Here is a 125257-nt window from a genome sequence, read left to right as displayed (position 1 = left end):
AGTGTATCTATACCCCAGGAGAGGGTGGTCCCATTAGAGATGGATGGAGCAGAGTAATGAGGATCTGAAACTATGAAAGGACCCCTCCCCCCCCTTTTTTGGTGCTACTTTATAATGTATAGAGAAGAACCTTTTCTGCATTTTGTTTACATGAGAAATTCAAGTCCCAGCCTGCCCTCACTCGCAGCTGCATAAGGGGGCGTGAAGAGCAGCCCAGGACAGGAAAAGCTGAGAGGCGAGGAGCCTGGCAGTTCACCGTTTGCTGGTCCCTCTCTGCTGTGCCGACACCCCTTCAACCCTGACGCCCTGCCTCGTGCAGAATGCCCCCGCCCCACTGGCGCCCCGCACCCAGCTGTTCCTGGCTGGGTTAGTTACCCCCCAAGCAGCAGCCAGGAGCCAGCTGTAGCGCCCCCACGTGCGAACTGCCCGGCCCCTCCTCACTTCCCCCACGTGCAGCCCCGAGGGAGGGGTGGGGAGGAGCCAGCCAGAGCCAGGGCCTGCAGCGCCACCTGCTGCCTCGTAGGAGGAACGCACGTGTCCCAGCCCGGGAAAGGCATGGGAGACGCACCATAGAGACCGCAGCACCAAGAAGATAGTCTGGGATCTTCCCCCGCCCCCGGCTTTCGAGAAGGGGAGATGAGAACGTTCCTCTATTTCCGGGTGAAAGGGATTGGTCATCTGGGATTGGCTTGTTTGTCCCACAGCAGCCAATAGACATCGGTTTGAGGGGGCGGGACTCCGCCGTGCAAACAAATAGGTCGCCTCGCTTTCGGTTCCGTACGTCAAGGTTGATCGGCGAGACGGCGGCTGGTTAATTATTCATGACCCCTGGGTATGCAAATGAGGGGGTGGGGCTCCGGCACCGACAATTATGGCGACGGGGGATGGCGGCGGTGGCGCGAAGAGGGCTCCCGGGATCCAGCCTGGAGCCAGCGCCGGGACGGTGAGGTGCTGCGGCCCTGGGGAGTCTGAGGGGAGTGTCCGCCCGGGGGGCGCCCCTGCCACCACCCCTGCCGACCCCGCCGCCGACCCCACGGGGCGGCGCCTCCCCGAGCGGCCGGGGCTCGGGCGCCTAGTCGCGCCCGGCTCCGCTTCCCGCCCCGCGCTGACCCGAGGCGCCGCGGCTGCGAGCAGAGCCGGGCCCGCGCCCAGGCAGCCGCGTGGGTCACTCGTGGGCGTCACGGGCTCGCGTCTCCCCTCGGGAGCGGGGTCCGCCCGGCGCAGCTGCGTTCGGCCGGCGCCGCCCGCCCGCCCCCGGTCCTCGGCTCCTCCCGCTCGGACGTGGCTGGGGCGCTAATGGAGCTACTGGCTGTTTGCGGGGCTTTATTTGTGCTGCGGCTGGTGTCATTCGCTGAGCGGGGCTCGGTCTCCCCGTAGGCCTGGAGAGATTAGACTTGTCCGTAAACGTCAAGTTCACTTACAAATGCTTTAATCAATAATAATCGAAACTTACCCCTAGGCAAAGTAGGGAAAATACCGCTCAAGAACAAGAGCTGGGTTTAAGAATAGTTGCTTGGTATATTTAAGTTCTAGAGCTTTAGTTTTTTAATCTCATTCGCTACTGTCACTAAATAATTGTCTGACCTCCCCCAATAATTGCCAACAATGGTGAAAATGTAAATAGATGAAAATTGGGGGCAGGGAATGCTTTAAAATATCTATCAATATTATCCATCAACATTTATTTTAAAAAAACAGTTTCTCCCAAGCCTGTTCACATGCATAAAGATATTCAGGTGTGTGTTTGCAGAGCTAGCATCAAAAACCACAGTTACATCAAGAATTAGTGTTATCTCCTTACCAAAACTCATAGTTACTGTATGTTTTTATTAATTAGTCCAGTGGTTCTCAACTGGGGGTCTGCAGCCTCCTGGGGATCCGTGAGCCCTTTCAAGGGGCTGTGGGGCCCCACAGCTGAAGCCCAAATCCCCAGTGCCCCCTGGGGGGCTGAAGCTGGGAGGCGTGGGGCTGAAACCCCAATCTCCGGCAGCCCCCGGGGGGCTGGAGTTGGGGTGCTGAAGCCCCAATTCCCAGCACCCCCTGTGGGGTAAAGCCGGGAGGTGCAGGGCTGAATGCCGGAGCCCCGAGCCCTGGTGCTTCCTGTGGGGCAGAAGCCCTGAGCCCATGGGAAGACTTGGGGACATGGAGGGCATTTTCCCCAAAAAAGAACTGCAGCACAAGAGCATAGCAGTCCTGGGAGAAGCTCCACACCACTGACTCCAGAGGGAGTCAGTCCAGTAAGAGTTCACTGGGTGGGGAGACTCTGCTCCGTAGCTGGCAGACCCCTCCGGGAACAGGGACCAGCGGGGAGTCCTCCCAGTATATAGCCTCTAATACCCCTGTCAAGGTTCCTCCCCCACTCTGAACTCTAGGGTACAGATGTAGGGACCTGCATGAAAAACCTCCTAAGCTTATCTTTACCAGCTTAGGTCAAAACTTCCCCAAGGTACAAAATATTCCACCCGCTGTCCTTGGACTGGCCGCTACCACCACCAAACTAATACTGGTTACTGGGGAAGAGCTGTTTGGACGCGTCTTTCCCCCCAAAATACTTCCCAAAACCTTGCACCCCACTTCCTGGACAAGGTTTGGTAAAAAGCCTCACCAATTTGCCTAGGTGACTACAGACCCAGACCCTTGGATCTTAAGAACAATGAACAATCCTCCCAACACTTGCACCCCCCCTTTCCTGGGAAATGTTGGATAAAAAGCCTCACCAATTTGCATAGGTGACCACAGACCCAAACCCTTGGATCTGAGAACAATGAAAAAGCATTCAGTTTTCTTACAAGAAGACTTTTAATAAAAATAGAAGTAAATAGAAATAAAGAAATCCCCCCTGTAAAATCAGGATGGTAGATATCTTACAGGGTAATTAGATTCAAAAACATAGAGAACCCCTCTAGGCAAAACCTTAAGTTACAAAAAAGATACACAGACAGAAATAGTTATTCTATTCAGCACAATTCTTTTCTCAGCCATTTAAAGAAATCATAATCTAACACATACCTAGCTAGATTACTTACTAAAAGTTCTAAGACTCCATTCCTGGTTTATCCCCGACAAAGACAGACTATAGACAGACACACAGACCCTTTGTTTCTCTCCCTCCTCCCAGCTTTTGAAAGTATCTTGTCTTCTCATTGGTCATTTTGGTCAGGTGCCAGTGAGGTTACCTTTAGCTTCTTAACCCTTTACAGGTGAGAGGAGCTTTCCCCTGGCCAGGAGGGATTTCAAAGGGGTTTACCCTTCCCTTTATATTTATGACAACCCCTCTCCGTACACCCTGAGCTACACCCTACCTGCACCCTGAACTATCCCCTGCCAGCACGCAGCCCCTAGCCACCCCCCCTCCCTGCACCCACAGCTACCCTCTATGTGCACACAGCCCCTAGTACCCCTGCCTTGCACCCTAAGCTGTTCTCAAACTTTTTGAGCTAAGCCCTCTGCTTTTGAGTTGTAATTTTTGGGTTGTGTGTGCCCCCCTGCAACCCCCCCCAGCTGGTTGGCCTGCTGAGGTGAGTCAGGGGGTGGAGGTGGTGTTACCTCCCTGGACCCTGCGATGCAGAGGTGGCTCGAGCCCAGCTGGCCCCTCCTCACCCAAAATAGAAGTCCAACTAGGCCTACGCCCAAGGCCCCTCTGCCCGCACTGGGCCCTGGAGTTTTATAGCACGTTGAGGGGGGCCTCAAAGAGAAAAAGGTTGAGAACCCCTGCATTAGTCAGTCCATAAGAATGGCCCTACTGGGTCCTTTAATATGCTAGGATATGTATCATCTGGATTGGCTGATTTATAAGTATCACATTTTCCAAGTGTTTCTCTACTTGTTTTTTATTAAGTTATTTTTGCGAAGTTTTCTTTTTGTTGAGAACTCTGTAACGATTTTTGTCACAAATCTCACAATATTTGGTGTTTTTCCTTAAGGTCCTGGTACTGGAGTCATAAGAGTACATGAGAATCTCACTTTTGTTTTTTAAATGATCTACAAGCTTAGCTTTCTTATCAGGGTGGGGATAAGCTTGAAAAGGCTAAAAAAGCCAAAACCTCAAATTGGCTTTAAAAATCATTAGATTTAAAAAAATCTCATGATTTTTGAATGGTTGGGTTGGCAACAGTGCAATTGTGAAATCCCTTTTTCTATATTTTTGGGTGAAGACAGATTTACAGGGAAGCTTATTATCACAGCCATATGAGTTGTCTTTAATTTAACATCTCCAATCCCCTCCCAAAAATCTCATTTCCCACACTTCTCCCATCTTTCCAGTTTCACAGCACGCACAGGGCCTGGAAGAGAGTAAGGTTTCCCCCTTTCAGCTCTCTTGAATTGCTGTGGCGAGAGGTTGCTGTGGTCATTGAGTATGTTGTTACAGCAATGGGTGCCCTAGAAATACTGAAAATAACTGCAGACACCTTGAACAGCATCTGTATCTTAGTGATGCTGGCTGACCTGCTCTGCTCTTGCTTGTTATCTCTCCTGCAGGCTCAGATGGAGAACAAGAGGACAAACAGGGAGAGTGATGTAGTGGAAAAAAGGGGCCCATACATCATGACCAAAGCTTCCTCCATTCATGCCAAACTGCGTAAGTAATGACCTGGTCTGTCACAGAGTCCCCATCTCCCTAGCAAGTTCCCATCTGAGGGTCAGGGGAGGGTAATGGTTCAACTCAGCCCAGGTTAGTAGTGACTGTAAACTGTACCATCTGTGTAAAATTAGTTGAATTGAAATTTAATCCAGGTTTAGTAAACATTTTGTGGTTTTTATCATTGCAGTTGCTATGGTTAATGACAGTTTTAGCAGAGAGGCCAGGGACTGAATGGGTCATGGAGCCTGCCTCTGTTGGAGGTGGTTGTGCTTGGGACAGGTGACAATCCATTGGTGGATAGCATGGCAGAACCTAGCACTGCCTGTCCCATGCCTGTTTTGTGACTGAAGCCTTCTGTCTCCAGGCCTCTGTCTAGCTCTTTCCCAGTGCCAGCTCAAAATATGTCTTAAAAGAAAAGCACATGAGTAGCCCACTGCAGAGACTTGATGGGTCCCTCGCGTTGTAAACCTTGCACTGAGGGAGTTCAAATTATGCATTGCACTGCTTGGTAATAGATGGAAAAAAATTAAGGAATGTTCTCCTTAAATCAGAAGTTAAAGCCTAGATCTTTCCCTTTAATTAGAAAAACTGGTCAGCTAGATCTTCTGTTTAGTGCCAGAAGTTTTGATCAGATTAAACCATTTGTATTAAAACAAAGAGAACTTTTATCTTTTAGCACGATCAACTTGGATTGCTCTAGGCAAGTAGTACTGCATAATTCTGTCATAACTGGCTAGAGAATATTGCCATTGGATTACTAAGGAAGGGATCATAATTTGAATGGGATGGAATAGCTCAAGACTTCCACATAAGATAAAATCAAAGCTGACTGCCCTTAATATAGGCGAAGCATTTTGAAATTCTTGTGGTAGTTTCACCCACCATTTGTCCATAAGGCTTCAAATCTGGGGGCTTTGAACCCAATTGCTGTCTAAAAATTCAGAAACATCTGTGGCCAAAAGTGCCTTTCATGTCCATCTGGCTAAGCGACTGCCACCATTTCTCTGATGTGGGTCTTTCTAGGGTTGTCCTTTGTAACTTCCAGGCTAGGTAACTGCCATATGCACCTAGGAGTTACAGATGGTGGAGAATGTAAATGCCTGATTGCTGGGCAGCTTGAGTTGCAGGGAGCTCATGGTGCTAATTCTCCAGACTGCTCCTTGCTTGCTTTTTGGCTGCAGTTCAAAGTATTGTGTTTGATTGCCAAAACCTTACACAGGTTGGGTCCTGGCTAGCTGAGCCCTATCTACTGCCCATGCAACAGAAGTCAGCTGAGGTACTTTTGCTGACATCCCTAGATTTGACCATGTGGGGACTGGAGATGGGGAATGCTTGGTGAAGGCTCTTGACTCTGGAACTTGCTTCACCACCACTCACTCACCCTGGTCTGACGTTTTCTCAGGCTATATATTAAACCCTGAAGGCAAATCTGTTTCCCCAGGCTTTTGCAGAGGTGGGGGATATTTCTGAGGGTGACATGTATCAACTGCTATTAATCTACTTCTAATGTTGGCATTAGTCAACAAGTCATGTGTTTAATATTGTTCGGCACCAAAGCATATGTGACTGGCAGGGAAAAGGGGACTTTTAAATAAACAAATGGAAAACACCGCAGTGTGCGTCTGACCACATGGATAACAAAATCATATGTCTCTTTCAATCAAAGTGATAAGAATAGACATGTTGGAATTGAGTTTCTGTACCATATATTGCATGTGAAAGGCATTGTAAAGCAGCTGCACTCTTGTTAGCGATGACTTATGACAACTTGCCCCAGGAGTATGGGTCAGTTGGGTTCGGAGTTGTAAGTATCCTTGTTTGGGTTTCAGAGAGGCATCGAGAAATGGCAAAGGCGGTGCTGCGGAGGAAAGGCATCTTGGGGGCAACTGTTCTACAGCAACCAAAGCCAGCAGCAAAGAGGTTTGAGCCCATTTCTTTTCACTGTTGACAAGCTGTATTTTCAAATACGTCTGAGAGACTGGATGGCTCAGAGGATTAGGAGCAGGATATGGGGTCTTTGACCTCTAGGTCACTCGTTTTAATTCAGGTGTATAGTGACTGATAGGTCAGCAGTATATGTGAAATGAGTTAGTGTCTCCTGTCAGTTCCCAGTGTGTGTTCACATCACAAACCACTGATCACTGTTCACACTAATTGGGTGCTGCCCCATCCCTTCCTCTCCCCACCCCCTTGTTGACAGCCCCAGCCAAGAGGCAAATGACTGCCTGAATTGCCTTCTTGCTCCTAGAGGTGCTCCCTCCTGGTCAGGCATGAGGCTCACTGGCAAGGGGCAGCATAAGGAAGCTTGTGATGCTGCTGCCTATGGTGTAACTGTTCTGTGGCTAAACAGAGGACATCACTCTCTAGAACAACTCAACTGGTGGGTTGCAATCCCCATGGGGATCACAAAAATCAATCAGAGGAGTCACAAAGTATTGAAAACTTGATTACAATCTTAAGCAAAGAAAATGTCACTTCCCCCTCTCCCTGCATACCCTTATCCTTCCTGTTAGCCTCTTATAACACAACACGCACATTATATCGGCTTATAATTTGTTAGCATTGATCCATGTATTGTAAATGGAAGAGTAAAAAAGCAGGCCGTGAAAATTGTTGACTTTGAATGAGGAGTTGCCAACAGTTGGGAAATGCTGCCCTAGAGCTGTCAATCCGGTACATTCACAAACACTAAATCCTTTTAACAAGATATGTATTTCTCCTCTCAGTCAGGAGGATAGTGTGGCTTTGAGGAATTAATCAGCTAAATTTATTGCAGCACCTGGAGTTGGAGTTAATTTCCAGCTGCTCTAGCCCATTGTGGCTGTGAGAGTCTTCCTTCTTCAGATTAGCAATACTTAGGCCAGGGTTAGTCAATTATTTTTTGTTACGGTCCAACTTTCTTGCTCAAGGTCCAGACTCCAGAGAAAATAATAAAAAATAATGATAATAAATAAATAGATTTCAGGATCCATTCATAAATATCTGGTGGTCCAGATTTGGCACGTGGTCCAACTATTGACTACCCCTGACCTAGGCAGTAAAGTGAGAGAGGACATCTCTAGTGTCTACTGTTGTACCTCCTATCCTGTGTTCTTAGCCTGGAAGACAGTCAGATCTGTGATCACCCTTCCCCATCTAGATGTCTGTTGCAGGCTCATTTGTGCACCTCTCTCCAGGTCAGTGAAGTTTAACAAGGGCTATGCTGCTCTCAGCCAGACAGCGGATGAGAACCTGGTGTCCCTTGATTCAGACAGGTGAGAGCTTTGTGTGTGTCAGTGGCTTGGTGCTTTGAGGTAGGTGTACTCAGGGGTACTGAGTGATGCCTGCTTGGTGGATCTGAGCCCCTGCATAGCAACACTTTGTTCAAAACACAAGTTACTAACTGACTTAGCTGTGCCAGCCTCTGTTTATATGGAGATTCCTTTTTGAAGGGAGAGAAGTCCACTTACATTAAGGGAGCTGACCTGGGGCTGTAAAGTAAAGGGAATGGCTGATTAGTCACCTTTGTGACTGATCTGCTTGCCTCCAGCAGTACAACCCCAAGGGAGCTGGACCTGTTAACAACCTGAGTTGCAAATTCTATTCCGATCTTTGTGAGGCTGATGCCTTGCTGACCTGTAATTTAGGCTCTCGTGGGCACCTGTTGGAGAGGGTGATGCAGGACCCCTTTACATTTGCGCTGCTAATGAGTGTTTCAGCAGGACTATGCTGACACTGAGGTCCCTGCTGAAACGCTCATTAGCAGTGCAAATGTAAAGAGCCATTCCCCACTCAATCCCCAGGAGCTGACATCAGCTCCTTCACTTCAGATGCCCTTATTTGCTTGCTGGGCGGGGGAGGAAGTCGTATACTCTACCAGACTCCATGCACACCCCACTGATGCAGCAGTTGATGCGCTTCACACATTCTCTTGCTTACCTGACTGTTGCATTCCTCTCTTAGTGATGGGGAGCTGGAGTCAAGATGTTCCTCCGGTTACTCCTCTGCAGAGGCAAGTCCAGAGTTTTGTTTTGTTGTATCTCACATGCCGTATGATTCACATGGATCCATTCTCAGTCTGCCCCACCCCAACTATCCCCTTTGTCCAGTTGCCATATATTTGATAGCGAAGAGTTCAGTATGTGGAGTATAATTTAGTTTACTCCTCTAAAGCTGTTTGTGGACTTTGCTGAGCTTGGACAGTTAACTAGACTGGTCAGTTTCAAATTTCCGATTCTCCTGCCATAGCATAATACCGTTCTGGTGGCCAAAGCTGCAAGGGGATGCTTAATTCTCCTCCCCCAACCCCAAAACAAATCGACTACAGTTTTATTTGATACTGCTAAAAATTCCTATTTATCTCCTATTAGGGTATGTAAACCCTGTCTCTTTCCAGACCCTGAAGCAGTTTGTCCCAACCTTAGCTTTGTAAAGGGCTTTGAGTGGCAACCCTAACACTGATCTGTGGGGTGTTCATCAGTGTCTGCAATCCAAGAGTTAAAGCTCTCTCCTCAAATGTGCACCTTCTCTGCTCAGCTGGTGTTGCTTTCTCTGTGGGAGGCTGCTGGGTGGGAGCTGGGAATCAGGAGCAATGCAGGGAACTTGGGGCTCTTTGAGTTTAAATCAGTATTTTTTTTTTTTTTTTTGCTAAGACTTGATCTTAGTTTTAAAAGTTTCTTTCAGTTTAAATCAACCCTCTCCTCCTTTCATCCCTCTAACCAGGCCCATCTTGATTGCTTGGCTCCTGAGAGAGGGGGGTGTGTGTGTGTGTAATAAGAATGCAAGTGAAATTAACTTGCAAACTACAACCCCAACCACAAGAGGGTATGATAGACATCAGATAGTACAGGGAACATCTTTTCGTTGGGGCTGGAGCAGTGGAGGGCTTCAGTGTTCCCAACTGACTGACTTGCTTCAGGAGTTCTTATCTCTTCTGTTGCTCACTCAGCAGGTGAACCAGGATTTGAGCCGTCAGCTTCTACAGGACGGGTACCACCTAGATGAGATCCCGGACGATGAGGACCTAGATCTCATTCCCCCAAAGCCCGTTGCCTCGTCACCTTGTCCCTGTTGCTTCGGAGAGTCTCTCTCCTGCACAATCCAGTAGGCACTGCTCAACTGGGCCAGCACTTTCTACCTTGTTTCTTAGGACATTAGCATGCCTGATAGAGGCAACTGCATTCAGCACTGAACATTGACAGAAACTGAAGTGGGCTCAGTGACTGGAGAACTGGACGCTGCCACTGCTGCAGTTATTGGCACCTGCTCAAGTTGAGCAGCAACAGTTGATTATCCCAAAGCTACTTTTTGTTACATATAGTGATATAATATATAGATATTATGTGTAGCTGTTCAGGTCGCCTGGATGCAACTGGTCACCTCATGCACTGTTGGAGCATGGAAAGATGCTTCATGCTGGCTAGGGGAGGAGGGAGAAGAGAACATGTGGGTACTTCCACTCTTAAAGGAGAACTCCAAAGCTGTTTGTAAAGGAGAACAGCAAAGGTCTCAAGTCAGTAATCTAACAAGCTGGAGAAATGCAAATGAAGGCACTTGAGTGTCTGCAAACAATCATTCCTGTTCCTCATCTTCCAAGGCTGGGGTTTGGGATCTGGTGCTGCCTTGGGTGGTTGCCATGTCCTTATAGACTCTGAACTCAGGATCTAGCAGGTAAGCAGAGAAGGAACTTGTATTTCCATGTTGAAACAAGCTACTTGAAAGGCTCTTGAATGCTTTGATCCAGTTTTCCCACACGTTCTATTAATCCTGTGGGATCTCAAATGGTTTGCTTTTATTCTTTGGGGTTCATCTCTTTAACTGGTTGTTTTTATTATATAACTAAAGCATTGACTGTCCTTTATTTAAAAAACAAAAACAAAAAACCTTTGTCTAGGGGCTTGGTTAGAGCTGCTGTGAGATCCTGGATGGTAGCATTACTACCAAGGCACTACACTTTGAGTGTATCTCATAAGCAACCTCAGGCTCTGGCCTTTAATCCTCACTTCTGTAGAGGTGACCTAACAAACTCTCTGCATTTATTTATTTATTTTATTTTGTGTATTCACTAGTCCTGGCTTGAAGTCTGGGGGGCCCCCTCTGGGGCAGAGAGGTTGAGGTAGGCCAGCTGAGATGGAATTCCTCTGGGAAACAGCAGAGGTTAATGGAGGAGGAGGAGGGCTGCCTAATAAGTGTCTAGTTAAATTAATGGACGTAATGCATCTATAATTGCTCTGGGTTTGCTTTGAACTAAATCTATACATAGTGATCAAAACCAAAGCTTGCTGCTCCTTTTGAGTACCATGCCAGGCACTGTGAAGTGACTGGGTGTGGTGGAGATGAGGGTTAAGGCAGGTGTAGGCAGGGTCTTGAGCTGCTTTATTTGAGAGGCTCTCTGCTAAAGATTGCCATGTTGCCTGCTGAGAGCGCTCTACATTCCATGCATTTGATCTGATTAATCAGGTGACTGGTTTCTAGTTGTCTGACTGGACCAGTGGCACATGGTATTATATAGAAATACTACTAACATCTCTTGCAGGACATGTCAATTTCTGTTATTAGTGGGGTTTAGGGGCTTCTGACTAGGTCATAGCAGTTTTACTCGGGGTTTACTCTGCCATGGAAGGTCTGAATTTAAGAGTGAGAAGTTTTAGTGTGAATTTGGCTGATAACCTTTTAGTTACAAAAATACAAAATCAGGATGGAGTCTTGTGCTGCTCTTACTCATGCTGCTGACTGTGAATCTGTGCATCATGGCATACAATCAGGATTGCTTCCCTTCATGAGTGTGGTTTTTTTGTTTGGTTGGTTTTTTTTGGTGAGCCAATCCCAAATTTGGTGGGCTGTTGAAACAGTCCTGAAATATGTTGTGCTGATGTGATCTCCTAGAACATTATGATACAAGGAACTGACTTCCTCCAAGAGGACAAAATTCATAAAGATGGATTTGGTCTTTGTCCTAAAAATGAAGGAAATTTAATTCTTTCAAAAAAACAACCTGCATCAATGTAGCTTGAAGATTATGAGCCTCCTCCCACAATGCTCAGCATTAATTTCAATTCCATTGAATTCTTTGCCCTCCAGGACAGGAATAGCAAACAAAACTGTGACTTCCCTGCCATGGGCTTACTATGCACACTAACAGTAATTGTTTGTAGTGGATTGTTTTATGCAGAGATTATGATGCTATGGAAGTGCTTGAAGGGCTGTTTGGTTAATATTTAAATGTTGTTTGTTTTTTTCTGCTAGTCAGATGGCAGTGAGGCTTTGAGCTCTGGAGTGTAGTCTCTGTACCACCGCTGTCCTAGCCCTGTCCCTTACACTGTCTTCATTAGTATTCAGCTGTGTGAAGTGATTGAGTATTCTTGTCCAGAATGTGGTGTCACGGCCAGAGAAGGGAGCAATTTCCACGTTTTGGTCATCATGTAGATCTTGCGGAACTGAGCATAGTCTGACACTAATGCTGCAGCCTAGAGGGCATGCTGGCTTGGATGACAAACCTTCACACCCTACAGCGTCAGAATGACTCCTGGATGTAATAGGGGCCTCAAAGACAGGATGTTTTGATGCTAAAATCTCAGATGGCACATATCACCACCTGTTGTTGAGGCTCCTGTCTCTGCCGGCTGAAGCTGATTAAATTTATATATATGAAGTGTCTTGAGTTCTCTCTCCTTGTGACCTTTTTTCAGCTGGATGGTCCCAGACGAGTGCACTTGAGCCCATTCTGTTTATATCTCCTCCTTGAGGAGAGGGTTGTTCTGTAAGTACCTGTATGGGCTGGGCCTAGAAGTTGGCTGACGCTGGCTGCTTTCAGTGGCACTTTCCTGACCCCAGCAGTTGAACAAATGAGCTTGGATTTCACATCACCTCTAAAAACGTGGGCCACACCAAGTGTGCTGCCTTACTTAGGGCTGTATGTTGCAACTAAGGTCCATGTGTGGTTGACAGCAGTGAAGAGGTTAGGGAGGCTTTACTTCTCCATCAGCACAGGTACACTCACATTAGTAGTGGCCTGAAAGGTTTGGCTGCTTGCCTTTCACTTGTTAAAACAGGGAGTTGGAATATGATGCTGTGCCCTTTCCTCCTAAATCTCAGGGCCTGAATTACAGATCCTTTTGCTGTGGAAAATACTCTCCCAGTCAATTGCAGGGAGCTGTTTTAGCTAAAAGTTAATCTGTTCTAGTCTAACTTGCTTTAATGGTACTTGTTCAACTACCAAGACAATACAAGAGAGTTGTGGCTATGAAGCAGTCTTTAGTTCAGAATCTCTAGGTTAAGTTGTGAGCAGATTATATGTGTGGGTTTGGGGCAAGGACAGAAGACAAGGGGGAATCTATCTGACATGAAGTTAAAAAGCTGCCTTAAACAGTCCTGCTGTGAGATGCAGAGGACAACCAGCTTATAAAGAAATCTAACGTCTTAAGTATTGCTATAGAGAACTATGACAAAGTTTTGTATATTCCTGGTCAAGGGAAGTGTTTTGTTTATAATAAACTTGATCTTGTGTTACACAAGCAGTGTGTCTTGCTATAGTTGGGAACAATCACACACAGTTCTTGGTGCAACTGAAAGAGTTCCTGGTTTGATTTTTAATAGAGAACTGGGCAGAATTCAGCCAGGGTTAGGTCTCCTGGAAGCTATTTATGACTGGCATGAAGTACTATAAGCAAGGACAGGTTTCAGAGTAACAGCCGTGTTAGTCTGTATTCGCAAAAAGAAAAGGAGTACTTGTGGCACCTTAGTGACTAACCAATTTATGTGAGCATAAGCTTTCGTGAGCTACAGCTCACTTCATCGGATGCAACATCAACATCCGATGAAGTGAGCTGTAGCTCACGAAAGCTTATGCTCAAATAAATTGGTTAGTCTCTAAGGTGCCACAAGTACTCCTTTTCTATAAGCAAGGAGTAGGTGGGGGACTGCTCAGAGCTTTGATCCTGGGTAAGGGAATATCCTCCTCTTCCAGGGGTCACAGGCACATTTTGGTTATCTTCCTAATACCCATTTTGAAATAAAGTGCAGACCAGGGCTTGTCTTCTGCAGTGACTCTTTATTTATTCCTCTTTGTTACAACATTCCAGTCCATGAATATACCTTAGCTGTTGACATACCATGCTGCATGGTTCTTTGTCACTGGTGCCCCACCTGTGCCACCCTGCTAAATGGATTTATAGCTCTTGATAGAGCAGCACATGGTGGACAAGTCAAACCAGCACAGCCAGGTGTGTTGGAAGAAAAATCTCACTCACCAGTGGTTCATAAATACAGGTTATATGCCTAAGGCTAGCTCCTCCTAGGGTTCAGTTCTTTCCTCAGCTTTCCTTCTCCCCCCCCCCCCCGAGCCTATTTAACTCTCCACTCCATGCATCCAATGTAGTAAAAGCTCATGCTCTGATATGTCTGTTAATCTATAAGGTGTCCCAGGACTCTTTGCTGCTTTTACAGATCCAGACTAACATGGCTACCCCTCTGAAGCTATTTAACTCTTGGGGCTCCAGAATGAATCAAGTTAAGAGCACAGCTTCATTCTACAACAACACTGTGTTCCCCTCTCAACAGAGGAATTGCCTAAAATATTACATCAAAATAGGAGCTTTTCCTTAAAGCCAAACAAAGGGGGGATTATTCTACTGGAGTGGAGTTTGATGCTATGTAATTCTCACTGGGTCCCAAGGTACTTAACCTAGATTAATCTGATAAGTGATAGATGAACCACACCCCCATGGAACAAGGAACTGAAGAGGGACGGAGCCCTGGCTGAGTCTCCATGGTTAAAAGATTGAAATGAGCAACAGGCAGGTGAAAGAACAAGGATCAACTCCACAAATGGAAGTTTATCACCACACCTGGCTGCTGCAGCCTGTGTGTTCACAGCAGATCATTCTGGGTTTAGAAAACTAAAGTGAATTCTTTAATACTGATGGCCCTATGGTGCTGCCTGACCTAGACACCACAATGGGAGCAAAGGCCGTTTAAGGGCTACACATTGGGACTGCCATTAAGATGTGAACAAACCACACCTAAGCTACCCTTAACGTTAGCACTGTGGGTGCACATCTCTTCTCTTGTGGAATGATGCAACCAGGTCACTTCCCACCAAAAATGCCAGCAACTGCTATCTGGAAGCTTAAGCCAACCACTCCCTGGAGGGATGACCTCTCCTGTTATAGTCTAACATCCAGCCAATATCTATAGCTGTAGGCACACTGAAATAGCACCAGGCTTTGGTAGTGTCACAATCTTGCCAGGACAGAGTACTGGGCTGTAGAAAGCCTGGCCCTATATAACTGATAGCACTAGCATATGAACATGGGAGTCATGGCTAACCAACAGAATGAAATCTAGCAAGAGCAACCTGTTGGGTCCAGCAAACTGAACTAACCCCCCTTTGAGCTTCCCCCTTCAGCACTGGGTCCAGCAAACTGAACTAACCCCCCTTTAAGCTTCCCCCTTCAGCACTAGCTCCAGCAATCTGAACACAGTTCCAACCGTTTCCTCATGCCCCAGCGAAGGGCAAGGATAACATCATAGCACATTTCAGCCAAGGAGTTCCAAGCACTTCAAACATTCATCCATGCAGCCTCAACACTCCTGTGAGGTAGATCAGTTATTCTCATTTTGCAGGTAAAGGAATGGAGGTACAGAAGTTAAGTGACTTGCTGACAATCCTACAGTGAGGCAGAAGCAGGAATAAAACTCAGGAGCTCTGATGCTGACCATTACTCTAATTCCTCACCACCACAGCTTCTGCATCCAACTATTCTCAGAGATGCCTGCTTCAGAGCAGGATAGCCCCTTACCAGTCTTAAAAGTGCACAGTTTGCCCCCCCCATCTTGCTTTAGGGAATGTGCCTTGCTGTGGCAGAATTTACAGGGGGAGGGAGGGAGGGAGGGGAATTCTCACAGCCCCCACTTCATTTGTTGTTATGAAGATAGGAAGTTTAAGCCCAAGGCAATTCTGTTGGCAGTGGTAGAGGAAGGCCTGCATGAAGAGTCTGGCTGATCCAGCACAGCTTAGCGTTGTGCCCCCTCCCCACACACACACCCTTTCCCTTTAATTGCCAAAAGCACATTTGGTCACTTTGGGCTCTCTATAAGCCTTACTCCACCCCTGACTCTCCTCCACACTCTACCCCTAGGAGAAATGGGTAATTTGCACGTGCACACAATGGAATAACTATCATCCCCAGAAACAACTGGATGGGTCAGGTGCTGCAGCCTTTGGAAGAGCAGCTGTGGAGTGTCTAATACCCATCTCCAAACTAAGGCTTTAGGCCAAGGATCAGGGGCCTCAGTAAAGTGGGCACATGGGAGAGAGGGTTTGCTGGCTGATGGGTTTGCGGATGCACTTGCTGTTCATGAAAGTGAGTCAATAATGCTAGCATGTGGCAGGCACAGAGGAGACTTTGACAGGCCACAGATTCAATCCCACTTGTCAGCCTATCTGATGCAGGAACTGCTTAGGACAGATTGGGGCGAGCGCCACATGAGTTCTCCATTATACCCAGCACCTATTTCAAATACAAGACAGCAAGATGATCAAGGCCACTTGAGATGGAACCTTTCAACAGAGTTCATGGGAGCATCTCTCCCCTGCACAGCACAGGAATCTGCTTATGGCTGGGGACTAGTCTCCTCCCAGCTAAAAGGGGAAGGGCTCCACTGCGAACAGGGGATCACGGGGCTTGAAACTGCATCGCTAGGCATGGAAATTGACGAGCTAGGAGAAAAAGCACGGAGAGTTTCCTGCAACAACCGAACAATCTTATTCTATGGCTTCCCCCCGGGCAGGCTGGCACAGCATCCCCTGAGCAGGAACTCACCAGCATTCCCTTGCAGTACTGTGCTTTCCAGTTGTGGTCGGAGTCCCTTCCGGAGCTATCTTACCACCATACAAATCCCAACCACGCTCTCCCTACCCCCTTCCAGCTACAACTCCATGGCCCACTTGAGCCCAAAAGGAGATGTCACCGGGCAGGTAATGCTCTGCTGGCACTACAGGACGCACTGTGTTAGGGAAACTCACCTACTGCTCTCCAGATCCGCTTGGAGCAGACATGAGAGCAGCTGCCGCTCTAGTGTTATATAATGGGAGGGGGGAAGGAAATGGACTCTTCCTCCCAGCACGTCATTTAATGCTGGGAGCTGGAGAGAGGCAAGTCAGGGGACGGGAGTTGGAGTTGCTGCTTCTACAGATTGGGACCCTGCTGCTTTGGATTTGGACACAGTGGTTTGTGGGCGAGTTTCAAGCTAACCCATCATGCGCAAGTCTAGTTTGCGCGGACCAGTTTCTATCTATTCTAAGTGGAGTCACAGCAGGGGAGGTGCCAAGCGTCCCAGGCTAGAGGAGGCAGCAGGCTCGGAAGAGCAGCATTCCATCCAGGGAGGACAGGTGCAGGGAGACGCTCTCGTTGGCGGAGATGAAGATCACTGAGCCCCGGCGCAGGGTCATTTCAGAAATGGCGGCGGTGGAGGTGCCCACGGCCGTGCCTTGGATCACCAGCAGGATACTGGCAGAGTCGATGGCTGAGATGAGGTACAGCTTAATAGCGGAGGGAATCTGCAGTGGAAACACATTTGGCATGGAAACCAAATCTGGGCTCAAATTCCGATCCACGTTTCTGCCTCCTCAAGGACGCAGCAGGTACTTGCACTCGTGCCTCAGACGACCCCTGGCCCCTGCCTCTGCTCACAGCAGCCCGAGCCCCATGAGCCCTGGGAGATCACAGCATAACCGAGAGCGGCCAAGCTCCAGATGTTGGAGTCAGTCTCTAGCACCCTGTTGAGAGGTGAGCAGCCAAAGACGGTGCAGCGATGCCCGTGCAGCTGAGACAGCACCAGGAGAGGGAGGGAGGGAGACAAGTGAATGGTAGAGCACAGCAGGAAGAGGGGAAAACCAACAGTGGTGCAGCCTGTCATTACCTCCCTCAACCGAGAGCACGAGGCCTAGCTAAACACCCCCAGGTCTCAGCTCTGCGCGGCCTTCTAGCTCTGACACCAGGCCAAGCACTGAGCAAAGAGAGCGGCTTGCTCTGTTTAGCACCTCCTAGTGCTGCTCAGACTGGGACTTGGCTGATAACATGTGACCCAGGAAAGGGGTGGGCGTATCTCCCCCAGCCCTGCATTCAAAGCAAAGTGAAACTTGTCAACACCAGCGCAGCAGCAGGATGGGGGAGGGGGAAATGGAGCAGGACCCAGAGGCATAGAAGGCAAAGCTCCCTGGAGGACATGGGACACTCTGGCTTCAGGGGGCAGGATGGGTAGACACACACCATCATCTGTCCCAGAGCCAGCTAGCTGAGTCCAGTGATACTCAAGAGCTGCAAGTGGCTCTTTCATATCTCCTGGGGCTCTCTGCAGGGCCTGATATTAAAACACTGTGATTTAATTATTAGCCAGTCTACGTTATTAACCAATCAGGATGCTTTTACTATGTTATTAACCAATTAAGTTATCAACTTGCACTAAGTTATTAACTTATTTGCTGTGAGAATAATATATATTAAAGAACCTACATATTTCCCATCATACTGTTTAAATAGGACTGTTTAAATACATCATACTGTTTAAATATAGTATTATAACCAGGTACTACTGTGGGTCTTTTGGGTAACGTTGGTCACTAATGTGGGTACTGAACCACTGAGGTCTGAGTATCATTGATCTCCTTATCCCAGCGCCTTATGGTCTCAAAGTAGCACAGTGTGGCTTGTCCCAGTTGAGCTGACCCCATGATCCTACCTCTAGTACAGGAGGTGGGAGGGAAGGGGGAACTCCGACCGGCTGGGGAGGGGATGCAGTGATCTCATCTCAGGTCAAAGCATTGGGGGGGAAGGGGATAAGAGTTGGATGTTAATGGGCAACCCAACTGATGTATGTGTTTTTTTCCACTCCTTGACTGGGAAGGAGTCTCTTCCCTCCCACCCCACGTCACAGTGACATGGCCTTTGGCAAGGGAGGCTTAGGTGTAGCTTTAGCTTTTTGCAAAGCCACTTACTGCTGCTCGTTGAGAGGAATGGAGAAGTTGCTAGAGAGATCCAAAGGCAAGGATGCTGTCTCTGTTTGCTCCCGTTGGAGGAGATGTGGCAGTCTGTCTGATGCTGCTACTAGACCCCCTTTTCCCCCAGTTAATTTGCTGATCCAGGGTCCCCACTCACCTCTATTTTCATGACGGTGAAGTCTGGCACAGGCGGGTCATAGAGGTAGACACAGGGATCCAAGCGGCTCTGCGTGGGGGCAAAGACCTTGGAGCTGCTGGGTGCTGGGTTGTAGTTCAGCATTTCACACAGGGTGAGCACGTCAATGAATTTGGGCGTCAGGCCGGCTCGCACGGTATTGTCGGAGCATGCCATGCACTCGATGCAGTCTGGGGAGCAAGGAGCACAGTGTCAGTGCAAGAAGGTGGGACCCTCCCGATCAGAAGCCAGGTGTCTGAACTCGGCTCCAGCAGGCTCCAGGCAGGAGGAAAAGCCTTCGTCCCTTCACAGCGGGAGAGACTAGGGATGCCTGGCTCAGGGAAACGTGCCATCCCATCATCTCAGAGACACTGAGTAAGAGAACACGTCCTCCCCACACCCCACAAACAGCTGCTGTCAATGCCAGGCTGGGCACCTATGGGGTAGGGGAGCAGGTGGCAACATTGAGCCTGAAACACCTCCCTCCACAACACATCAGAAAGCACGATCCGAGCGGCAGCCTCTCACTCCATTGTCCGTGGAGACACTTAGTGGCGACCTCACTGGAAAAGGCCAACGAGCCACCCAGTTTGGTATCCCGGGTCCCACAATGGCCAAGGCAGGGTGCTTGAGATAAGGTGTAACCTGGAGATCAGCGTAAGTCATGGATCATGATGATTGGCAGCGGCAGCCTTACCGTAGCCAGGGTTACAAAGTGCCCATCCCATTATAGGAGCCACTATCCACCGATGAGTGGCATCACAAATGCTATTATTCATAACGGTCTCAATAGCATTGGCGAGGCACGGGAACACACCCGCCCAGCCAGCACTCAAACTCACCTCCATAGAGGTAGGCATGAGGCTCGTTGGCTCCCAGGAACATGGACTCTCCTGGCTGCAGCATCACCAGGTTCAGGAAGTAAATGGCAAAGCAGCCGATGTCTCCCGGGAACTGCGAGTGCAGCTGCAGCAGCAGCTTCCCGCTGCTCCCCGAGGTGTCCTTCCCCGCAGCAACTGTGGGGGACAAGGGCAAAGCCAGGTTAGCAGCAGCCCCACAACTTAGTCCCTTCTGCGAGAGCCCCTGCTTTGCTTACAGCCCGCTAGCGGAGGCAGTACAGTGCTGCCAGCCCAGGGGTCAGGTGTCAACGGCTTTGGGGTTCCCCCAAACCCTCCTCATCAGGAGGCCAGGGCAGGCCTGGACATTTCCGGCTGCACATCTGAGTCCCTCCAGATCCCCAGAGATGAGACGAGCGAGGACAGGTGGCCAATGAGGGATTCAACCTGCCTGGGTGTGGTTATGAGTCAGACCTGATTAGCCACGTGAGCCTCACCCAGATCCATCCACTTCCAGAGAGACAGGGTCCAATGTCCCCAGGCTCTGCTCTTGGGTGGGCTGGCTGGCTTTTCCCATGCGGGATCATATAGTCAGAGTATAAGGCCAGAAGGAACTGATTACCTAGCCTGACCTCCGGTAGATCACAGGCCACCCACCCCACCCTGTCTCACTAAACCCAACAATTGATCATGGTGGAGAGAGGCTGCTAGTGGCCTGTTCTCTCCCACGGGCATCTCCTGGATAGCAGAAATGCTTACTCCCCACCCCCCCAGACACAAACCCTGCCAGCTACGATACATCACCACACACCTGGACCTACCCCTTCACTCCACTTCCAAAGCCCTCTGCCCACCTGCCCATTCCACACACATGCCACACTCTCCCCAGCATCCAGCGGCTCCATCCTTTCTTTCTCATGTCCCAGTCCTCCCAGGGAAGGAGAGGAAGAAGGTGGGCATCCAGGGACAGATACTCATCTCCATATCTCCTTCCCCACATTTCCCACTCCAGCCCCTCCCTCCTCTTCCAGTGGGGAGCAGCAGGTCAGGAGGGGCATTCTCCCGCATCCAAGAATGGCCTTTTGGAGCTGATCCTCCTCCTCCTCCTCCCCGCCCCTGCTCGAGCAGAGACTGGGGCAACCTCACTTGGCCTGAAACTCCTTCATTAGAAAGGAGGCCTCTTTGGCTTGGCTCGCACTTCCCCTCCATTGGCATAAAAGGGCTCCTTTGTATTTCCGCTCTGGGAGCCTCCCCGACAGAGCCCCAGCAACCTAGAGGAAAGAGAGACTGCCGAAGATCTGGCATAAGCTTGGGGGAGGGCAGTGTGAGCCTGGCAGACCAGGTGCCAACTCATGCCAAGGTGCAGGCCTCACTGCACACTGACAAATGCAGAGCTGGAAACCAGTCTGGCTCCCTGTGGGTTACGATAGTGAAAACAGATACGAGAATTATAAGAATGAGGTTAGTGTTTAGATTGTGTGGAATGCTTGCAGGCTGCTGCCTGCATTAATCCTACTTGTAGTATCTGTACCCCATGGTATAAGGTAATGGGTGTTTGCTAGAAGTGTAAAATAAAAAGAAAAAAAGGAGGGACAGTAAGGAGAGACATCACCAAGTGTGAAGTGCCAGTTTACCACAAGAGGTGTCATCTCTCCCCAGCCTGGCCTCTAGACACCAGACAAGCCATTGTGGAACATCAGTTAACAAAAGACTTTGGCGATTGCTCCCCCCACACCCGTGAAGAGGGGATATGCACAAGCCCGCATCCCATCACAGCTTCAAAGCTGGGGGAAGGGCATAAAAATCCCTGCCAAGGAGGAATTGTTATGACTATGCTGCCTGGAATTCAGAGAGGGCAATAATTCTAAGCATAGGCATAAGCATGCTATGACTTGGGTTAGCCCTAAAGGACATATAGAGCTTGCATATTACAGCACGCGTCTGTTACCTTTTGAAACCTAAACCTGTAACTCGTGTATGTTTACCTGCTTTAACCTTGTAAATAGCTCATTTCTTTTTCCTAGTTAATAAATCTTTAGTTAATCACAGGACTGGCTACAAGCATTGCCTCTGGTAAGAGATCTAAGGTACAATTGACCTAGGGTAGGGACTGGGAGTAACCTGAATATTGTTGGGATTTTGGGCGCAAGGGAGCTTGTATCACAAAGACCGGTTTGCAAGACAAACTGGAGTGCCCCAGTGTCAGAGGCTCCATGTTAAGGCTGTTTTAGGGCTTTACGAGTTCACACTTGTTAGGTGGTTGGTGAAATCCATGCATAGGACTCACAGCTAATTTGGGATTTGCGCCCTGCTTCTTGACAGTCTGCCCTCACTCATGGTTGTGGGCCATGCCACACAGACGGACACTCCTCTCCTACTGCTTGTCGGGCAAACACTTGCTGGGTTGGTTCAAGGAGCAGATCAGCCTTGACGGGAAAGACCACGCTGGGATAGAACAAGCTCCTGCCAAGAACGCTCAGAGCTTTGCCCTGCTGGTGCAGGGAGGGCAGGAGGCAAAATCCTCTCCATGCTTGCTATTCTTTGGTTATAAATACACATGCGCACTCCAGGCCCACATGGCTGCTCCACTCAGTTTATTTTTACTGGATAAACTATGCACAGGGAGGGATCTGAAGCCCCTGGTGTTGTCCCCAAGCCAAAACGTTACTCGTGTTCAGTGCTGAACTCACAAATCAGAGGCCTTTCGTGGTGGTATTGCTCCAGGGCAACTTACACAGCGCCTGTACAAATACAGAGGGAAGGGCTGAACTGCAGCCACTTTGGGAACGCGAACACCCGCAAAGCTTCCCAGGGCAGGCAATGAAGAGGTGTCACACTCAGGTAAAAGTCAGAGGGCGGAGCGTAGGGACCCAAGACCGATCGCTGTCAGGACGCTAGGGCTACACATGCGTCTCACAAGTGACTTAGGATCTTTAACACCCCCAAGCAGTCAGGGACCACATACCCCACCGTGCGCTCAGCTGATCCGTCCTCTCAGGGGTTGTATGGTAGGGAATATGGTCAGGCTCGGGGGCTCTGTCTCATAAAGCTCCTGTTCCAGGATGGCCTGCCCCTTTAAAGGCCAGATGCTAGCCAGCCCTGTTCAATCAGCCCTGCCTAGGCCACAATTAGCTGCCTCCCAGTGGGAGTCAGGTGGCAGCCTGATAAACACCAGGCCTCACAAGGGGCAGGGAATTTAGTTTGGTGAAGGAACTCTAGGGAGCAAGTCCTGACTTCGGCTGGAAGGACACCAGGGAAGTGGCTCGGGAGTCAGCACTTTGGGTCTCTCCACTCGGGGATAAAGGGAGCCCAGAAGGCAGGCTGAAGAGGAGCCCAAGTTAGGCAAAAGAACTTTGTTTGGACATTTGTTACCCCAGAAGGGGAATGAACTCAGAGTGACCCAACCAGAGGATTAATCCACGAATGTCCAGGACAGACAGGAAACCCTGGTGAATGGAAACTGAGGCAGGGAATGGCAGCAGGGCCACGTTTGGCCAGCAGGGGGCTCTACAGGACAGGTGCATCCTGTAGCCACTCCCCATTTCACAGACTGTCACTGGCCAACCAGCAGACAGCTAGGTCTCTCCTACATGAGCAAAGCAGCGTAGAGCTCGGAGGTTGTGTGCACTTCAGGGGACGTTTCCTGCCTCTGATGGCGAACCTGCTTTCCCCAAGGCGCTCTGCCTGGACTGGAATGGCAGGGGGAGATGGTGCTGTTCCTGCAGGGAGGCGGCTGACAATGTAACAGCCTCAGCTAGCACCCACGAGACCAAACACCAGGAAGCAAAGGGCACAGCCCTTGGTTATTCTGCAGCAAGGTTGGTCGGCTGCACTGTGGGAGGGATAGTCCAAAGACTGGAGCTGGGGAGGAGCTGGCAGTGAAACTTGCACTCTGTCCTGTGTGTCATGCCCTCTCCACCTGCAGCATCCCCCTAGCGAACCCAGACATTACACCCAATATGATCACCACCCACCCAGGGCGTTGTTAAAAGCCCTGACAGTGAGAGCCAGTCAGTAACTACAAAGATGCTGCCCCCTCTTATCCACTCCAAGATGCCTGCTTGCCACCAAAGATCCATGGCAGCTCCATCCCCTTCACTAATCCAGGGCATTGCCAGGGTCAGCATGGGGCAAGGATCCATGCAGGTAGCCTCTCAGTCGTCCCAGCTCCAAGGGACTTTCCTCCCCCTGGACGGACAGGAAGAAGAGACAGCCACATCCCTGACACACATATACCCCACCCCCGGGACGCGGGGCTCTCCATGTCACGGGCAGGCGCCGAACAAACCTTCCTGGGAAATCCTCTTCACCAGCATGTTCAGCTGGTCCACAAAGACCTTCTTTTCGCTCTTCATCATCCTGGTGAAGCAGATCCGCAGCGCAGCAGACACGCCCCGGGGGTCATTGCACACGCTGCGCTCCAGCTGCTCCGCTGCCACGTTGCCGATCAGCGCCCGGAACTCGGGGACCTCTGCAAAGGGCAGGTGCCTGTCAGGGGCCCAGGCTGGGGTAGGATAGCAGGGGCAAACCCACCCACTCAGCTACCCCCACAGGGATGGGCTGCTAACACCACGCCCCCTTTTACAAAGCGTCTGGCTTAGGGTCACAGAGCTGGCCATAGAAGCCAGGAGCCCCTGCCCCATCCCTGCCTTCCCAGGGCCCAGCTTTGCACTCTGGTGCACACTTATGCATTTAAATCTCTGTTTTAGGCACCTGTGTTTGAAAAGCCTGTAGAAGGGATACAGTAACTGCCAACATGAAGGTGCTAGCCCCAGGTCCAGGCTGGCTTAGTGTCTCCGAGCTGCTCTGCTGAGCCTTATCCCAGGTGATGTTCTGCATTACGAAGCTAGGGCAGCAAATGTGCTGCTCCTGCCATCCGGCAAGGGCAGCTTCCCTTCGGGGGGAGAGGGGCTCAGCAATGGAGCAGCCCCCATAATCACGGCTGGTCAGTCGGAGTGATCAGCCCCCTGCAGGCAGGCCCAGGACGCTGAGGAAATGCAGGTGCACTCCCCTGAGAGGGGAGTGCAAGACTGGGGCCTTATGCATTGGCATTTCTCCTCCCTGCAGGGCTCTGCTTGGAGGGCCACCGCCAGGGGCTGGAGGATGATATGTCCAGCCCAGCTTCAGAGATACATTGAAGGGGATCTTATTAACCCCTGCAAGTGCTCAGCCCTCCCCTTTTGCCCCACCCCGCCACCATAGCATCTGACCCTCTTTGTCGGCAGTCCCAAGCTTGGGAGCTCTTTAGCCCCCCCTCTCCTGCCCTGCCCAGCACATCCCCAGCCAGCAGCACCACCTGGTGCTTACTCTGCAGAAAAGCCACAATTTCCTCCACGGGCCGGAAGCCACACATGCCCTGGAACGGGGTCAGCGCAATGGCCATCTCTGGCTTGTGATTGGCATCTGGATAGTGCTCAGGAAACTGGGCGTGAAGCTTCCCCGCCAGCTCCTAGAGAGGAGAGACGAGGACAAAAAGAGTCAAAGCCCGGGCGATCCCCCCTCAACAACTAGGTCCCTCCTCGCCAGCTCACGCGCTGGGAGGCTGCATCCTGGGGAAAGAGATCCCACAGGGCTTCGGGTATGCCAGCAAATGGATTCAATGAGGAGAGCCAGTCCTGCCCCAGGGGTCAGAGTGACTCATCCCGGGCAGAATTCTCACTCCCTGGGCTCCCTCACTGCACCATCTTCGTGGCTTCCCAGAGAGGGGCTACGGCTAGCTACATACCAGGCTTTAGCCCAAATGCCCAACCAGTGAAACATTCCCACTGAATCCCCCCACCTACCTCTCTTCTCTGCCCACTGCTGCGGCCCCCACCAGGACACTTCAGCACCGCAACTGCACATTTAAAAACACAGGACGCTGAGGAAATGCAGGTGCAGCCAGCAGACACGGCAACACTGCAGCACCAAGGAGATCTGGGATACAAGCACAGGCTAGCAAGGGCTGGGCTGATGTCCCCTGCGTTTAGTCCGCTGTGCACTTCTCACCAGGCTGAATAGAGGGGGCTCGGTAGTAGGCATTGGCACTTGCTGCTGAGCTGAAGGCTTCCTGTCAAATGACTCTTTCTGCATTTCTAATTTAAAGCTGCTTTTTGATATCAGATGGGAACCAGTTGCTGAGATCATAGCACTTAACACCCCTCAGCGAGAGCTCCAGCCCCATGCTCTGCCCAAGAGGAGCGTAGTCGTTCTCCCGTGCTTCATTCAGTTATTTCCTCCCCAGGAAATGGGTGGAGAACAAACATCTCAGGGGCGAGGGCCTAGCCTTATGACGCAAAAGGAATGTTTTATTGCCCTCATGCCCTCTTCTTGTTATAGAGTAATACAACAGCTCCTCAAACGAGCAGTCAGAGCTGGCCACGACACCCAGTGGCTGATTCAAGCCCAGTATTTAGGTTTTGTACAAAGAGCTTTTAACAAAAGTTTATGACCAACAGAACTGTTGCCTTATGTTTAAAGCCCCTCGTACGCAACATACACTGGCTGATCTGCATTAAGCTATTACAATTCATAGTCGCACAAAGCAGCAGTGTACATAGGAGCACTGCCAGGGCCCGATCAGGCTCACTGCTCAACATGCCAGACCGGCATTAGATGCTCAGGGGGCCTGACTGGGCCAGTTGTAACAGGCGAAAGGTCAAAGACGACTGGTGCTGAAGTAGACACCTAGGCCTCACCCTTACACTACACCTGGATGGGTGCTATTTCAACGGTAGCCTATTGTGCAGAGGACACAACAGACACTTATGTTCCTGTTGTTCTTATTTCTGTGCATCGCACTGGGCGTGTCCCTATACTGAGGGAGGCAACTTGGGAGAAGCAGTGAAGGCGTTTTACTGAATGACCTGTTCTAACATAGAGCTACTCTGCCATGTGCTCCATGCTCTGTCACAGCCATTGAGACCAATGGGGTCAAAATACAATATGACCTGATGGTGACATGGAAGGGCTCCTTCTCAAGACCTAGAGGCCATGCTGTGTTCTTCCCCTCCAGCCACCACAGCACGTTTGGGGCATCCATGCAGGTGAGAAGCAAGATGCGTCTCATCCCAGGGGGGCTGGATGAGTGCAAGTTGAATGGTACAGAACAAGGAGTAATGGTCTCAAGTTGCAGTGGGGGAGGTTTAGGTTGGATATTAGGAAAAACTTTTTCACTAGGAGGGTGGTGAAACACTGGAATGCGTTACCTAGGGAGGTGGTGGAATCTCCTTCCTTAGATATTTTTAAGGTCAGGCTTGACAAAGCCCTGGCTGGGATGATTTAGTTGGGGATTGGTCTTGCTTTGAGGTCTTGACCTCCTGAGGTCCCTTCCAACCCTGATATTCTCTGATTCTAAGGGGGGATTGTTTTTGTATCTGCGCTGGCTTTGGAGCAAGGTCTGTCTTTAGCTATGCTCTGTCAGGTACCAAGCAGCCTCTGGGCATAGAGTGCAACAGCCAGGTGTTGGCAGCATCTGCAACCGTTCCAGAACTCAGTGAGTAGGGGACCATGGCAACCGTTCCAGAGCTCAGTGGGTAGGGGACCATGAACATGGTGCACTCCTGAGCATCATGCCACGAGAGCAGTCCTGGCTCAGCAGCATAGCTTACATCAGGGACATCTGCAGAGAGGCTGCCTGCAAGACCCCAGCAGTGCACTCAGAGGGGGTTCAGAACAGCTTCTTACCTTATTGGGATGGGCCTGTATGGACAGGGCTGTGTTAACCGACAGCACTTTGAATAGGAAAGGCAACTGGCCCTGGAAAGTCTCCTTGACCTTGGATCCCAGGCATCCAGGATTATCTCCTATCCACTGTCCTAAGGTCTTCTGGGGAATTCGATTATCCAGAATAACAGCATCGCCTCTGGGGTGGGTTCCCATCCAGAGCTGGAACAGGCATTTGTGGGATGGAAAAAGAGGGACAAGACAAAGCCATTAGCATCTCCAGCATGGTTCTCGACAGGCTTACAAAATAGGCCAAACAGACAGGGTCAAGGAGAGGGGGAAAGGAGGTAGGGTTGTCTGTACTTGAATTCTCAGCTTTTGCTTCCTGCTACAGTTCAGACTGAATATCAGCATCCCCCTTAGTTTCTAAGCGCATCTCTCACATCCACCCACCTACAATTATTTCCTCATCTCCCAGCTAGGTCAAAGTATACAGAGGTCTGATCTGCCAGGCTTGATCTTGATCTTCTCCTCAGTGCCTTTCGAAACACAAGAATTGCCACAGTGGTGCAGACCACCATTCCATCCAGTCCAGTACCCTGCCTCCCGCAGCAGCAGATATGCAATGTTTTAAACAAAGACCAGGTCCCCCATACCCACCCACCCCTTCCCCTTTGCCCACTCTGTCAGCATTGCACTGCAGCGAAGTGCAAGGAAAAGGGATTCAAATTCCTGCCTGACCTCAGCTGGTGATCTGCTTATGCCTTGAAGCATGAGGATCAAGAGCACACTTGCCACTATAGATTCTATTCATGTGTGTAATAGCTGCAATGTTCCAAAGGAAGAAGCCAACTTTTGGCCTCAGTCATGAGGGTGGAGACAGGGGAGGGAAAGTGGCTGACTCTGGGATCTCAGCAAAACCTGTGTCACAGAAGAAGGGCAGAGAGAGGGAGCTGGAGGCTTACCTCAGCATATGGCTTGTCTGGATCGATCTGTGCCAGTGGATCACTGCTAGCCAGCAGCTTGGCCACTTCACTGTCCAGGCCAATCTTCCCCCAGGCATATTTCTGCACAACGCAGGACAGGGGAAACACTAAGCAAACACAAAAACAAAGGGTTATCCAAGGACACGGCAGGCAAAAATCACCGACTCACAAAATGGCCTGACATTGCCAAATCCCGGCCACCTGGCTCCCCCGGCTAAAATTCCTGTCCGTACTTTGACCCCCCTCTTGCCTCCACTGCTGCAACCTTCTTCCCTCTGGGAAGCTGCACCCTCCAAAATATTGTCGCTCAGATCAATGCAGCATCCCATCCACATTCCTCTTTCGGCTCCTCCATCAAATTCAAGCTCCCCATCTCTAGGTCTCTGCACAACTTATCCTGGCCCCTAACTGCCCTGTGTCCTTCTCCCACGCTCATCCTCATGCTTCCTCCAATGCTGTTCCTCATACTCAGAGCAGTCTTCCTCTCCCATACACCCAAACACTTTCCCCTCCTGAAAACTCACTTCTTCCATTAAGACTTTTAAACAACATCCACCAGAGAAAACGATGGATTATTAGGATTAGTTGTATTACAGTAGCCCCTAGAGGCCCAGGAGAGACCATTTTTATAGATCTGAATGGTCCTGCGTCTCTAATTTAGAACACACGATCCTTGGAGCTGCGATGATGTGTTTTGCAGAGCATTGAGCACATGCTAATGGCATGGTTCTACAGCTCCTCCACGTCAGCTCATAAGAGCATAAGAACGGCCGCACTGATCCCTCTAGTCCAGTATCCTGACTTCCAACAGTGGCCAGTGGCAGATGTTTCAGAGGGAATGAATGAACAGAACAGTTATAGAGCAATCCACCCACTGTCATCCAGTACCAGCTTCTGGCAGTCAGGTTTAGGGTTGCCAGAACATGGGGTTGCATCCCTGCCCATCTTGGCTAATGGCTATTGGAGTACCAATCCTCCACGAACTTATCTAATTCTTTTTTGATCCGTTATACTTTTGGCCTTCATAACATCCCTTGGCAACGAGTTCTACAAAGTGACTGTGTGTTGCGTGAAGAAGTTCTTCCTTCTGTTTGTTTTAAACTTGCTGCCTATTAATGTTACTGGATGACCTTTGGTTCGTGGTAAATGAAGGGGTAAAGAACACTTCCCTATTCATTTTCTCCACACCATTCATGCTTTTAGAGCCTTAGTTTTCTCAATACCCTCCAGTCCAAACCCACATGCTCTGGTCTAGCACCACACAGTCCAGTTCTACGCATGTCCACTACCTCAAGTCCAGTATGTTTCACTGCAAGACAATTTCAGTTTAGAGCAACAAATGTCGGTGAAAGATCTGTGCCCCAGTGTAAGACATTCAACTATTCCAAGAGCCTCCAGCTCCAAAACTGGCCAAACCTCCTCCCCAACATGGTTTAAAGTGTGACTGTGTAAATATTGTATTTTCCACTGAATGCATCCGATAAAGTGAGATGAAGCTCACGAAAGCTTTTGCTCAAATAAATCTGTTAGTCTCTAAGGTGTCACAAGTACTCCTTTTCTTTTTGGGTAAATATGGCATCCTCACACCCCAGATCTGCCTCGTTGTCTTTGAGTCATGCCTGCTGAGCCAGACAAAAATGTGTTTACACTGCCATTCGCACAGCCCACACAGTAGTGGGAAGGTAAGCTGACTTCCACTCCTCCTCATGCGTCAGTCACATTGCTGATAGCAGAATCTTTGATCTTCGGGGTCCTAAGCAGACTTTGCAGGCCTGGCTGAACCTGCGTTCTTGGATTCACCAAGTGCTCACGCAGGGCTTGGCATCCCTGGTAGGCCTCGAAAACTCTACTTGCCAGTGCTAAGCAGGAAACTTTCCCTAACAAGTGGAAAGGGACAAGGAAGAGGAGGGTGGAGTAAGCAAAGCCATTGATTTCTGCAGAATTTAAGCTTTCGTCAAAAAAAAAACAAACAAACAACCAAACCCTTATTTAACTCCATATACTACAATGATGGGGACCACAGGAGAGCCTGGACAGACAGAGAGGGTGGGAGCGACACATGGCACCTAGAAAATCACAGGAACGACACTGTGATCCACAGAGCTGTTGGGCCACTAGGCTCCTATACAATGAGTGGAGATAGGCACCGTAGAATGCGATCCACAAAAGCCAGCATGCTAGGCGAGGGGCCGCCTACAACTATCAATGGGAGATGTTGACAAGAAATGATATGAACAGGCATCTCCCACCTGTTGGGAGAGTGTGCTAAGCACTGAGCTATGGGATAGTCTGATATACCCTATATATATATATATATATATATATATATATAGGGCCTCCCTCAGTCTCTCCTGTTCAAGCTGTTCCATTGTGGATAAATAATTAAAGAGTGATTGGAGCAGAGGGCCAGAACCCGGGACCTCCCACCTTCTTGTACAGTGCCCGAACCAGCGAGCTACAGAGTTTGTCTCTCACATGGCAGTTTTGTGGATGGCAGAGGTGTGGGCAAAGACCATGACACCCATTTTCCACACACAAACGGAAGTACAGAGGAGAGGCTGCACCAACACCACATGTGGAAATCAGCAGCACTCAGGAATAGAACCCAAGAGTCCAGACCCCCAGCCTCTCCCCACAAACCAACGGACCCCAATCCCTTTCCAGAGACAGGAATAGAAGCCTGGAGTCCTGCCCCTGTACCTTCCCTTCCCACCCACCAATAGAACCCAGGAGTCCTGCCTCTCAGCCCCCCATCAATACACCTTTCATGTGAGACCCAGGAATAGAACCCAGGCGTCCTGCCCCGCCCCCACAGAACCCAGGGCGGTGCTACCCCAGCCCCAGGGACGCCTGGCCTAGGAGCCTGGCGGTGACCTGGCGGATTCCCTGCCGGCATAGGAGGTGCCATGTGCCCCGCTCTGCAGGGAGCCGGCCGCTGCCCCCAGACGCTGCCGCGAGGAAGGCGCATCCCCGGACGGGGGTGTCTGAGCAGCTGGGGCAGGTTCGAGCCCAGCCCCTTCCCCAAGGCCATGGGACCCACCCGCCCAACATCCCCGCCAGAGCGACTCGGCCCCGGCCGCCGCTCACCTCTCAGCTCCGCCATGGCTCCGCCTGGTGCCCGCTTCCCCAGCCTGCACCGCCCCGCCGGCCGAGCCAGGGGAGATCCGGGATGGAGCGGCGGCCACGCCCCTCCCGGCCCGGGCACGCTGGGAGAGGTAGTTCCCTGCCTGAAGCCAGCAGCGCCGGGGGCAGGGGGCGGAGCCCGGTGTCGTCGGGCCACGCGAGCCCCCCACCAGGGTTCCACTTGGAGGCGTGGCGCCGGCCCCATTGTTCACCCAGCCTGGGCAGGGTCCGCCTGAGTACATGGGAACACCCTCCTCTGTGCATGCGGGCTCCTGCGGGGGAAACCCTTCCCTCACATACATCCTGCCATAGTGTGGGGCAACGCCCTGCGCGCACAGCCCCTCTCCCCACATATGCAATCCTCTTCCTCCCTATATGCCCCCCCTTGTGCACAGACTTCCTCCCCATTATATACACCTCTACGCGTGCAACCGGTGTGCACAGCGCCCTTCCTCACTACATACACAAGGATGTGTGCCACCTCCGTATGCACAGCCCCTCTCCCCACAGGCAACCCCCTTCCTCACTATACACAGCCCCATGAGTGCAACCCCCTGTGCACAGCCCCCTTCCGCACTATATACACAAGCATGTGTGCAAACCCGTGTGCACAGCCCCCTCCACACATATACAACCCTCTCCTGTGCAGTCCTCTTCCCCACGATACACACCCCCTGTGTGCAAAGCCCCCGTCCCCACTATATACAGCACGTAGCATGTGTGCAGTTCCCTTCCCCACGATCTACACCAGCATGTGTATAACGCCCCTAATACGTGCGCGGCCCCTTCCCCACTCTATGGAGTCTGTGTGCAACCCCCCTTGTGCACAGTCCGCTCCACCAGAGGATATGCAACCCGCCAGTGCGCGCAGCCCCCTTCCGCACCATATCAAGCCGCCCCATGTGTGCAAACCCCGACCTGCCCAACCCTTTCCCTCTCCCCACTATTGGTAGCCTATTGTTTGTACAGCCCACCCACTTCCCTAGGTATGCACAACCTCCCAGGCGCGCCGCCCCCTTCCCATAGCAACCTCCCGTCCTACCACACCCGCCCCTCATGTAACGCCAGGCCCCGCCCCCACGCGCGCAACCCGCTCTCCCTCAGGTACTCGAGCGCACGCGCACACTCCCGCGCGCCGTCAGACAGACGTTACAACGGGCCCCGCCGGCGCGCGCGAACCTCGCCGCGTCTCTTTCTCCTGGCGGCGCATGCGCTAGGGTTCACCCCGCTTGTGAGGTCACAAACTCTGTTTGTCACGTAAAAGAGACAAGTCGATGCCCCGCCCAGACTGAGTGGGGCGCACGCGCAGTCTCGCTCCCGGAAGTGTCCCGTTCCCAGGGAGCAGGAAGCGAGCGAACAAACGGACGAGCCGGGCGGGCGGCGTAGGCAGGGAGTCGGACGTTGACCCTGACCCTGCCATGTCGGCCTACGACACCAATCCGTTCGCCGACCCGGTAGACGTGAATCCCTTCCAGGTGGGAGAGCGCGTCCGAGCCCCGCGGCTCCCCGTCCCCTGCCCCACCGCCAGGACGTGGCGCTGAGCGAGGGGCCGCCTGCCAATGGTGGGGCCGCTGTGATCCGCGCCGCCCAATCAGGGGCGAGAGGGCGGGACTGATGGGGGCATAGGGGAGGCCCGATCCTGTGGGGCTGTGCCAGCCCCGGGGGAGTCCCAGGTCTGCGACGCGTATCGGGGGAGGCGGGACCCAGCAACAAGTCGGGGAGGTTCAACGCTGCCCTGCCCCCCCTCCCCACCCCAGTACCTGCCCCATCAACTCTCCGTTTCTCCCACTCCCCCCTCGGGGTCCCTGGCCCGTGCTCCACCCTCCCCTAGCGCCACAGCCTGCCTGGTGCCTGCCGCTTGTGCGCTCCCCTCTCGGCTCTGTACAGTCTGGGGGGCCTAGTTCACCCACCTCGCAGTGCCATGCACCTCACCCGCCATGCACCTCAGAGCCCCCCTTTCTGCGGCCCTGACCCAGCAGGACACTGCTCCAAGTCGCAGCCCTGCTGGGTTAGGGCATGCTCAGTGCCTTGGGAGAAGTAGGCATTGGCTGGGACAGTGACAGGCTACTGGTTTTGCAAGTGGTTCACAGGTGTAGCTCCCATTGGCTTTTCTGGGTGTTGCAACCACATACGTGAGGGCAGGCTTAGGCCTTAGTCTCATACACAAATATAGATGAGCAAAATGTAAACCACTGATCTAAATTAATCTGAGACCGCATTATTTGTATTACGACCCCTGCTGAGAGGAGAGCCTCCATTGTGCTCGCTGATATTCCATACACATAAGAGATGCTCTCTGTTCCAAAGAGCTTACAATCTAAATAGACCAGACAAAGCGTGGGAGAACAGTAATAGTATCACTCCTGTTTTATAGAGAGTTAAGCAACTTGCCCAGGGTTATGCAGGAAGTCTGTGGGAACTCTGGGAACTGAACTCAGATCCAGTGTATTAACCACAAGATTGTCCTTCCTCTTTTACCTTCTTGAAGCTTATCTTGGGAAATAGTCTTTATTAAGAACAGACACTGTATTTCAAGTGCATCCATGTCCTGTGGCCCCTTTTAGGAAAGATCACTGTTCCTTTTGTATTTTAAGGGCTAGTGGTTCCCAATCTTTTTGAGCAGCTATTTCCACTTATTAGGTTAATATGTTGGCTGTACCAGCCAGTGCTGGCTGTCTCCCATTCAGTTACGCTGGCAGTCACCCACCATATTGTGAAAATATGGTTTGTAACTGGCCCAGCTCTGTCATAGACACCTTGTGGCATGTTCTCCATTTACTGTAACCAGTTCTATGTTGGAGCGTACACAGCAGTGTGAGTGAGAGGAGAATCAGGCCCATTGAATGAGTGTGTGCAAGTGAATGGGAGTCGATCATGGGACAGTATTAGGATGTAGTCATCGAGGCTCATAGTCTACCAGCATTGCCTCGTCTACATGCATATTCTTGTGGTAAATGTGCATACCATGCTCTTGGTTCAAAGAGCGCACACTTTCTTTCTGCAAAACTTATTCTGATGAGTGAATGAGACATTAAAATCTCTCTGGGTGTACATGACATGGTGTCAGTTACTGTGATGCAGTGGTACAGGAGGAAGCTTTAGCAACACTGGATTGCAAGTGTCAGGACAGAGTTGTAGGTGTGTTAAATATTCCTGTCAGATAGTTGCATTGCTGCACTGTGGCATAGCAGCTGTTGGTTGGTTCACATTCTGTGTTGACTTGTGCAATGTTATGTCCATATGCTCTAGGGGTCCTTCTCCTCTGGCAGTACTGCTCAGCATTCAGAGTTAAGTGTGTATTCTAACAGAGGTTTAGCCTTGGCAGCCTAAGAGAAAGGACTTCTTTCTGAGGTGCTCTGGAATCCTGCACATACTCTAGATGTTGCCTGGATTCTTTCTACGCTGAGTTGATGTCTGTGTGTGCTGCCTTGAAACCTGCATTTATTTACCTAGGGAGTTGGTGGAGGGTTCCAAAAACAGTCTGTTGACCCTGAGTAACATGGCTGTAGATGTGAAGATAAATGTTAACACTTCACATTTCAGAAATTTGTTTCTATAAAAAGTTCTTTACCTTTATTACATGACAGAAAAGTATCAGGGTATAACAGGAAGCTGCATCTTGGTGCATATCCTCTTATTTCATAGACAGCTTTTGTGATATTGCAATCTGGTGAGCCAGCAGTAATTAAAATCTTAATAACAAGATTTTGAGTTCATTATAAACACAAGGGGCGTAGAAAGCAGAAATAATCTTGTGCATACTCAAATGAAAACAGAAGTATTTGAGAACTAGAAGTGGCTCATGATTTTTTTAATCACCTTTATTCGGCACATTTAGTGGCTTGGAAATATGGATATTGTCAATTTGCATACGGGGGCGTGTAAATACTCTGTTGGTTTGTGCATCATCATGCTGCCACAGAATCATTGACCAAACCGGGCTGTGCTTGAGTTTAGCTCATTGTTCAAACAATAAGATCAGATTGCCATCCTAGAGTCACCTGCCTCTAGATTCTGTCTTCTAATTTTTTTCAATAATCCACGTAAAGCAGGTGACAGAGGAAGTCGGAGGTGTGTATTTGCGCTGGGTGTATGCCAAAGGAATGCTTTCCATTCCTGCTGAATAACTTCAGTTTCTTATATTCCTTCTCTCCATGCAGTCAAAGATAGCTTCAATTGTCTGTTTTTCCAATGGGGTTCTTATTCATCCACTGTGAGGCTCCTTTTTTGGGGGCGGGAAGGGGCGGTTCTGTCTTATGTGACTAGTATAATATGAACTTTTCTGGACATGCTGTGTCTAATGTAGTGAGCAAGCTGGGGGAAAAGATTCTGATCACTTGTCCAAGGGCAGCTGAAGCTTCAAATTTGGTTGTCTGGCAAGAAAATGGGCTCATCCTAATTTTAAGTCTGTGGTATCATTAAATAAATTAAAACAAAATATTGTAGTGTGACTGTAGCAAAGAATTAAGTCACTTTCTTCTAACACTGAACAAAGAGCTTTATTGGAATCAGAAAAATAGCAGCATCACTTAAGCTTGTCTGTAGCTTCTGACTACAACTTTCCCTGGCCCTCATCCAATCTGATTTCCTGTTGCAGATTAAAAGAAAGGGTACAGATATCTTCACAGTTGTTCCTGTAGTTGTTTAACGACATTTCTTTGCATTCTGCATGTTCTGTTTTGGACTGTGGGGTCAGGGTTTCTCATTCATGTTCTCTGTTTTCTAAAGCGAGTGATTCTCACTTGGGTTTATGTTCAATTTTGTGTTGCTTTAATATAGATGAAAATGCCACTGTCACCAGCAGTCTGATGGACTCAGAAGAGAGCCTATGTAATCTGTTTCAGTTTCAAGTAAAAACTCTAATGGCTAAATAACTCTATACACATTAGAGAGACAAGGTGGGTGAGGTAATAAATTTTATTGCATCAGCTTCTGTTGGTGGAAGAGACAAGCTTTGGAGCTACCAGAGTTCTTACACAGAGCGCAGACCTGAAGAAGAGCTCTTTGTAGCTTGGAAGCTTGTCTCTTTCATCAATAGAAGTTGGTCCAGTGGAAGTTATTACCCTCATCCACCTTATCTATCTAATATCCTGGGGCCAACACTGCAAATAGCTATAGACGTTGTCCATTTGATTGAAATCTAGATCATGGTTATGCAGAATAGCACTAATCCAGTTTGGCATTTTAACAATTCACATATTGTGTTAATGGGCCAATTCTTTATCATACTTTTAATCCTTTAGACAGTATGTGGATTCAAATAATTGAAACCAGATATATGATGGTGGTGGTTGACTGATAGCAGCTTTGGACACGTAGTCCTGAATTTTCTGCAGCTTTGCCCCTGAAGCCCCAGCAGTGTATTTACCCTTTGGGTTTGTCATGCCAAAGGGTACCTTTTGGGCCTCAGTCAGGTTCAGGACTGTCTATTGCTCTGGTTCTCGCACAGCAAACCCTCAAACAACAAGGTTTCTTTTCCTTGATAAGTAGGAGATTTAATTCATAATACTGATAAGGTCAATCATGAAATGCACTGTACACTCATAGATGTGCTTGATTTGATCTCCTGAAAATCTGACTCTCATTCTGTGGTACATTCCACAAAATGACAGCCAAATGACTTTTTGTTAATTTCCCCAGCAACCCAGTATACATGGCAGATCGCTCCAGAGTAGCGCATGTTTGCCTCAAAGGTGTAGATAAGAGCTTGAATCTCCAGCATCCTTTGGGACATAAATAAAATTTTAAATTATAGTCAAAATAAATTCAAATTTCTTAAGAGGGTGGGATAATCTTTTGAAATACAGAATAGCAAGTGCAAAATTGTGACTGATGCCATGGTCAATAACAGCATGGGGAGGATTTTGACTTTACTTAAGCTTACGCACTGTCTACATGAACACCTCTACATTCAAGCCAGCCAGTTGAGATGTGAGCTCTTCTGCCTTCATCTCCGCAACTCCTAAAGCTGTCTTATTACCTTTGTGATTCTATCAGCTGACCCAGATTCCAGGTCTTACCAGAAGAGAGTACAAGTTTCCCATCCTGCACAAACCTGATGTACTCCAATTCTTGCTCAGCCACAGAAGTTTTTGGCTCTATCAGCTAGCACAGTAATAAAACTAGCTTTTTGTATGTATTTGTGATGCTTGCCTTTAAAAGAAACACACGGTCTTTGCAACTGAGTCTCTAAAAGTTTTTTAGTCTGTGTTAGTAAAGTTTGGTCCAAGATCAAGGCCATTTGGGGCTTGCAAACTGCAGCATGAAGTAAAGAACTAAAATCCTGTTTATTGACTGTATATGGGAAGCTAAACAAGGTAGTAAATCTTTGAGTCTCCTCATGGCAGCTCACAGAGCAATCTAGCAATATGCGTCTTGTGAACAAAGTAACACTTTTTGCTTCCATGCGTTTCACGTGAGCAGCATGTGGGGAATGAAAAGATCTTACTCTCGCTTCAAAGGACTGACATTATCAAATTCTTCTTGTACTTTCTAGGAACTACCAAGCATTTCATCTTTCGGATTTGAAACCTAGGGATAGCTTACAATGACTTCTAGAAAGCGTTTCCTAAATCAGCAGCTCCCAAACTTTGATTCACATACCACCTTAAAAAGTTGTCAGGTGAATTGACAGAATATCAGACTCAGAAACCACAGTTTGGGAACCCCTGGTATAAATATCTCATACTTTTAACAGGTTTTAACAACGCTCCACTGTGCCATGTGCTTTAGGAAGTGAGAGAAAGAGATTTAAGTGTAGCCACCTTGGTTCTGTTAGAAACAGAGCAAAAGTTAGGCTAACTATAACCCTAATAACGCAAGACTTGCAAAGGCAGGACTGGGAAAAGCGTATGGAAAATTGCTAAGCTGTCTGACCTTGTTTTTAGACAAAATAGAATGTATTTGTAGCAGAAAATCATTAATAATAATAATAATAAGATATCAGGAAGGAAAACGTATGAACAAAGTGCAATTGCTATTCGTCAATGCCTGTAACGAAAACTACAAATATCTGTGATAAACCGCTTGTTGTTCGGAGACTTGTCTAAGGCCAGGGTAACTCCTGCCTTGCAGTCTCCCCCTGCAATTGCTTGAAATAAAAATTGTCTGATTTATTGCATCCAAACAGAGAGAGAGGATTTGTTTTCTTCCACAGTAGCTACTATGTTCTAACTAACATGTTTTAAAAGTCTAGTGTAGACAAGGCATACTGCCTTCAAGGTGTGCAAAACTGGTCAAGTTAAAGTGTGAGGGGAGCTAATGCATCCTCATGTCACACCTAAATTCTAGCCTAGACAAGAATCCATGTCTCTGATAGGAAAAGGACAGTGCTCTTGCAGGGTTTAAGAGGGTTATTGAGTTTTGTGTGATATGGGAAGGAGGAAGTGTCTGGAAAGGAAAGACATGTCAGAAAGACAAGTCAGAAAACTCTTTTTCCTTTTCCAGGTAGAAGCTGACCAGATTCTTGTTAGCTTCACTTTGCTACTTGGGAAAGCCATGAACAGATGCAGAGAGGGTCTGTCCATGCACTCAGGAAGACAGCACTGTCAGAGTTCACATGTGGAAGGTTTTCTTAGGATTACAAAGGAATAGGAATTGAAACTTTGATTTAAAAAAAGGCTAAATTCTTAAGAAATTGATGGGTTAGGCTCCTTCCTTCCCCCAACCGCTCCATCTCCCAGGCCATTTGTGGTTAAATCCAATGAAGGTGTATTGTCTGCACACTTGGTTAAACTGGTGCTCTTCTTCCACATGTGCTTCACCCTATGGATGAAGTGGTTGAGTAGAACATGCACCCTTTGTTCTGAGAATTCCCTGCCTGCAGAATTGCTCATATATATAGATTCCCTGGAATGTTTCTGGTACCCTATTCTGCCTGGTGAATTCAATTCAGCATCTAAGAACCTGTACCTGTTTCTGAGATTTCATCCTGGAGTGATTCATAAACTTGTGTAACCAGTTAGGCAGGGAGTGTCTAATCTCTAGATGTGTCTAAAGTTACCCATTAAACGGAGCTTTTTTTATATACACTTGATCAGAAAGCTGTACTGGAAGGCAAGAGACCTGCCTACAATATGTTTGAGACAAGTCAATTGGCTTTCCCAGGGTTTACAGCTCTGATGTCATGGAGCTTAATCAACAGGAAACTTGGCTGACCTTTACATATCTGATTTTGCTCTTCCTCCTCCCCTGCCCAGCCTAGCCATTACTTTTTGCCCCATTAACAACAAAAATAAAATGGCTTGTGCTGATAGATACATTGGTTGCTGGAGAGGAGAAAGCACCTTGCTTATGCAGAACTCCAAAGGTAAAATTACATGGCTGTTCAGTTTGTGAGCAAGGCTTCTACAGAGAAGCAACTGTACATAATTTTATCTTTGGGAGAAAGGATGCTTGAGGGTCAGCAGCAGTCAGTGTCTGGGCTGTTAAAGGGAGAACCTTTAGCAAGACACAGCTTTGCTGTGTATACCTGCTTTCATACAAACTGCATCACACGAGACTTGGGTTAAATAATGTTCAACAGAGGGAAGAAGAAAGTTGTCTTCAGAAAAGATAGAGGTTTTGCATAGCAGTATGATTATGGGAAGGGACCAAAAGGAGACTGGCACTGAGTGGAGGAAGGAGAAACTGATACTCCAGCTGAAATCTGGGTTTAAATTTACAAGTATGGTAGTGTGATCAGTTAACCTGAAACCATAGGCTCACTCTTCATAGCTTTTTTGCCTTGTCAGAATGGCTGCTTTGGGAGATAGTTCGGTACTCCAGAAGAGGGCTGCATGAAGCAGTTTGTGGTATCAGATGTCTGTCACCTAGCACACCTTTCTACCTGAAAATTGGTTCAGCTGCTCTCTGCTGCACTTGATTGAGACTCTGTCATCCTGAGGACACTGGAGCCTTATGCAAAGGCAGACTGCAGCATCATCTCGGCATGGACTACCAGTTTCTTCAGCTTTTACAAAAGGCTTCAGGGTAGCTGTTGTCTAGTGAGTAAAGTTCAGGGATGAGAGGAAATCTGGGTCCTAGTTGGCAACTGTGCTGCAGACTGATCTCTGGTAAATTAATCTCTCGGCCTCAATTTCACTAAGTGTTTACGACATGGTATTGCTTTCAGAAGCTCTGATCAGTCACTGGTTTTGTTTAGCTTGACAAATATAAGGAACATGTGGAGCAGGTTGTCTAGAGGCTGTCTCTTTTTTTCCCTTTAACTCCTACCTTTGTCTTAAGTCCCTTTCCCTGTTCTCTTTCAGGATCCCTCAGTGACACAGCTGACACATGCTAACCAAGGCAGCTTGGATGAATTCAATCCCTTCTCTGAGAACTCCCGGCTGGTATGTGGCTCATGTGATTGCACCAAATATCTACATACCTGTTGTTGTATCAGGAAACTGGGTCCTCTGATAGAGGGGACTATAAGATGAATGAGGCATTCACAGATCTGTCCCTACTGGACAGTGACTGTGTTACATACATGCACAATACACTTCTCATGAGACTCCCAAGAGCAGAGCACTGATGAGCTCCCTGCAGGAATTCTCATGGCCAACGCAATCCCAAAGTGGGAAGCAGAACAAGTCTCATGCCAAGGGATATAATTAGGGCCCTACCAAATTCACAGTCCATTTTGGTCAATTTCATGGTCATAGGATTTTTAAAATCGTAAATTTCACAGTTTCAGATATTTAAGTCTGAAACTTCAGGCTGTTGTACCTGTGGGGGTCCTGACCCAAAAGGGGGCCATAGAGGACGTTGCAAGACTATTGTAGGGGTTGCGGTATTTCCACCCTTCCTTCTGCACTGCTGCTGGCGGCAGCTCTGCCTTCAGAGCTGGGCTCCTAGCCAGCAGCCTCAGAGCTACCTATAGCTGGGGGAAGTTCTCAGAGATAGGTCTGACCTGGCCCAGGGAGCGACCCCTATAGGGGAAGAGGAAGTCCCATCCCTCCCCAGCCTGGCTGGGACTAGCATCCGGAGACCGGAGCATGGTAAGAGCCCCCAGCCCTGCCCCTTCCCTACACTAGCCAGATTTCACAGGGGAGATCAGATTTCACAGTCCATGATTCAGAAACATAAAATAAAGATGCTTATGCAGGATGGTGCCTGGTGTTCCTGGGACTCCAGATCTGCCTTCCAATTTGGCACACACCTACTTGAAGGCACTTGGTGTTCAGCGATTCCCAGAGCTAATTGGAGCAGAGTGTGTAATGCTCATTTGCTGTGTCACTCTTCGTCTAGACAAATGGAGCTCAGACAGTTCCAGCGACGCAGCCTGCTGGCCCTTCGCAACCCGCTGTCCTACAGCCATCTGTGGAACCCACTCCACAGGTAGTATATCCAGCCTCCACCTTTCTGCTGAATGTCTGTAGAGCTCATACCTTGGCTTCCGCCAAGCAAAACTATTGGAATACAAACGAGCCTCTATCGTCTTACAGGCCATCAACAAGACTTTTCTATAGGGATTGGATTAATTTGGGTGGGGTATGGGAGGCTGCAGCTGACCAGCTCTGCCCTCATTTGTATTTATTACTTTGATTGGCATTGCAATGGGGAATATTTAATAGCCTTGCAAATAATTCTGAGAAGTAGACCATGTAAAGCCCCCATGTCTTTCCCTCTGCTACTGAAATTAACTCTGTTTTTTGTCCCATTCTGCTTGGCCTTCTCGCACAGTGCCACCCATAACTTGTTAATGGTGTTAGCTTAGTTTCAGGGAGTGAATAGCCACACTCAGCTCTGTGAGTGTGGACACAGTGCAGTTGTGTGTTGCAGCTGCTGCTTAGACAGGCCACCAAGTACCAGCCGCCAAGGTTCATCTCCGCGAGCAAGAATTCAGAGAGACAGAGGCTGCTAGGAGAAGATTTCAGTTCTCAGAATAGCAACAAGGTAAAAGAGATCCAGGGGAAGGTAGGCAAAGTACAGAGAAGAGAGGGGGCTTCACTGCCTTTTTCTTGGACCTCCAAAATCTCCTATCCCAGGTTGGGAGGTTGCCTCTTTTTAGACTCGCCATACTCCGTAAACCCCAGGAGTCCACTGTCTACTCTTCATTGTAAGGACCTCTTAGCTTTGCCTTTACACCTCACCGCCAGAGCAGACTTGGGCTCCTGGCTCTTGAAACAAATTGGTGCTAATTTGGAAAGGATCCAGAATGGGTAATGAGAGAGACTCTTGGGGAGAGGGAGTTCTTATCTTGTTTGTTTTGTTTAAATTATCTTAGTGCTGGTGAAAGGTCCCAGATTAGCAGCTCTGAAGCCCTCTAGTTATCCATGGGAGGGTGGGGGGGTAGCAGCAGTGCAAGTTTTCCCCACCAATGTGTCCTTTTAAGGGGGAGACTGTCTTCATGGTTCATTCAGCCTTTGACCTCTCTGCTGAGTCAACTGGGGAAGGGGGTCATGGTGTAGGTGATTGTCTCCCTTCAGTCCCTCGTTGAGCAACACATTTCAGAGACCACAGAATGGATTTCATGGGAAAGTGATTTGGTCATAGCTGGCTTGGGCTGAGTTTAAATGCAAAACCTAGGGCTGAAAGCCTCTAGGAGACCCAGGAAGAAAGCATAACAGCTAAACTAGAGCAGCAAAAGGATATTGGTCCAGAAGCACAAGCTTCTGGGCATGCTGAGATTCTCAGTAGTTAATGTGAGGACAGCAAAAAGTAATGGCCTTAAACAAACAGGAAAAGTGGATGAAGTAGCTCAAAAGACTCTCTCAAGAATGAGGTTTTCTGGACAGTAGAATAACTTGCCAGAGAAGCTGTGGAGTCATGGATCCACAGGATCTGTTCTGTGCCGAGCCTTTAAACCGGCTGTTGGAGGAGCCCCTTTAGCATGGCAGAACCCCAAAGGATCCCACTCCTTCCTTGAGGCTTGGTCATGCAGCCTCACTATCTCCTAGACTGAGTGTATGGGCTCCAGCCCTCCTGTTTCACACCATGAGCTCTGCCCAGTGAGTCCAACTGAAGTAGACTGTGTAGAGACTTGTCCTGTCTTCAGGGACTAATGAACCCAAGCCAGTATTTGTGGTGACAGCCAAGCAGCATTTTCAGAACAGAGTAGGATATTTTAGTCGGCTGGAACACGGCACTGGAAGTCCCTACGTTAGCATAGGGAAATGAAGGTTAAAGCATAAACCATTCTGGCCAAACCAGCATGATTCACAGCCAAGCTGTAGTGAGCTCCATTGCAGGCTCTCTCTCTCTCTCTCGCCCTGACCTCCATAGTCAGTCCCAGGAGAGCAGCCAGAACCAGAAGCCCACGCTGTATTCCTTGCTGGTCACCCCCCCAGTCTTTGTTCTTCAGGCAGCGCCATGCATGAGTCATGGAGCTTGAATTGTCTCTCTGGACCCCTTGTTAATCTGAATCGGTTTCAAACAGTTCCTTGCCTACTCCATTCATTCCTCCCAGACAGCGAGGTGCCACATATACCAGTGTCTCCTATGCAGTTCCAGCAGCATTGTTAACCCTTTTGCCCCCACTGGGTAGCAATGCAAAGTATAGAGGGAAACTGAGGCACACACCGGCTTCATAAAAATATTCCAGAAGATTCCCACTTTGTCAGAGTCACCCTCACGGAAGAGATGGGCAACGAGAAGGGAGCTGCTGGTGGATTCTGTAGAAATCTATTACTAACATCTTACCACGATGCAGGCAGAAAGTTGAAGGAGGTCTCAGACCCAACCATGAATGTTCTGCTTCTGAGATGTCCTCAGCCTTCTGAATGTTGCTGGAACACTCATTAGTGTGTGTGCATCCCCCACTTCCCTTAGGAAGGGACCCTCTCCCCACTGAATGGCTCTTTGGTTCTGATTGCTTTTTGGTGACTCTCCATGCAGGCTGTAGTCTCAGCAGCCCAGGATGGACTCCTTCACCAACAGGAGGAGCTGGAGAAGAAAGCAGCAGAGTTGGAGAGGAAGGAGCGAGAGTTGCAGAGTAATGCAGCAAACTTTAACTGTGAGTAGTGTTTCTTTCCCTGTCTAAGAACCCATACTGTGCATCACACCTGTCTAAGCCTGAGTGTACAAGAGTTCCCCTGGCCTGTGCATTCTGACGGGTGTCGGACCCCATTATATTGTGCTGGGGCTGAGTTTGCATGAGAAATGTCTAAGTGCCACAGCAATGGAAATTTACACACACCGTTTTAATGCAATTCTGAGGCATCCCACAAGGGGGAGAGTGATAAAAGCTAAAGGCTGGGATTCAGGAGACCAGCTGTATGTAACCTTGATCCAATTGGACTTTGTGCTTCATTTTTCCTACAATGGTGTGTGTGTGTCAGGGTGGGGGGACTGCTACCTAGCTCAGTCCCATACTCAATCCGTTAGACCATGTGACACCTCTTACCCATTTGTCTCATGCACATGCTGATGTTCTCAGGCACTCACCTGTAAGCGGCTGTTTTATTATAGGTGGAGTTTGTGGTACCATCCGCAGTTACGGTTGCCTGCATTATAAGATCCTGTTTTCAGTTGCTTATAACTTTGCCAAACTTTTACTGTTCAGGCTAAAATTGTCCGTGCTGTGTGTGCCTAAGGCTAACTTTTTTTGGAAAGTTTTAGCTAAAATGATTCAGTGATTTCTGAGAATGAGGTTCAGGAAAAATTCCTTGTTTTATCCATGTTAAAATATTCTTTCAACCGTCTTGTTGTTATGGAGCTCTGTTGCTCCACGCTTTGGCAGCATAGTTGCCCTGGTGTCAGTCCCCATAAAATTCACTAAAATTTGGCCAATTTTGAGCCTCTGAAAAGGCTGTTGGCACATGTTCAGTAGACCCTTGTTAGTTTGGCAGCAAAATTCTCAGAAGAGTCTGTCTGTACTGAGCATACTGCAGCCCAGAGAAAGAAGGCGCAGGGAAAGAAGGGTCTATAACCACTAGACTTCACATCTAGGAGCCCTGAGTTTCTGTTCCTCTGCTGTCAGCAAAGAACTTCAGAACTCACTGGCAAAGCGTCTGTCTCATTCCCTTCTAGTAGCTGGTCCACACAGAGGATAACAGCCTGCTACTACTTCCAGTTACACTGTTAGCTCAAGTGTTAGTGGTCCGTTCTGCAGATCTAAAGGTTTGAAGCCTGCTGATGACTCAAGCTGGTGGTCAGTATGGTTCCGCATAATGGGATTTTTGTCAGTGTTTTTAAAAATTAGGAGATTGTAGCCTTAATCTTTTAACAATTTTTTAAATGCCAAGTCAAGCATTCAGGTTAGGAAATGCCAGAATTAGGTTGCCCGTGTCACTGTAATTCAGCCCCCTTGTGAATATGCACTGATAGTCTTTAATTACATGATCACGTACTATTTCTTCCACAGAACCTTTGCCCCTTTCACTGTATAGGATGGATGGTGCCCTGGGAATGCAGCAGGATTGTGTGTAATGAAGAAGATAGTTGTCTGGGACACTCGCCTTATTTGTTGTAGAAGTTGGAACGTGTGTAATCAATGAGAGAGGCAGGGTGGGTGAGGTAATATCTTTTATTGGGCTAACTTCTGTTGAAAGACAAGCTTTTGAGCTACAGAGCTGTCTCTCTTACCAACAGAAGTTGGTCAAGTAAAAGATATTATCTCACCCCCCCCCCTTCTCTCTCATATCCTGTGACCAACTGACTACAACTACACTGTGTACATGTAGTGAATGAAGCAGAGAATTGCAGAAGAAGAGAGAGAGTCTTATTGATAAGGAAATACAATCCATTTCTCCACAGCGGTATTCTAGCCCTGCCTCTGCCACAGATTTCCTGTGTGATGCTTGTCAAGTCACTTAAAACAAGCTTTTCACAGTTGCCCGCTAATTGTGTGTTCCTCAACTTTCTGGATGCACAACATAAGACACTTGGAGCCAGATTTACAGAAGTGCTGAGCACTCACAACTGCAACTGAAATCAGCTAGAATTGTGCTTTGGACACACTGTAGAGCTGGGTGAAATTTTTGTGGTGCAGTAAATTCCTTGAAAAATGCATTTTTGGGGGCACCGAAACTATTTGCAAATTGGGTGAATAGTGTTAGCCAAAAAAAAAAAAATCCTGAAGAAGAAACCTGGAACTATCAACATGGTTCATTTTGAAATGTTGTTTTGAATTGACATTTTAAAATCAAAACAGTTTTTTTTTCCCGCATGTCAAGAAAAAACAAAAAATTGAGTTTTGGTTAGAAACTAAATGGTGTTTTGTTTTGTTTTTTTTTAATTTGGTTCGGCCACAGAACCAAAATATCAATTATTTCCTTGGCTCTAATATAAAGTGATATCTAATGCTAAGTAGGGCTGTCGATTAATTGCAGTTAACTCACGCGATTAACTCAAAGTAATTGCGATTAAAAAAATTTATCGCAATTAATCACAGTGTTAAACAATAGAATACTAACTGAAATTTATTAAATATTTTTGGATGTTTTTCTACATTTTCAAATATATTTTCTTACAATACAGAATACAAAGTGTACAGTGCTCACTTTATATTATTTTTGATTACAAATTTGCACTGTAAAAATAAGATATTTTTCAATTCCCCTCATACAAGTACTGTAGTGTAATCTCTTTATTGTGAAAGTATAACTTTCAAATGTAGATTTTTTTTTTTGTTACATAACTGTACTCAAAAATAAAACAATGTAAAACTTTAGAGCCTACAAGGCCACTCAGCCCTACTTCTTCTTCAGCCAGTTACAAGACAAACAAGTTTGTTTACATTTATGGGAGATAAGGCTGCCTGCTTCTTATTTACAATGCACCTGAAAGTGAGAACAGGCATTTGCATGGCACTTTTTTAGCCAGCGTTGCAAGGTATTTACGTGCCAAATATGCTAAATATTCGTATGCCCCTTCATGCTTTGGCCACCGTTCCAGAGGACATGCTTCCATGCTGATCATTAAAAAAAAAATAATGCATTAATTAAATTTGTGACTGAACTCCTTGGGGGAGAATTGTATGTCTCCTGCTCTGTTTTACCTGCATTCTGCCATATATTTCATGTTACATCAGTCTCAGATGATGCACAGCACTTGTTCATTTTAAGAACACTGTCACTGCAGATTTGACAAAATGCAAAGAAGGTACCAATGTGAGATTTCTAAGGATAGCTACAGCACTCGACTCGAGGTTTAAGAATCTGAATTGCTTTCCAAAATCTGAGCATGGTGAGGTGTGGAGCATGCTTTCAGATGTCTTAAGACCAACGCTCCAATGTGGAAACTACAGAAGCTGAACCACCAAAAAAGATGATCAGCCTTCTGCTGGTGGCATCTGACTCAGATGATGAAAATGAACATGTGTTGGTCCACACTGCTTTGGATCGTTACCAAGGAGACCCTGTCATCAGCATGGTCGCGCATATTCTGGAAAGATAGTTGAAGCATGAAGGGACACGTGAATGTTTAGCGCATCTGGCACATAAATATCTTGCGATGCCGGCTACAACAGTGCCATGCGAACACCTCTTCTCACTTTCAGGTGACCTTGTAAACAAGATGTGGGCAGCATTATCTCTTGCAGATTGTAACCAAACTTCTTTGTCTGAGTAATTGGCTGAAGTAGGGCTGAGTGGACTTGTAGGTTCTAAAGTTTTACATTGTTTTATTTTTGAATGCAGTTATTTTTTGTACATAATTCTACATTTGTAAGTTCAACTTTCATGATAGAGATTGCACTACAGTACTTGTATTAGATGAATTGAAACATACTATTTCTTTTGTTTTTTACAGTGCAAATATTTGTAATTAAAAATAAAGTGAGCACTGTATCCTTTGTATTCTGTGTTGTAATTGATATCAATGTATTTGAAAATGTAGAAAACATCCAAAATACTTAAATTATATTCTGTTATTGTTTAACAGCATGATTAATCTTTTTAATCGCGTGACAGCCCTAATGCTAAGTACTTTGGGAAATCAGGCCCTAGGTGTCTCACATTAGGCACCTTAAATTATTGGACATTTTTGACAACTTTGGCCTTAATCTCTCTGCCGCATTTTCCTAACTGTAAAATGGAAATGATGCCACCACCTTTTCTCACAGGGATGTTGTGCAGATAAATTAATGTGACAGCCACACATTGAATGAGGACAATACAAAGTAATATTGAATACCCATTCACTGAATGAGGCAGGGGAACAAATAGTATGATCATGTAATTAAAGACTATTGTAACACACACAAGAAGACCAAATTAAGGTTGCACAAGTAACCTTAATTCTGACGTTTCCTAACTCGGATGTTTGACTTTGCAGCCTTAATGTTCTTTTATTGGAATTTTTGTAATGTAATTTGATATAGTCTCATCTGAGTACCTTTCAGTAGCACACTAAGCAAAGTGAGTGACACCTGTCATGCGTGGCTAAGGACGAGAATTGTGTGTGTAGTGTATCGTAGTGTTTAGATTCTGGGAGGGTTTTTTGTGTTTGTACTCACTGCTATGTGTGTTAAAGAAGGCAGTTCCAAGAAGTGCGCTTCGCACTTGGAGCGGAAGATGATGTTTGTGATGGTCCTTTGTCCCTGCGGGAGTTTGTTCCACAGTCCTGGCCTAACCCCCATGATATCAGAGGCCTCTAAAACAACACCTGACCTATTTCACTGGTGTCAGGTTCCTAGCAGTGTTTATCCATCCATGAATGAAGCTCCTGATGCAGGTTCACTTCTAAGGCTCAGACTATTCAAATCAAATTTCTTGCCATGGTCTGGTTGCTACATCATCTTCCAAGAGTACAGTCTTAATATATACTGACTACTAGTCTGCTTGCTTGTGAATTATCGTGCTTTAGGGAGTCTGTCGAACCAGGGTACTCTCTTGAGGGATCTCTCCTTGTTTCCTTTTATAGCGAGACAGAACAATTGGCCACCCTTTCCCAAGAGGTGTCCAATCAAGCCATGTTTCTATCAGGACTTCTCTGCAGACATCCCAGCCGATCACCAGCGTACATGCAAGATGCTGTATTACTTGTGGATGCGTGAGTAACCACCTATAACTGGCACAATTGGGGAAACAGTGTTGAGCTAGAAGGACAATTTTGAATGGTTCTTTCTCAGGAGGCTTTCTATCAAATGCTGACTTTTCCATAGCAACTATTGATGCTGAAGTCATCTGTAGGTGACCTTAGTAGCTGTAAAATCCTGGTCCTCTGCTTTTTAAAGACAGATCTAAAAAAGACTCTAGTTAAATGCCTAGTTATTGGGCTCGATGCAGGTATTTCTAGATGAAATGCTGTGGCCTGTGTTATGTAGGACTACGTAATCATAACGGTCCCTTCTGGACTACGAAATCTATGAATCTGAAAGGATGGTGGATGTGTTTAGCTATAATGCATCAGGGAACCCAAACTCTGCTCCCCTTTTGATATCTGTCTACAACATCCCACACGATTACTACTTTAGGTGGAAAATAATCACAGCCCCAGCAGGCAGTTAAGAAGAATTAAGCCTTTAGGCTGGAGAGATAAGGAGCAGTATCAGATGGGACCCTTACAGTAAGATCCACCTTTCCATGCAGACAGCCCTTGATAGGGAAGGGAAATGCTGAAACTATGGCTCACGTGCTATCTAGTTTCTATAGACAATGTTGTGCATTGTGGTCCATGAGAGGGCAGTGATGCTTTGGTACTTTGTGGGTTTTCCGAGAGATTACTCATCTGTTTCCTTTCTTCTCTCATCCTGAACAGTTCATTCAGTTACCCTGCTTCTAAACCTGCTTGCCTGCCTGGCATGGTTCACCATCCACTCCTACAGAGGAGTAGACTTTGGTCTCTCAATCCTGTGGTTTGTTTTGTTCACCCCTTGTGCTTTCCTCTGTTGGTATCGACCCATCTACAAGGCTTTCAGGCAAGTACAGTTTTTCAGTTTAACAGGGATATGGCCATTACTGGGAGGAAGTGCTGTTTAATCTGATCATAATGTGTATTCCTGGGGGATTTTCCAAGTCTTCAGTACATTAGATAGACCTAAACCTCCCTTACAGACTGAATGTTGGGGGTGTGTGCTGCAGGTGTGGAAGAGAGATTGATCTTCTTGTGCTCACTGTGATGAGCTTAAACTGGATAATGTTAACGGTCCATTCTCACGTTAAAATCTACAACCTATTGAGATGGATGTAGTGAAAGATCATCTGACTGCAGCTAAATGTGCCACATTAGACAGTAGAAACCTAAACTAACTCGGAAATGCCTGTCAATGAGACATTAACACATATCCAGTGTCCAAACCCCAACTAATTATTTGGTCCTAGTTACTATTCATGGTCAGAAAATTCTTGACAGTAGTAGCCCAGTAAAGCAGACGGGTTGTATGTGGGTTTTACCATCATACATACCATATGGAATGAGTGAGTGCATATTGCAGCCCCTGTGTTTAATTCTCTTGCTGCATGGCTTCCTCTTGGTGCCACAATCCCTACCCTTCATGCAATCGTCAGCTGGAGGGAGGGTTCATTGTGATTGTTGCCCATTTATTTACGAAATGCTTTTTTGTGATTTGTATCGTGCGTCTGTCCTGGGGATTCCTGGATTTCACTCGCCCCGTCTCTCACCTTGCAGGTCTGACAGCTCCTTCAGCTTCTTTGTGTTCTTCTTGATCTTTTTCTGCCAAATTGCAATCTACATCATCCAGGCAGTTGGCATTCCTGGCTGGGGAGACAGGTAAGCATGACTTACAGTGTGTGCAATGCAGCCCTGAACTGGCACCTTCTCAACAGGACTGCAATTGTCTGAAGAGTTTCTGTTCTTTGCTTTTTGTTCTTAAAGCTGTCTGTTCTCTTCCATTTCTGTCTTGGTGCATGGCTTCTGCAGAGTTCAGCTGGGTGCCTTTCTCTGCCACGCTTCCTATTTTAGTCAAGTCAAAGGCATGTATTTCCTCTGCTGATATTGCCTGACAGTTCCCAATCACTCCTTACTGTGCTGTCTCCTGCTCTTTATTTCTAAATGTCTTTCTACGCCTATGTGGTGCCACGGCTTCAATGGAAATCTTGTCTGGCTACTCTAAAAACCCACGTAGCCTGCTTTGGTGGAGGTGATATTCTATAGATCAGTATGTGCTAATAATCTAAAGACTGGGTACCAGAATCCATCTGTCAGCAGTTCTGATCCCCTGTAAAACAAGAGCAGAGCTTTCTTAGTGTGTCGCTGCAAATTAAACTGAGACAGAAGTGGGGTGGTTTTTTCCAGCTCCACCCCCCACCCTCCCCCACTGTTAACATTATGCATGTGAAGAATAGTGAAAAGGTCAGAGCTGGGAGCTTAGTTGTGGGGGCACCTTCAGGTAACAACTGCAGTGAAATCGCAACCTATTTTTGCCCACAGCCTGGAGAATGGCTCCTGGGCAAAGTCTTCCCTCCCTCTCCTGGTTCTTTGACCCTATCACTGCCTTTTGAGTCACAGTCGGAACTCCATTTTTAGTCTGACTTGGGCAAGCACTCTGGTTCCCAAGAACCCACTGATCTGTAGAGAGAGCCTCTCCCAGACAGACAGTATTTTCATCAGTGGCTAAATAATGTGATTTGTGGTTAATGCTACTTGAACACAGTGTAAAATACACAGCTAATGAAACACGTCAAATATTTCCTTCTCGCCAATTGCTTCTCAGTCTCCTTTGGCAAAAGATGATCCAGTTTATTTAGCAGTTGAAATTAAATGCCCTTTTCTAACGGTGAGAGGAGGACCTTTGTCCAAATAGATAATTCTGGATTCTAGCTAGGTGTTTTAGTAGTCCTAATCCTTTGCACTTTATCAGGGATATGGCCATAAGGAACTCCAGGGATTAATCTCAGGAACTGGCATCTACTAAGGAGCTTTTTATCCAGCTCTTACACTGTGCTCCTTCATTCTATTTTCTTTGTTTCTTCCACTCCTCACAAATATTTCCCCAGCCTTGCAAGACTCTCATGAAAATACTGGCCAGGCTAGAAATCTACTTGCTTGTCCTTTCTCATGATGATAAACTAGCGAGTAGAATTTTACAAGAATACTTTATCCATAAAGGTGTTTATGAAGGTCCCAAGTGCTTTGATTCATGCATGGCAGCAGAGCCTGACTAGTGTGGGGTCTCTAACCATATGCGGAGGATATCTGAGGCAGGCAGGGTTAGCATAATACTCTGTGCAGGCGTCAGAGAGACTGCTTCTGAAAATGAGTGGGTCAGAATTGCTACAAACAAGTGCCCCAGCTGCATTCTGGGCCTCAAGTCCCACAATGTTAACTCTTTGGAGTTGGATTTTGTACCTTTCTGTGACCGTGGCCCAGTGATTCTCCTCCTTTCCCAAGTCCGTTGTGCTTTTGGCCATTCTTCTCCAGCTAGCAACCATTTGTGTGTGTGCGTTCCACATTGGGTTTACTTTTAGGGTATGTCTACACAGCAGTGTAAACCCAGGCTCAAGCCGAACCCCCCCCTCAGCCCCCTCCCCGGCATCCGCACACCAATTGTGCAAATTTAGGGTTTGGACCTAGGGTCCCAGGACCCTGCAGGGCTGGAGGGTCCGAGCCCATGTTAAGCTGGGACCTAGGGTCCAAGCCCTATTGCTTTCCTGTGCACGCACAGCCCCATCTTGACTTGGGTCCCAGAAGTCCTCCAGACATATCCCAGAGTTCCTGGCGGCAGAGGAGTAGCAGTGCAGGCAGCCAGCACAGCGGCCGGAAGCACCATTACTGCCTGGCTCATTGTACTCCATGATCCTGCTATGGCTCCTCGCTGGTGCACGGAGATTGCCAGGAGCAGGGAGCAAAGCTGACCAGTGGGTGGCAGCTCCCAGTTGCCAGGATGTTGGGGGTCATCCCCCCCAGCCATGCTGAGTCAGAAGCTCTGCCGCTTCCCTCCATGCCAGTAGCTGCTTGGTCCCACTGCACCCCCTGTCCGTGGCTCCCAGGTCCTCCCTGCTGCTGTGTGCGCAGGGGCGCCTGCACTTTGAGGGCAGTGAGTGGGAGCCAGCCCCCAAACTTCCCCCCAGGGAGCCCTTATCCCTGCCAGCGGGGGCAGGGATAAGGGATCCCCAGGGCTACTGGAGTACATTGCACCCCAAGCCCTAGGGATGCACTTCACTGCTCTGCAGCCAGCAGTAGCCAGGCGGGGGGGAGGGGCATGTTTTTCCTCTGACATAAACTGTAGCTTTCAAACTTCAAAACAAATAAAAAACCAACCAACCAAAGACACCTTCATTGAACCGCCCATTTTAAAATTTAAGAATTGCAAAGTTTCAGTTTAATAGTTTGTCAGCCCTGGAGCCTGATGTCCTAATTCTCCTCAGAACAGGGACACCTGGGGATTTTCCCACTACTGTGACCACCTAGAGCTGGAGAGCCCACTTCTCAGATTCGATGGCTGTTCAGTATGAAGCCTTCTCACACTACAGCCATTCTGTTGAGAGGCGCTAATTATGTAGCTGATGACCTTGTGCTCCTTATGGGCAGCTGAGTCCCATCAATAGCAACACCACAATTAGGAAACGGGGTGGGCAGTAGAGTTTTCCCACAGTGCACCACCTTCCTAGGGCTAGAATGTCGACATGGGGGTGGGGGCGGGGGCTAGGCACTGTGGGATAGGGTTACTTTGACTCTTGTCCATGCACTGCAGTGTGAATGCCAGAGCCCTAGGTTTGAGCACAGGTCTGAAAATCCTTAACCTAGGGTGAAAATGCAGTGTAGACACTGAAGCCCAGGGTTCCCTGACACGGGTCAGCTGACTTGAGTCCCACTAGGCTTACATTGCTGTGTAGACATACCCAGACTGCACTGTGAGAAGGGAACTGTACAAGGGAATGGGAAGGCACCTCAGTGGTCCTTTTCAAAGCTAGTCTAGCATCTAGAATGGGTAACTTCCTGCAAGAGACTGAATTCAGTAAGGAATTTTTCCTGTGGTCTGATATTCCTGCAGCAGCTCCACTTGGCTGCATGTCCTCTCTGGTCCCTCAGTCCTCTTGTCATCAAATAACCCCAGTAACCTAGTGCTCTCCGAGAGTCTTGTCTGTTCTCTTGTCCCTGTGTATACCTGGTACTCTTCATGTGATGAGCCCTCTTTCTTACAGTGGTTGGATTGCAGCTCTGGGCGAGACAAGCACAAACTTGGCTGTGTCCATAATCATGATGGTGGTGGCTACATTCTTCACTCTGTGTGCTGTCCTCTCACTCTTCCTCCTAAAGAAGGTAAGTTACTGAAAGAGAAGAGCTGCTCCAACTTAGATCCTGCATCCTAGGGGCAGCTCACCACCAGTAGCAAAGGATTTCCAGGTATTGAATCATAGTCTCTTCTAGAGTTTTTTGTGGTTAGTAACCAGCTTAGTTTCGAAGGAAGGATGAAAGTAGCAAGTTTGTCAAGAGCTTTTGGAAGGCATGTTTTCCTGTTCCTCCTCCTGGATTTGTAAAAGTCCCTCACAAGAAGCTGTGATGGAAACGTAAGTAATCATGTGGGTGAGAAACTAGCTAAGAGACTGACAACAAAGTAGGAGGAATATGTTGTCTGTTTTCTATATGGCAAAAGGTTACCACAAGGCCAGCATTTAATATCTAGAAAAACAGGGGAGAGCAGTGAAGTGGCAAGATTGGCAGATGCCATTTAGGTTAATTGAGACTAGAACAGATTGTCAGGAAGTTCAAAGGGACCCAGACACAGTAGGAGACTGGGCAGTATGAGGACAGATGAAATTCAACATTGACAAATGCAGGGAAATGAAACTGGCAGGCATCGCATGAACTGGTCTTAGACATTACAATTAATCTAGAACCCAGCAACCACTTGAGAAATCTTGGGCTTCATTGGGGATGGGTCACTGAAGGCCTGTGCTCAGTGTGTAATGGCAGTCAAAAAAGCAAACTATGCCCTGATGCATAAAGCATAGGAAAGAAAAGAACATTGGCAGGATCCTGCCACCCTGTGAATGAGGTAGATGGTACAATCTAGCCTGCACTGCTGTGCTTGGCTCTGTACAGCAGGGGTGGGTGGTGGAAAAGATTACAGCTATGCGCAAGAGACTTCCATACCAAGAGTCAGTGAAAAGATAGCGACTGGTTAGTCTAAAGAGAGGATGTGGTAGAGGTAGACAAAATAACAAATGGGCTAGAGAACAGAAATCTCATCTCTCTCTGATCACACTTTTATCCAGTGCATAATTGACCTGTTCACTGTCCCAAGATCTCAGGCCAAGAGCTAAGCAGAATTTCAGAAAAGATCAAACACTTACATGGATCATGAGAACAACCACAGTTACACTAGATAGGATAAAATATATAAGGGCTGTGAGTCTTCCTGGTTCAGGGAATGCGCCACTTGTTAGCTTCTTCCTAGCCCATCAGTTATGGGCACATTATTCCATAATTATCCATCAAGAAGCTTCTTGGACCTTCCCCTGAAGCATCTGGTCCTGACCAGTTTTGGAGATGGGACACTGGGCTGACCTGGGAAAGTAATTCTTACATTCCTCTGCCAAATACTTCAAAACCATCACCACCACATGGTGCCCATTTAAACTATGCCATGGTCTGCCCCCTGCAGCCATGAGCCAGTTCCCTCCCTCTACAGCCTGCTGTCCGGGAAACACATCTACCTCCTGTTGTCCCAGTTTTGCTCCAAACACGCCCCACCTGCCTTCCTCCTGCAGTATCTGGATGAATGTTTGCCAGATATCAAAGACAACTGATTTGATACCTGGGGAATCTTGGAGGTGGAGGGCAGGGGCGTGAGTGAATTCCATAGTCGCTGCCTCCTTGAGTCCTAAATGACTCCTGGGATGATGTCCGCCTCTGTGCCATCAAGTACCATCATACCCAGGTCTCTTGTGTGACCCACAATGTTTAGGGGTCAGGAGGTCCCTGGTTATTCATCCTCCGCTGAGTTGAGTGCTCTAATTTGTAATGAGTGATGATCTCCTCCTCCTGAATCTTCCACAGCTGGTACTGGACGTGATTTGGCTGCCAGCCTCTCTTTTTGCTCGTGGCATCCCTTCATGCCTGCAAGGCTAGCTAGTGATGGAACTAGGGGGAGAGGGATTTGCTAGCTTCCTGTGTGCTGTCCTGAGGTTCTGTCAGCGGCCGGAAGTCCCGTAGAGAGGTGGTGCTGGGGCAAAAGGGAGAGTCCTTTGGCTGACAGATTCTCTCTCCTTTCTCAGGTGCACTCTCTGTATCGCCGGACAGGAGCCAGTTTCCAAAGGGCCCAGGAAGAGTTCTCCCAAGGCATCCTCACCAACAGGAACTTCCAGAATGCAGCTGCCGGGGCTGCCTCTTCAGCTGCGCAGGGCGCTTTCCGGAGAAACTAGCCCTTCCCATGGGCACCTCCACCGTGCCCCCTTCCCCTTCCTTTTCCATCACAACCTGATCTTAAGATGCACTTTCCACGGGCACCATGCTAACTCCATGACGCCGGCTGCTGAGATGAGAAGAGGTCTCTGTAGCATCAGCTCGTCTGCATTTCTGGCGACTAGTTCTTCTTTCCTTGCTTTGGGGTGGGGGGATAGGGAAATATTCTCTTAAATCAAATATAGCTCTCCTTATCCAGGACAGGTTCGACATTTCTTTTACTACCTCTCCTGCTTGCCCGTGCTCCAGTGATAGAGAGCGGAATCTCATCACTTTTTAGCAACTCTTCCATTGGGCTTTGCTCTGAAGGATTTATTTTGTAACTTACATGAGGTGGGTGTTAATAATAAGGGAGAAAGCTGCCCTTTGTTTGAAACCTCTTACTGCCTGGCTCCCATGGGGTCCGGTTAACGTGTGGCATAAAGAGTGCTGTTGGGGAACTGCTCTTTGCCATCCCATCATGGTGCAAATCTCCCTCCCGCTTCTGTTTTTTCTCACCTTGGGGGAGGGTCCTACCCAAGGTTGTATTATGGAATCTTATTCCTGTAGCCCCCAGGAGATGTGTGGAGGGTTAATTAATGGAGTGCAGCCTTCACCATAGCCTTAAATCTTGTGGGGGTGGGGATAATCTCTGTACCTCACCAGCCACTGTAGCAGCATTTGAGAGACCAGCGGCTTCATGGGGGACTCTGCGGGGTTGGGTATGTGTCCCATGGGATTTAAGACGTGGTGCAGTGAATTGAGCCAGCAAACCTTTTTTGAGAGGAAGTGATCTAGACTTTATACAGCTTGCTCAGCCCCTTGTGAGTGTGGTGCCGGGTTCAGAACACTACATATGCCTGCAGCTGGCCCTTCCTCTTCCCTGCCCAGCTTGTTCTCCACATTTGAGAGGATCGTCCCATGGCGCTTTGTGATTCCAGGGGAAATTCGTACGTTTCTCAAGAGAGAGAAGTCTTGGTTGCAGCATATTCCTTTTTGAAAGCAGTGTCTGTGCAAAACCCTCTCGGGGCTGTTGCTGGAAGCACTTGCCATCTTTTCTGGACTGCATGCCTCTGTGTTTGACCTTGAGCAACTGGTTAGTTCTTGAGGTGCACTCCTGAGAGCTCTTGAGATGGAGGAGTGGAATCTGCTCTTTCTTTAGATTTGTGATTTCTGCAGTGAAAAAAATACCTGCCCTTCACCAGCTGCTTTGTCTCCCCACCCCTTGATGGGTGTTGAATTTTTAGTATCCTGGTCTTACAAGCCCCTTTTCTAACAGGGAAAAGTGTGGGGGAGATTCACTTCTCCACCAGCAGGCTGAAAAGGGATTAGGAGAGGGGAAAGCAGGAGTGCTCCTATGCACTGAAGAAATCCAGGAATGCTGGGAAAGAGTGGGTAAAAGCCCTGAAAATAATGGTGTGATCATTTGCAAATTGCTTATAATTGATGATGACAGCATCGGTGTGGCTGTGCGATGCGGAAACTCCTCCCCAGACTCAGCCTTGATGCCTCTCTCTTCAGAGGCTGTGGAAACTCTTCAGGGCTTGCTGAGTGCATCTGGAAGCTCCTGCTCTGAAGTGTGTTCAAAGTAATTATTCAGCCTGTCTAGAAAGAAGAAAAAGGCCAGCCTCCAGGACCCTGAGCTGTTTGCTCCTTGCTGTTGCTATCATTGGCGTCCGTGCCACCCAGTCTGTTGAGAATTTTGCTCTTTCTGCAGAGGGATTGAGTGGAGTTGGGGCGGGGGGAGTCTACTGTGGAATTGGGACCCTTGGGGGTTTGCTTACATCCATATTTGATCTGGTTAACTAATCAAAACATAGTTAATTAATCCCTATCAGATTAGGGCCCAGGCCATTTGGTTTGTGGGCTCTGAGGAAGATGAAGGGCAGGGGAAAAATTGGGAGGAGCAAAGTGCTTGATACCTTCATGTGAACAAAGGAGCAGTTAGTTTCCATGGTGTGTGTTATATGGAAATAGTGACTGGGTCATCATTAACCACCCCCCTTCCAGGGTAACGGTAAACCAGGTCTGTTTGAGCTGATCCAGTGTACCTGGTGAGGTTTCCTCTAGCCTCTCACTTGTTTGAATGTACATGATGATGAAAAAAATAGACTTTAAAATCCCCCCCTTTCTGATGTATTTCCCTCTCTAAACTTTTCATGTAAAAATGTATATGTCAAGTCACACTTTTGTGCTTAAATAAAAAACAAAATAAACCTAACCCCCCAACCTTTCTGAACATCTCTGCTGGTTTTGAATGGCTCCCGTATGAGGAGAGATTAATAAGACTGGGAAGTTTCAACTTGGAAAAGAGACAACTAAGGAGGGATATGTCTGAGGTCTATAAAATCATGACTGGTGTGGAGAAAGTAAATAAGGAAGTGTTATTTACTCCTTCTCATAACATAAGAACTAGGGGCCACCAAATGAAGTTAATAGGCAGCAGGTTTAAAACAAACAAAAGGAAATATTTTTTTCACACAAACACACAGTCTTACCCAGTATAGCCGTTCTTATGTTTCAGCTAGTAGTGATCACACACATCCATTCCATATGTTAGCCACAGAAGTCCTAGGCTAGCTCAGAGGAGAGCCATATGAAGATTCATCTGAAGCATGTTGCTGTCAGTGCTGTGCATTTTGGGGTGGGCCTCTCTATGGCGCATTGGTCATGGGGTGAGAATTGTTGTTTTCCCTGAGCTGGCTTGCAGAGAGCAAAGTGGTGTCAGAGATCCATTGCGAATGAAGCCCTCTTCCCACTCTGTCCACATGTGCACTCTTGAGACTGCCTCTGCTTCAGGGTTTACCACGTTTATGGAAGCCAAGCTCACCGTCGGAACAATGAAACCAAGGGCTTGTCTACACTTGGAAAATTATCAAGATAACTACTCCAGAATGACAGGTTTCAAAGTAGCAGCCGTGTTAGTCTGTATTCGCAAAAAGAAAAGGAGTACTTGTGGCACCTTTAGAGACTAACAAATTTATTTAAGCATAAGCTTTCGTGAGCTACAGCTCACTTCCATACAGCACCTAGCACAATGGGTTTCTGGTCCATGAGTAGGGTTGCTAGGTGCTACGGTAATACAAATGAGTATCTGGAGTAGTTATTTGTAGCATAAACCCTCTAGTTTTGGTATTCATAGATTACAACCAGAAAGGGATCATTGTCATCTAGTCTGGCCTGTGTTACATAGGTCCCAGGACTTCCCTGAGTTAATTCCTGTCTGAACAAGTCTCAGGAAAAACTCCAGTCAGTGTTCACACAGGGGCTTATACCAAAATAATTCCAGAATAGCTATTTCAGTAAACTTCCACGTGTAGGCAAGCCCTGATTGTGCCCCATTCACTTCAGCTTCACCATGTGGCATCTCCTGAGCGCCTCTGATCTGCCACCCCACGCTTCAAGCAATTCTGGCTTAATTAATGATGGCCAAAACATGGCTCCAATGGTGACTTGGGTTCGCTGTGTAACATTTCTGCCACATGAACTGCCTCAGATGCACAAGGCTGCCTTCTCAATGTAAGAGCAAAAGGTATAAGTGGGTAGGATGGTGTCTGGAGTGATGCTTTCCACCCCACAAAAAATGTTGAGGGTTGCAATTTTTCTCCTCCCAATATGGAATGAAAAGCCAACATTTCTGAAATGTGTCATGAAGTGAAAGTGCAAAATATTCATTTTGGGTCAATCCAATTTTTTTTTGTTTTTGATTTTTGATCTTCAAGTCAAATGTTCGTTTTTTGGGGTTTTTTTAATCAAAACCTTTTTGTTCTGAACCCCCACCATGGGACATTTTAACAATTTTGGAACTCTTTTTGGTTTTGTTTTTTGTACACAACATCGATCGATACAAGTTTGTGAACAATTTCACATGAATCAAAATGGCCCGCACAAAACCTGTGCCGATGAAAACCGATCTCGCGGCTCTGCTCCTGAAGACATCTGCTGCTGCACTCGGTAGGTGTATGCCGTTTCTGCCATAGTGGCCCAAGATCTCTAGAGCAGAGCTTCTCCAGCTGTGGTATGTGAGCTCCCTGTTCCAGCCGTTCACTTTGCCAGGACACTGTCTGGTATGTCAAACGATAAAGTTTGGGAGTTGCTGCTCTACAGCCCTATGCTCCCTGGCCTTGCTCCCTGGGCGTTCCTTGACGCCTGCCCAAAGTAACTGCAAAGTGCTCCCAAATCAATATGATGGCATGTAACATCCATTTTGCATGGGTGGAAATGGCTGTACAAGAGGCACAGAGATGAAGAGTCAGGGGCTGGTCTGAGAGAGCGAGAGCTCCTCTTCCATGTAACCATGGCATTGTGAGTGATGATCTGGTGCTGCCCTATGGATAATGTGGCCTTGACCTCCCAAACTTCTACCCACCATCTTCCTCCTAGCTGAGGAGTCAGTAAAAGGAGATTAAATCTATGCTAGTTAGCCTGACCCTAAATTGAAAAGGAGAGGATGGAACTGGATCCTCCTCCTACTGACCCCACATAGAGGATACAAGTACTTAAGCTAAAAGAGGTTGCCACAGAGCATTTGATGGGAGCGTAATCTGCTCATCTTTAAATACATTATATCTGTGCTGTGAACACCATGTGCTTTAAATGCTAAGGTTCCCAGGAAGGTTTGTAGCCAGCCCCTAACTTTGATCTGAATCTGGCTGCTTATTTCTAAAAACTGTGCTAGCAACATGGCAGGTGAAAGTAGTGTTCTTGGTATTATTAGTCTCTGTCTAACCAGCCCATGAAAAGTTAACTGCTGGGAGATGCAAGGAAAACTTAAATTAGTCTCTCCCCCTTCAGTGCTGAGGGGGAGGGGGCCAACCCTCTCACACTGCAGTCCTCATGACTTCAAGAGGGAGTAAGTGTGGGGAGAGATTAGACAGCTTGGGGTATTGTTTCTTACAGGGGCCATGGGTGCCTTGTCCTGGGATCCCTCTGTTTGCCAACAGGCCACTCCCAAAGAGTGGGTCTCAAGCTTGTATCTGTCTCCGCTCAGTTGTGAGCAGTGGATATCCTTGGAGCACAAACGTGCTCCACGACCTTTAGGACCGTCTCTGCAGTAGGTCTATGGTGTGCTACTGGGCGTGTGTGAGACTGGAAGGTACTTCCCACTCAACAGGACTGAGCAGAGAAGACTGCCCCTTTTTGAAGGAAAGGCAGATAGCACAGTTGTTCAGGTGGGGTGCTGAGAGACAGGAGCAAATACCATGGCTCAATGCATCATGTGCCATCCTTGCCAAGGGTACTAATGTAACCAGCTCTCATTGCTTTCATACCCCACCTGTTTCACTGCAGCACTATGGCTTGGGTCCGGCACTAATCCCCCTCTAATAAGGTGACACTTCCTGGCTTTTAAATGAGTTGGTTATGACTAATCTTACCACTTTCTAGTCAGGTTGCTAGCACTGGTGCTTTGCACTTAGTGGTGGAGATGAGAGGTGGGCAAGCTCTAAAGCAACAGTGGGGGAAACAGTGGTTACTTAATATTGCAAAAATATTTCAGCAGAATCCCTCCTTGTCTCCTGACAACCCTTCTCTGCCTGCTCCCAATGCACTGTCACAGACACAATTTCCTCTTACTCTAGTCTAAGGACACTTGTTCGTTTTAGATCCAGGGTTTGGGGGGGTGGGCGTTGGTGTTTACAGGACACTATATACATCGAAATGGGGCATGGTTTAAAAAACTGGATTTTTCAAAGATTAACAATGTAGATAGGTTGCCAGGCTGGCATCTAACATATTTAAATATATAAAGCTTGGGTCTTTGAATATGTCAGTCCATTTAAAATCTTAAAGGGACACAACCAAGGCACAATGAGAATATTTTACTTGCTGCTGTTACAAACAACACCTTCATTCACTGCAGTTGCAAGAGATTATATGGAGATTCCCCTCCTTTCCAGTTTACAGTGTGCATCTGCCAGCCCTCTGTCTAGTCAGTTTCACTCACGCCCCCTTGTCAGTTATTCCCCAACCCTGCAAACATTGGTGCAGATTACATAAACTGTCTTGTTGACTTCAACGCCTGAGTAAAGGGGCCCACGTGCAAAACTGGGCCCTTAGGTCCTGATCCTGCAAGCTGTCCCGTCCCATGCCGGATTCAGGGGTTGTGACTGCTGCGGGGGAGGGGGCTAGTCATCTCTGCCAGCCAGCTGTGAGATTTCAGGCCCCCTCCAGAGGCTGCTGCTAAGGGCTCTCCTGTCCCCTTGCAGTCACCGCCGCCGCCGCTGGGAGCAGGGCAGAGGGCTCCCAGGCAGCCCGTCTCTGTTCTGTGCTGTCAGGGCCCTTTAAGAGAAGCAGGAAGCGAGCTGCCCGCTTCTGCCTGCCCCTCCCTGGGAGGGGAGCCGTGTGCGGAGGGGGGCTCTGTGCTCCAGGAGGGGCCGGGGCCGGGGCCGGGGCCCTGCCTCCGGGGGCTGTGCATGGGGCAGGCGGGATGGCGGGGGCTGGCTGGGCACCGCCACGCCTGGAGGAGTTCATCCTGACCGAGAGGCTGGGCAGTGGCACCTATGCTACTGTTTACAAAGCCTACAGGAAGGTAATGGGGCTGCTGGGCACAGCCAGAGGGGGATGGGCTGGGAGATGGGCAAAGGGGGGGGGGGTCTTGGGGGTGGAGAGCGGAAGAGCACGAGTGGGAGCTTGCTTTAAACAGCCCCCGCTCAGAGGCCCTGTCTCCCAAGGGAGCCTCTCTGGCTCTGCCCTGGGGGCCCGACCAAGGACCTCTCTCCCCAGGCCCTGCCAGCTGGTCTGCCGGTACAAACCCATTCCCTGGCACGGAGCTGGAGCACTTTCAGCCTGGCAGGGACAGCAGGGCTGCTCCTTCAGTCTCTGACTCTTCTGGTTTCAGAGGAACAGCCGTGTTAGTCTGTATTCGCAAAAAGAAAAGGAGTACTTGTGGCACCTTAGAGACTAACCAATTTATTTGAGCATGAGCTTTCGTGAGCTACAGCTCACTTCATCTGATGAAGTGAGCTGTAGCTCACGAAAGCTCATGCTCAAATAAATTGGTTAGTCTCTAAGGTGCCACAAGTACTCCTTTTCTTTTTGACTTTTCTGGGTGACTGGGGGCAAGCCCTCGCCCCGTGCCTCAGCTTCCCCATTTGTGAAAAGCGATATGCTCCCGGGGAGGCTGTGTGTCGTATCCTTCTTGCCTGTGAGAGCTTCTGGGGAAGGGGCTATAGAGGGACAGAGCGTTGTGGATAATGGTTCCCCTTAAAGGAATGCCTGCCTGGTGTGATTCGCGCTTGTATTACCCTATGGGGAGGTGTTTCCATTGTGCTGCCCCCTACTGTCGTTTCCTTGGGGTCAGGGGCTCTCCTTCCCCATGAGGGTTCCTGGTCAAGAACCCCATCATGCCCCATTCTTGGAGGCTGTATTTCTAAACCAGGCAGTGTCTTGAATCCTGCCTCTTCTCCATCCCCCCTGTACCCCCCCTCCCCCAGCACTGCATCTTCTGTGATTGCAGAGGGGCGGCTGAGCCGGGGCTCCTCTGGGTTATGCCGGTGCCATATGGTATGATTGACTTGGGAGGTATGGACGATTGATGTGGGATTGAATCGCTTAGGTACTACCTGGCCCCATTACCCACAGTACCTGCGCACCTCACGCTCGCTAATGTATTTATTCTCTCACACCCCTGTGGGGTCGGGCGGTGCTATTATCCCTATTGCTCAGATGGGGACATTGAGGCTCAGAGACGCTAAGGTTATGTCCACTGCATGCTAAGCCCGGGCTCTGCCTCTGAGCCCAAGCCCTGCTTCCTTCCACACACAAATCCGTCTGACCCGAGTCAGCAAGCACTCCAGATCCGGGTCCAACACCCTGCTGGAGGGGGCGGGGGGTGTCAGAGCCCTAGTCCCATTGGGACCTGGGTCCATGCCCTGTCGTTTTGCAGTGTGGGCACAGCTCAAGCCGCAGACCTGAGTCAGAAGGGCTGCGTAGTGCAGCATGGCGGATGTGGTAGCACTTCTGTGAGACCCGGGTCCAGCAATTGTAAACGCAGGTTTACAGTGCAGTGTGGACACTCAAGCGTGGGCTTGAAACCAATGCGTCCACAAGCCCGTGTCCCATAGGCGCTGACTCCGTAAGTGCTCCAGGGCTGGAGCACCCACGGGGAAAAACTAGTGGGTGCTCACCGGCAGCCAAGCTCTGCTCCCTGTCCTCCCCACCTCACCTAACCTCCCCTCCTCCCCTGAGCACGCTGTGTCCCCGCTTCTCCCCCTAACTCCCAGCGCTTGCTGCTGTGAAACAAGCTTCTGGAGGGAGGGAGGAGGAGTGGGAACATGGCGTGCTCAGGGGAGGAGGTGGGGCCGGGGTGAGGATTTGGGGGAGGAGTCCAATAGGGGCAGAGTTGGGGTGGGGACTTTGGGGAATGGGGGTGGGGCAAGGGCAGGAGGCAGTGGGGCAGGGGTGGAGTCAGGGCGGGGCTGGGGGCAGAGGTGGGTCGAGCACCCACCGGCGCCAGAAGAAGTTGGCGCTTATGCCGTGTCCTACAGATCCGGGTTTACAATGTGGTGTAGACAGACCCTCAATGACCTGCCCAAGATCATGCAGGAAGCCTGCATGGTTTCCATTCCCTTTCCAGAAGAACGCCCGGGAAGTGGTGGCCATCAAGTGTGTGAACAAGAAGAGCCTGAACCGGGCATCGGTGGAGAACTTGCTGACGGAGATTGAGATCCTGAAGACCATCCGCCACCCGCACATCGTGGAGCTGAAGGACTTCCAGGTGAAGAGCGCTGACTGGGGCTTCGTAGAAGATGCGGGGATTGCTGCGGGTTGGCTAGTGGGTCTCTCCAGCTTCTTGAGGACTCGGAGGGCTAGCTTGGGGGCTTAATGGGGGGATGTGTGACTGGAAGCATGGGTGCCGACTCTGCAGGTGCTCTGGGGCTGAGAAAAAAAACAGTGGGTGCTCAGCACCCACCGGCAGCCCTGCGGATCAGCTCTTTCCCCTCCCTTCCAGGGAGAGGAGCGAGGGCAGGGGGAGGGGACGGAATGGGGTAGGGCAGGAAGGGCCGGAGTGGGGGCAGGAAGAAGCAGGGTGGGAGCTTGGGGGAAGGGGTGGAGTGGGGATGGGGCCTGGGGTGGAGTGGGGGTCTAGCACCCCCCAGGAACTGGGGAAGTCAGTGCCTCGGGACTGAAGAGTTGGAGCAAGGGGCCTCCTGAGCCAACAGCCCTGCCAATTCCATGGACTGGTTGGCAGGAGGCACCTGGGCAATGCTTGTGGTTGGGCCACATACACAAGCCCAGTGCAACCCCACTGGCTTTCCTGGGGTGTAAGTGTGGATGAAGCCAGGCCCCCTGCCTGCAGCCCTGGAGAAGCAGGAGTTAGCCAGGCTAATGCCTGGTACTCCCACCTTGGAGTTACGGGTTAGTTTTCCCCGCTCCCCATCCCTGTTGTGTCACATTTGGATACAAGATAACCCAGCACCCGTCAGCGTGATGGACTCTGTGTGTGTCTTGCAGTGGGACAATGACAACATTTACCTCATCATGGAGTTCTGCGCTGGGGGGGATCTGTCCCATTTCATCCGGACGCGGAAGATACTCCCAGAGAAGGTGGCGCGGCTCTTTCTGCAGCAGCTGGGTGAGGGGACCCCACCCCTCCCCTCTCACCAGCCCTTGGCTGCAGATCATAGAATCATAGAATATCAGGGTTGGAAGGGACCTCAGGAGGTCATCTAGTCCAACCCCCTGCTCAAAGCAGGACCAACCCCCAATTTTTGCCCCAGGTCCCAAACGGCCCCCTCAAGGATTGAACTCACAATCCTGGGTTTAGCAGGCCAATGCTCCCTCGTCCTTGGGGGGTAATTGCATGATACTTTCACCGCTTCCCAGGTGCAGCAGCTCTGCTCTTGTGACAAATGCCCTGGGGTCCCTAATGCAATGGGCAAGCAGGGGGCATTTGGATCAGGGTGGGGAGGGAAAGCAGGGTAAGAAGGAACGGGAGTGACTGGTCAGGTGGAGTCGTTGAAGGAAGTGGAATCTTGGAGGTGGGGGGAGGGCCGCAGAGTGGGGTGGAGATGATGTTCTGCTGTCCCTCCTATCTCACGCTGGATCTGTTGGTCCTACCAGCGTGTGCCCTGAAGTTCCTTCACGACAGGAATATCTCCCACCTGGACCTGAAGCCTCAGAACGTTCTCCTCAGCTCCGTGGAAAATCCTCATCTCAAGCTGGCAGGTCAGCGTGTGGGCAGGGGCTGGGTGGGACAGGAGTCTGCGGAGGGGCGGCTGGGTTTGTGTCACAGTCTCCGGCCTCGCCCCCTGGAATTGCAGGCAGGAGCGGGGAAAAGGGAGATGCTTCGGTCACTCCTCCAGCTGATGAGTGGCCTTGACAAGCTTTGTAGCCTGGCGCCCTTTTAGCTGATGGCTATAACGGGGAGCTTGGAGGGTGGGTGTGGGTGGATTTAAGGGGAAGGGAGGTCTCTGGATCCCCATGGGGAATGGGCCTGAGCCCTCAGCTTCCCGCTCTAGTAAAGCGAAAACCCCTTTGTGAGTTCTGCATCCACTCTCCACCGAGCACGGGTGGCAGCATGCTGGCTTCCTCACATGCCGTCCCCCGCCCACATGCTGAGGGGAGTTCAGTCTCTGGCTTCCATTTGGCCCTTGGATTCTTTGCCAGCAAGGCGCCCGGTGGTTACTGTCCTGCGTAGCTGGACTCAGACCTGCCAGCTCGTTCCACCCAGGCCATTGGGTGGTAATAACTTTGAGCCACTCTGGACCTGGGCTGGATTTGAACTGGGCGAAAGGCTCCATATCCCATTACCAGTCCCCTGAGCCATCCATCCTGCCCCGAGTGAGCTTGTTCTAATGTGGCCTTTTGCGTCTCCTTGGCCGTTCCCCTCTCTATTCTTTCTGCTCTCCGCAGATTTTGGCTTTGCGCAGTACATGTCTCCGTGGGACGAGAAGCATATGCTCAGGGGATCCCCACTCTACATGGCCCCCGAGATGGTGTGCCACCGGCAGTATGACGCCCGCGTGGACCTGTGGTCCGTGGGGGTCATTCTTTATGGTACGTCTCCCTGCCTCTGGGCTGGTGGGTGAAGGGGTCAGTCTCTGTTTGCATAAGTGAGATTCTTCAGTCTTTGCCTTCTAGCTGCCTGTATGTTACAGCCGGACCGCTGGAGCCATGGATCTACTAGTGTTGCCATTACGTACCTGGTACCAAGTGCTGGGCAAACCCCAGGAGAACTGAAATTTCAGTCTGGATAATCTCCCCAAAGTCTGGATCTCTTGGATCAGAGTTGAAAATCTCACTGAAACAGACGTCTAGGACTTGATCTGGGGTCTTCCCACTCTCTGTGTAGTTGTTTCTGTGCTGTGCATTTGTCGCATGAACACGATGAATTTTGCCCCTAGGAGATAGGGAAGTGCTATTACTTTCGTACTACAGATGGAGAACTGAGATGCAGAGAGACAAAGGCCCAGATCCTCAAAGGTTTTCACTGATTTCAATGGGAGTTAGTAGAGCCCTGCAAATCTGCAGATCTCTGCTTTATATCCACGTACCATGCTTGTGGAGCGTGGATTGGATGTGGATACAAAATTTGGGCTCTAGAAGTTAAGAACCTAAATACCTTTGAAGATCTAGGCCTAAATAACTTGCTCCACATCACACAGGAGGGAGTCTGAGGTAGAACCAGGAACTAAACTGGGTATCTTGAGAACCAGTCCAGTGCCTGAGCCATAAAACTGCCCTTAATCCCAAGGTCGTTGTGAGATCTCCTGCAATTTTTACCATCAGAAACAGCCTTTGGGATTTTCAGAACTTACAGTGATTTCCCCCTCTCCCTACCTCCCTTCATCAGATGACCCCAACTCTGAGCTGTGTTTGCTCTATCTCTCTGAATAAGGCAGCAGCCGCTCCCCTCATTCTGTACCGAAAGGACTAACCCCCAGTTTCCACCTTCCCAGAGGCGCTGTTCGGGAGGCCGCCTTTTTTCTCCAAATCATTTGCTGAGCTGGAGGAGAAAATCCGCAGCAACCGGGTGATCGAGGTAACATTGGGCCAGCCAGGGTGTCTCGGGGGCGGGTGATGTCTGAACTTGTATGGGTAGAACTGGCAAACAGGAAGCACTCTGATCCAGCACACTGCAGCAGTGACTATTCTAATGTGTCTGACTCAATCAGGGCAGGCGAAGGCAACTCTGCTTTCACCGAGGAGCCTGCGCGGGCAGCAGGAGTGTGTGTCCACCCAGGGGCGTAGACAATCTGTGCTGATCTGGATTTGCTCCGTAGCTTGCTGCTCCATGGAGCACTGTGTGGCTCGAGAGACCTGGGCCTGCATTCCAGTCCTGAGACTAGAACTTCCTGAGAGAGAGGACTTCAGGGTGGAAGGAGGGGGCAGGTGAAGGAGAAGAGCAAACAAGTCACATAAGTCCAGTGACTATTGTTCCCCCTGGAAGGGGGAAATAATAGACACTGGATGGAGAGTAAGATGAGGAAAGTCCCAGACACATGGGAAAACCACAGAAATAATTGATCCACGGAGGGCAGTGGCTGGAAAGGGACATTGTTGAGTCAAATTTGGTCCAAAGTGTAGATTTTGTGTTACCCCCCCCCACATCCGAAAACTTTCTACCAAACCTAAGAGCCGTAGAAATATTTCTATTAAGTTTAAAAAAAAAAAATCATTCAAGGGGAAAGAGGATTTTAAAAACCAGCAGTCATTCCCCTGGGGAGTCTGCAAGGCCAGCTGCATGGTGCCCAAAAGTGAAACTGACTTGGAACAAAAATGAAACGGACTCCAAACAAAAGTGGAAGGGACTTGTCTCCTTGCACTGGCTGAGCAGAGGGAAAGGTCAAAGGCAGCACTAGGGCAAGTGAGAAGTGTCAAAATCCTCTGAATAGTCTTGGGTGTAACCCAAATAAGGCAATTGGAACAAACTGCAATTTTTTGGCTTGACAACGTCCAGTTTCACCAGCCCCCGAGGTTCAGAAATCACCAGTCAAGACCCTGAGAAATTGTGAGATTGACTTGAAGATTGAGATTTTTAACAATAATAAATGCTGTGTTCTTTTTGTTTCTCCCCTGGCTTTGGTGACTTGAAGGGATTGGGTTTCCAAGCTTTTTTTCCCCCCACTATCAAAGAGCTGGATTTTTTTTTTTTAATCAAATGAAAACTGAGATTCTTACATAATCATCCAGCTTCAGGTGCCGGGGCTTTACGAAAACACCAAATATTGTGAAAGTTGGCAAAGCTGAGTGTCCCTTTCAGAGAGACAAGGCCTGTTGTCTCAGTCAGACCGTGCTGTGTTCACCTCTGTTTTGGAGTTGGAGCAAGCTGCATGCCCCGGCCCCGCCTTCCCTGTCATTGCTGCTCAAAGTGATCACCTGTTTAAAAACCAGACTAACTCCCAGCCTCAGCCGGTGACGCTGATGAGTAAAAAGACATGACTGGCTCTGCTGGAGGGCAACCAAAGGGCTTTCTCAGAGACAACAGATCTGTTACAGGCAGAGCAGAGTCCCACGGGGGAGGTAAATGGATCCCACCAACATTGGATGTGGTTGTGGTCATGGTAAGCAGCCACGTCCGCATGGAGACGATATCGTCTCACCTTCCTACAGCGCCCGTCCTCCGAAGGGATCACGAAGCGCTTGGCTGGCCTTCTAGGCAGGAATCGCATCACTGCAGTGCAGGCTCCAGCTGTGTTCCACTCCAGAGCTGTCTTCATGGCCCGTGGCAGCACTACCTGAGAGCCCCTCTTTAATGAGGGGATGATGATGATTTCGCTGCTAGACCGCCTGCCCCACCTGTTGTGCCTCTGCCATCCGCTGGCAGGCCTGTAATCAGTGGAAGGCGAGAACATGCCTCAGACAGGAGGTGGTGGGTGAGCGAGGCCTGGCAGGGGGGCAGGCTGGCCCCACAGCAGGTGAATTCTGCGTGGACTCCCCTGGAACCAGGCAAACTTGAGGTTAAGCAGCATCACACCTGTGTGACTAAAAGCCCAGAGATGGGGTGTAGCCCAAAAGGGTCTCCTGTGCTTGGCCCCAGGCTGGCAGGGGCTGACAGCCTGCTGAGCCCCGGGGTTGCGGGGAAGGAGCGCACTTTATCACTGCTTCACTTGTTGATGGCTGCAGAGGCCCTGCCCGGAGCAAGGGGAGGACCATCCATAGGCCTGGGCTTTGGGGATCCAGTGTCTGCATCGGGCACTACTGCAAGGTTGTCATGCCCAGTTCTGTGCCCTGCCTCTGATGATAGAGACACTGGTAACCTTGGAGAGCCATGTCCAGGTGTGAGAAGTGATCAGTGGAGGGGGCAGGGGAGGAGTGGCTGGGAGATCTCCTAGGGGGCCTCCTGTCCCCATTGGGCCCCCGTACAAGGGCAGTCATATCTGCAGGGGTGACCCTGGCTCCTTCAAGCTGGCCAGGCCTCAGCCATTCAAAGTCGCCGTGTGCAGCTGCCTGTTGTATCTCTCTGTCCCCCAGCTGCCCTGCCGGCCCCGGCTTTCCCAGGGGTGCCGGGATCTCTTGCAGCGCCTCCTGGAGAGGGACCCGCTGCAGCGCATCTCTTTCGAGGAGTTCTTCACCCATCCCTTCGTGGACATGGAGCACATGCCCAGCGCAGAGAGCCTGTGCAAAGCGGTGAGTCTGACTGACGCCGAGAGATCACTCGGGGGCACGGCTCTGAGGGAGCTCCCATTGGATTTGCCAGGCACTGACCCGGGGCACCGCTGTGAGAGAAGGTTACAGTGCAGTAGGCCTGGTGTATACCAGATCTGAGCCTGATCGCTCTGCTGGTGCAGTACAGATCTAGCCTTGCCCGCCTCTCTAACCCCCTCCCCTGCCCTCTTCTCTGTGCCAGACCGCGCTGATAATGGAAGCTGTAAAGAAGGATCAGCAGGGAGACCCCTCAGCCGCCCTCTCTTTCTACTGCAAGGCCCTGGAGTTTTTTGTCCCTGCCCTGCACTGTGAGTGACTAACCCTGTTTCTCCCGCATCTGCCTCTTGTTCTTCGTGGGTGGTGGGAATGGTACCAGGCCCCGCGGGGATGCTGCCCACAGCAGTCGCTGGCGACAAGGGCTCGCCTGTTGCATGATGTCACCAGTTCAAGTAGCTTCGCTATAAAATGATCCCCCACCTGAATCCCTTCTCCTCAAGGGCCTTTATCATCGCCCCGCTCTGCTCTGGCTGGGACCGGCCCACCAGTCTGGGAATGGTCTCTCAGGGGAAGAGTGGGGATTTGAGGATTGCTGAAACTCTTATTTGGGGGTTGGGAGGAAGCTGGAAGCAGATGGGGCTAATTAGTGTGTGGGTCTCACACACACAGCCATTCACCCCGGGCCTGGAAACCACCTTAAGTAAAGGAGCTTCGTGCGGGCCAGAAAAGGCCAAGGTGTTGGCTGGACTCCCTGACCCTCCAAGTGTTCTGCGTGGGGTGGGTGGGGGTTAATGTTCTGAGGGTCATTAGACCTAGAGGAGACTCTAACACCCTGGGCTAGGGGTTGGAGTTGTCAGTGTGAACTCATCCCCCATCTTATCTTCCGCAGATGAAACTGATGCTCGCAGGAAAGAAGCGATCAGGTCAAAGGTCAGTGACCGACCATGCTAGAGCAAGGTTGGTCAGCGGTTAGGGTGCTAACCGGAGACTTGAGAGACCAGGGTTCAAGTCCCTGTTCAGCCAGACTCTGTGTGACCTTGGGCAAGTCACTTAGCCTCTCTTTGCCTCAGTTTCCCCTGCTGCACAGTGGGGATAACAGCGCTGCCCTACCTCCCAGGTGGGTGTGAGGATAAATACACCAAAGACTGTGAGATGCTCAGATACTGCAGTGATGAGGGCTGTATTATTTCCTTAGCTACATAGATCTTTCCAGGTTGGATGGGTGAGGCTGGCAGGGGAGGTAGGTAGATGGGAGCTCAGGCTGGAGAAGGTTGGGAACTGGCATGAAGGTGAGAGGGAGCATCCAGGGAGGGTGGGCTGGGTTGGGAGTTGTGTGAGGGTGAGAAGGGAGGGTTGGCCAACAGAACAGTGGGTCCTGCACTATCTGTGGGTACGTCTGGCGCCTCCTGTGGGATCCTGGGTATGGTGTCTCGCTGCCCCCATGCTCCTCCACACACCCCTCCTGTGAGAGCCAGCTATGGGTGCTGTGCCCTTGGAGCCAGCCTGGGGGGGATAACATGCTAGGGCACCTCTAAGGCTTGCCGCTGCTTCTGCTTTCCTCAGGTGGGTCAGTACATCTCGCGAGCAGAGGAACTAAAGACGCTGGTGACGTCCAACAACAAGACCCTCCTGCAGCAGGGCAACCCCGCCAGGAACATCCTCAAAGGTAACGCCCTGGACAGGCCAAACCTCCCTTCCACCCCCAGGGATGGGCCTAGGACAGCTTGTACCATGTGACCAGAGTGCAGGGGGTGGGGCTTAAAAGGGGGAGAGAATGCTGACTCCTCTTGGGAGGGCGGGGCTTGCAGGGGTGCTGGTAGCAGGTAGAGAGGGCTGCTCCGTTCCCCCTCGCAGTAGTGAATCCTAGTTTCCCTCCCTGAGCGGGGGTATTCCCTCTGCCTGGGCTGCTCTGAGGCCTCACCCTTTCTTGGACCATCTCGTTACAGAGATGTCCAGGGACAAACCCCGCCTGTATGCTGCGTTGGAGGTGGCGTCTGCAGCCATGGCTAAGGTGAGTCCCGGGGTTAAGGGACAGGGTTTGTTGCTTTGGCTCATTGCTGTCCCTCCTTAGCCACCTGATACGCTGGCAGCGGAGGAGGCTAGAGACAGGGTGAAGACCCCTACACGGATAGGGGCAAAGCTTGGGACCAGCCTGGGCAAGATCACTGCTTGGAAGGAATTAGTGGGCACTGGGATCCCAAATCAGTGAGGGCCATAGGTGTTTGAGTAATAATAATAATAATAATTTATGCAGCACTTTACAAAGCAACCCTATCGCTATCCCCATTTTACAGATGGAGAAACTAAGGCTCAGGGTGGTGAAAGAAATCTCCCAAAGTAACCTAGTGAATAAGTGGCAGAGTCAGGAAAAGAACCCCAGAGTTCTAATGCCCAGTCCTCCAGCCAATAGGGAAAATTCCCTTCCTGTGACATCACCCACTACGTCGCTTCCTCTTGTAGGATTCGCAGCAATGTCCAGCCAAAAGGCAACCTCCCTTCCATGTATTCCATGTCTTGGGAACCTGATCAGCTTTGCCAGCCACAAACTGCTGGCTTGCCTGCAGACCCTCTTTAAGCCCATTGTCTTGCTGCAGCTATTCTTTCACATCAAACCTAGTGTAAGCTACACTTTAAAAGGCATCCACTTGTCCCTCCCCCAGAATTGCTGGTTGGTTATATGGCAGGTGGGGGAATCAGTTGCCACTCAGCAGACCTTACGCTCTACCCTTAACGCAGCAACACTTCTGCGCTGACCTCAGAGAGCCCGTTGCAAAATATCAACCCAGGTAATTTGGGAGAGGGGCAGAAACAGGAGTGCAGAGGCCAGGTTTGTCCCTCTGCTTCCATGGCAGATGCACGCCAGGGGGCGGCCATCTGAGCCTGTCTGAACGTAACCTTGCAGCACAGACTGATTTGTGTCTTATTTCGCTGGACTGGAGAGAGAATGAAAACTGAGACCACCGAGTTAATTATTCTACCCCAGAGCTCCCGTTGGATGGGAGATGTAGTAATACAGTAACTCCTCGCTTAACGTTGCACTTATGTTCCTGAAAAATGCGACTTTAAGCGAAACGATGTTAAGAGAATCCAATTTCCCCATAAGAATTAATGTAAGGGGGGGGGGGTTAGGTTCCAGGGAAATTATTTTTGCCAGACAAAAGACTATATTTTATTTTTATATATATATAAAATACACACACACACACACGCTATATATATATATATATATATACACACACCGTATAAGTTTTAAACAATTTAATACTGTACACAGCAAGGATGATTGTGAAGCTTGGTTGAGGTGGTGGAGTCAGAGGGTGGGATATTTCCCAGGGAGTGCCTTATTGCTAAATGATGAACTAGGACTCAGCTGAGCCCTCAAGGGTTAACACGTTGTAAATGTAGCCTCACACTCTACAGAACAGCGCGAATGGAGGGAGGAGACACAGCATGGCAGAGAGAGACACACACTCTGTGTGTGTGTGTGACACACACACACATTGCCACTTTAAGTACGCTGACTCCACTCTAAGTACACTGCCTTTTTAAGTAGATCAGCAAGTTGAGACAGCAGCTGCTGCCAGCAAGTTCCCTCCGTCCTGAGTCCTGTTGTGTCCCCCCCTGCTCTGTGGAAATGGAACAGGAGTGGGACCGGGGAGGGGGACATCCTGACATTAGCACCCCCTCCCACCCCCGCACAGCAAGCAGGAGGCTCCCGGGAGCAGCTCCAAGGCAGAGGGCAGGAGCGGCAGAGAGCAGGAGCAGCACAAGGCAGTGCGGGGAGGGACAGCTGAACTGCCGGCAATTGGTAGCTTACTGGGCGGCTGCTGCACAGGGAACTTAGGGGAGCTGATGGGGGGCTGCTGGTCCACCTTGGTTCCAAGCGCCCACCACTAGCTCCAATGGGCTGCTCTTCCGGCAAGCAGTGGATAAAGCAGGCAGCTGCCAAACAACGTTATAAGGGAGCATTGCGCAACTTTAAACAAGCATGTTCCCTAATTGATCAGCAACATAACAATGAAACAACGTTAACTGGGACAACGTTAAGTGAGGAGTTACTGTACGCTAGAACGGTGTGTGTGAAAGCTATGTCTCCCTCTAGTGGCTGCCCAAGCATCTGTGGCAGCCTCGTCCTTACTCACAGTTACAGAAGTTTTCCTTTTGCTTAAGTAGCAGAGAGGTGGGCGTTTGATGCTGAAGATCCCAGGTCTGAACCCTGCTGAGACCTGTGGGCACCTGGCCACTGTGTTACGTAGTGTCATGGTTCAGGGCTAGCTGCACCTTTGATCCCTCTCATTCTGGCTGAGTGCACCCAGCTCTGGCGTCAGGCCTCTTGCCCACACCGGGGCTGGGGTGGAACCGCTGGAGTCTCCCACTTAGACCAGATCTCAGTTTCAGCCCCCACCCAGGTGTACTAGCTGGGATTGCTCAGCAAGTCCAACTGGGCTTGGCAACTTGCAGGACTTCTGGTTGGTCGGGAGCTGTGGTGAAAACAGAGCTTCAAAGCAACCTTTTCAAAACAAAGTATTGTTTAATCTCAACAGCAGGAACAAAGGGACAAGAGAAAGGACAACAAACAGTTTACGAGCATATCTGTTTTAGCTAAGGCTTAGGTAGGCCTAGCTTCTCTAGACACCCCCATTTCGCAGACTGGGGTTCAATCTGCTTTCCCATAACTCTGTGTCTCCCCCCCCGTGCCCCACGGGCTCAGTTTTTATCCACTCCAAAGTTCTTTGTTTCAGTTTCCCATCTGGACTTCCCCCTCCCTTACCAGTCCAGGGACTGTTGAATTCAGCATGGTCAGAGGCAAACTTCAAAGGGACTGATAACTGCATTGTCCCTTTAAGTGTCAGGGAATGGAGGGCTATTAGAGTGTCTGTCTGCTTTCCTGCCTAGTGGGCAAACTAACGCCTGAATTAACCCTTTGTAATCATAAAACAAACACACAGACACTCATAATAGCCATGAAATATTACAGGCAACATCCTTTACACATGCTCACAGAAGCGAATGGCCTGTGCTCATATCTCTGTCTATTTGAGGATTTCTCTCTCCAGGACTCAGGAGATGTGCTGGGTGACCCTGGGCAAGCTACGTCACCGCCCTGTGCCTCAGTTTCCCCATCTGTGAAATGGAAATAATGATCCAGCCCTCCCTTTGTAAAGTGCTTTTAGGTCTACTGCTGAATAGTGCTAGATAAGAGCTTGGTACTGTCAGTGTATGAGCTTTCTCTCCTGCCTCTCCTCACTGATGTTATGCAGTGTCTGGGAGTTTATCTGTAACCTCCTGGGGTCTCTGTTCCAGGAGGAAGAGGGCAAGGAGGACTCTGACACACTGGATCTCTACCAGCAGAGTCTGGGGGAGCTGCTGCTTATGTTAGCTGGTGAGTTACAGCCTGCAGTGGGATTCCAGCTGGCGCGGCTGGAATCTAGCTTAGCAACAGAGACCGTGCATGCTGCTATTCTGTGCAGCGCTGGAGGCTAACGCTGTCTGCTCTCTCTCCAGCAGAACCTGTGGGCAGGAGACGGGAGCTGCTTCACTCGGAGGTATGAAATGGGGTTGTCCCCTTCACCTGCTCTCCCAGAGGAGCAGCCCAATGGGGATTTCGGTTACAGGCTCCCTTGGCTTTAGCGTTTGCCTCCATTCCTTCCTGCTACGGCTGATGGGATGACCCACGGCCAGATACTGAGAGCCCTTTGCCAGTGGCGAGATCTCTGCCAAGGGGAGAGGCAGAAGTTTCATTACTCCAGGCCAAGTTCTGGGTCAGCGACAATCCTGCTCTGACCCCCCTAGGGACTGGCTAGATCAGGGGTGGGTTTGCGGGGGAGCTCAGTGAATCACATCCCAATAGGTGAAAAAGCAGCATTATCCTTGGCTCAGGAAGATCTAGCAGGAACCTGGCCAGGAGATGGAAGGAAGAACTCACATGGGGTTGCTGCCTCTCCTACCTGCTGCGCAGTTCTAGAGCTGCTGCATAGGCCCCATCTTGCCTCCGCTTCTTGGAGTGGTGGAGAGGAGGAGGAACAGCCCCACAGCCCAGCAGCAGCCCTCCGTCACCTTCCCTGGTTTCCGCCTGGCACCCAAAGCCCACAAATCTTGGCAGCTGCAAAGGACTGTGGGATATGGTGGGTCGCAGGACAATTTTTTGTTGTTTTTCAAATAAAAAGCACTGGTCTAGAGTGGATTATAACAGTACTTAGCACCTGTTGTAGAGCACATTCCATCCCATTTTACGAATGGGGAAACTGAGGCAGGAGGAAATCACTTAGGTAGTCTGTAGCTGAGCTGGGAACAGAACCCAGCTCCCCAGGGGCCAGGCTGGTGCCCTAACCACTAGACAGCACTGCCTCCCTTGCACTAAACAAGCTCGATGAATCCAAATCAGCCTCCTTAACGCTGATGCTTCACCTCCCAGCTGCACTCCCATGGTGGTCCTTGCAGCTACTGGTAGAGTCTCCTGGATCCCAGCTGTCCCCTGCCCCCCGATTCCTCCCCAGATGATCCTCCTGGCTGAGGAAGGTTGGTCCCAGCTCTCTCCTGAGGCTAACCATGTTGCTGTCTCCCAGGGAACCAAACCAGGCTCCCTGCCACTAAGCTGCCAAGCCAGCCTTTCCCAACCCCCTGAGCCAGCATCATTTAGCTGCCGGCTCACGCTCAGCTGTGACTCCTGGTCAAGGAGCGGGACGAGTGATTGTTTGTGTCTCGCCCACAGATTCAGACTCTGATGGGCCGGGCTGAGTACCTGAAAGAGCAGATCAAGGTACAGCAGGGCTGGGGGTTGTGGAGGAGGATTCATGCGTGGAGTGGGGGCTGCGGTATAAGTGGATACTTGGGAACGTAAGAGAACGGCCTGGGTGGGATGGGGGGACGTTGGGGGCACTTGCCAGGTGTGGGAAGGTGGGGGCGGTATGTTGGGGTGTCTGGGGACTAGATAGCGACTGGCCCCTGGATGCAACGTGTGATGAGAACCCCCCTCTGTGTTCCAGATGAGGGATGCGCAATTCATGGGCAAGGAGATGCTGTCGGAGTCTGTCCGGAGCTGTGAGTGTGATTGTGCCTTGTACAACACCTGCCTGTCCCCCTCGCTGTTCCCTACTGCCAGTCCCCACCGCCAGCTCCCCTCTGCCTCCCATTAGCACTGTTCCCCTGCAACCCTGCCGCACCAGTCCCTACGCAGCTCCACGCCAGCTGCCCTCCCTTCTCCACCTGGCTGTGTCTCCTTCAGTCTGCCAGCTTCTCGCTGCTCTGTCTGCCCCGCTAACCCTGCCCGTGGGGTCTCCCCTCCCGTCCTGTCCCTCTGTTCTGCCTCCCACCCCATGGAGCCTCTGTGGAGAATGTGCAGGGTCCATGTGAATGTCCTCCGTTGCCATCTCCCTGGCCAAGCCCCTCTACCCCCCAAGGCTTCTGACCCCTCTGCTCAGAATTTGATTTTGGCTCCCCGCAACCCACTGCCACCTTCTGGCTGTCTCACCAGCTTCCACCTAGGGCCTTGGCTGCGCTTGCTCCTACTACAGACCCACACCCACCTGCCATCTTCACCTCTCTCCCGTCTCCCTTCTACTTCTGAATGGTTCCTTAAAGTCCTCCCACAACCCCTCCTGCCTCTCCAGCTACTACCCACTCTCCTCCTCCTCGTCCCCTCCTCGAACCTGCTGCCTGCTCCTGCCCCACTCCCAGCTCTCTCCTGCATCCTCTGTAGTCCGGCTTCTGCCCCGACTGGCCCAGCTCTCACTGAGACGGCCAGTGACCTGCTCCTGGCCAGTTCTGTGGGCCTGTCCAGATGCTCCTTCAGTGTCTCTCTCTGTGGCCCCATGTCCTGCTGTCCATCAGTGTCCTGTCAGGCTCCATCCTTGGTCCCCTCCTGCTCCTGCCATGCTCCATCCCTGGGCGACCCCATCCGCTCTCACGCCACCAATTGTCAACTCCTTGCTGACAACTTCCAGATATGCCTCTGCTCCCCCGTTCAGCCCTGCATCAGCCACTCCAGTAGTCCCTGCTCTGGGTCCTATCTCCATGTGTGTTCATCCTGCCCGTTGCCTGTCTGATCACACCACCCCCTACTCCCACCTGCTGCCTGGCCAGCTCCTCGGCTTAGATCTCCTTCGCCCCTTAGTGGCTCCTCGCATCCTCTCGCACCACCCCCTAGGCCAGGAATAGCCTGGTTCCGGCCTGGGCTCTCTGCAGCCTCCAGACACAGCTTCAGCGCTGCCCACCCTTCTCAGCCCCTCGCCCGACTCTCCCAGTTCCTATGTCACGAACAAAAATCCAAATGTCTTAATGCTGCTTAAGCCATTCCTCTCCCTTTATCTACCTCGCCTGGCACGCGAGATGCACACATAGCAGTCGGCACATCCCCTGATGGTTCCCGTGCCCCTTCCGCCGTCTCCTCCCGGGCTGTTACATCTAATCTAGACTGTACGCCCTGCGGGGAAGAGACTGGTTGTCTGTACTTGGCTCTAAAATGCCACGCCTCCCTTGTGCGGCTTACAACCACCCCAGGTGGTGAAGAGTGGCCGGATTTAAGAGCAGGTGCCCGGCCAGCCCCACCCCTCCAGGCTCCTGACCCGCTGTGTCACTTTTCAAAATCCCATCCTGGGATCCTTATGTTGGAATCAGGAGAAGTAGCAATACCCAGAGCCAGGAATGGAGAAGAGGTTGAAGCCTAGGTGTCTCCCCTGCTCCTCGCTGCCTGGGATCGGAGGTGGGGAAGGGGCTGTGGCTGTCCCCTCTGTTCAGTGGGGTAGGGCAAGTGTCCCTATGCATGGGGATGGGGCTTAGGGAAGGTCTTGGTGCTTGTCCCACTCTGAACCTGGAACGGTTTGATGGGGAAGAGGGCGCGATCGTCCCCTCCCCGTTTGATTGGGGTAGAAGCAGGCCTTTGTGCCTTCTCTCTGCAGCTTGGGGGAATCCACAGGTAGCTGCTAATCCCTATCCTCTTTGTGCTTGACTGGTTAATTGGAATAAGCTGCCAGGTGGGACCATTTCTCCGTCCCAGAGGCTGGTAGCTCCCCGTGGGGGCAGGAGGCTGCTGTGGGGATCCTTTTATTTCTTCTTGAACAGATCTGGAGCCATAAGGAGGGGTCTGTCTGTCCTGCGACCCTCTCCTACGCTTGACAGATCACAGGGGGATGCCCTTTCCCTTTGTCCTGTCAGCAGAGGGGAGGGGCAGAGGGGGGTGGGCAGGTGTTCAGAGGGGCCCCCAGAGGCAGCCCTTAGAACTGAAATAGACATGGGGCGCTTGGCTCTGTGCCTCCATGGGAAGGGCCAGTTGGAAAGGATAATGCTCCAGAGAATGTGCTATAAGGAAGGGCCCCTTCCCGCACTGGGCATGGGCCAGATCCAACAGGGCCAGGGCAGAAGCTAAGGGGCATGGATGGCTCAGTGCCTCTCCCTGCTCAGGTGACGTGTTGGGACTGGGATGGGGGGAGCAGGGTGCTATCCCTACAAGTACCTCTGCACTGGCTGATCTGACCCGTCGTCCAGATTTTTCAGCACTTGGGAGTCCAGCAAATCTGTGTGATCCACTGAGCTGGAAAATGAGAGCTTTGTTCTCCCTGCCGGGATGCAGCATGGAGAGCCAGGAGGGGACGTCCTCTCTCTGCTGCCATTGGACTCGCTCTCCCCCGGTTTACCTGTATCCCCTTCCCACAGATTCTCCTCCCTGCTCTGCACAGTCATGTGACCAGCAAACCTGGCGAACACCCCCCCCCCCCCCCGCGCCCCGAGCTCTTTTCTCCCCTGCTGCACCCCAGGCTGCGGGGAAGAGGGGGGCTGTGGGCGTGTGACATGCGTGACAGCCTGGCACGGCAGAGGGAGAGCTCTGCTCCAGCCCCGGGAATAGTCCAGGAAGCCTGGCTGGGTGTCAAGAGGATTTAACCCTTTAATGTTTAGTTGGCTCTCACCTCATGCTCCCAGGGTGGCATGCTGGGAGCCAGGCTCTGTGCAGATACTTGTCCGCACTCTTAAAATTATTTATATTTTTGATAGCAGTGAACTGAAATATTTTAAATACCCCCCCTCTCCCCCACCCCAGGTCTAAGATCGCTGCTGGGGAACGAGTCACTTCTCTCCTGAGTTCTCTGCCGAGGCCTGAGCTCCTGGGCTGCTTCCCCCTGCTACGGTCTGTGGCCCTGCTCGCTCTTACATTGAAACAGGGATCCACGCTCCCTGGACTCCCATTGCTCGGCCAGCTCTCGGTGGCTTCATGATCTGAAAAATAGTCTCTACTCCTTATGGGTGTAAACATTCACATGGTGAAGGTTTACAATGTGTAAACGGGGGTAGCGGTGTATGCCCGAGTCTTCAGGCAGCCTGAAACAATAGCTCTGAGAAGTGTGAATTGCTCCCATTCGATTCTGTGGGCATGTTGACTCTGAAACCTAATGTTGGCTTATGTGTCCATGTTGTTAACTATAACACCCCTGATCAAAGCACCCGAGAGAGAGGGAAGACCTGCACAGTCTGCTGCGAGTGGCGTCTTCTTTCCGTGACCGGCGGGCAGCGCTTGGGAGGGTGCCGCCCTTTATTTTCCCAGCCTGACCCCTGTAGGAGGAAGAAGGAAGTGCAAGCCCTAATGTGCTGTGACTCACACACTCATGCTATTTGCTTTTTGTCCATTTTCTGGGCCCTGTCTGTGCCTGCCAGCCTGAGTCTCTGTATATTTTAATGACACAGGATGAATTCTTGGCCTCGTGTTTACAACAAATGACGTTGTCTCGCCAAAATGTCCCCTCCCAGCTACTGTGCAATGTGCTAGTTGGTTGCTGCTATCCACCCCAGAGGTGGCTGCATTTAATGGTAAATTGTACATATATGGCTGTGAAGTGCTCTGGGCTCCTTGGCCACGGAAAGGCGCTATATAAATGACAGGACCCAGCTGTTGTCCTTGCAGTATGTGCAGTGAGGAAAGTGGCACCTGGCCCACCTGAACAGGGGCTTGACTCTCAGTAGAGGTCTCATAGATGTCTGTTACGATCTGAAGACATGAGTGAAGGCCAGGATTTTCAGAGGGACTAGTGATATTTTGGTGGGTGTCAGACCTGAGACCCTTTTAAAGTGCTAAGCAGATCTCCTCGGAAAATCTGATCCCTTTCAAGTGCATCGAGTCTGGCACCCAAAACCACTGGTGACTCTGGAGATGCTCAAGGGACAGTTTTCAGAGGAACAGCCGTGTTAGTCTGTATTCGCAAAAAGAAAAGGAGTACTTGTGGCACCTTAGAGACTAACCAATTTATTTGAGCATGAGCTTTCGTGAGCTACAGCTCACTTCATCAGATGTTTACCGTGGAAACTGCAGCAGACTTTATATACACACAGAGAATATGAAACAATACCTCCTCCCACCCCACTGTCCTGCTGGTAATAGCTTATCTAAAGTGATCAACAGGTGGGCCATTTCCAGCACAAATCCAGGTTTTCTCACCCTCCACCCCCCCACACACAAACTTCCTCGTGGCTGGATTTTACTAAAACTAGACAAGCCATTTACAACGCACACTTTGCTTCTCTAGAGTGAATTTGTGTGGGGGGGTGGAGGGTGAGAAAACCTGGATTTGTGCTGGAAATGGCCCACCTGTTGATCACTTTAGATAAGCTATTACCAGCAGGACAGTGGGGTGGGAGGAGGTATTGTTTCATATTCTCTGTGTGTATATAAAGTCTGCTGCAGTTTCCACGGTAAACATCTGATGAAGTGAGCTGTAGCTCACAAAAGCTCATGCTCAAATAAATTGGTTAGTCTCTAAGGTGCCACAAGTACTCCTTTTCTTTTTTCTTCAAGGGACAGTGTTTGTGGCTCCCATGTGTTTGCACCCACAATTATTTGCACCTGCAAAATGGGGAGGCTGGGCTTCCAAATGGGGTTGTAGCCTTTCTGTGCCCCCCCCCCCCGCCGCCCTGCCCTGGACCCCCGTCTCTCAATCACCACGTGACCAGGCCATTGATCAGCACCTAGAACATAGGGGCGTGTGAATTTAACACTGAATGGAGGGAAGTGCTTCCCCCCCCCCTTCTGTCTCTTTCTCCTTCCATCTCTCCTTACTCACATGCTGATGGAGGAAGGAGGTCAGGGGCTAATGGAGTTTGCGAGCAAAGTAGCTTTTCGGCTGCAGGCCCCACTACTGCCGCTCCCCTCATACGTGAGCAGATGGGGAGTGGGGATTTGATTTAGACATTATAAGGTTAGGATGGGTAGTAAATGAAGGGCTCAGCTCATCACATTTGACATAAAAATGCTTCCTGGAGGCCTGGAGGGGGCATTTTATGATGATGATGATTATTTTAATCCTACATCTTCCCCGCAATAAGCTCTTGAGCGGCGTAGAATGGGGTAGCCATGGGATTCCGGCATTAGTGCTCTGCAGTGGGCATGGTGCCATAAACCAAGCTCCTCTTGCAACAGCTGTGGGGATAGTCCTGTGTGTCAGGCATACTGACTCCAAGTGACCATCCACCTTTCTGTCTGGGGTAATCTGTGCACAAGAGCTCTCTGCCCCCTGGATGCATCTGCTTAGCAAACTCAGGACAGTGCCGCTCGGCATCTGGTAAAATGATGCTATATTATAGGAGTATCTTCTACTGCCCGGTCTCCTCAGTATGGATGGATCTGCATATCTTACATGCAGTGTGGAGGGTTAAAAGCAGAGAACCAGGGAGCCCCAGGGTTGGTAAGAAGATATGAAGTCTTTCCCTGTCCCCTTGATCACGAAAGCTCAAGATCACTTGACCTTCAGCCCAGTGGTGAAGTGACCAAAAGCATTTTCCGCCTAATGGGTAGCTGGTTACATATCCTGAAGTAAACTGGTTCCATAGAATCATAGAATATCAGGGTTGGAAGGGACCTCAGGAGGTCATCTAGTCCAACCCCCTGCTCAAAGCAGGACCAATCCCCAATTAAATCATCCCAGCCAGGGCTTTGTCAAGCCTGACCTTAAAAACTTCTAAGGAAGGAGATTCTACCACCTCCCTAGGTAACGCATTCCAGTGTTTCACCACCCTCTTAGTGAAAAAGTTTTTCCTAATATCCAACCTAAACCTCCCCCACTGCAACTTGAGACCATTTCTCCTTTTCCTGTCCTCTTCTACCACTGAGAATAGTTTAGAACCATCCTCTCTGGAACCACCTCTCAGGTAGTTGAAAGCAGCTATCAAATCCCCCCTCATTCTTCTCTTCTGCAGACTAAACAATCCCAGTGCCCTCAGCCTCTCCTCATAAGTCATGTGTTCCAGACCCCTAATCATTTTTGTTGCCCTTCGCTGGACTCTCTCCAATTTATCCACATCCTTCTTGTAGTGTGAGGCCCAAAACTGGACACAGTACTCCAGATGAGGCCTCACCAATGTCGAATAGAGGGGAACGATCAAGTCCCTCGATCTGCTCGCTATGCCCCTACTTATACATCCCAAAATGCCATTGGCCTTCTTGGCAACAAGGGCACACTGCTGACTCATATCCAGCTTCTCGTCCACTGTCACCCCTAGGTCCTTTTCCGCAGAACTGCTGCCTAGCCATTCGGTCCCTAGTCTGTAGCTGTGCATTGGGTTCTTCCGTCCTAAGTGCAGGACTCTGCACTTATCCTTATTGAACCTCATCAGATTTCTTTTGGCCCAATCCTCCAATTTGTCTGGGTCCCTCTGTATCCTATCCCTGCCCTCCAGCGTATCTACCACTCCTCCCAGTTTAGTATCATCCGCAAATTTGCTGAGAGTGCAATCCACACCATCCTCCAGATCATTTATGAAGATATTGAACAAAACCGGCCCCAGGACCGACCCCTGGGGCACTCCACTTGACACCGCCTGCCAACTAGACATGGAGCCATTGATCACTACCCGTTGAGCCCGACAATCTAGCCAACTTTCTACCCACCTTATAGTGCATTCATCCAGCCCATACTTCTTTAACTTGCTGACAAGCATACTGTGGGAGGTGTCAAAAGCTTTGCTAAAGTCAAGAAACAATACATCCACTGCTTTCCCTTCATCCACAGAACCAGTAATCTCATCATAGAAGGCAATTAGATTAGTCAGGCATGACCTTCCCTTGGTGAATCCATGCTGACTGTTCCTGATCACTTCTGTCCAGTCCTGTTCTTAACAGATAGGTCTCCGTATGACAGGAGCCTACCTTCGCTGTTGGCTCCAGCTGCCTCGTTGGCAGCCTTAATAAGAATCAAGTGGTTTAAGAAACCTGAATGATCCAGTCGCTCCTACAGGAATCCCTTTGAACAGGATGTTGCAAGCTTGCACCATATGTGATGTACCTGTTCTGTAGATAAACAGAGGTCTTCAGGGCTGGTGTTCTGTTTCCTTTCACCACCCTTAAAAATTCACTTCCTACAGGAGCACTGTCGGCTTTAAAAAAAAAAAAAAAACAGACAAGATTTCAAGTGACTTAGTGGTTTCAGGTCCTGCCCCTAGTTCCCACGGCCAGATTTTGTGATTGGTTAGTAATCACACAGCCCAATTTAAGTTGTTGGTTTTTTCCCCTTCCTTTGCTATGTGAGACCCACATAAACAGAGGAATCTGTCTGATGAAACAGGGGAAAAAGTGAAATTGACTATTCACAATATGCAAAGCGAAGACAAAAACAGAATGATATTTCTCTCTTATAAGTAGTAGTCTTGGAAGAGTTCGATTTTATTGGTAAATGTTGAAATGCATCAATTTTACCGTACACACACAAACCAAAAAATATTTCCATCTATAATAATCAAAATGTACAGACAGGCAAAGTAAATAAAAAATGCTGCTTTGAGCAATTGTTAGTTTGACTCCAGGATATTTACTTTGTATATTCGAATGTGATGTTGACAATTTGTGTTTTCACAGTTCTAAATTGTTAACTTTTTGAATCTCAACATTTCCCGTCCTTCAGTAATTACTGTCTCTCCCCACTCCACCCTTTCATTTCCCAAAACTTGGACAATTTAAATTGATAAAAGTTTTTAAAAAAAAATAGCTGAAAACCTGTAATTTTGCGCGAGAACATTTTAAAATAGATAAAAATCTTTAAAAATCCTTTAAAATAAACATATGTCAAAATTATCAAAAAATAAAATCGAATTCCACCAAGCCTCATTATACTGTAGATGTCATTCCAAAATGTTACTTACAATTGCAAGTAAACCAATTTCCAACGGAAGTGATGTTTTTTAAAGTTGATGTCCTTTAAAAAAAAAAAAAAGGAACAGCGCTGTTGACCTGATCTAAAGCCCAGTTCGATCAATGGAAAAGCCCCATAGGATTTGGATTTAACCCAGCTCTTGTAGGTCGATCTTCCCAAGTTTCCTAGGATTGTTCCCATTGAGGGGGCGTGGCAATCCAAACCCAACTCACTGCATTTACATTCTGACCCATTTCAAGATCCTAAGGACCTGATCCAGTGGCCATTTAAGCACATGAGTCTTTGCTCTGGCTTCAGCAGGTGTTGTTGGATCAGACACAGATTTCCTCGGGCGGCAGGGAGAGCAAATGGCAGAAGCCAGGCTGTCAGAGAGCAACAAGCCAGCTATCTCTGCAGAGATCTGCTTGCTATGGGGCTGCAGCTTCCTTTGCTCATAAATCCCCCTGGGGTCCAGAGTGGAGCTGCAGGCATGCAGCAGGAGTTAAGGTGGCTATTGGCCAGGCTGTGAGCATGTCATCGAGGGCAGCTGTGATCCTGGCCATGCTCTCCCTTCTGCCCTAGAAAATCTGGGGTCTAATCCAACACCTGATGAAGCCAGAGCATGACCAGGCCCTTAGGATTCTGAAATGAGGTGAACGGGGTTGGGATGGAAATTAGCTGCGTCTTTATGGAAAGCGGTGAATTGTGTTGCACAAGCAATAACCTTTGAGCTCCTGATGGCCTTGCAGAACAGTCGCTCTTCCTGTCAGTTTAGCAGCCTGCACCGTTCAATGCTGGATGAAAAAACACCAAAGTTCGTTCGTTCCAAAGGCCCTTAATCAGTGGGCCCTTTCAGGTCAGACTCAGCACCAGCATGGCTTGCACTTGGATGCTGTTAAACCTTGTGGTGGGGATGGCTTTCCCTGGCCCTTATTTCCCACTGCCTTCCTGACTGTGAACCCCTATCCCTACAGAATGAAAAGGAGGAGAAGGATGCAGCATGTCACTCTGTCCAGTTTCCCGCATCCTGGTTCCTGCTCCCTTCCCCACATTAGCAGGGAGCACAGCTTGGCTTAAGAGTAGCTCTGAGAATTGTTCTTCCTGAAGGAGCTGGGCTGGAGGTTAAGTTTTAAAGGCAACGGCTTCTGATTGCAGACAGAACTTTCCATGATCAGCAAGGCTGGGAAATAATATAGAAAGGCCCTGACGTTGTGTGGTTATATTGGTTTTAAAACCTTGCTTGCCTGTGTTTTCTGGTGCCTTGCTAAAAATCCAGATTTGTACAACCTGTAGAAAGTTTTGAGTTCTGTAATTCAGAGGAGCACTGTCTGCACAATGGGGCCCCGATCTTGGTTGGTCTGTAGGCAGTACCATAATAAGCATGATCAATAATTGTCCTGGAGTCCAGCAGGCCAGGAATGAACAAATATTCAGTCTGATGTCTCAACCATGTAATTTATTATTTTGTTGTTCCATGGTAGCAGATCATGGCCCCAATGACACCCCAGTGCCTGCACTGAAGAGTTCACAAGCTAAGTAAATAATCTTCCATTTTCCGCCCCCCCCCCCTTGTTTCCTCTGTCACAGCCTGTACTCTGCAGTAACACCCAGGTGAGCATGGCCCCCCGGGGGATCAGTACAGCACCCAAGGCAACAGATACCATCCGACCTCCTCGCCATCAGCCTCCTCATCTGACTTCCCACCCAGGAATCATGTGCGTGCATCGCGGTTTGCGTACGTGTATTAACAGACACTTGGCTGGTTTCTATACACGCTGTCACACTAGTTCCAGAACATGAGGTTATCTAGAGGGTTTCACTTATATGCACTGTCTGGTGATTTTACGTATGTATATACGCAGTATATATGTACAAATCATTGTAAAAAATGGGTTTGTCGTATGTTAACCAAAGAGAGAATTAAAGAAGACCTTTTAGTATTTAATGTCAAGGAACAACCTTAGCTCCATTACTGACCCCTGCCTGGGTAGCTAGGGGATAATGACAAGATTTAGAGCTTAAAGGGTTGATCATACAAACAGGGCATTTGTGTGGTGTTGCTGTAGACTACTGGCCTTTAGGGACCCTGTGAGGGACATAACAGAAGGCAGGGGGCTTTAGCGGTACCTTCCTTAAGGATTTGCTCTCTACGGCTGCTTCTTCCACACTCACTGCCTCTCCGCAACAGAGTCGTGGATAGAGGGGCTGGGAAGGGTCTGAGGGGGATCTGAGGAAAGGGTCTAAGTCCCATCCCCCTGGCTGCAGGATGGTATGAATGTATTTCTGCCTAATCCCCAGTTGCACACTTCGATCCCTCCAATCAGGGGCTCCGTGACTGCAGCAGATGGCCTATTCCACCCTCGCATCTCCTTTCCTGTTTAAAAAGCGGTATAAATATTGTTTTCTTCATTTTAACTCCTGCAGATTCCCCCCCTTCCCCCCCTATAAACTCTCCATCATCCCCTGCACCGTGTGCTCATCTTTCCTTTCGGCCATACATGTTCCTTTCTCCTCACAAATCCTTGTCTAAGACACCTTTTTAACAAAATCCTGTCTCCTGATTGGCCGGTGATGTACAACCAGCACTTGGCTCCCTGTCCACAACCTGAGGGAAGAGAAAGGAAGGAGCTTGCCCCTCCTTGGCCCCACGGGGCTGAGCACCTCTTGTGAGAGTCCTGGTGTCTTTCCTGAAATCAGCGAGAGCTGAGAGCACTCAGCACCTTGCAGGATCAGGACCCTCGGGATCTATGGAAGAAAAGCACTTAGAAGGGCCTGATCCAAATCAATGGATCAGGCCCTTAGTCTTAGTATTATCTACTGTGCACCTTTAATCCCGGTAAAAGCCACACCAGAGCATCTCCCAGTGACTGGAATCTATTTGGTGGAGCTTTTACCAATTGTGTTTTAGTTATTCAGGGCTCTATTTTTTTAAATTGAATCCTAAGCTGACTGTTAAACAGACCCGTCAGTAGTAGCTTGTTTTTAAGACTGACGGGATTGGAAATCCAGCCAGCCGCTTAGAAAACACTCACTGGTATGGGAAGGCCAAACGACAGCTAAAACTGCAGTTTGCTCCTGAGGGCTGGGGACAGATCCATGAACTGGATGCTTAGGTGAGCCATGGCGCTCTGAGTGGAGGTGATGTGCCATACCGTACCGAGCACTGACATGCGCAGCACTCCAGGTCGGTCGTGGCTAGAGCTGGGTGAAGAAACTTTTATTTTTTCCAGTTAAAAATGCAGATTTGGCAACACTGAATTGTTTCACGAATTCATGGTGATTCTGCTGAATTGTTTTGGTCTATTTAAAAAAAAAAAAGGGGGGGGGGATGGGCTTGAAACTGCTTTGAGTTCCAATCTGTCTCTGAATTTTATTATAACGTGGTCAAAATCAAAACATCATGTTTTGATTTTGTTAAAACAAAATTTCATTTGCCCCAAATCCATTTTTGTTGTTGACCTTCCAGACTTGCCAGTGAACCAAAAAAATCGATTTGCCCAGCTCTAGTGCTGACTCGAGTACTACAGATGTGCCTTCGTCAATGGATCAGTCAGCTCCCTGCTCCTACATCAGAGATCTCAATCAGTCTAGTCGCTCCGTTTGGGGGCAGAATTTCACTGTGTGCATCGTGTGTCCTCCCCAGTCTCTTTCTATAATACTGTGTCCCTAACAAGCATTCTCTCAGGCTGTAGCAACACTGTCCTGAAATGGCTGGGGAGAGATTAAGCAAGCTAGGGGACCAGAACAGTTCATGCCAACCCTAAGAGCATTGGTCCTACATTTGTGTACTGTATTGTCTGAAGCCAAATACGCCAGCTTGAATTTCTCCTGACTAATTTTCCTGCCCTTTATTTCTGTAGATCCTGGACTATCCCAGACAAGGGGAGTCATTTGCTATGGGGCAAAGGGGGCAGTTACCCCTCCCAGACCTTGATTTGCCCCTCCGCCCTGACTTTTCATAGGTATATATGCTCCATTTCTCCTCCCCCCCCCCCGACTTTGCAGGATATAATAAAATCACATATAATGTACTATATGCTGACAACTTTCCCCGGCTCCTGCACTCCCCTGAAACGCTGCAGGCCCCTGGGCCAAACTCATCCCACTGGAGGTCATGACAAAATTCTGATTGGGATGAGGATTTGGCCTTATTCCCATGCCCCTATCCCTGGGTGCTGAATTGCTAACCGCCAATTCCCCCTAGCACTGGGTTTATTGGGTCTTGCTGTTTGGAACTGCTTTGAGCCACAAGCCTGACTGATCCTTTCCTCCCTGTGACAGTCTTTACTTATAGACATCACTTAACCCTGAAACCCCCAGCATTAGTTTGGACTGAACTGACCCTTACCTCATCTCTTATTTTTGGTTATGATTTTTCTTTTTGTCCTGCTTGTAGAATGTTGGGCTGACGAGTGAGCTCCTCAGAGCCACGGGCAGCTCCTCTGGCTCTGGCCACTGTTGGTTTGAAACGTACGGGAGGGAACGGTAAATGGCAGTAGTAGCTTGGCAGGAGGCAGCGCTCTGGGAACGGGCCCAGCACCGCTCGGAGCTTTTCTCAAAGTCTGCTGCGTTGAAAGAAAATGTAATTGATTGGTGGCTTTATTAAATAATTTTCCAAACACTCTAGTCCCTAGTTCCTTTCTTCAGGGCCCAGCTCAGACACAGAACCATCATTTATTCAGCTGGACACAGACCAGATATTGCATTTTGTAGGGGATGAGCATCTCTGTTCACACAGGGTCTGATTAATGAACCTTGCAGCCCCTGTTCCTAATACTGACCCAGCCCAAGCGAATAGCAAACCCACCCGCCCACATTTGCTGTCAGCCACCAAGAATGACTTTACTGGGGGCTTGGGCACCTGCAATTATTCTGTGCCTTGCATAATGACAGGTTTCAGAGTAGCAGCCGTGTTAGTCTGTATCTGCAAAAAGAAAAGGAGTACTTGTGGCACCTTAGAGACTAACCAATTTATTTGAGCATAAGCTTTCGTGAGCTACAGCTCACTTCATCGGATGCATGAAGTGAGCTGTAGCTCACGAAAGCTTATGCTCAAATAAATTGGTTAGTCTCCAAGGTGCCACAAGTCCTCCTTTTCTTTTTGCAATTATTCTGTGTCCGCTCCCCTCTCCCACAACTCCAGAAAGAATTCTAAGGAGATTCAAGACACCCAAACCAGAATTTTAACATTGTCAAAAACTTTTATCAAAATCGTACAAAAAATACATGTTCTAACGCTGAATTAAAAAAAAATTAAAGATTTTATAGTGACAGGGTTATGCTTATTTTACAACTTAAATAACCTCCAGGTTGGCCCCCTACTTTCTGTACAAAATATGTGTGCAGGACAAGACGTTCCAAGCAATATACATATTCACGACGGTTAGCCAAAGTCTGGTTGCAGTTGAGGATCTGCGGCTTTGCACGCATTAAAAGCGACGGAGCACCTACAAGAGAGGGCAGATGGGTTTTTTAAAGTAGATACAAAACATGAGTAACCAGAGGGTGACCCTTGGACCAACTCAAACCTATGGCATGCTCTAGAGTCTATGGCTACATCTACACTGCAATAAGAGACCCACCCGATGGCTGTGGCTGGCCTGGATCAGCTGACTTGGGCTCACAGGGCTTGGGCTGTGGGGTTAAAAATTGCAGTGTGGACATCTGGGCTCTAAAACCCTGTGAGCGCAGGTAGGTCTCAGAGCCTGGGCTCCACCCTGAGCCCAAAGGGCTGCACTGCTATTTTTAGCCCCACAGCCAAGCCCTGTGAGCCTCAGCCAATTGACCCAGGCACTGAGACTCAGTACATTCGTTTTTTAGTTAAAACAAATTGTGAGCTTATATAGAAGTTAGGTGTAACCCTAAGACTCCCAGCACACTTTGGGGAGTGCTCCGTTTGTCTGGATGTCCCTGTTGTGGCACATCAGGATGTGAGCCACAGGAGAGTGTATTACTTGTACACCCAGCGTCCAATCTGAAGTCATTGGAAAGCGAAGGACTACAAGGAAGAAGCATGCTACAGAGAAACAGAATCCCAGTGGGTGTGCACGGGAGTGTATGGTACGAGAAACTAGGATTACCACATAGACCTGCGGGCCTTGGTGTGATCACTGAACAGTTATTGTCAGGGTTATAAAAATTCTGCTAAATTTAATTCATACGGAGAAGTTTCCAGGGCTATGGACACAGGGGAGCAGGAGGGAATAAGAAGCGAAGTGCTCAGCTTGGATGGCAAAAGGGTGCTCACATTCACCCCAGACTATTGGATTCCTCTTCTCTTATTTCCCTAGATCTGTGATGGCCAAACAGGGGTTAGGGGCGCTCACCACTGATGGGCTTTTAGCACCTTTCATGCCCTGGCCTGTAGGCCCCAGCAACTAGGAGGTTGCAAGAGCAGGTTTGCCATAGGCTGCTAGTGGGGATCAACCAGGTAATTAGAATCATACAAGATTAGGGTTGGAAGGGACCTCAGGAGGTCATCTAGTCCAACCCGCTGCTCAAAGCAGGACCAATCCCAACTAAATCATCCTACCCAGGGCGTTGGCAATTATTTTAGTTCATTCTGCCAATACCTCTGTGAGATAAAACCCATTTCATAGATGGGGTAAACTAAGGCAGAGAGCGGGCCAGGCCTTATTGACCTTGCAAACCTGTGTCTGGAACACGTGCCTCTGCTAACTCTGTTTTGCTGCCAGTGCTTTGAAAGCCACTCTCAATCTTGGTGTTGGATTTATGTAATTTTGCTTAAGGTCACCTAGTGAAATGCTGGCAATAGAATCCAAGCATCCAGATTCCTCATCTTCAGGTCTAAGCACTAGACAAGACACATTCCTCCCAACACAATATTGCCAACTCATTGCGAAACTATTGCAAGTCTTACGCTGTTCTTAAATCTGTCATCACATAAGACTCTAGACTTTCATTTCTTTAATGAAGGCTGGGTGTGGATGGGTGTAAAAACACAACCCGCGAAAGGCTCAAAACCCAAAGGCAAAGAAAAATAACTCCTAATTTTTTAAATCTCACAATTTTTTTCTAGCCAGTCTCGATTTCTTGGAGCCTGACTCATGAGCCCTGAACAGATGGGGCAGTGTGGGGCCATCAGTGCTTTGTAACCAGATGTTTGAAGATTTCCTGGCTTCTGTTAGCCCTAGTGTTTGGAATGGAGAGCTCCCCTCTGAGTGAATACCTATGTCCACAGGTATGAACCACACACAAGAGCAAGGATCTTGTGGGGATTATAGCATTTTCTGATCCCTTCAGTGCCCCTCAAACTAGCTCTACCCCTGGAGCTGAGAGTTTAGGGGAATCAGTACATAGAAAACAAACTGAGTCCCTAGCAGGGCTCACCCTGCTAGGCTTTAGTCACCTGCTGCATCTCTCCTCCAGCGAAAGGAAAAGTGATGTTGCCAGGGTCCAAAGAAAAGGTCGCATCTCGGCCTCTCCAGTCACCTCTACCCGTACGGGAACCTCAGCCCGTGGAGAAATGCTGGACAAGCAGCCGGAGTCCTAGCGCCGGGAAAGGCGCCTCTAAACGGAGCCCTGCGGGGGCCTTCTCCAGTGGCTAGCGTCCCTGAGTGTCAGCCGGGACCCCAGCTCCAGCTCACGGCAGCCACCTCCAACGCTAGGGGGCCCCTCCGCGTGGGGCGGCGCATCAGATCGCGCCGACCCCCCTGACTCAGCCCCGGGCCAGGCTCCGGGCAGCCCGGCCTAGGGCCAGGAGAGGAGCCGGAGCCCCAGCGACAGGGCCGCCAGTGCCAGGGCGCGCCAGGCCGGCGCGTCCCGAGAGCGGGCCCCGGAGCGCACCCAGGCGCCGCCCGCGCCCGGCCCCTCGTCCTCCTCCCGCAGGAGCCGCTCCTCGTCCCGGTAGTCCTCGTCCGGGCCCGGCTCGGCGGGCGGCCCGGAGCACAGGCGGCCCATGTTGGCCTTGAGCACCTGGCAGAAGGGGCGCTCGGGCCCGTCGCAAACGCAGCGCTCCAGCGCGGGGCCCCCGGGCGCGGCCAGCAGCTGCCCCATGGCGGCCCGGCAGGCGGCCGTGCAGCGCCGCCCGTTGAAGAGCTGCCCGCAGCGGGCCAAGTAGGCGGCCAGGGGCTCTCGGCAGGCGGGCTCCTGCTGGCAGCGGAAGCGGGCGGCCGTGCAGCCCAGGCCGCTGCGGGAGGGCCGGGGCAAGCAGGGCTCGATGGCCGCCTTCATCAGCCGGCAGCGCGCGTCCTGCCCGCACTCGCAGCGCTCCAGGGCCGGGCCGCTCCGGCTGCGGTTCAGCCGCCCCAGCGCCCCGATGCAGTGGCTGGGGCAGCCGCCGGGGGGCTCTCCTCCTCCGGCCCCGGCCCCGCTTAGCACCGGCTCGCAGGCCGCCTGCGACTGGCTGTAGGCGGAGCCGCAGTCCGGCTCGTCCTGGCAGCGGAGCAGCGCTTCCCAGCAGGGCTCCCCCGGGGCGCCGCCGCCAGCGCGGCCCCAGCACAGCAGCAGCGGCAGGAACAGCCACATGGAGCGAGCGGCGCCCCGGGCTCCATGCGCTCCAGCGCCCGGCTCCGCCTCCAGCCTGCGCTCCTACGCCGCGGCCCGGCAACAGCTGCCGCCTGCTCCGCGGGGCACCGCTCGACCGCAGTCCGAGCGGGCCGCCTCTAGGTGACTCGAAGGGCCCAGTGCTGGTGCCGGGCTCCCCCGGTCCTAGGGCAAGTGGCCGTCGGATCCCAGGCTCACGTTGGGCTGGTGCAGTCCGGCCCCTGGTTGCGCGGGCCGCTATCCGGTGCACGGTGCAGTCAGGTGCACGGTTGCACGCCCCGCTGTCCGGTGCAAGGTGCAGTCAGGTCCTGGTTGCACGCCCCCACTTTGCAGTGCAGTCAGGCCCCCGGGGGCATGTTCTCCCCGGTCCACTCCGCGGTCAGATCCCCGGTGCAAAGTGCAGATGCTACGCTGCGCTTCTACCATCCCTCTGGGTGAAAGGGGGGGCGGCGACGACGACCCACACACACCAGTGAGGGGGAAATCTTTTCCATTCATCTTCCAGGCAGTTGCAGACCCATTGTTCCCTTTCCCCTCCTGTTGCAGCCCCTTCCCAGAGCCCCCTCCATCTCTCCGCCTCCTTTCCTTCTGCTCTCCTGGCCTTCCAGTTCCTACAGCTGCCACTGTGGTCTCCAGGCTTTCCCAAAATGGGGCAGGAAGAGGTTCCTGCTAGTCTCTGCAGAAACGGGCTCACTGCACCTGTCTTCCCCCATCCTAATAATCACACAGCCATTCTTGTCATGCCTCAAATGGAGCTCTTCTGCTCAGGGGGCATTCTTGTCTGGCTCATCTTTCTGCAGCCAACATCAGCTCGGGGCCCCTTTGCACGGTGCCGGCGGCAGAGGTTGGTGTGGGTTAGGCAGAGGCCACAAGAAGAGCAAAGGAGGAGCCTCTGGAGTGGAGAGGCCTGCAGAGGCTAGCTTGGACGGTTGCTGTCAGTCTAGGTGTGGAGGAGGCAGAAGAGTGGACTGGGAGAGCCCAGTTCCTGTGTTGCTCTGTGCCTTGCACAGCCATTTAGGCCTGTGCAAAATGCTGCCCAATCAGAATGACAGACAGAGGGAGCCTTTTGCACTAGGACAAGTGCAAACCGCAGGGCAGTGGTGAGTCGGGCTCGGAGTGTGTGTGACTGGGGCAGTGGTGGTGGTGACTGTAAATTGAGCACTGACTAGCAGAGGGTGAGCACTAGTCGGCACTAGGTAGGTCACGCTGCTATGCACAAGTGGTCTTACCTACAGGCCAATTGATTTTTGTGTCCGATCTGAGGAAATGTCCCTGGCCAGCCTTGCCAGGGACCTGTATAGGGAGGGCCGTAGGGCTGGGCTTGTGGGGAGGGATAGACACACAGAGGTGTGAAAGTGAGCTCTGGGTGTGGAGAGGTCTGTAGTGGTCTGGGGGATTGCTCTGGATGTGGGAACAGAGTGTGCGCGGGTCTGTTGCACGGAGAGTTTGCAGGGCTGGTGTGTAAGGGGTGGTAGTGGCCAGGAGTTTGCGTGGGGGGGGAGAGAGGGGTTGGATATGGGTTTTAATCACTGCAAGTAAAAGGGGTGAATAGCATTTTCTGGGCTGGTTCATTCCCTTTGTCTCCCGTGGGCCATGCAGCGAGCTGGTGCCTTTATGGCAGAGAAGATTGTTCACGCCTTGCAGCCTGTCAATAGGGGCCTTTTTCAGATGGCCTCTGTTTTACTGCCATTGCCTTGACAAAGCGCACTTGAGAGCCTGCAAAGAAGTGCAGTTCACTCCATTCCCCCCAGCCATTGAAATGGAAACGAACCTGATTTCCCCACCCTCTGGGCTTTCAGGAGGCAGGGGGCGGGGGCAGCAGCAGCCCCCAGGATTCTTGCCAGCTGCACAGTAACACAAAGAAGCCTTCCTGATTTCCCTTGGGGAGTGTCCCAGGGAGGAGGGAGGAATGAAGATGGATTCCAGAAACAACCTCCATCCGCCCCCACCCTCCATACATTAAACTAAAGAATCTGGAAGGACAAAAGGTCTGATCCTGAGAGGTGCTGAGTGCTCTCAGCTTGGGTCCCAAGGGCTCTGTCTGAGATGCTGCCAAACCACTGAAGTCAGACTGGGTTGCGTTTCCTTTGAGGCACGTATTGCACCCTGAGAGCTTATCTGCACCGGAAAATTCCATTGTGTTAGAACACGGCCTTGTGGAGTCATGGTAACACATTCGACACAAATTAGCACATGGTGTAGACCCAGACTGTTGTGCATAACATTGTGGCAACAGGTTGTGGTTAACCTTTAACAAGCTGAGACGACGTTAACTATGACCGTTCTTGTCTACACTGAGGCCATGTCTATGCTAGGGTGTGATTCTAACCTGTTACCTAATGGGTTGCAATCCTGGTGTAGACAAGGCCAAATTTACATCAGCCTAGGGTTTACCTCAATCAGCTAATGTGTTAAAACTACACTAGGATTTTAGCTGGTGTTAAAGTGATTTGTACCTTGTGTTAAGGTTTTTTTATTCCTAGTAGACAATCCCAGAGTTCTAAGCTGTGTTTAACATTGTGTTCATTAGCATGATTCCTCGAGGTTGTGTTCTAACATGTAGCTGCCCCGTGCATGCAAACTTTCAGGTGTGCTAGGAAGCTTTTATCAGCATTGATTTGGGATAATCACTTTACTTGTGAGTGGTGGAACCATCTCCGACTCATGACTTTTGCAGCTCCAATCCATCATCCATTCTGGATGGATTTTACAGGAAAATTGTTGTAGAAATGTCATAAAAAATGATTTGCACTGCTACTAGTCCTGTTTTTTCTATCCTTCCTTCTTTAAATGACTTCAGGACCTTGAGTCCAGCCATTCAGGCCTCAGCTTGAGGGTCGTGGTAGAGATTCAGCTGAACATGAGCTCCGAGTGCGATGCTGTGGCCAAAAGAGCTAATGTGATCCTGGGCTGCATAAACAGGGGAATTTCAGTTAGGAGCAGAGAGGTTATTTTACCTTTATATTTGGCATTGGTGTGACTGTGGCTGGAATACTGAGTCTGGTTCTGGTGCCCACGGTTCAAAAGGGATCTTGAAAAATGGGAGAGGGTTCAGAGAAGAGCCATGAGAAAGATTAAAGGATTAGAAAACCTGCCTTACAGTGATAGACTCAAAGAGCTCAATCTATTGAGCTTAACAAAGAAAAGGTTAAGGGGTGACTTACAGTGTATGCGTGTCTATCTGGGGAACAAATATATGATAATTGGCTCTTCAGTCTAGCAGAGAAAGGTCTGACATGATCCAGTGCCTAGAATTTGAAGCTAGACAAATTGAGAATGGCAATAATGCATGATTTTTTAACAGTGAGACTCATTAACCCCTGGAACAAACCATTGGAACGAGGGTCAGGGTGGATTCTCCGTCACTGGCAATTTTAAAATCAAGGTTGGATTTTTCGTCTCGGAGATCTGCTCTAGGAATTATTTGGGGGCAGGTCTCTGGCTTGTGCTATACAGGAGGTCAGACTAGATGTTCACAGTGGTCCCTTCTGGCCTTAGAACCTATCGCTCAATTCTAAGTAATACCTTTTACCTGAAATCACTTTTCCACATACGATGATGGCAGGATGTTAAGATCTGATATTTTATGATCTACGGCACCACAGTTAAAAGTCCCTGAAAGCAAGAGGAAGGATGGACCAGGCCTAGGACTTGGGAAACCTGGGTTCCCCTCCTAGCTCTACCACTTAGCCATTCTGTGCCTTAATTTCCCATCTGTAAAATGGGGATAACAGCACTGCTGTACTTCACAGGGGTGTTCAAGGATAAATACATTACAGCCACTACGGTAATGGGGGCCATATAAGTACCATGGTAGACAGACCTTTCTGACTGTAGAAAGTGCCTGGTTTTAGCCTGGATAGGTGATAAGATATTGAATCTGGAATCTGTCACTGAATATTACATGTCCCGGGTCTCAGGTGAGTGTAATTTTGGATGATGATAAGGGGAATCTCACATCCCTGTGAAAGAAGGAACATTTTTGCTGGTAGTTGTTTTCAGATGGCAGCAGCTGGGATACACCACGGGCTTGCATTAGTGGATCTATGCTGATGGCTGAAATCAGGGCAAATCTCCCATCTAGACAAGGCCTGAAATAGATGGAAATGTGCTGCATTTAAGTATCTGTTCTCAGCTGAGCCTTTGTTACACTCTCCCATGCATTTTTGGCAGGGTTAGTACAGAATCTTTACACGTCAAGGAGCCAGTTTTGCAAACCAGCCCCAAATAGAACTTTGCCTGGAGTCAGTGTGGGCATGGCTGACCTTAGACGCACTTGAAAAATGAGAGGGACATTCAGGTGAAAGGAGGACTTGCAAGCACACATCTGTCCTGAGATAATTTGCCTCCCACCAATAAAGTCGTTAGCAGCTGTCCTCTTACATTTAAAACAGCTGCTCTCTAGCAGTCTAATAATACTCTTGCATGAGTGCAGTGGCATGGCACAATGGAGGAAGAAACAAATTGCATTAGCAATACTGTGCACGAAAAGGTTATTATAGCTGAGATGGTGGAATCTAAATCCACCAATACTGAAAGCCTGGGAGACAGATTCTTAGCTGGTGTAAATGGGTGGAGCTGTATTAAAGGCAATGGAAGTACACTGGCACAAACTGGCTTTGATGGCGCATCACCAATTTATATCACTGGGTAATGCATGGGAGAGGTAGTGGGAACAGCTCTTTTGGTATCAATGGAGCTACCTTGATTCCCCTCAGCTGAGGAACCGTCCCGTGCCTTTTCAGGGTCTGCTGCACTGACTGAATGCTGACAGAGCAACGTTTCAGGAGACACGGGAGAAATGTTTGGAACTAAAATATAATTGACGCAAAGAGGAAATAGAAATTTGTTCCTATACTTGTAGAGGAATGCTGCACACAAAGGATGGGAAAGTCTCTTCATCTCTGTGTGCACAGCACCCAGCACATTAGGAATGCAGATTAGGGCTTTTGGGTACTACTGTTCTATAAATAATTGCTAGTTAATCATCCATTTTTTTCTTTTCCTCATTTCAGTCCACAGTCGAGGTGTTGTCTGGATCTGTGTGTCTTTTTTTCTATTGTGCAGCTTCACAAGTCACATCTCATACCAGTGCAGCACAGCTGGACTGGGGGTTTGCACTTGTTTTTCTGGTGCAAAAAAATCCCAGTGTAGATGGGCCTAAATAGGCTAAACAAAGGTGGATCAAATCTCATGCATCAGGGCCCTCAGCTTGCCAAGATGGGGGTCAGGAAGGAATTTCCTTCTCTGATGTATAATTGGCTAGGTGTGTTATCAGCAGGGATTGATTAACCACTAAGAACAATAGACTCATGCCCTGAACTCAGGTCATGTGATGATTGGTCCTGCTTTGAGCAGGATGTTGGACTAGATGACCTCCTGAGGTCCCTTCCAACCCTGATATTCTATGATCTATTCTATGATGCTAAAGTAAAGACACTCTTTTCCTTGTTATCTTTATCTTACCAGATTCCTAAACTGTTTTTCATAAAGTTATCATAATGCAGCTGCATCAGAAGTTGAATATAGGCACTGAGTTTTTCAAAGAATGTATTCACAGGGTAGATGAGGCCCTAAACTGACGTCTCAGAAAAATGGACCCCCCTCATGGCCCCTAAGAAGAGGTAAATGTGTAGCCCCACCCCAGTCATTGTGGCATTGAGGGCACCCAGCCCCAAAATATGGTGCTACAGGGGCAATACACTTGAAGAACTGCAATTAATGGTGGGTGATCTTTTTCTCTTTTATCCCTTTATCCCAGGCGATAATGTGTTTAGGGCCCTGTTTGCCTTAATCTAACGCTAATGCTTTCCACTAGGCATTTTGCTTTCCACTGAAACATTGTGGTGGTCACTTTTGTGGTAGCCCCTCATACTGTCAGCAGTTCTGAATGCCAGTGAGATCTCTAAATGCTAAAATGTGGGTCAGAGCAGAATAGTTTTGTACCCAGTGTGATGCCAGGGGTGGTGTTCAGAACCAATCATTCACACTCATTGTTCTGTGCTGGAGGTGTATAATCGCTGAGAGGGAACTCTCTACACACCAGATGGCTGGGTGTTCAGATACATAAGTCTGTGCCACGAGTCCTGGAGAACCTTTGAAAGACTTAGCAAAGTCAAAGTTACTGAGCAAAGGAGACTGCTAGATTCCTAGGCTGCGTTTTGAACCCACTTGTTAACTACAGGCTAAGGGGCAATGGTAAAGATATACTTCAGAAAAGCTGCTGCAGATCCCCAGACCTGGGACGCGTGTGGGCCCGAGGCTATTAGATTTTGTGGGGCCCCTGGGGGTTTGGAGTGGGGGAGTGGGTTCAGGGCTGGGGCACGGGATTGGGGTGCAGGAGGGGTTGCAGCTCCAGCTAGGGGGGTGGGCTCTGGGTTGGGGCCAGAGATGGGACAGGGGGTTGAAGTGCAGCAAGAGGTTCAGGGTGAGGGCTCTGGGTGGGAGTTTGGGGGCTCTGGGCTGGGGTAAGGGGTTGGGGTGCAGGAGTGGGTGCAGGCTCTGGCCGGGAGGCACTTATCTTGCAGAGCCGGCACTGGGGGTGGGGGCAGCTTGCAGAGATTCTCTGAATACTCGCCTAGGGACTGCAGGGGCACATCAGCGAGCCGGTGCTCATGGCTCCAGCTCTGGGGGAGGGGGCACCACGGCTCAGGGTCCAGTGTCCAGCCTGTGGTGCAGTGACTTGCTGCGGGCCAGATTAAAAGAAGCAGTGGGTTGCATGTAGCCCTTGGGGAATCCCTTAGCCCGAGGTCCTGGGCTGGCAGCCCCTAAATCCCCTGCATCCAGCCCTGCTGGCTGACTTTTTGTGCTGGGTTCGCTCTGTAAGCTTGCAGGGATAGTCAGTATCACCTGACATCCCTCTCATGGAGGAAGCACGTAAGCCTCCTACTGCTCACTCTGCTGAATCGGGCCTGCTTAGTGAGTCTGGTTGTTACAGAACCAGTCAAATGTATTAAATCTCGTATTCAGACATGGTATATGTTAGCTACCGTCTCTGTCCCTGAAGGCCCAGGGTCAATTAGGTCAAAGGCAGCATATCTGACGGGTCACGTCTCTTGCAGATATTTGCAAGGCCCTGCTGGAAACACCATTCCAAGCTTTAGGCAGCACTGCTCTCCAAATTTGGCGTCTCATTCTGATGTCCACTTTGGTGGAGCAGTGTTGAAATCTTTGTTGAATTAAAATCAGTCCTCTTTTGGGGCTCCTCCCAAGAGGCGCCAGCCCCAAAGCAGAAGGAGAGTTTACTTACCAAGAACCGTAGTTCTCTGAGTGCTTTGCCTCTGCAGATTCATCCTTCTCATTCTCCTGTCCCTCTCACTTTGAGTATTTGCGACAGTAGCCTGAAGTAGAGGAAGGCCCTGCAGCGAATGGGGTGGCTTCCTTTTATATTTGTGCCAAACACGTGGGCCCCTAAGAAGAGGTAAATGTGTAGCCCCACCCCAGTCATTGTGGCATTGAGGGCACCCAGCCCCAAAATATGGTGCTACACGGGCAATACACTTGAAGAACTGCAATTAATGGTGGGTGATCTTTTTCCCTTTAATTCAGACTTGGAGCAGCTAATACGCTAGGCTTCATAGATGCATGGATTCTAAAGCCAGAAGGGACCATTGTGATCATCTAGTCTGACTCTCTGTATGACGCGGGCCAGAGATCTGCCCCAAAATAATTCTTGATGCGATCTTTGAGAAAAAGCATCCAATTTTGATTGATCAGTGCAGACATCAGGGCAGCAAGCCCCTTCCCAGCCCTCCCCTCCAAAGTACTGGCCACTGATGGGAGTGAAGCTTAGGAATTGGACAAGAGGCCATGTCAGTTGCTGGCAAGGTGGAGGCTGCAAGGTCCTTGCACTTTCTGTATCGTAATAGGAACAATGTGTCGCATGAACAACCTGGCCATGGTGCATGGGCCCAAGGCTGGGGAGCACACTGCTCAAACCCCTTCCCCTCTATACCTAGGTGCCAGCCGTGGGCACCCGTCAGAGCTCGCCACCAAGTTACTGCCTGTGTGCTCAATCCCCCTTCAAATCAGGTACCAAGCCGGTGTGTATCATAACAATAATTCTTCTGAACCTACATTTGAAGAAAGACATTTTGTCAGTTGAATTGAACCTTGTCACAGGACTGTTGTCGTCTGCTGCCCTAAGACAAACGTCAGCAGCCAAAAAGAGATGGTTATTTTTAAATCCAGAGGTGACAGTGTCCTCTTTCAGTGTCTCTAAATCGTCTTTGCAGAACAGTCTTGAACATATACCAGCTTGGGCACAAAATCCACTTGCCCGGGCTATTACTGAGGGAACTGCTAGTGATATTTGACTTGCCCCCAGAGCGTGGGTGAGTAGCGTTTTGCAAGGCTGATGTAAACTAGCATCAATCATGTGAGGTATTAGAATCAATTGTTTTGCCTGACGGATCCTGCTGTGATACAGCAGCCGTTGTTTATTGTCTAGTATGATTGATGTGGGTTTTCTCATTGAATGGGGCACACAGTTGTGCCATTCCCTGAGCCAATCAGAGAACAGTGGTTCTATGAAAATACAGCTCCTTCTAGCGTGTACAACCCTAATTGGCTGATGTGTGCGTGTGTGTAATTTTTTTTTTTTTAAAGGAGTTCATCGCTAAACCAGGGTGAGCCATCCAGCCGGTAGACTGGTTTCATCTAACTGGCTGGTTCAGGTTGCATTTGGCATGCCACTGTACTTCTTGTTATCAGATGATAATGGGATTAATCTCCTTCAGCCTTATAAGAGGACACGTCCTTCTTTAGAATTCATAATCACTCATTTTTGTCATGTAACTTTTGATCTACGGCTAAAATAGGAAATGTAAGAGAATTCTTTGCCAAAGTTGCCATGTCTCTAGATTTTGGATCAGGGTTTTTAGTTCCACTCCCCCCTTCCACATTCACGCGGCCTAATACAGCTGTTGTCTTTTCACTCTGCTACTCCAGCTAGAATTTACTTAACTGGCCAGCGCCATGCTCCTGTTTGGACCCACATCTGCAGAGGGAAAGTGCACTCCTGGACAGATGTGCAGATGCATTCTTAAGTCTAAGTGGATAAATGCGTTTTGAGGTTTAAAGAGCTTTCTAATGCTAGCTTTCTCCCCCACTCGTCTATCATTAGCGCGGCCGTGACAGCTGCCCTGGGAGCTGTCTGAAACAGAACTGGGTTGATCAGTTGATAGGCTACCATAGGGGTTGTTTTGTTTTCAACGTACTTTCATTATCTTCTGCAGAGGACACAATCTGGAGCAGAAGGGTAAATCTGAACCCAGGTATGTTCTAAAGGAGAGATGCAGTCAGTGGCCATTCTCTAAGGGCATTTTCTTCCCTTCACAGTGGCTTGTTAAGATAAGAGTTGCATGTTGTTTGGGGTGTCAATGGCAGGTGTGTACTTAGCAGCTATCCTCTTGGCACTGCAATTATCCGTAGTGTGACCCTGCAGTCCCGTCCTGTGCTCTGCTAAATTGAATATAATCTGTGGTCTGCGCTGTGGGGTCAAGTCAGAGGTTCCTGTCTGGGCAGATCCCAGTCAGCATGCGTCAAGGCCTGAAAAAAAGCTTCCAAAATGTCACTGCGCATACTGAAGCTAATGACGTGTTGGGCCTGGCAGTGCAGCGAGCATTGCCTTCTGCACGAACTGAGCAGTCCGTGGTGCGACAGCGTGGAGTCAGCCCAGGTGGCGGGCACGCCAGGCCCCTCTTCTGCCTGCGGCATCTGTCAGGCAGGATCACATCAGGGTCAGCATCACAGACTTACTGATGAGGGAATAATAGACCGCCTGGATTATCCAGCCTAGAGCCCCTGCAGAAAGCAGGGACCCTGTGCTGTACAGTGGATACACTTATCCTTGTCTTGGGAGGCTCTTTCGTGTGCCTTATCAATCCCACTAGGTGATCTAGCCGTCCTTATCCCCATATGGATTTCTAAGACAGCTGCATCCTCTCATCTCCTGTAACCTGTTACTCCTGGTTTTATTACTAGCCACAAAGGGGGTCGCTTGGTGACACAAATGGCTGCTAAATGTAGAGCAAGTACACTGACATCCCTGTGTTTCAGCCTGTAGATTACTCTGCCATAGAAGGCCAGAAGGTCAAGTAATATAGCTGGGTTTAAAAAGAGGGTGGGAGAGATTAGATAATTTCATAGCTGCACGAGCAATAGTGGAATCTCCCTTAATTCTAAATAATCCTAAAGAGCTTTAGAAATTTAGCTGCAGCAGCCCTGAAATGCAGCCATCTCCGGAGTGGAGAGCAGCAGGCAACCAATACATTGCATCTAGATGAGAGGAGGGAAAATTTTGTCCAGGGACAGAGGAGCAACATCATCTCCACTCTAAATAAAAAACTTTGTGTGATCTTTAATATCCAGACAGGTCAGATAGGTTTCTAAAGTCTCATCCTAAAGACCCCTATGTGGCAAATTAAATTTGATCCTGTGCTCCCGGAAGAGAATACTGTGGTGTATTGAAAACTAGGTTAAAATTACAAAACTATTACTTTAAGTTTTTAAGGGTTTTCCTGGTCCTGCTTGCAGGCTAGGGGGCTCTGTAGGGAAGCTTGCGATCTGGGTCTTTCAGCAGTTAGTCTGTAAAGAGCAAGGAGGGGTGAGATGTGCTTCGCTGCCTTAGGGACCAGCCTGCTTTATCTCCCAGCTTTTGGTGCTTGTGTGCAAAGGTTCTGGATTTCAAGAAATAAAGTAGGGGTATGCGCCAACCTTCCAGAAAGAGCATTGTATGTTTTAATCTAATTTCTCTGTTTATGTGCCTAGAACATAACAGATCCTGATTTTCGGGGATCGGGAATTATTTTTGTCCCCAAATAGAGCATCACTCTGTTGTCCAGTTGCTTTGTGAGTTGGATATTTATTTATTTTTAAACTATTTATTTAGGAAGTTATAACAAGTTTACAAACTCTTGCTGTGTAAATATCAGAAACAAAGCAATCGTTATGCTAGTGAACTGTTGTTTAAAGGGACATTATAGGGGGAATATAATTATCCAATCTTTCTGTTTAACAGGGTGTTACTCTATTACAAGTGAGCATCATTACAACACCTATGTCATTTCTAGTGATTTTATGAAATGGGGGTAAATCTCTATATACATGAATTAGCAGGCCAGTATGTCTATCAAACGTTAATATTCAAAAAAATTGGATAGGTGTGCCGGGTTTTTTGGGGGGTTTTTTTGCAGGTGAACGTACTTTGTCTGAGTACTGAATAGAAGGGAACGATGAAGTGAGCTGTAGCTCACGAAAGCTTATGCTCAAAAAAATTTGTTAGTCTCTAAGTTGCCACAAGTCCTCCTGTTCTTTTTGCAGATACAGACTAACACGGCTGCTACTCTGAAACCTGCAAATATCTTAGTGTCTCTCTGTCCTCTGTCTGTTTTGTTGGGTATGTAACTGGTGTGTTAATTTTTCCATAATCACAACCTCCCATCGCTTTTGAACCAGTCCTCAATAGTTGGGCTATTTTTCTTTTTCCAGTGAGAGACTACCAATAGCTGAGAAGCTACCGGCAGATGAGGGATTAATTCTTTGTTTCCTTTTGTGTGACCATTTCCATTAGGAAGCCCTAGGAGGTTTGCCAAAGGATCATTGGGTAATAAATGTCCAACCATTTGTGATATTTGGTTACAGATTGCATCCCAAATACTCTGTAATGACTGACCATGTCTGCCATATATGCATAAAATCTCCTCTTTTACCACAATTCTCCAATATTTGTCCCCATTCAATCTTGCTCTATTTTTTAACCTGACTGGTGTGAGGTGCCATTGAAACGGTATCTTAATTCCATAAGAATCATTGGCTATTGGCCACTGCTTGAAGCAGGAGAGCAGGCTTGATGGATCCATGGGTTGAGCTGGTCTGGCAAATCCTATATTCCTGTTTGTTTCCCTGGTTTCAATTATCGCCCTTTACATTTGCTCTTTTAGTTTCCTCTTCACTGGGGAAAAAAACATGATCAGAAGAGCAGAGCGACTGGAACTGCTGCTCTCTGACAGCAGCAGTTGGGGCCCAGGACTGAGACGATAAAACAAAAACCCTAGAACCAAAGGTTAGGGATTATATGGGATTTATGGTACAGTGGAGGGAAAATAGATTCTCTGGCTTAATCTCCAGTAATGCTTTGTTTAAAGTTATTAGGCTGTGTTTTATGGCCAGTCCTTTCATGTGGCAAGAAATCCAGGGCCAGCTTAGAGCTGCGAGCCAGCGAAGGAAGAAAGGGCTTTCATGCAGGGTGGGGCCACTTGTCTTTGCGTTGGCAAGAGAGCCCCAAGGCCCGACGGAATGCAATGCACGGGATGATGCTGGCAAGTGGGAACTCGTGTTTTCTGAATAAATGGGGTCATTGACCAAACAGGAAAATGGAGTCCTTTTAAAAACAGATTGTGGATCTCTATGGAGAGACTCCTCAGTATTGAAGCCAATGTGGATCAGAGTTGTCGTGAAGGCCTGTGCAGCGTGCATGTACATTCAAGCCAATCTAGAAACTAATATCAATGGCTGATTTAAGGAGCTGTGCTGTCTAAAGTTGCACCCTATAGGTTATGAAAAGCGCAGGCATTTAGGGACAAATTATTCATTATTATTTGTGTGCTGGTTGGTAGTGCTTAGGAGCCCCAGTCACGGCCCAGGCCCCCATTGTAATAGGCACTGTACAAATACAGAACAAAAAGACAGTCCCTGCCTGCAGTCAAACTTATGTAACCCCCCCATTGACTCCACTGGAATTGCACTGACGGAGGGGGGGGTCAACTTTTTGTCGATAAGGGTGAATATAGGGATAACAGCAATGGTACCTGTCTAAGAAAGGGCTGTTTTAAGAATGAACTGTCTTTCCAACGATGTTGGTGTGAATTGGAACCCCTAAGTGCTTGAGAGAGGTTCTTATTCGGAGAGTCAGAACACCCAGACGACACCGTCTGCCTGTCGCAGCGAGGAATGGAGTGGCGCTAGAGAGAGCTGATGAGGACCTAGTGCTAAACAAATTCCCCATCCCATAGGGTAGAGCTACTGGTTTCTGTTGCCGTATCAAGATCAGACCCATATACTGCGCTGATGCCCCTCTGCTAAGCTAGCTGGGTCATTGTTAGCGGTCTGCCTAGTAGGTATTTCTGCTGCTGCTGCGTCCATCACCGAGGTATCGGAGCCCAGGGTTTTAATCAGCCACACATGCAGCTGCTGTAGCACTGGGCAGCCATTAATTACTCCCCACAGCATCTGTCTGAGGTAGGTACTGTGAATCTTCTGATCCGTTTCGCAGATGAAAATGCTGAGGCAAAGGGTGGCGTTTTCCAGCTTGGCTTCCTAAACTGAGGAGCCCAGCTGCATGCCCAGAGAGGAAGGGAGGGATAGCTTAGGGGTTTGAGCATTGACCTCCTACACCCAGGGTTGTGAGTTCAATCCTCGAGGGGGCCATTTACGGATCGGGGCAAAAATTGGGGATTGGTGGAGGTTGGACTAGATGACCTCCTGAGGTCCCTTCCAACCCTGATAGTCTATGATATGTAGGCACCAAAATAAATGGTCTGATTTTTCAAAGGTGCCGAACACCAGCAGCTCCCACGGAGCAAGCCCAGAGACGCTGGGCCGGATTCCCTGCTGGCGTACACTGCTGCAGCCCCAGAGATTTAATGGTGCTGGGCTAATAGACACGAGCAGATCATTTGTCCCATTAGCCAAAATGCTACTTTTGCCGTCATTCTATGGTATGTCCCAGCTTGGACACCAACACAAATGCTGCTGTGCAATGCAACACAACAAGCTGCTCTTACCGCGTCCGAAATACCAAGGCACGGCAATGGGCCAGTGATGTTCAGAGAGCACAGGGAGCAGCGCTGACTTTCTGCTGTTGTGGGGACGACATGAAGAAGACATGCAGTAACTGCAGGGAATTTGTCCCATACTGAGCGGTATCCTAGTGCAGGCTCAGAGACTCCCAGGAGCTTGTGATAGTTTATAGGCACCTATGTTTAGCGCATGATCATTCCAGTCAGGATAACATGCTGCTTTCTTGTCACACGACCGGAGGTCATATTGCCTCCTAAAATAAACCAGAGGAACATCACAGGGCCTTGGCAGAGCTGAGATTTCAGAGCTATTGGTAAAAAAATCCCAACCTGAACAGAGATCAGAGAGGATAAAATAGAAAAAGGAAAGGGAGGCAGGAAAAAAGGGAGATTAAAAAGATACACGCACAGGGCTAGCTTGTCAGTGAGTGTAAATTGGCAGGTCTCCGTGGAAATCATGTCAGTTTCCGCTCGCTGAGGGTCTGACCCCTTTAGTAGTGTGTGTTAGTGTGCACACACTCTGATGCCAAAGCTGACTTTCCCAAAATTGCTCAGTAATTTTCTCTAATTGAATGAAGATTCAGGACTGTTCAAGCCATTGGCAACACTGAGCCCCTATCAGTAAAGCATCTGGATTTGAAATTAGCTGGAGAAATGGAAGAAAAAAAAAAAAAGACAAAGCAGAAGAGAGACTAAACAAAACACGTGATTTCTAGGAACAGTTTGTCTCTGGAGCTATTCGGTCTCTTAGAGTCCTCCCAGCCCTTGTATATTTTAACTGTTTGTGGGACTGTTTCAGATGGAAATGATGCCTGTTTGGTACAATCATTCAGCCTTCCTGCCCTACAAAGCCTGCTCTACCCAAGCTTTTGGTTTAAGAATCATTCACTGCCAGTTAAGCCCCTCTCTTTTCTTCCTTGACAGCTGCAGGCCCCACCTTCAGGGAGGCTAGCTGCAAGGGTACGTTTCACTGACCTGTAAAGGGAGGCGCACCATTGCCCAGCTTCCTGCCTATATATAGCCAATCTGCCGAGCTGCCTGTTATGAATAAGCAATAAGACACAGCAGTCTGCCTTGATGTTCTTTGCTTCTACTGCCCTGAGGGGGGACGAAGCCCATGGCAGGGTGACTTTGACTCTACAGACACCCTAGATGTGGGTGAGATCCTTCTCCCTAAGCTGCTCACTGCTCTTATAAGTGGCGTGGTTTAAAACAGAAAAGTTCCTGGGTTAATTAAGACTGAAGTGCAGATATGCTCTTGATTCCTAAAAGCTGAACCCACAACCTGTCACTGCCTAACCCAGCACTTACTGCAGCAAAAGGATGTTTTATTTGTGTTGTTATTCTTCCTTCCCCTCCCTCCAGCGAATGTAGTGGTGATGATCCATGGCAGGCTGACAGCCCTAGGTGTTGCACTGCTCAGTACAACCTCAGGATAAGCCAAGAAGGGCCTGCAGCCCTAGCAGTTTCATCCATGCTTCTCCTCCAAACAGCCTCATTCTAAAGGTGAGACCATAGGTCAATTTCTATGCCTTGCTTTGTGGCTGGGATGGTAGGTGTGGGCTCCAGGAGGCCCTGGGTGTGTATGATGATTATGACTTGGTTGTGGTCTGACCATGCCCTCCTCCGATTGGAAATTGGGGTTCACCCTTATTCCCACCAGGGTGGAGAGGGCTGGTCCACTCACCGAGACTGATTTCAGATTTCCCTGTGAGATTTCCCTGCATCTGCTGGTCCTCTCTATCACAGGTCATTATGATCCTCCAGATATTTGGTATTCAGATGACCTGCGACAGAAAAAGCACACCAGCTGGAGGCTAGAGTACCGTGGTGAGCATCAGTTGAGACACAGAGAGTTTTTTAAGTCCTGTGCTGAGGCTGTGTTGGAGGCAAAGAGCTCTCTTCCTTCTCTAGAGTTCACAAAGGTCCAAGTGGTGGAGTTACTCCAGATAGCGGACAGATAAATTGAGGAGTCCAGGCTTCCCCACTTAGAAACAGTGTGAATGTTTCTTGAGCGGAGTTTTCAGTTCGGTGGACAAGTTATTCAGATTTGGACTAGGCTAGCTGCCGTGGTAGTGGCAAATCCACATTGACAAAGGCACCTCTTCACTGCTGGAGTTCTAGGAATGGGAAGTTCTAGGAATGGGGGAACTCGCTGAGAACAGAGCTCACGGTCTGGATGTGTGTCCCTCTCGTCTGATAAAGCCAACCAGAGTGGATTGTTGGTGGAGATCACGAGTTTAAAGTCAGACGTGACTGTCACATCATCTAATCGGACCTTCTGCATATCACAGGCCATCAATACCGTCCAGCCACTTCCACTCCACGTCCAATAACCAGAATTAGATCAAAGTATTATAGCTCCCAGGACGTAGGCACTGACTCCATGGGTGCTCTGGGGCTCAAGCGCCCACGGAAAAAGCCAGCCACAGCTGTTCAGCGGTGCCACAGATCAGCTGTTTGGCAGCTGGCAGGAGGCACTTGGGGGAGGGTGAAGAGCAGTGAGTGGCAGGTGGGAGGGGGGCTTCAGGGAGAGGAGTGGAGTAGGTGCGGGAAGAGATGGAGCAAGAGTGGGACCTTTGGGAGAGAATGGAGTGGAGGCAGGAAGAGGTGGAGTGAGGACAGGTCCATGGGAAAGGGGGTGGAGCGGGGGTGGGAAGAGGTGGAAGGAGGGTGGGGCCTCGGGGGAAGGAGCAGAATGGGGGTGGGGCCTCCGGGTGGAGCACCCACGAGGAAAAATAAAAGTCAGCACCTATATCCCAAGGCACTAAACTATGGTGTGCCACGGGCAGAGAACAAGGGGCTGCTCTAATGCAGTGGCAGGGGCTAGATGAAGCGAGCTATGCCCAGATGATCCAGGCTTCCCAAAGGAAAGGCAAGATGGTGGCTTCCTTTGCAGGAGCAGTCAGTCATTTGGTCCGTGCTCCAGAAATGTCCTGTGTGGCTGCGCTTTCCAATTATCACCCCACCTCTCGTGGGGAGGCAGTTTTGATGTTATCCCGAGAGGCTGCAGATTTCCTCCATCACGGCGAATCCGACCTCTGGGCTGCTTGTGACCTGTGGGGGGCGTCCTTGATGGGTGCTGTCTCCCTGGCGCTGTCTCTGATGAATCTTTCAGAGGGCTCAGAAACCCTGAATACAATTGGCCACCAGGCTGCATTGGATGGGGAGAGGGGATGTGCAGATATTTTTTGTACTGTTCCAGATGATCAGGACCTGCTGTGGTTGGAGCTAAAGCTTCACTTCCTACTCCTGAGCCTCACCGCTCGGTCGGCCTACATTTTAAGTGTGACCGGGCCTCATGCTAGATCGTGGGTTCTTGACTTTGTGACCAGTTGGCCCTTCCCATGTTGCTAAATGGGAGAAGGGGCCCAGCTAAACCCTAGCTAGATGGGAGGATGGTCCTGCACCATAAAGAGAACCACTGGCCTTGGTCTGCACTTAAAAATTATATATCAGCACAGCTTTGTTGGGCGGTGGTATGAGAAAAACACACCCCTGACTGACCTACCTCTGCTGACAAAGCCCCCAGTGCAGATGCAACTATGCCAATGGAAGAGCACTTCTGGTGACACAGCGAACGTTTGGGGAGGTGGTATTCCTGCACCGCTTTAGGCAGCATCTTCCCTCGGGGGGCTATGCCGGCACAGGCTCTGTAGTGTAGACATAGCCTAAATGATCATAATGGTCCCAAATGGCCTTAAAATCCAAGAAATAGCCCTGTGCCTCAATTTCCCTATCTGTAAAACAGGGATAATAATACTTCCGCCTCTCCCAGAGGTGCTAAGGCTCACATCTGTAAAGTACTTTGATGGAAGGTGCTCTGGAAGTGAAAAGTATTTCTTACCATCGTCATTATGAGATCTGGCAGAGTTGCCTGGAGATTTAAGCATTACCCACCTGGACAGGTTATCCTTTCCCAGACATTCTTTCACCTGGAGAAGGCATCTTTTAGAAATCTTGGCAAAGGTTGGAAAAAGGCGAAGCACTTCAGACATACACACACCCCACAGACAGATCTGAGTCCACTGAGTTAAATGAGGCTGGAAATGAGTGGCAGGGAATGGACCAGTTGATGCTTACCTGTTCTGTTCATTCCCTCTGGGGCACCTGGCATTGGCCACTGTCAGCAGACAGGATAGTGGGCTGGATGGACCTTTGGTCTGACCCAATATGGCCATTCTTATGTTCTTAATGCTTTTTAAAAGGGATCACAGTCTATGGTAGTTTGCTGAGTCCATCCTTGGCTACTGCACAAAGAACACTGACTGTACAGGGGGGAAAAAATGGCCCATGCTGGACCACCCATCTTTTTAGCATGGCGATACTGGTGAGACAGAAATGCATAGAGATCTCCTGGTATTTATTCCATCAGCTATATCAATACCATAGAATAAGGAGGGTATATAAGGGGTAGAAAGTCAGACAAAAACTTGGCATGGTTACATCACAATGTATAGATAGATTTTCCTCTCATTACACAGAGTAGGCCCCATATTGTAGAAGTGACACGGCATTTGAACGCATTTCCAATAAGTGACATTTCTTACACGGAAGGGCGATTGTGGTCTAAGCTGACTGAGCCCCAACTGGTCTGGGCTCTATTCCTGACCCTGCCACTGACTTGGGCAAATAGCCTAACTGCTCTGTGCCTCAGTTTCCCCTTCTCTAAAATGGGACCGATATAGCTGTCCCCTCCTTTGCCAAGTGCTTTGAGATCAATGCATGAAAGGTGCCATCAAGGCAAAGTAGTTGTATTATTTCTTGGCCTTAGTTACATGGATGTGGGAAATTTCCCTGTCACGGCTTGTCTGGAAAGCAAAGGGAACACTGGGCATCGCTTCCAGGAGGTTTGCTCCAAATCTCCTTCACCAAGATGGGAGTGAAGGCAGAGCAGCAATGCCAGTCTGCTCCTCTAAAGAGGTTCTTTGCTCCCATTCACAGGCATGGTTCAGCAACCCGCATCACAACCCTCCTGCCTTTCTGCACTGAAAGATTCAAATGGACAGAGGAATGTGGTCCCCCACGTGAGCAGTGGCACAGGCAGGTTTAGATCCGACCTCCGGAGGGGTGCTTGGGGGAGGACAGTGCTGCCTCCCGACTCTGGCCTCGCACTGGAAACCACACTTCCAAGAGGAACAGAACACGTAAGTCTGTTTGGGGGAATCTAGGGGGAGCATGGGTTCAGAAAAGGTATCCAACTCACACAGGTAAGGGTGACAAACTCAGTGGGGTTCCCACTGGTTAATTTTCATACACCATCGTTTCCCCCAGACCATCCATTGCTTCCCTCCTCCCCCCAACACTATATGGTTAAGAATGGGGTGTTATGTCGAGGGAACCAGCTGCGTCACATAACAGAACACTTTTCAGCTGAGTGCTTCAGGTCCTCTAGCGTGGCCTGGGCTTTATCCTTCAGGGAATCAAGGTCCAGGTTCTGGATGTTGGTCAGCTGTCCGATAACAGAGTCCTTTTCCTCTTCCTCCTCGTTGTCTTGCTCTATCATCTTGGCCAACTCCTTTGGGAGCTCCACGTCCCCTCCTGCCAGCTGGATCTGACTATCATCTGTTTCATTCTACAGGGTCACATCAATCAAAGAGAAGAACATGAGTGAGTAGTTCAGAATCAGGCTCTGGGACAGAGATAAGGAAGGAGAGAACAAGTAGGAAGTGGATGAGATTAGAAGCCCCAGTTCAGCACTGAACTTAATCACTTGCTCAGCATTAAGACTAACACGGCTGCTACTCTGCAAACTGAAATCAAAGAGAGTGGAACATATGCCTCAATGTTTTGCTGAGTAATGCTGGATTTCAGCATATGCTTAACTTTACTCAGGTGCTTAAGTCACCTGCTGAATCAGGACCAGATTGGGAGCATCAATACACTGACGAACCACAGGATGACTTTGAAAGAGTTGGCACAACAGCTGGAGAGGGTCAGTAGCTACTGCAGAAAAGATTCACGGAAGAAAATAGTCGATGTATTTGAACAAAAATATCAATGCGAATGAGAGCTGGGTGAACGAGGCAGAGAGACTCGTGAATTAATATGTGTTCCTTCACTTTGAACATCTTTCCCCCTCTTGTGTGTTTACAGAAACAAACCCCTGAGCAATCCACTTACCTGTCACTAATGGTGGTAGAAAATGATTTTTCCCCTGTGTATAAGACGTGCATGTCTGTTTATCCACTAGGGACACTGAAACAATATCAAGGGGCTGAACTGACCTTTCAAATCTAAATCAACCCGGGGCAATTTAGAATATTCACAATCAAGTCAGAGAATTTTTAAAAAGCACTTTTTTGTTGAATGCACTTAAAGAAACCCTAATCCTAAACTCTTCAGTTAGTCCATGAACAAAGAAGGAGGCTGAATTTTCATAGATTAAATTGTTCCCAGTGAATCATTCATACAGCTCTAAGCAGACATACCAAAATGGGAATTAGCCTAAGAAAGAGCAGGTGAAATGGAGGGGCGAGGCAATGCCGGTTGAAGGAAGATATTGTTACTCTACTGTCAATGAAATCAATGGGAATTAGGTGCCTAAATACCTTTGAGGATCTAGGCTCAAGTGGCTGACTTCAGTGGAGTTCCTCCTGATTTGCTATTTATATTGAGGAAGCAGCCAAATCCCTGGTGAAACAGATCAGTGAGAGTAGCCGCACAATGGGGCTTTGCAGACAGAAAGTGATTTTGAGCAGGAGAAGGTGAGTTGACAGTACAGCAGAATGGCTCACATGACAGATTGCCGGAAAAAAAGATGTACACGTTGGCCTATTACTAATTGCCACTCAAAGGGACTGCTGTCTTCTGGCCAGCCGGACAGGTGGCTGCATAGTGCAGTGGTATTGCTTGCTGCTAGGCATTAGCAGGTGAGCATCAGCACAGGGTTCCCGGTGCAGAGCTGTAGGGAAGGCGTGAGAGTGTTGCACTGTGGTTTTTAAGAGGCTGCAGAGCTGGTATTGTATCTAATCCACCAGCCAGATATAAAAAGGGGTCTGATTAATGAGTTAGAGGAACCCATCAGCTAGAAAAATGTCTCACATTAGGTGCATATCTGGTGGTCATCACCGGGGCAGATGGAGGTGCTGGTAGCGTTGCAGTTTTTCTATATCACATAATGGTTAAATGTCATCAGGGAGCCAATCTGAAGAAAACCATAAAAATCACAAAAAGGGTAATAATTTCAAGATGCAGTGTCTAATTTTGACCAAAATTGGCAGAAACCTTCTAAATACAATTGATAGCACAATTATATACTCAGAACAGTACTGGTTTGGAAAATTTGGGAAATATTTATCCCCAGCTGATATATTTGATACATTTTCTTGTCCTTTTAGGCCTTTGGGTAAAGCAAAAGTCTGTAGTCACACAACAATATGAGCTTGTTTCTACCATGTAATACCTCAAAATGTTTGTCATTATTTGTAGCATGGACTGATGCTACAAGTCTGCTAAAAGTCTGCTATTTTATATTTTATGACTATGGGCTAGTGTCTGATGATCCACCAAATGAAATTAACGGGCAGCAGGTTTAAAACAAATAAAAGGAAGTTCTTCTTCGCTCAGCGCAGTCAACCTGTGGAACTCCTTGCCTGAGGAGGTTTTGAAGGCTAGGACTATAACGGGTTTAAAAGAGAACTGGATAAATTCATGGAGGGTAAGTCCATTAATGGCTATTCACCAGGATGGGTAAGGAATGGTGTCCCTAGCCTCTGTTTGTCAGAGGGTGGAGATGGATGGCAGGAGAAAGATCACTTGATCATTACCTGTTAGGTTCACTCCCTCTGGTGTACCTGGCATTGGCCACTGTTGGTAGACAGGATGCTGGGCTGGATGGACCTTTGGTCTGACCCAGTATGGCCATTCTTATGTTATTCCTGCATTGGCAACTGATGTTAATGCAGCATATACCATGATGATGAAACATTTTGAGGAGATGCTCCACTCTCTGAGCCAAGACTGGGCCTATGTCGTGTATGATGAAGCAATCTACTGCAAAGCACAGATTATTAAATGGAGGAATCAAAAGGAATTTAACCATGACCACATTGATGTGGGAGGCATGAATCGTGCAATGAATTTTGTGGGTGATATAGGCAGTGTGATGCAGGAAAGTGGGTTTGAAGACATCCTTGTGGAAGCCAGCAACTATGGTGGTTTTACCATCAGCCATACTCTAAGAGGGAGAGCATATAACTGTGGTGTTGGAATCCACAAACTTATAAATGAGGCAATGAATTGCTTGAAATGGATGGCCCTTGGCCATTCCATGAACAATGGTGTGAAGATGGGGAGAGATACATCTTGGAGAAAATTCAAACCCTCGTTGAAGCATTTGAAGCTGTGGGGAAGGCACACAGAGAAGACAGAGTGGAAGCACAGAATGCTGTGGCAGACTTCATGAACAGAACCCAATCAGCTCATGGACATTTATGTTACCCAAGGAACAATCTGTTCAGATACATTTCTGTTCTGGGAGAACTATGTAATGGATTTCTCCCAGCTACTGATGGATTACAGAGCAGCAAAGAGAGATGATAACAAGGCTAGGGAACTTGAGACATTTGCAGTGTGATCATGTGAATTATGCTAGGTGGAGATGTGTAACTGTAGCAGAAGCCAGATTTCTGGAGGAGGAGAAGCCAGCTATATATCATGCCCTAGCTGATAGCCAAGGAGCAGTCTACCGGACTGCCAGACCTTTCAGTGGCATATGGCATGACATGGCCGTCGAGCAATCTCTCAGCAAGGACTGTGGGAAGCATCAGCATCTTTGACAAAAGATAAGGCTCTGACCAAGTATTACCTGACTTCACATTTGAGGCAGTTGTAACAGCTATGACAAAACAAATGTGTGGAATGCAGCCTTCAGCAACAGAGCTCCACCAAGAAGCTACCACACAGCGCATGGCGGCAGATGAAACTGCTGTCCCAGATATTAGAAAAGTTGTGACTGAATGACCGTTCCTTTTAGCCCTGAATTTGGAATGAGCCCAGATGACAGACAGCCACATGTGAACATTGTAACCTCTCCTGGGGCCCCACCTGAAACTGCAGAAACGTTGTGCATGAGGAGAGAGAATGGCCCACAAGAAAGGAAGCAGTTTGTAACCAGTAGGCTGCAAAGGGGTGAGATAGATCTCTTTGATCCCATAGAAAGGTCTAATCTCAAATCACTGGTAATCTCAACAAGACAATCAAACAAAGAAGCAGCAGACAGCACAAGGGACCACTACTGATTGTCAGATATCCCGCAAGCTGACAGTTGTTGCCTAGCGCAGAGATGTTGGTAGCCAGTGTATGATGAAGTGTGAGCTGGCACCTGTTCCACTTTCCTTCTTCAACTTGGATAGAACTCTAAAGACCCCAAAGAGCAGCACACTGTCTTGGCTGGAGAAAAATGGATCCATGATTGAGTTACCAGCCACCTGTGAGCCAACATTAGCTATTACTGACATCATGAGGATTCTGCCGATGGTGTGCACCAACCCTGCCAAATCAAAGACTTTTGGGGAGCTGTCTGATGAGCTACTGACTGGGGAGGGAGGTGTCCTAGCTGTGGGTTCAAGAGTGATTCACATGTTTTCTGTGACCCAATACATATTTAATAAAAGGGGGAAGTTGAGCTGGCAGACCCCTGTTTGCATCCTTTCTCCTCAAACACAGAAGAGAATGGAACCAGGGCCTTCAACAGCCCAGCTGAGTGCCCTAACTGCTGGTCTAGAGAGGGCTTCTCATGCCAGGCTCCTCTTTTGATATTTAATTAAAGTGGACCAGCTTCAACAGGAAAGATTGAAGGAGCTCATGACTTGTTTTTCCTCAGGCAGCTGGAGGAGTTGAACGAGGGTCTTCAGCGTCTCACCCGAGTACCCTAACCACTACAGAGGGCTACTCTTGCTTATTTTTGCCCAATTGATATTTAATTAAAGCCCAGGGGAGCTTGCTGTTCAAATTGCTTCTCCTCATCAGGAAGCTGGAGGAATCAAACTAGGGTCTCCAACAGGCTAGGAGAGCACCCTAAGCACAGAGGGCTACTTGTGGCTGCTTTGGCTTACTTAATATTTAATTAAAGTGAAACAGCTGCAACAGGAAAACCTGTGGGAGCCCCACTTCTGAACACGTCATCACCCAGCTGTTAGGACATTCACTTGTGAGGTAGGAGAGCCCCTGTTCAAATCCTGTCTCAGCAAGCAACAGGGCTTGACCCAGAGTCTCCCGAGCCTGGGTGAGTACCCAGACCACTGGCCCACTGCATGATTCTCACACTCTCTCTGGCCCAATAGTTCATTATGGAATTAAAGTGGAACAGCTTTGACAAGAGATGAGCCCACATCAGAAGATCCCTTAGTTCAGTGATTAGGGCTCTCACTTGAGCGAGGGCAGCTCTCTAGTCAAATCCCTTCTGCACACCAGGCAGAGAATTAAATTGACCCAGGCTCCCTGTATTCAGGGTACATACCCCAACCATTGAGTTACAGTCTAAGGGTGGCTATCTCCTCTCCCCCGACCTTGTATGGCATTAGGTAGCCTATGAGTCTGGCTACCAGAGCAGGCCCCCCAGGGAAGCTATGCAGGGCCCTGCTTATTGCCCCTGGTTTGAGAATCGTGCTGGGGCTTAGGCATGAGCAAGGCATCTGGTTCCTAGCAGGAGGTACCAGAGCCTGAAACGGGGACTTAACCTCCTATGTCCCTTTTTGGAGCTGGTTTTGTGTGGTCTGTGTGCCCACGCTTAGCACCCCTGAATTCTGGGCACACACATGTTCAGCTCGCGCCCCAGCACAGCACTGCGTGCCTGCTGCATCAGTGCCGCCTAAAACGCTGCTGGAGTTCTCTCCTTATAAAGCCAGGGCAGGGGAAAGGGCAGCTCTGTTCACCAAATGACCCCCCAAACTGTACCCCGGATGATATTCTGAGTCTTCATCGGCCACACCGGGTCTCAAACCAATCTGGCTCTGCCTTTGCATTTTACAGCATTTTAAAATTAAACACAAGTCATTTGCCAGGAAGGGAGTTGTATCCCAGGCGCCCCTTGACCATGACCTCAAATTTGCACCACACGCATGGTACCCAAAGCCTTCTCCTAGCATAGACATTTCCAAGCCAGTCTTACTCTGCCTGTGACCTGTAGAGTATCCGGCATTCCATGTCTGGCTCACAACAGCACCACTTTGTAGAACCAAAGGGACAGTCGAACGGTGCTCGGATTCTTGGCCGTCGGAGTTGTGTGTTGGTCATCTCAGGGGAAGGCTAGTGAGATACATTCGGTATGAACACTGCTCATTTCCCCCTTAGCTTTGTGCAAAAGAAACATGATTCTTCCCATCCCAAGAACAAGTGGGAAATACCAGCTGTGGGGTGTCAGTAACCTAACTGCAGGCTGTCATTTATAAGCCTGCTCCCATCACCCACAGGATGAGCAGTTTTGAGGGCAAAGAGCAGAAGCACTCAGCCATGGTCACACATCAAAGATGATCTGACAGTCCAGGAGGTAGCCCCGTCTCTGCCTGTTGATGGCTTATTGAATTAGGCCCATTACTTTGAATTCATGGCGTGGACAGAGCTGACCTCACCAGAGAGGTAATGGGGACCCAAGCAGTAGCTGAATGAAGTAGCCCTTGCTCAGGATATTATGAAGATTTGAAGGTAGCTAACTGCAGTCCAGCCCATTGCTGCTTTTTCAGAGGCAGCAGCCTCTGTCTTACAGGTATCTTTGTTACAGTGTGATAAGAAGGAAGCATCTCTGCATAATGGGCACTACCCGTTGTTTGCTCAGGACAAAACAAATGAGAAACTGCCACCAACAATGGCCTCCTTCAGGCAGCACCTGACACATGCTAATGATCAGTCACACATATGGAATCATGCACCAGCTCAGTATCTTTGTGTTCCCTGTCAATAACGGATGGGTGATGGATAGCAGGGGACAGCTTGTTCCTAAAATGACGGTGTTGACACCTGCTCCAGAAGCCACCCTCACCTTTGTGCAGTGTGGCTGTGAGAGGACCTGTGCAACAGGGAGATGCAAGTACAACAGGGAAGCTTTGGTGCGCTCTGGTGCATGCAGCCGTGGCAGGGCCGAGTGCAGCAACAAACAGCGTATTGAACGCATCAGACACAGATTCTAAGGGGGAGTAGAAATGCTTCAACTATCTGCAAATCATGGGGACTATTTTAGTGAGTAAATATTGCTCGAAGGGGTGCTGCATTAGCCATTTAGTGGCTCATAGTTATATGGCAGGGTTATGTAAGCATACATGGTTATACTTTGTTATGCACACGATATATCAGACAAGACTTTCTAAGCCCTTCTTCTAAGAGTCATTACTGTTATATAAGCGATTTACAGATATTGTCATTGTAGTCAGTGATAGTAAGACGATAATAATTACTTGAATATTGCGTGTAGTTCTGGTCACCCCATCTTAAAAAAGATATATTGGCATTGGAAAAGGTACAGAAAAGGGCAACAAAAATGATTAGGGGTGTGGAACAGCTTCCATATGAGGAGAGGTTGATAAGACTGGGACTTTTCAGCTTAGAAAAGAGACAACTAAAGGGGGATATGATCGATATAAAATCATGACTGGTGTGGAGAAAGTAAATAAGGAAGTGTTATTTACTCCTTCTCATAACACAAGAGAGAGGGATCACCAAAAGAAATTAATAGTCAGCAGGTTTAAAATGAACAAAAGGACGTATTTCTTCACACAACGCACAGTCAACCTAAGGAACTTTTTGCCAGAGGATGTTGTGAAGGCCAAGATTATAACAGGGTTCAAAAAAGAATTAGACAAATTCATGGCGGATAGGTCCATCAATGGCTATTAGCCAGGATTGGCAGGAATGGTGTCCCTAGCCTCTGTTTGCCAGAAACTGGAAATGGGTGACGGGATGGATCACTTGATAATTGCCCTGTTCTATTCATTCCTTCTGAAGCACCTGGCATTGGCCACTGTCCGAAGACAGGATACAGGGCTAGATAGATCTTTAGTCTGACCCAATATGGCCATTCTTATGTTCTTACAGTTGTACCATGAGTGCTTTAGACTTACATCTCCAGCTGAGCAGATAACCATGTTTTATAATTAAGGGGTAGGGGCCTTATTATCTGCATAGCTTCAGAAAAATAACAGACAGAAAAACATTTCTCAAATTAGTCCATTCTACAAATAATGACAATGTATTACATGGTACAAACAAGCTCATATTGTCGTGCAACTACAGATTTTTGTTTTAACCAGAGGGGTGGGGGAAGACGGGAAAATGATAAAATATACCACCTGTACTATTTTGAGTATGTGGTTGCATATCAATTGTATTTCAAAACTTTCTGCCAATTTTGGTTAAAATTAGACAATGTTTCTCTGAGTTGTGGCCCTTTTTGTGAGTTTCTGTTTTTTTCCCCCAGTTGGATGCCTGATAACATTTAAATATAAAGTGATATAGAAAGAACTGCACCAGTTCCAGCATCTCCATCCACCCTGGTGATGAGCACCGGACATGTGCCAAGCCTGCGATAGCAAAGACATTTTTCTAGCTGATGGGTTACCCCTTAGTGCCCCAAATGAGTCTGGGCTGGTAGACAGGTAGGTAGACAAGGGAAGCAGCAGGACAATCAATTGCAGTAGAAAGGCTTGTGGATAGAGGAAGGCTGAGTGAGAGAGGATGTGACTAGAAGCACAGACTCTTGCCTTAGTGGAAGTATTACCCTCCTGGGAAACTGACTAGAGTAGAGTGGTTCCTAGGAATGCAAACACTTACTCAGCTGTAAATAGGACACAATCAGCCAGGCCCAGGGCTGATCCCTTCTCTGAGCTCATGCTTCCCCAAGAGCGTGGGGGTGGTGTGGGGCAGGAATCCTACCTCCTGTACCCCCATCCTGGTGCCTAGCTGGTAGCCAGCCCAGAGACAAGCAGTTGGAACGAATGCTCTTGAGGAGCCATGGGCTGGAATCCAGTGTTCCCCCTGAATGCAGGGCTGCTGATAAGGCCACAGAGCTGGTGCGCGCACCTCGATCTTTACCTTGGGGAGACGGTACTTGTCTCTAAAGTGGGTCCGGAGCGTGGCTCTCTCTGCTTTGCGCTGAGTGAACTGGGCATCCCTTTCCATCCTGGAAACAACATTAGAAAACAAAGGCTGTCAGCCTGCTCCCGTTCTGCTCGCTAGGCCGGACTGGGTGAGGAGGTGTCCAATGCAGGTCACTAATGCCCATTCCCTGAGCTCCTGCATGCACTGAATGGAAGCCCTGATCTGACGTGAACAGGTCTTAATTCGCCAGATGGGGCTTGAAGGCTGCTTTCCAACTGGCATCCAGAAGAGGCTTCCCCCACCTGAGCCTCTGTCTCCTACAGCCACACACAGGGGAATACAGCAGCAGCAGGGGAAGGAGTTTACTGCCAGTTTCTATTGCAAACGCCTGCCTGGGCATTGTACACAATCTAATCAGCACATAACACTTGAGGAAAAAAACCGGCCAGTGTTTACCGTCAAGAACAAATACATCGATGAATCTCCCAGAGTTTGCAGCTATTTTGGGCCATCTCTCAGGATCCTGCTAACTTTAGTTTATTTAATGGTCAGCCAACTGGAGGCTAGAAAGCTGGAAATGGACACAACCCTCTCTTCAGCTTGCTTATTTCTTTCTTCACGTCAATTATCTTTTCACCTGAAATTCATTGCCACAGAAATCAATCACTGCATGAGTCCAGTTTGAGCAATGCAGCAAGCGGGCCTGGACAAATTCAGTGACCAGACTGAAGCCCTTTTGGGCAGGTGGGGGGTAAGGGAGGCGCTTTCTCCAGGCTTGTTTCTGTCAGGTTTGAAGGCTCTGCGTGTGCGGAGGAAGCCTGACTACAATCTGGCCCAGATTGCGGTGACGCCCTTGGGCATGCGATTTCACGCCCAATGCCTTCAGCACCTACAGACATCCGCCAGCCTCCGCCCAAAAAGCAGGAACCAGAGACACCAAAACCAACTTCGGGGGAGCGCCATAAAAAATAACGGTAGCGGAAGGTGGCCCGGGAGGAGAAGACAAACCCATCCCGCCGGTGCGAAAGCAGATTAAAAGATAACGGGTGCCATTAAAACTAAAATTCCCCGCCTTCTACAGCCATTTGAACCTATTTATGGCGATGTCTTCTGGCGCTTGGCGTTTCCTTTGAAAAGGCAAAGGCAAGGCGGCCATCTGCGAGCCCTGGGTGTAAACCACTCACCCAACCAAAGACCCCCCCCCCCTCCTCCGGGCCCCGCTTCCCAAACTGCAGGTCTACGCTGGCTCCACCGCGAGTTTCGACCCACGGACACTCGGGGGGTTGTGGGCGCGCTGAAGTTAGCTACAGCCCCGCCGCGCGCTCGGCCACGGGGGGAGCTGGGCGTTTAGCCTAATTAGCTCGGGACAATGAGCCTAATTCAGCGGCAGCCCGCCGGTTTGCTGGGTCACAGGAGTCGCGGAGTTAGCTGACTGCCTGGTCGGGCTCGGCGCTGCTGTAGAGGCGGAGACGCTGGGGAATTTGCCGTACTTCCCCTCTCCACCACACCCCGCGTTTTCCATGCTCCCTTGCCACTTGGAGGGGATTCCTGCCCGGCATCTCCCCTGTGGGGCAGTCCCGATTTGCCGGCCAGGAGCCCCTCGATGCATTGAGCGAGAAGCACGGACGCCTCTGACATTTTTGGGAGGGGGCGGGGGGCATGAATCTGGTGGACAAGTTTACCAGGCTTTCTTTAACCTGCTCCCGAAGGGAAAGCCCCTTAGGGGAGCAGAGAAGGTGGGTGAAGGGCTCCCACGGTCCGAGGGCACCTGTCCCACGCGGGAGATGAGGTGGCCAGAAGGGTCACGCACCGCCAGCCCCCCAGGCGCGCTCCGCACTTACTTTTCCTCCACTAGCTGCTTCTGGTATTCTTCATACTCCTCCCGCGTCATCCCCTGGGCTTCGGCCGGGGACTTCTCGCCATCCCCCTTCTCCTCGCCGCCCAGCCCCCCGGCCAGGCTCTTCAGCTGGCCGCCCACCATGGACTTCACCATGAACGCCATGGCGGGGCGGGCGCTGGGGCACGGCTGAGCGAGAAGCAGCGGCGCGGCTGGAGCGCTCGGCGTCCGCTCGGCTCCCGGCGCCCGGGCTCAGACCAGCCGCGCTCCGCCTGCCATGGACGAGCGGCCCCGGGTCAGCACCGCAGCCGATGGACAGCTCCGAGCGCCTCCGCCTCGCGCGGCCAGCGCCTCTGCGGGGTGCGCTCGACGGGCTCCGGGGCAAGGTTCAGCACCGCAACGCGTGGACAGCTCCAGCCGCGCCGGGTCGCTTGTGGGCCGGAGCGGGGAGAGGGCTCCCCCCCTTCTGTAGGGGAACGTGACTCCAGCGGTGCTGAGCCAGTCTGAGCTCAACTCGCAGCCTCCCCAAGCTTTACTCTGCCCCGCCCACCACGCCCCTTTGGAAAGGAGGATTAACTTGTTTACTGGTGTGACGCCAGCAGACCACATGGCTCCAGCTCCGGGCTCCTGCTTACAACCCTCGCCCTGTGCAGCTAAAACATGGGGCGGAGGCGAGCGAGTGAACATCGGGGAGGCTTTTTTCACACCCTGGCGGCAGCGTGTGTGTGGCTGGGAAGGAGAGCGAATAGATGGAGATGTCTGACGGTTCGGCAGCGCATCGCTATGGGCGAACAGCGGGCGAAAGGAATCATCAACCAAAAGTCAAATCCAGCCTCATCACTGTGAGAGCGATAAAATC

General features: G+C 49.4%; 6 protein-coding genes across 15 annotated transcripts; 3 read left to right on the top strand and 3 right to left on the bottom strand.

Moving 5' to 3' along the window:
• Positions 1 to 830: 830 nt before the first annotated feature.
• Positions 831 to 13074, top strand: FAM219B (family with sequence similarity 219 member B). Of its 4 annotated transcripts, none has more exons than XM_048867080.2 (6): positions 833 to 943; positions 4480 to 4579; positions 6412 to 6502; positions 7759 to 7836; positions 8525 to 8573; positions 9510 to 13074. In XM_048867080.2, exons 1-6 carry the CDS (start codon positions 872 to 874, stop codon positions 9666 to 9668), a joined length of 549 nt encoding a protein of 182 aa, XP_048723037.1. In that variant the 5' UTR covers positions 833 to 871; the 3' UTR covers positions 9669 to 13074. The 4 variants fall into 4 exon arrangements, with proteins under 4 accessions (XP_074989061.1, XP_074989062.1, XP_048723037.1 ...); XM_048867081.2 differs by having other exon boundaries at positions 834 to 943; positions 9513 to 13074; XM_075132960.1 differs by lacking the exon at positions 7759 to 7836 and having other exon boundaries at positions 831 to 943.
• A 516-nt stretch (positions 13075 to 13590) lies between these two features.
• Positions 13591 to 32524, bottom strand: MPI (mannose phosphate isomerase). 3 transcript variants are annotated; one of them, XM_048866293.2, is made up of 8 exons: positions 32504 to 32524; positions 28181 to 28308; positions 27237 to 27437; positions 24879 to 25020; positions 23860 to 24042; positions 19578 to 19751; positions 18718 to 18926; positions 13591 to 17120 (listed from the first exon to the last, which is right to left on the bottom strand). In XM_048866293.2, the coding sequence occupies exons 3-8, from the start codon at positions 27429 to 27431 to the stop codon at positions 16902 to 16904; spliced, it is 1122 nt and encodes a 373-aa protein (XP_048722250.1). In that variant the 5' UTR covers positions 27432 to 27437; positions 28181 to 28308; positions 32504 to 32524; the 3' UTR covers positions 13591 to 16901. The 3 variants fall into 3 exon arrangements, with proteins under 3 accessions (XP_048722250.1, XP_048722248.1, XP_048722249.1); XM_048866291.2 differs by lacking the exon at positions 32504 to 32524 and adding an exon at positions 31289 to 31476; XM_048866292.2 differs by lacking the exons at positions 13591 to 17120; positions 32504 to 32524 and adding exons at positions 17138 to 17386; positions 31289 to 31484.
• Positions 32525 to 32612: 88 nt separating this feature from the next.
• SCAMP2 (secretory carrier membrane protein 2) lies at positions 32613 to 58757 on the top strand. 2 transcript variants are annotated; one of them, XM_075132959.1, is made up of 10 exons: positions 32613 to 32799; positions 40573 to 40653; positions 41555 to 41644; positions 42089 to 42223; positions 44144 to 44261; positions 49112 to 49240; positions 49949 to 50101; positions 50812 to 50920; positions 54295 to 54412; positions 56371 to 58757. In XM_075132959.1, exons 1-10 carry the CDS (start codon positions 32743 to 32745, stop codon positions 56515 to 56517), a joined length of 1137 nt encoding a protein of 378 aa, XP_074989060.1. In that variant the 5' UTR covers positions 32613 to 32742; the 3' UTR covers positions 56518 to 58757. The 2 variants fall into 2 exon arrangements, with proteins under 2 accessions (XP_074989060.1, XP_074989059.1); XM_075132958.1 differs by lacking the exon at positions 42089 to 42223 and having other exon boundaries at positions 32617 to 32799.
• Positions 58758 to 62896: 4139 nt separating this feature from the next.
• ULK3 (unc-51 like kinase 3) lies at positions 62897 to 90847 on the top strand. 2 transcript variants are annotated; one of them, XM_048866733.2, is made up of 16 exons: positions 62897 to 63065; positions 65112 to 65252; positions 65990 to 66110; positions 66599 to 66703; positions 67391 to 67534; positions 68437 to 68519; positions 70952 to 71107; positions 71328 to 71433; positions 72012 to 72052; positions 72686 to 72788; positions 73069 to 73133; positions 76427 to 76505; positions 76631 to 76668; positions 77835 to 77882; positions 78109 to 78163; positions 87814 to 90847. In XM_048866733.2, the coding sequence occupies exons 1-16, from the start codon at positions 62964 to 62966 to the stop codon at positions 87828 to 87830; spliced, it is 1404 nt and encodes a 467-aa protein (XP_048722690.1). In that variant the 5' UTR covers positions 62897 to 62963; the 3' UTR covers positions 87831 to 90847. The 2 variants fall into 2 exon arrangements, with proteins under 2 accessions (XP_048722690.1, XP_048722689.1); XM_048866732.2 differs by having other exon boundaries at positions 62899 to 63065; positions 76628 to 76668.
• A 560-nt stretch (positions 90848 to 91407) lies between these two features.
• Positions 91408 to 95873, bottom strand: LOC125644138 (growth arrest-specific protein 1). 2 transcript variants are annotated; one of them, XM_048867613.2, is made up of 2 exons: positions 93577 to 95873; positions 91408 to 91673 (listed from the first exon to the last, which is right to left on the bottom strand). In XM_048867613.2, the coding sequence occupies exon 1, from the start codon at positions 94711 to 94713 to the stop codon at positions 93937 to 93939; it is 777 nt and encodes a 258-aa protein (XP_048723570.1). In that variant the 5' UTR covers positions 94714 to 95873; the 3' UTR covers positions 91408 to 91673; positions 93577 to 93936. The 2 variants fall into 2 exon arrangements, with proteins under 2 accessions (XP_048723570.1, XP_048723569.1); XM_048867612.2 differs by having other exon boundaries at positions 93596 to 95873.
• Positions 95874 to 112872: 16999 nt separating this feature from the next.
• On the bottom strand, positions 112873 to 124937 carry CPLX3 (complexin 3). Of its 2 annotated transcripts, none has more exons than XM_048867475.2 (3): positions 124403 to 124937; positions 122544 to 122643; positions 112873 to 114105 (listed from the first exon to the last, which is right to left on the bottom strand). In XM_048867475.2, the coding sequence occupies exons 1-3, from the start codon at positions 124561 to 124563 to the stop codon at positions 113881 to 113883; spliced, it is 486 nt and encodes a 161-aa protein (XP_048723432.1). In that variant the 5' UTR covers positions 124564 to 124937; the 3' UTR covers positions 112873 to 113880. The 2 variants fall into 2 exon arrangements, with proteins under 2 accessions (XP_048723432.1, XP_048723433.1); XM_048867476.2 differs by having other exon boundaries at positions 122556 to 122643; positions 124403 to 124928.
• Between the last annotated feature and the right edge of the window lie 320 nt (positions 124938 to 125257).

Source organism: Caretta caretta, chromosome 10 (genome assembly GCF_965140235.1).
Source record: "Caretta caretta isolate rCarCar2 chromosome 10, rCarCar1.hap1, whole genome shotgun sequence".
In the NCBI taxonomy this organism is placed as follows: domain Eukaryota; kingdom Metazoa; phylum Chordata; order Testudines; family Cheloniidae; genus Caretta; species Caretta caretta.
This window is presented reverse-complemented; position numbering and strand designations above follow the sequence as displayed.

Bases quoted from the DNA above. Each gene is read 5' to 3' on its own strand.
- FAM219B (XM_048867080.2), top strand. From the start codon at position 872: ATGGCGACGGGGGATGGCGGCGGTGGCGCGAAGAGGGCTCCCGGGATC. The intron at 7,837-8,524 runs GTGAGAGCTTTG...TTCCTCTCTTAG, and splicing joins GTGTCCCTTGATTCAGACAG to TGATGGGGAGCTGGAGTCAA. The intron at 8,574-9,509 runs GCAAGTCCAGAG...TTGCTCACTCAG, and splicing joins CCGGTTACTCCTCTGCAGAG to CAGGTGAACCAGGATTTGAG.
- MPI (XM_048866291.2), bottom strand. The intron at 24,043-24,878 runs GTAAGCACCAGG...TGCCCTTTGCAG, and splicing joins AATTGTGGCTTTTCTGCAGA to AGGTCCCCGAGTTCCGGGCG. The intron at 18,927-19,577 runs GTGAGTTTGAGT...CTTGCTCCCCAG, and splicing joins TCATGCCTACCTCTATGGAG to ACTGCATCGAGTGCATGGCA.
- SCAMP2 (XM_075132959.1), top strand. From the start codon at position 32,743: ATGTCGGCCTACGACACCAATCCGTTCGCCGACCCGGTAGACGTGAAT. The intron at 40,654-41,554 runs GTATGTGGCTCA...CTCTTCGTCTAG, and splicing joins TCTCTGAGAACTCCCGGCTG to ACAAATGGAGCTCAGACAGT. The intron at 41,645-42,088 runs GTAGTATATCCA...TGTGTGTTGCAG, and splicing joins CTGTGGAACCCACTCCACAG to CTGCTGCTTAGACAGGCCAC.
- ULK3 (XM_048866732.2), top strand. From the start codon at position 62,964: ATGGCGGGGGCTGGCTGGGCACCGCCACGCCTGGAGGAGTTCATCCTG. The intron at 67,535-68,436 runs GTACGTCTCCCT...CCACCTTCCCAG, and splicing joins CGTGGGGGTCATTCTTTATG to AGGCGCTGTTCGGGAGGCCG. The intron at 68,520-70,951 runs GTAACATTGGGC...TCTGTCCCCCAG, and splicing joins GCAGCAACCGGGTGATCGAG to CTGCCCTGCCGGCCCCGGCT.
- LOC125644138 (XM_048867613.2), bottom strand. From the start codon at position 94,713: ATGTGGCTGTTCCTGCCGCTGCTGCTGTGCTGGGGCCGCGCTGGCGGC.
- CPLX3 (XM_048867475.2), bottom strand. From the start codon at position 124,563: ATGGCGTTCATGGTGAAGTCCATGGTGGGCGGCCAGCTGAAGAGCCTG. The intron at 122,644-124,402 runs GTAAGTGCGGAG...TGTTGTTTCCAG, and splicing joins AAGCAGCTAGTGGAGGAAAA to GATGGAAAGGGATGCCCAGT. The intron at 114,106-122,543 runs GTGCGCGCACCA...GTGACCCTGTAG, and splicing joins TCCCCAAGGTAAAGATCGAG to AATGAAACAGATGATAGTCA.